At 44.5% G+C, this 144,179-nt stretch overlaps 2 protein-coding genes and 1 long non-coding RNA gene across 4 annotated transcripts; 2 read left to right on the top strand and 1 right to left on the bottom strand.

Annotated features, from left to right (window-relative positions):
* Positions 1-27,144: 27,144 nt before the first annotated feature.
* On the bottom strand, positions 27,145-98,430 carry DSCC1 (DNA replication and sister chromatid cohesion 1). 2 transcript variants are annotated; one of them, XM_077481445.1, is made up of 10 exons: positions 98,294-98,430; positions 85,707-85,935; positions 71,464-71,632; positions 64,757-64,891; positions 35,915-36,005; positions 35,444-35,582; positions 35,305-35,357; positions 28,849-29,003; positions 27,803-27,951; positions 27,145-27,322 (listed from the first exon to the last, which is right to left on the bottom strand). In XM_077481445.1, exons 2-10 carry the CDS (start codon positions 85,877-85,879, stop codon positions 27,214-27,216), a joined length of 1,173 nt encoding a protein of 390 aa, XP_077337571.1. In that variant the 5' UTR covers positions 85,880-85,935; positions 98,294-98,430; the 3' UTR covers positions 27,145-27,213. The 2 variants fall into 2 exon arrangements, with proteins under 2 accessions (XP_077337571.1, XP_077337572.1); XM_077481446.1 differs by lacking the exon at positions 98,294-98,430 and adding an exon at positions 94,865-94,966.
* Positions 98,431-98,435: 5 nt separating this feature from the next.
* Positions 98,436-107,910, top strand: RPL10A (ribosomal protein L10a). The gene is made up of 6 exons (XM_077481447.1): positions 98,436-98,572; positions 101,591-101,665; positions 103,431-103,511; positions 103,823-103,971; positions 106,183-106,355; positions 107,706-107,910. Exons 1-6 carry the CDS (start codon positions 98,568-98,570, stop codon positions 107,874-107,876), a joined length of 654 nt encoding a protein of 217 aa, XP_077337573.1. The 5' UTR covers positions 98,436-98,567; the 3' UTR covers positions 107,877-107,910.
* Positions 107,911-110,576: 2,666 nt separating this feature from the next.
* Positions 110,577-113,878, top strand: LOC143982585 (uncharacterized). The gene is made up of 2 exons (XR_013274483.1): positions 110,577-113,190; positions 113,454-113,878. It is a non-coding gene; the product is annotated as an uncharacterized LOC143982585 (long non-coding RNA).
* Positions 113,879-144,179: the final 30,301 nt, after the last annotated feature.

Below are 144,179 nucleotides of genomic sequence, written 5' to 3' on the forward strand. Positions count from 1 at the left end.
GGCCACCTTCTCCACCGGTCTTCCTCTGACTGAACGAAGTCTCAGCAACACATTGTCCAGCACCAGGAAATTGTAACCTTCCAGGGTCTGGAATTGTGTTGCGCAAACCTTTCTTCAAGGCCTCCTGAAAAGGTTTCATCCTCTGCTCCCTCTGTGAAGGCAGGGTGAGTTCTGCAATCTTAACCTTGTAACATGGATCAAGAAGGGTTGCCAGCCAGTAACGATCCCTCTCCTTGATACCACAAATCCTAGGGTCCTTTCGCAGGCTTTGCAGAATCAGGGAGGCCATGCAGCGTAAGTTTGCAGAGGCATTTGATTCTGAGTCCTCTTGGTCACTAAGGACAACATGATCTGTAACTACCTCCTCCCAGCCACGTACAACTCCTTGGGTTTCTGGGGACTGAAAACCATCCCTTGAAGACTGCTGCTGAGTGTAATCCTCTACATCCATGCTGACACAATGCTCCTCTTCATGTGTGTTTGGCGGGTCCACAGCAATGCTATCTGGAAATGGGGGCCTTGAGAGGTAAGGAAGTAATCCTCTTCCTCCCACTGTTCTGCCTCAAGTGCCCTTTCTATGATCCCACAAAGCGTGTGCTCAAACAGGAAGACTAGAGGGACAGTGTCACTGATGCATGCATTGTCGCTGCTTACCATCCTTGTGGCCTCCTCAAATGGTGACAAGACAGTCAATGCATCCTTGATTAGTAGCCACTAGCGTGGCAAAAAGAAGCTAAGCTCCCCTGACCCATGCCTTACTCGCACAGATACTCATTGATTGCCCTCTGCTGTGTGTGCAGCCGCTGCAGCATTGCCAAGGTTGAGTTCCACCTGGTGTGCATGTCACAAAGGAGGCGGTTGGTGGCCAGGTTGCATTCCCTTTGAATGTGAGCCAGCCGAGCACTAGCATTGTATGACCAGCGGAAATGACCACAGACTTCAGGAGATCCTGTAAACCTGGGTACCTGCTCAAGAACCACTGCATCACCAAATTCAGGATGTGTGCCAAACATGGGTCAAGTGTCCCAGTCAGAGGGTGGAGAGAAGGTTGGTGTCATTGTCCCATATAACCATTCCTGGCTGAAGCTGGTGTGGCATCAAGCACCTCTGAGCTTGCTCCTGCAAAGCTCAGAGAATCCCTGTCCCAGTGTGGCTCCTGTACCCTAGGCAGACCAACTCAAGCAATGCATGGCATGGCATCTTTTAGCCTGACTGTTTGTGTAGCTCCTTGAGCGCTTACGGAGCACCGCTGGTTCAGAGGACAAATCTGTAGAAAAGGCCATAAAGGAAGAAGAGGAGAGGGTGGAGAGAGCTGTAGCAGAATCACCACTAGCATTTTGGAGGCATGGTGATGGAACAAGCTCCAACAATACTGAACCCTGTCCTGCATCCTTCCCAGCTGCCAGCAGTTACCCAGTGAGTCGAGAAGGAAAAGTAACGTCACTGACCATGCCTGCTGGACCATGAGTAATATGCACCTTACTGACCGCCCTGTCCAACGAGGCCAAAACATTGCCTTTCACATGCCGGTAGAGAGCTGGAACGGCCTTCCGTGAAAAGAAATTGCATTTTGGAACCGGCCACCGAGGTACAGCACACATTCCACAAATTCAAGAAATGGGATAGAGTCTAGCAGCTGAAAAGGCAGCAGTTGCAGTGCTAGCAATTTGGCCAAGCTAGCATTTAGATGCTGAACATATGGATGTTTGGGACTGAATTTCTTTTTATGATTTAGCAACTGGGGTAGGAAAATTGGCCTGTGAAAATAAGATGGTGTACTGCTAGAAGATTAGCTGCAAGTACTTGGGACACCTATTGCTATACCTTCATTTCTCTCCGTGCAGGTTTTTGAGAGGACTGGAGGTATAGTAGGGTTGGAGATCCCAGAGGAAGAGCAAGGAGAAGTCTGACTTTTTTGCTGATGTGGATCTTTCAAGTGCTGTTGCTAACGGACTGCATAGCAGGTCGTCATATGTCTGGTCAAGCATGTGTTGCCCAAGGGGCTGCTGTTCTGGCCACGCTTGATCCGCTTCAGACATAGGTTGCAAACAGCAATGGTGTAATCTGCTGCACACGTGTCGAAAAAGGCCCACACCAAGGAACTTTTAAAAAAGTCAGCAGGGAGTAAGCAGTGCCCTGCACCTGTGGAGCTCTGCACTGTGATGCAATAGGGTGGCTGCCTATCATATAAATGTACTCACCGAGGCCAAGATGCCGAGAGCGGTCGCTGTTGCGACTCAGCGCAGGCCAACTCTGAAGGTGGCACAGAGGGTGGTTGCACCAAGAGGCACAAGCTACCAGTAGGACAGTCACTTGCTAGAAGATCAGCAGGTAGCTTGAGCAGAGCTGAAGGTGATGTCCCGTGGGAAGGTCCAGAAGCAAAGGTAGCAAGTCCGTAAAGCAAAGACAGAATCCAGGAGACAGGCCAGGGGTCAAACACAGTCCAGATCAGAAGACAACAAGTACCAGGAACGCTGAGACAGAAGGATAATCCAAGACAAGCTGGGGGTCGAACACAGGAGATAGCAAGTAAGTCCAGATGCAGGCTGAGGGTCAAACACGTTTAGAAAGCGGGAGTCCAAGGTCAAGCCAGGGGTCGGGTCAGGAGAAGATCAGCGAGGTCGATGAGGCAATCCGGGTCAAAAACGGGTAATAGAGATCACAGGAACAGACGTGGGAAACACAGGAAGCTGAAGACAAACCAGCAGTGTGTTTGGATGACCTCACTTCCTTTATAGGTCAGCGAGGGGTCACACCCTGTGTGTGTGTGCTTTCGTTTATTCCTATCACAGACAGCTGTGCGCCAGAGCGCTTTACCTGTGCGCATCCTATGACACTGCCCTTAAGCTGCCCCCTAGAAGACATTATGCCTCATTGGAGTTGTGCCTCCTTCTCCTCTCAGGCACCCAAGTACAGTCAGTGACCTCATCAGCCCCTCCGTCACTGGAGCAAACTTGGAAATATGCTGCAGCTGAGGGAATATGACTGCTAATTTCTTGTCCGTCTTGGGCACCCCTTCTTTCTAGGCTCACGCTACTCCGTTCCTCAACCTGGGAACCAACATCGGAGCCCTCAAATTGCTGCGCATCCTCCAGCAGTATGTACCCAACACTGTGGACGAATAATTCTGGGGACTCCGTGTATAATGGTGGGGCTACAGAAGGAGTGACTGTGGACAAGGAACATGTGGAATAGGCCGCTTTGGCAGCTGCGTTGGAAGACAAGCTACTCTGAGCCTGGATGACAGAGGATGACGGCTTTGTTATCCACTCCACCAACTCTTCTGCATGTTCTGGCACAATAACACGGCCAGCAGCAGGAAAAAAGGGGCAAGCGACCCCCATGGCCACCTGCAGAGGAAGCACAGTGTCCACGACCAGCACTGTTGACTGTAGACACACAGGCTGCTTGCCCTCTTTTAGTTGCTTGTGATCGTCTGCCTCTCCTATTTATTTTGTTTTGCAACATCACACTACACTGTATTAGTGGTGGCTGCACTGTATTGTGTACACCACCAGAAGTGTTTCAGATACGGTGTACACCGCCTGCACTGTATTAGAAACTACATTGGCTGCACTGTATTTTATACTGTGTACACCACTTGAAGTGTATTAGAAAGAGTACACCACGAAATGCACTGTAGATATAGGTTACACGGACTGCACTGACTGAATATAGAGTAAACACTGAATATATAGTCTATGCTAAATGCAGAACATATATATATATATATATATACACACACACACTATCTATATAGCCACTAACTGAATACCCTGCCTGCTTAATCTAAATCAAGTTCTCTGTCCACAACAACACTACACACGGCCGCCGTGTAAGCAGCCTTATATAGTGTGGACTTAGTCACCCTGAGCCATGATTGACCAAAGGCACCCTCTTAGCAGAGGGCGCTGTGATTGGCCAAAGCATGCAGGTGAGGTGCATGCTTTGGCCAATCATCATACAGCAATGCACTGCGATCTCGCAGTGCATTATGGGGCTTTACGCAGTGCTGAAATTTGCAGCAAACATCCCATAATGTTCACTCTTTGGTAAAACAGGCGAACACTCGATGTTCGAGTCAAACGTCTGTCCCACCTGAACATCAAGTTCATCCCCATTTAAGATGCACAATAAGGAGGCACTTGAAGAAATATGGGCTGCATGGTCACGTCGCCAGAAGAAAGCCATTACTACACAAATGCCACAAACTATCCCGCTTACAATATGCCAAACAGCACAGAGACAAGCCTGAAAACTTCTGGCACAAATCAATTGGAGTGACGAGACCAAAATTTAGCTTTTTGGGCACAACCAAAATGCTACATTTGGAGAGGAGTCAACAAGGCCTTTGATGAAAGGTACAGAGGTTGATCGCTAATGTTTTGGGGATCTGTGAGCTACAAAAGGCACAGGAAATTTGGTCAAAATTGATGGCAAGATGAATGCAGAATGTTATCAAAAAATACTGGAGGAACATTTGCATTCATCAGCCAGGATGCTGAGCATGGGACGTTCTTGGACATTCCAAAATGACAATGATCCAAAGTACAACGCCAAGTCGACCCGTCATTGCCTACAGCAGAATAAAGTGAAGGTTCTGGAGTGACCATTTCAGTCTTCTGACCTCAATATCATTGAGCCACTCTGTGGAGATCTCAAAACGTGCAGTTAATGCAAGACAGCCCAAGAATTTACAGGAACTGGAGGCTTTTTGCCAAGAGGAATGGGCAGCTTTACTATCTGAGAAGATAAAGAGCCTTATCCACAAATACCACAAAAGGCTTCAAGCTGTCATTGATGTTAAAGGGGGCAATACACGGTATTAAGAACTGGGGTGTGTAAACTTTTGATCAGGGTCATTTGGGAAGTTTGTTGCCATTATGATTTAAAGAGAGTAACCACAGTTGATTGATAATAAATGACTTCGGCCAAACACTAACCATGCTTGAAAGAAAAGTTTGTGTTATTCATATTCTGGAAAATAGCCAAGAAATCATAAATTCTGCCATTGGGTAATAAATTTAAAAGAGCGAACTAAAGTCCAGGATGGCTTAACTCCAATGTAAAAATGCATATAAAAGCACAGGAAAGGGCCTTCAAAAAATACAAGGTTTTGGGATCATCAGCATTCAGACTTTATAAAGAATGCAACAAGAAATGTAAGGGTGCAATATGGATGGCTAAGATAGAACATGAAAGACATATAGCGGAGGAGAGTAAAAAAAAAATCCTAAGAAATTCTTTAATTATGTAAACAGTAAAAAAGGGAGGACAGTCCATATTGGCCCTATAAAGAATGAGGAAGGACATCTGGTTACAAAAGATGGGGAGATGGCAAAGATATTGAATTTATTATTGGGGGGGCGGCTTCAGTAATCAAAACTGCAGTGTTTATCATGACACATCACTGGAAACACCTCCATGATTAACAGAGGACAGAATTAAAATTAGACTTGAGAAACTTAACATTAATAAATCTCCGGGACCAGATGGCTTGCACCCGAGGGTACTTAAAGAACTCAGTCAAGTAAATGCCAGACCATTGTTCCTAATTTTTACTTACAGTCTACTGACTGGAATGGTACCAGCTGATTGGAGAAAAGCCAATGTAGCACCAATATTTAAAAAGGGCCCAGAATACATCTCTGAGAATTATGGACCAGTTAGCCTAACATCAATAGTATGTAAACTCTTGGAGGGGATGATAAGGAACTATATAAAAGATTTTAGTAATTAGAACGATACCATTAGCAGTAATCAGCATTGATTCACGAAGAATCGTTCTTGCCAAACCAATCTATTAACCTTTTATGAGCAGGAGAGTTGACATCTAGATAAAAGAAGGCCTGTAGCAGTGGTGTATCTGAATTTTGCAAAAGCATTTGACACAGTTCCCCATAAACGGTTACTGTACAAAATAAGGTCTGCTGGCATGGACCATAGGGCAAGTACATGGATTGAAAACTGGCTACAAGGGTGAGGCACAGTGGTGTAGTGGTTAGCACTCTCACCTAGCAGTAAAAAGGGTTGCTGGTTCGAATCCCAACCACAACACTACCTGCTTGGAGTTTGCATGTTCTCCCTGTGCCTGCGTGGGTTTCCTCCGGGTACTCCGGTTTCCTCCCACACTCCAAAGACATGCAGGTAGGTTAATTGGCTTCTGTCCAAAATTGGCCCTAGTATATGAATGGGGACTTTGGATTGTGGGCTCCTTGAGGGTAGGGACCAATGTGAGTGTGCAATGTACAGGGATAGGGGTAGACACCTCACTCAGGTTGAACTGGATGGACTGGTGTCTTTATTCAACCTTACTAACTATGAAACTATGAGTTCAGGGGGTGGTGATAAATAGGGAGTACTCAAAATGGTCAGGGGTGGGTAGTGGGGTCCCCCAGGGTTCTGTGCTGTGACCAATCCCGTTTAATTTGTTTATAAACGACCTGGAGAATGGGGTAAACAGTCCAAAGTATTTGCAGATGATACTAAGCTAAGTAGGGCAATAACTTCTCCACAGATGTGGAAACCTTGCAAGAAGATCTGAACAAATTAGTGGGCAACTACATGGTAAATGAGGTTCAATGTAGAAAAATCTAAAATAAAAAAACTACTACAATCTATACACTGGGGGAATCTACGATAGAAAAGGACCTGGGGGTCCTAATAGATAATAGGGTAAGCAATGGGATGCAATGTCAAGCTGCTGCTAACAAAGCAAACAGAATATTGGCATGCATTAAAAAGGGGATTCATTCCAGAGATAAAACGATAATTCTCCCGCTCCACAAGACTCTGGTCTGGCTGCACCTACAGTCTGCTGTCCAGTTCTGGGCACCACCAGTCCTCAGGAAGTATGTATCGGAAATGGAGCAACTACAAAGAAGGGCAACAAAGCTAATAAAGGGTCTGGAGGATATTAGTTATGAGGAAAGGTGAGCACTGAACTTATTCTCTCTAGAGAAGAGACTCGAGAGGAGATAAGATTTCAGTTAACAAATACCATACTGGTGACCCCACAATAGGGATAAAACTTTTTTGCAGAAGGGAGTTTAACAAGACACAATTAAAAGAAAAGGTTTAACCTTAATCTAAGTAGAGGGTTCTTTACAGTAAGAAGAGCAGGAAGTGCAATTGCTTTCCACAGGCGGTGGTCTCAGAGCGGGGGGGGGGGGGGGGGCATTGATAGTTTCAAGAAACTATTAGATAAGCACCTGAACGACCACAACATACAGGGATATACAAGGTAATACTGATATATAATCACAAATATAGGTTGGACTTGATGGACTTGTGTCTTTTTTCGACCTCATCTACTATGTATGTAAACTTATGAGCACAACTGTATCATAGTATACAGCAAAAAAAAAAAAAAAAAAAAGGCCAGTTATTGCTGTCCCGAAAGACTATTGGAAAGTCTAATTTGAATTTTCCCAAAACATCTTCCAGGACAGCACCCGAGAGGATAATCGAGACTTACCCCATTTAGGGTGGGGCAACAGGCTGTAAGAAAAAAGATGGGGGAGTGGCGCACTTATTCAATATAGTGTGCCGTTAACATAAAACCCAAAAATAAAATGAACTAAAATAAGGTGCAAAAAAGTCCAAGTAAAACCAAATGGTAGGGATCAATTTATATGGAGATGGAGGTCTCATAGAATGGTATCTTGATAGAATGAAAACAAAACATCAATCCAAAATCGATTGTAAAATTTATAGGATTGGTCGCTCACCTCCAATAATGACCAAAAGGTCAAGCAAGGCTCATCAGACAGCGAATGGGGAATCCTACTGGTGGGTCTGCGAAGACATTCCGTTCTCAAGCGAAGACTAGATGCTGCATGGAATCTTGGCACCAAAACATCCTGCACTCACCACTGGGTAGTTCCATATATAGAGAAAACCTTGCTCCAAAACACTAATACTTCTTGTGTAGATGGCACTGCAAACAATGACCACATAAGCATCCAGCAAGCATGAGTAGAAAGCTCCACCATTTGTTGCCCAAAAATCATTTTAAGTGATTTTGAATAAGTGCACCACTTCCCCCTTTTTTTATTCTGTTCATGCAGTGATTTTGAGTACACTACTAAGCGGTTGCAACTGTTTACATCCATTATATTCTTTGTGGCTTTTTTTTTCGCTTTCTCTGATGTTCTATTTTACCATTTTCACTGGAGTCTGATGCTTTATTTTTACTTTAAACTATACATAGTAGCGCACAAGTTTCATTCCTATAACACACAACAGCCTGTAAGACTTTGCTTCTGAAAGCCTGGTCCCCAGCCATCAGGAGATCTAACCTATGACAGGCAAAGGTCGTCAGGCTCATCCACGTAGCTGCTTTACAGATCTGTTCGGGGGTGGCACCAACTTTTTCTGCCCAACTCACCGCCAAAAGGTCTTGTAGAATGAGCCCAAATACCAACTGGACTCTCTTGGCCTGAAAAAGAAAAGGCCTTTGTGATAGCCATTCTCAACTATCTGGCAATTACATAGTTGAATACAATGGTATCTACATAGATACATAGTAAAAACTAATTTATAAAAGAGTCAGACCAAGACACCACTTTCCTGAATGTATTAGAAAAAGAAAGGGGACTGGATATCACATGCCTCGGGACTTTAAAGGTGTCTGTTACCAATAAGATAGTAGTACCAAATTCGTATGTTAAAAATTACAAACATACTTTTATTATTACTAAGTTAATTAAAAAGACATATAGAAAAATTATTTACAAATTACATAAAAACAGACTTGTAATCTGCTAATTCGCTGCAGATATATTTGTACAGTTGCTACCACTCTCTCAACATGTTTTGCTCAACAGCTTCCTCAGGAGATAATGTACGTGGAGACTGTTAAATAATGAAAAAAGAAAATATGTAATAGAACAAAATAAGTAAATATACATAAATAAATATGAATCAACAGAAACAATATATTACAATAAGAAATAAATCAGAGGAGTCAATAGAAAAATATATTTTTTATTAAACAAATCAAAAAGAACACATCAAAATGACAATTAGATAGATAAAAGAAGAACAAAAACAAAAAAAAAATGACTCACCAAAACACAGCTGAGAAGTAATTATCAAAGATAGAAAAGACAAAACTAAATATTGATGCGTGCACAGAGGCCCATCCATGTACTGATGCCCATTTTTAAATGCACAGTAGGTAAACAATTGAATCAGAAAAAGTATTTTTTCTATAGAGAAAAGAACAAAAAAGCTAGTATCAATGAATGAATTTCAAATGATTTACCTCAATTAAACTCTTGAGGTAAATCATTTGAAATTCATTCATTGATACTAGCTTTTTTATATACAAAAATTCATGGCCGATTCTAGATCCACTTTATTTTATGTTCTTTTCCCTATAGAAAAAAAAACTTTGGATTCAATTGTTTACCTACTCTGCATTCAAAAAATGGGCATCAGTACACGGATGGGCCTCTGTGCATGCATCAATATGTAGTTTTGTATTTTCTATCTTAGATAATTACTTCGCAGCTGTGTTTTGGTAAGTTTTTTTTTTCTTTATCTTGTAATTGTAATTTTGATTCATGTGTTCTTTTTGATTTGCTTAATAAGAAAAAATATATTTTTCTATTGATCCTATTTGTTTCATTTCTTATTGTAATAATATATTGTTTCTCTTGATTCATATTGATTTATGTTTATATTTTGTTCTATTACATATTTTCTTTTTTCATTGTTTAACAGTCTCCAAGTACATTATCCCCTGAGGAAGCTCTGTTGAGCGAAACCTCTTGAGAGAGTGGTAGCAACTGTGTAAAAATATATCTGCAGCGAATTAGTAGATTGTTCTTACAAGTCTGTTTTTATGTAATTTGTAAATCGTTTTTCTCTCGTTCAAAAGTTTTTATTTTATGTTAAAATAAATTACATGTACAGAATATAACACAAATTATGTGATACCAGAAATAAAAAGTAGATATATTGAAGTACGGATGATACAAAGCAAAGAATAATTTCAAGATATTCTCATGGGAATGACAATAAATGGCCTTATATATTTTAGAATTTGAAAACATTCTTATAGCAGAGTTTTAAACATTTTAATCCCAAGAAAATATAAATATGTCTAAAAGAAAATATATGATTTTAAAGTTTTGACCATAACTTTTCAAGTATGTTTGTAGTAAGTATTATATAGTAAGGGAAGAACATAAAAGGTATATAGGAGGGGAAGGGGAGGGAATAATTCTCCGGAGGAGGTTTTATGTATCAGCTAATGTAATTCTATAAAGAAAAATCTTAATCACCATAACAATAAAACTCGGTTGTCAATATTATCTGACGTATAATATTTAATCCAAGGTTTCCATATTGTATCAAACTTTGTCATCTGGTTTTTATCTATAGTGTTTATTTTAGCATTGATGAAAGATTGATTCATTCTACGTTTGGTTTCTGCAATATTCACCACAACTGTTTTCCACGCATTGGCTATAGTCTGCTTTGCGGCTATCAGGAGTGTAAGAACTAATTTGAATTGTTTCTGATTCAGAAAGGCTGGTTTTAAATTAAGGAGAGCTATAATTGGGTCTGGAAAAATTGGACGATCAAAAATTTTTGTAATTATCAGAAAGATCTTTTTCCAAAGATTATTGTACAATTGAGCAATGCCACCAGGTATGTATATATGTACCTTTTTCTGGACAGCCACGAAAGCAGAGGCCAGTGTTGTCTGTTGAGAATTTGGCGATTCTCGCAGGAACCAAATACCAGCGTGTGAGAACTTTATATGATGATTCAGATGCCAATATATTTATAGAGGAGGATTTTGTGAAAGACCATAAGTTGGACCAAGACCTAGAATCGATCGTACAATCCAAATCTTTTTCCCACTTGGCCACATATTTAGGTATAACAGTATTACGATTAGATATCAATTGTGTATACAATGATGTAATACGACCTTTAGCATGTGGTTCTTTGAGACAAAATCTTTCAAATTGAGAAATATTATGTACCGTAAGTTTACATTTAAATTGAGAAGAGGAGTATAAAAAATTTTGATTTGGAGATATCTGAATATTTCTGATTGTGGAAGCTTATATAATTCACATAGATCTGTAAAAGATTTTAGTGATGTAGTTGAAGTTAAATTATATGGACAAGTGATACCAGCCTTAGACCAAGCTTTAAAGGTTTTGGGATATTTCCAGGCTGGGTAAAAAGTCGGATTCTTGTGGAAAGATAATAGCGGATTTTGTGGAGATTGCAGACCATGTGAATTTCTATACCTATCCCATATAGATAGAGAGTGCTTAGAAATGGGGTTATTTATAGACTTACAATCCGAAGGTTGTAACCATAATATATTGTTTATAGGAAGAGGATCACAGTCTACAGCTTCAATGAGGACCCATAAAGGAATCTCTGTAGAAGAGTGATATTTTGTTAATTGAGATTATTGAGCTGCCTTATAATATATGTTAAAGTCTGGAAATCCCAAACCACCGAAAGCTTTGGGGAGAACAAGTGTTTTTTGTGAAGTCTGGGTTTTATTTTCCCCCCAAGTAAATTTTGTTACTTCTTGTTAAATCAGCCTAAGAAAATATGCAGGAATATGAATCGGGAGAGTTCTTAATAAATATAAAATTTTCGGAAGAACAGACATTTTTATGATATTGATTTTCCCAAACCATGATATCGGCATTGATGACCAATTAGATAACGACCTTGTAATATTTCTTAATAGAGCTGGGTAATTAGCTGCAAATAAATCGGAGGAGTTAGGAGTAAACTGCACACCCAGATATGGGAAGCTATGATCTATCCACTTAAAGGGTAGTGAATTTTGTAAAGATTGTTTATCTTTCTCGACAAGTGTAATGTTTAATGCTGAAGATTTTTGAATATTGACCTTAAGGCCCGAAATAAATGAGAATTCTTGTAGTACAACTATAAGATTTGGGGCCGAAACATGTGGAGAAGATAGAAAAAGGAGAATATCGTCTGCGAATAAACAGAGCTTATGATGAAAGCCACGCATTTCAATACCTGTTATAATGGGTTCCATCCTAATTCTTTGTGCTAAAGGTTCAATGAGTAAAGCAAATAATAATGGCGAAAGTGGACATCCTTGACGAGTCCCCTTCAGTATATTAAACTCGTACGATTTGTACCCTGCATATCTGATATAAGCTTTGGGATCTTGATACAAATTAGAGATCCATCGTAAAAAATGAGGGCCGAATCCCCATTTGGAAAGGGTATAGTTCATATATGACCATGATACTGTGTCAAAAGCTTTCATAATATTTAAATAAAGAAAACAAGTGGCAATACGTCTTTTTGTAGCGGCATGTGACAGGAGTGTTGCACGTCTAAAATTATCTCCTGCTTGACGTAATGGAATGAAGCCCATTTGATCACGATGTATAAGATTGCCTATAATAGTATTTAATCTGTTAGCTAGAATTTTGTCTAAAATTTTTATGTCCAAATTTAGTAACGAAATAGGGCGATAATTAGACCATATTGAATCGTCTGTGTGAGGTTTAGGGAGCATACAGATAATTGTAGTTAGGGTTTCTCTTCTAAAAGAATGACCTTCCAAAAGGGAATTAAAAGTGTTTGTCAAGACTGGAGATAGGGTGTCTACAAACGTTTTGTAATACAGCGCACAAAAACCATCAGGACCTGGCCTTTTATTTAGTTTCAGATTTTTGATAACTTCAGATACCTCTATAATTGACACTGGTTCCTCCATCATTTCCATTTGTGTTTTAGATAGTGTCGGTAGAGATATATGAAAGAAAAAAATCATTCACTCTAGAAGGGTCCAACTCATTATTAGAAGAGTATACATTTTTTAATTGTGTTTTGAATTTTTGTAATATTTTTAAAGGATTATTTGTGTATAACCCCCTAGAGATTTTCCAGACGTATCGGTTTCGTTGGGTTCTGGCAGGATTTTAATGCCCTTGCTAATAGTGTGTGAGGTTTATTAACATTGATATAGAAACTGTGTTTTGATCTCTTAATGGTTTTATCCGCTGCTTCAGTAAGGAATAGATCAAATTCCAATTTAGCTTTGTCAAGATTTATTTTAGATAAAGAAGGGTTATTTTGGAATGCTTTGTGACATTTATTGAAATTTGTTTCTAAAGTCTGACAAAGGATTTTCCGCTCTCTGTTGAATATGTTTGCTTGCTGTAGACATATGCCACGGAGAACAGGTTTGTGTGCTTCCCATAATGTAGTCGGAGAGACATCAGGTGTGGAGTTATATTTTATATAATCTTTGAGCACAATTTCAATATTATTTTATGAGCTGGATTTTTGACTAGGAAATCTCTTAATATCCATGTTGGATCTTTTTTTTGGGGAATTATAGAGGCAACAGTAATGTAAAGCGCACTATGATCGGACCATGGGATGGGAATAATTTTTGTAGATATTATTTCTGGAATTAGCCCTATGGACATAAATATATGGTCTATCCTAGAGAATGAGCGATGAGGGAACGAGTAATGTGTGTATTGTCTCTTGGTTGGATTAAATTCTCTCCAAGTATCTACTAGGTTATGTTTTGTAATTAGTTTTGATAAGAGTTGTTTGTCTGCTGTATGTGACTGTGGGATTGGTGATTTATCCAAAAATGGAAATATGGTCTGATTAGAATCTCCACATAGAATTGTAGTACCTATTTTGTGGTGTTCTATAGTTTGAAATAAATGAGAAAGAAAATAGGAAATAGAATTTTTGTTAGGAGCGTAGTATGATGTAATGGTGATAGCGGTATCTAGTAGGTGTCCTTTAAGACTCAAGTCAACGACCTTCTGGATCCTAGATTTCCTTCATTAGTGAAAATGGTGTATTGCGATGGAAAGCTATAAGCATGCTTCGTTTTTTAGGAGGCCGAAGCTGTGTATACTTGGGGGTAGTCTTTACTGAAAAATTTGGGAGTGGAGACATTATTTGGTTAGAGAGCCTTTAATGAAAGAACATCTTTATGTAAAGCAGCATAAGGGGCTGTCTGTTTGTTCTCCTCACTGTGTCTCCCCTCACAGGGGGAGGGTTTCAGTGCCATACTGCTGTATGTGTGAGGCGGCACTTTCTTGTTAATTTTCTGCCTCATGAGTCTCCTCTGACCCCCCCCCCGAATGTCACCTATGTAAGGTAGGGATATTTATCTACCGTTTGGTATGATATATGTGTGGAGGGTCAAGTTACCTCTGCCGTTATATGGCTCCGTTGTCCTGCTGAGAATGGAGCTCTAAGCCAGCATTACCTCTCGGCTCGGCTCAGCCTTCTCCCTCCAGCACCGTAAATCGTTTTTCTATGTCTTTTTATTTAACTTTGTAATAATAAAAGTATATTTGTACTTTTTAACATAGGAATTTGGTACTACTATCTTATTGGTAACAGACACCTTTAACCACCTCCCGCCCGCCCTATAGCCGAATGACGGCTGTAGAGCAGGCGGGTTCTTTCGCCTGGTCGTCCCTGGACGTCCTTGTGTTTACTTCCGCAATGCGCGCCGCCGGGGCGCGCATCGCGGAAGTTTTGTATTCGCCGTGTCTCCCGGAGACAGGCAAACACAGATCGCCGTGAACGGCAAATCAAAGCGGCCGTTCACAGCGCGATCGCAGCTGCCAATGGGAGATGATCTCAAATGTAAACATATGAGATCATCTCCCATTGCCGTGTCTCTCCCTCCTCACACAGAGACAGCGTGTGAGGAGAGAGAGGATCTGTGAGTCAGCCCCAGTGCCAACTGTCAGCCCCAGTGCCATCTGTCAGCCCAGTGCCATCTGCCAGTAGTGCCAGTGCCAGCGCCAGCCCCAGTGCCGCCAGCGCCATCCGTCAGCCCCAGTGCCGCCAGTGCTGTCAGCCCCAGTGCCGCCAGTGCCACCTGCCAGCGCCATCCATCAGCCCCAGTGCCGTCAGTGCCACCTGCCAGCGCCATCCGTCAGCCCCCGTGCCACCTGCCAGCGCAATTAGCCAGAGCAAATAGCCAGCACCATCTGCCAGTGCCAGCCCCATCTGCCTCTAGTGCCATCTGTCAGTGCCACGTGGGGTCACTTTGTGGGCATTTCCATTGTCCTGGTGCTCCAGGGCCTTCAAAACTGTAATAGGTGGTTGAGAAATAAGATGTGTAATTTATGCTCCTAGAACGCCTGATGGTGCTATTTCAATATTGGGCCTCTGTATGTGGCCAGGCTGTGTAAAAGTCTCACACATTTGGTATCGTTATACTCAGGAGGAGTAGTAGAACGTATTTTGGGGTGTCATTTTTGCTATGTGTTGGAAATATCTTATAAATGGACAACTTTGCATAAAAAAAATGCGTTTTCATTTTTTTTCCACATTTTCCCCAAACTTCTGGAAAAAAAATGAACCATTCAAACGACTCATTATGCCTCATAGATTATACGTTGGGGTGTTAGCTTTCCAAAATGGGGTCACTTTGTGGGCATTTCCATTGTCCTGGTGCTCCAGGGCCTTCAAAAATTTAATAGGTGGTTGAGAAATGAAATGTGTAATTTATGCTCCTAGAACGCCTGATGGTGCTATTTCAATATTGGGCCTCTGTATGTGGCCAGGCTGTGTAAAAGTCTCACACATTTGGTATCGTAATACTCAGGAGTAGCAGAACGTATTTTGGGGTGTCATTTGTGGTATACACATGCCATGTGAGAGAAATAACCTATTACATTGAAAATTTTGTGAGAAAAAAAAAAAAAAATCTTCATTTTGCAAAGAATTGTGGGAAAAAGATGACAACATCAAAAACCTCACCATGCATCTTAGTAAATACCTTGGAATGTCTACTTTCAAAAAAGGGGTCATTTGGGGGGTATTTGTACTTTCCTGACTTGTTCGGGTCGCAAGAAATGAGATAGGCCACCAGTACATCAGGTGTGATCAATTTTGTGCGATTCGCACCACAGCTTGTAGACTCTCTAACTTTCACAAAGACCAAATAATATCCACTAATTTGGGTTATTTTTACCAAAGATATGTAGCAGTATAAATTGTGGCCAAAATTTATGAAAAAAAATTATAATTTGCAAAATTTTATCACAGAAACAAAGAAATATGCTTTTTTTTCAAAATTTTCGGTCTTTTTTCATTTATAGCGCAAAAAATAAAAACCCCAGAGGTGATCAAATACCACCAAAAGAAAGCTCTATTTGTGGGAAAAAAAGGACACAAAATTAATTTGGGTACAGTGTTGCATGACTGAGTAATTGTCATTCAAAGTGTGAGAGCACCAAAAGCTGAAAATTGGTCTGGTCAGGAAGGGTGTTTAAGTGCCCAGTAAGCAAGTGGTTAAAGTCCAGAGGCATGTGACCTCCAGTCCCTTTTCTTTTTCTAATAGTTATATAGTAGGTGAGGTTGAAAAAAAAGACACAAGTCCAACCTATGTGTGAGATTGTATGTTCATATTACATTGTATAATCCCTGTATGTTGCAGTCGTTCAGGTGCTTATCTAATAATCTTTTGAAACCATTAAAGCGGGAGTCCACCGGGACTCCGCGTTTTTTTTTTTTTTTTTAAAAGCCAGCAGCTACAAATACTGCAGCTGCTGACTTTTAAATAGTGACACTTACCTGTCCAGCGCGCCCGCGATGTCGGCACCCGAAGCCGATCGCTCGCTCGGCTGCCGGGTCCCGCCGCCATCTTGGGTATGGGAATCAGGAAATGGAGCCTTTCGGCTTCATTTCCCGGTTCCCTACTGCGCATGCGCGAGCCGCGCGGCGCAATCCGGACGGTCCCCGCTGCCTCTGGGAGCTGTGTGTTTCCCAGCAGGCAGCGGGGCACTTGCTGAAGGGGGCGGGCGCTTGCGGAACGGGGGCGTAACCTACGCCCGTTCCGCAGAGAGCTAGCCCGGAAGTGGGTGCAGTTACCTGGATTATCCAGGTAACTGCACCCCCCCTCCCCCCTGAAAGGTGCCGATTGTGGCGCCGGAGGGGGGGGGGGGATTCCGATGAGCGGAGGTCCATTTTAGGGTGGACCTCCGCTTTAATGCTCCCCGCTGAGACTAGACATGTGCAGAGTAAAATATTTTGTTTCGGAATTTCGTTTTCGTCCGAAAACTTAATTTATTTAGTTACTCCCGAAATTCGTTTTTATTTATTTTGTTTTTCGTTCAAAAATTGCATTCGTCCGGAAATCCACATGAATTACGGGCGAATCTGTCTTTGAAGGCTTATGGTGTCTGTCGAATGTATAAAGAAGATTCGACGGAGCTAGTATATAGCATACTTTAGAACCCTATTAAAGTCTATGGGACTCCAACGTTCAAAATCCAAAGTGCTAATTTTAAAGGATAATTTGCAAGTTACTGTCCTAAAAAGTGTTTGGGGACCCGGGTCCTGCCCCAGGGGACATGTATCAATGCAAAAAAAAGTTTTAAAAACGGCCGTTTTTTCGGGAGCAGTGATTTTAATAATGATTAAAGTGAAACAATAAAAGTGTAATATTCCTTTAAATTTCGTAGGGGGGGGGGGGGTTGTCTATAGTATGCCTCTGAAGGGGCGCATGTTTCCCAAGCTTAGAACTGTCCCTGCACAAAGTGTCATTTATGCAGGAAAAAAAGTCCTTTAAAATCACTCGCAGCTATTATGAATTGTCGGCTCCGTAATACAGAGAACACTCATTGAAAGTCATTGATAAAAAAATAAATTTAAAAAAAAAGCGTGGGGGTCCCCCAAATTCAATTACCAGGCCCTTCAGGTCTGGTATGGATATTAAGGGGAACCCTGCCTCAAATTTAAGAAAAAATTTGACGTGGGGTTCCCCCTAAATATCCATAACCAGACCCTTCAGGTCTGGTATGGATATTAAGGGGAACCCCGCGTCAAATTTAAAAAAAAATTGACGTGGGGTTCCCTCTAAAAATCCATACCAGACCCTTTATCCGAGCACGCAACCTGGCAGGCCGCAGGAAAAGAGGGGGGGACGAGATAGCGCCCCCCTCCCTCCTGAACCGTACCAGGCCACATGCCCTCAACATTGGGAGGATGCTTTGGGGGTCTGTGACCCCTCAAAGCACCTTGTCCCCATGTTGATGAGGACAAGGGCCTCATCCCCACAACCCTGGCCGGTGGTTGTGGAGGTGTGCGGGCGGGGGGCTTATCATTATTATTATTATATCATTATCTTTAACAAGGAGACCCCCAGATCCCGGCCCCCCCGTTTACAATGGTAAGGGGGTACAAAAGTACCCCTACCATTTCACAAAGAAAGTGTAAAAAATGGTTAAATAAAACAAACACACTTGAAAAATTCCTTTATTAAAAATAAAAAAATAAGAAACAGATTACAGCGGCGGTAATCCACTCTTGCTATCCAGCGACGGACGGTCATCTCTCCAGCGATGTCTCATCTCATCCAGCGCAGCGAATCCTCCATCCTTCTTCTGTCTCCGTGGAGGAGACACTGCAAGGATTCCGGCAGCCTGATGTTTCTTATATACGGAGGGCGGGGCCACCCGTCACCTGACCCCGCCCCCCTCTGACGCAAGGGGAAACCCGGGGTTCCCCGTGATGTATGGGTGACCCCGCCCCCCTCTGATGTAACGGAAACCTGCCTGTGTTACATCAGAGGGGTGCGGGGTCACCCATACGTCACAGGGAACCCCGGGTTTCCCCTTGCGTCAGAGGGGGCGGGGTCAGGTGACGGGTGGCCCCGCCCTCCGTATATAAGAAACGTCAGCCGCCGGAATGCCTGCAGTGTCTCCTCCACGGAGACAGAAGGATGGAGGATTCGCTGCGCTGGATGAGATGAGACATCGCTGGAGAGATGACCGTCCGTCGCTGGATAGCAAGAGTGGATTACCGCCGCTGGAATCTTTTTTATTTTTAATAAAGGAATTTTTCAAAAGTGTGTTTGTTTTATTTAACCATTTTTTTACACTTTCTTTGTGAAATGGTAGGGGTACTTTTGTACCCCCTTACCATTTCAAACAGGGGGGCCGGGATCTGGGGGTCCCCTTGTTAAAGGGGGCTTCCAGATTCTGATAAGCCCCCCGCCCGCAGACCTCCACAACCACCGGCCAGGGTTGTGGGGATGAGGCCCTTGTCCTCATCAACATGGGGACAAGGTGCTTTGAGGGGTCACAGACCCCCAAAGCATCCTCCCAATGTTGAGGGCATGTGGCCTGGTACGGTTCAGGAGGGAGGGGGGGCCGCTCTCTCGTCCCCCCCTCTTTTCCTGCGGCCTGCCAGGTTGCGTGCTCGGATAAAGGGTCTGGTATGGATTTTTAGGGGGAACCCCACGTCAATTTTTTTTTTACATTTGACGCGGGGTTCCCCTTAATATCCATACCAGACCTGAAGGGTCTGGTTATGGATATTTAGGGGGAACCCCACGTCAAATTTTTTCTTAAATTTGAGGCAGGGTTCCCCTTAATATCCATACCAGACCTGAAGGGCCTGGTAATTGAATTTGGGGGACCCCCACGCTTTTTTATTTATTTATTTTTTTATCAATGACTTTCAATGAGTGTTCTCTGTATTACGGAGCCGACAATTCATAATAGCTGCGAGTGATTTTAAAGGACTTTTTTTCCTGCATAAATGACACTTTGTGCAGGGACAGTTCTAAGCACGGGAAACATGCGCCCCTTCAGAGGCATACTATAGACAACCCCCCTACGAAATTTAAAGGAATATTACACTTTTATTGTTTCACTTTAATCATTATTAAAATCACTGCTCCCGAAAAAACTGCCGTTTTTAAAACTTTTTTTTGCATTGATACATGTCCCCTGGGGCAGGACCCGGGTCCCCAAACACTTTTTAGGACAGTAACTTGCAGAATCTTTTCTCTCTGTCAAATCTTTTTTCTCTGTCGAATATTTTCTCTATATAATCTTGGACTAATAGAGGTAAGGTTAGGCACATTCGACCACAGGTTCTATAGACACAGATTGTTGTCAGAGTCATGTCGAATCTCCTATTCTATATCGAACTGTTGTAACAATGAAAACAAAAATAAAGCATTTATTTATGTCGGATCTTTCGTTTTTCGGATTTTGTGCTTTCGTTATCGTTTGTCAAAACGAAAACAGCTGAAATTCGGACGAAAATGCATTCGGACGAAAATGAATGCACATGTCTAGCTGAGACCACCGCCAGTGGAAGAGAATTCCACATCCTTGTCGCTCTTACAGTAAAGAACCCTCTACGTAGTTTAAGGTTAAACCTCTTTTCTTCTAATTTTAATGAAAGGCCACGTGTCTGTTAAACTCCCTTCCGCAAAAAAGTTCTATCCCTATGGTAGGGTCACCAGTACAGTATTTATAAATTCAAAATCATATTCCCTCTCAAGCGTCTCTTCTCCAGCAAGACTAAGTTTAACCAGTATCCTTCAGATCCTTTATTAGTTTAGTTGCCCTTCTTTGTACTCGCTCCATTTCCAGTACATCCTTCCTGAGGACCGGTGCCCAGAACTGGACAGCATACTCTAGGTGCGTCCGAACAAGAGTCTTGTAGAGAAGGAGAATTATCGTTTTATCTCAAATGATAATTGTTCTGTCGTCAAAACAAATTCTATCTGAAAAAAATGGGTCCCTGTTTGACAAGGCTTGAAGCACACCAATTCTTCAAGTTGGCATTATAGCAACTAAAAAAAAAAAAAAAAAGTTTTCAATATAATCAGTCTCAGGGAGGATAAATTAATAGATTCAAATGTTTCAAATGTTTCCTTGGTCAAGGCTTGTAGAACAACTGATAAGTCACACTTTGGACAGCTTCTGATCACTACCGGTCTGGGCCGGGTGAGGGCCTTGAAGAATCTGATCACTAGGAGTTCTGAGGAGATAGCTTTCTCCAAAAATATCCCCAGCTCGGCAACCTGAACTTTGAGGATACTGACTGCTAAGCCCTTATCCGCTCCTTCATGCAGGAATTCCAAAATAGAAGAAATCTCTCAAGGATCTGCTGGACGCAGTGAACCAGGAGTTGAAAACTTTCCAGATTGGAATAAATTGCTCTGGTAACACGCTTTCTGCTAGATAGGAGGGTAGTAACCAACCTATCCGAAAACTCTTTGTTCCTCAAAAGCTGCTCTTCAGAATTCATGCTGCGAGTTTTAGCTTTGCTATTTCCTGTTGAAGTAAGGGACCCTGCACCAGCAGGTCTTTAGTCAATGGAAGGTGTCAACGCGGTTCAAGTTGCATCTGGAGAAGGGATGAAAACCAAGCTCTCTTGGGACAAAAGGGAGTAATGAGGATTACGGTCGTATCCTCCTGAATTTTTTTATAACCTGAGCCATAAGCTGAAAAGCGGGGTGGAGGCATAACAGGTGAAACTTCCAGAGCATCTAACTCCAGGGATGGATCGGTTCTGTTCACACCTGTGCATTTTCCTGAGTCGCAAAGAGATCCACATTTGGCTGCCTCCATTTATTGATCATATGGAAGATTTAGTGGCACCACTCTGTTTCGTACACCTGGTTTCTGCTGGGAAAGTTCGCTACCCTGTTTAGTCCCTTTTAGATGGGCCACAGACAAGGATAGAATACGGAGCTCTGCCTATCGTAGAATACTTCCTGCAAGGCATTGAAGAGCTCTGTTTCTTGTCCCCCCCATCTGTTTATGCAGGCCACCGCCGTGGCATTGTCCGTCAGGACCTGTATCTGAAGTCCCGCATGTCTCTGGCAAATGTCAGTAAAGCCATTTCTATTGCTTTTAGTTCCCTCCAATTCAAGGATCTTACTACTTCTCTTGTGGACCACGAGCCCATCAACCTTCATGTGAGCACCCAAACCCCAGGTGCTGGCATCCGTTGTTAACCTTACTTGGACAGGGAAGGACCACAACAGACTTGTTGAAAACCTTGTCTGGTTCTTCCACCACCAAAGACTCCTTTTCACCAAGGTGGGGACCTTTACTAGCGAGTTCAGCGAATCTTGCTGGTGATCCCAGACTTTTTTTCAAGAAACCTTGCAGGGGTCTGAAGTGAAGTCTTGCCCACTGAATTGCAGGTATGGAAAAGGTCAGGGTTCCCAATGCTGGCGTGAGCTTTATGATGGACAGGAGCTGACTGCACTGCAGCAACGACACTACTTCCACCAGCTTTTCCTCCTGGAAGAAAGATCTTTTGCACCACTAAGTGGATAAATAAAAACTCCTGCAAGGGACTCAGATTTGACTTCTGGAGGTTTAAGATCCATCCTGTGGACTCTAGGTGGGTACGAGCTCTGACCAAGTTCTGCTGAAGCTTTTCTCTGGTTTTAGTGAAAAACAGGTTGCCCAGATAAGTAATCACTGAGATTCCTTCTAGATGCAAAGGTGCCAATGCTTCAGCCTCTCCTTGGCCACCAGAACAATGGTGGCTGTTCAGCATTGCATCTTCGCCATCCTGCGATGAGGGTGGCCAGCGGGGAAGGGGGGTACTCCGCACAATGCCCATCTGAAGAAAAAATGGGCAGCACTCCCAGGCATTACAAGCAAGTGGGAGGAAACGAAAATGGACAGATGAAAACCCCACTGCCTTAACCCTCCTGGGCATGGAGTTCACTAGAGCTTCACAGCTTGCCACTGGAATCCTCTTCCACTCCTCCATGACAGAGCTTGTGGATGTGAGAGACCTTGCTCTCCTCCACCTTCCGTTTGAGGATGCCCCACAGGGTTTAGGTCTGGAGACATGCTTGGCCAGTCCATCCCCTTTACCCTCAGCTTCTTTAGCAAGGCAGTGGTCATTTTGGAATACTGCCCTGCTGACCAGTCTCCGAAGGGTGGGGGGGATCATGCTCTGCTTCAGTACGTCACAGTATATGTTGGCATTCATGGTTCCCTCAATGAACTGTAACTCACCAGTGCCAGCAGCACTCGTGCAGCCCCAGACCATGGCACTCCCATCACCATGCTTGACTAAGGGAAAGACGCACTTGTCTTTGTACTCCTCATCTGGTTGCCACCACACACGTTTGACAACATCTGAACCAAATAAGTTTATCTTGGTCACAGACCACAGGACATAGTTCCAGTAATCCATGTCCTTCGTCAGCTAGTCTTCAGGAAACTGCTTGCGGGCTTTCTTGTGCATCATCTTTAGAAGAGGCTTTCTTCTGGGATGACAGCCATGCAGACCAATTTGATGCAGCATGCGGCATATAGTCTGAGCACTAACAGGCTGACCTCCCACCCCCTTCAACCTCTGCAGAAATGCTGGCAGCTCATAGGTCTATTTCCCAAAGACAACCTCTGGCTATGACACTGAGCATGCACTCAACTTCTTTGGTTGACCATAGCAAGGCCTGTTCTGAGTGCAACCTGTCCTGTTAAACCACTGTATGGTATTGGCCATCATGCTGCAAGCTCAGTTTCAGGGTCTTGGCAATCTTATAGCCTAGGCCATCTTTATGTAGAGCAACAATTTTTTTTTTCAGATCCTCAGAGTTCTTTGCCATGTTGAACTTCCAGTGACCAGTAAGAGTGAGCGATAACACAAAATTTTAAATACCTGCCCCCCATTCACACCCAAGACCTAATGAGTCACACGACACCAGGGAGGGAAAATGGCAAATTGGGCCCAATTTGGAAATTTTCACTTAAGGATGTACTTCACTTTTGTTGCCAGAGGTTTAGAGATTAAGGGCTGTGTGTTGAGTTACTTTGAGGGGACAGCAAATTTACACTATTATACACTCACTACTTTACATTGTAGCAAAATGTTATATCATTTCATGTGACCACACTGAAGAAATAAAATATTTACAAAAATGTGAGGGGTGTACTCACTTTTGTGAGATACTGTATGTTCACAGTTTTCTAGTGTATATGGGCTCTCTGGATCCAACAGGTTATGATTATTGTTTGTTGGTTGCTTCAATAACCTTTCTTAAAAGAAAAAAGGTAAAACAATCCCATCTCCTGTGTGCTCCAGATCTTGCATGCAAGTGATTAGCAGGGAAGGAGTTGAGCTGCAGGCAACCGAATAGGTTAACCATGTTAACTGCAGAAGAACATTAGAGATACAAGGGGTACAGAATTTCATTGGCAGGAGCCAACAAGTGACGCAAACGAATTGACCCCACAACTGCCGACATCTACAGTGGTGTGAAAAAGTGTTTGCCCCCTTCCTCATTTCCTGTTCCTTTGCATGTTTGTCACACTTAAGTGTTTCGGAACATCAAACCAATTTAAACAATAGTCAAGGACAACACAAGTAAACACAAAATGCAATTTGTAAATGAAGGTGTTTATTATTAAAGGTGAAAAAAAATCCAAACCATCAGGGCCCTGTGTGAAAAAGTGATTGCCCCCTAAACCTAATAACTGGTTGGGCCACCCTTAGCAGCAACAACTGCAAACAAGCGTTTGCGATAACGTGCAATGAGGCTTTTACAGCGTCCTGGAGGAATTTTGGCCCACTCATCTTTGCAGAATTGTCCTAATTCAGTTACATTAGAGGGTTTTCGAGCATGATCGGCCTTTTTAAGGTCATACCACAACATCTCAATAGGATTCAGGTCAGGACTTTGGCTAGGCCACTCCAAAGTCTTCATTTTGTTTTTCTTCAGCCATTCGGTGGTGGACTTGCTGGTGTGTTTAGGATCATTGTCCTGCTGCAGAACCCAAGTTCGTTTCAGCTTGAGTACACGAACAGATGGTCGGACATTCTCCTTCAGGATCTCTTGGTAGACAGCAGAATTCATAGTTCCTTTTATCACGGCAAGTCTTCCAGGTCCTGAAGCAGCAAAACAGCCCCAGACCATCACACTACCACCACCATATTTTACTGTTGGTATAATGTTCTTTTTCTGAAATGCAGTGTTCCTTCTACGCCAGATATACTTGGACACACACCTTCCAAAGAGTTCCACTTTTGTCTCATCGGTCCACAGAATGTTGTCCCAAAAGTCTTGGGGATCATCAAGATGTGTTGTGGAGAAATTGAGACGAGCTTTGATGTTCTTTTTGCTCAGCAGTGGTTTTCTCCTTGGAACTCTGCCATGCAGGCCATTTTTGCCCAGTCTTTTCCTGATGGTGGAGGCATGAACGCTGACCTTAACTGAGGCAAGTGAGGCCTGCAGTTCCTTGGACGTTGTTGTGGGGTCTTTTGTGACCTCTTGGATGAGTCGTCACTGCGCTCTTGGGGTAATTTTGGGCAGCCGGCCACTCCTGGGAAGGTTCACCACTGTTCCATGTCTTCGCCATTTGTGGATAATGGCTCTCACTGTGGTTCGCTGGATTCCCAAAGCTTTGGAAATGGCTTTATAACCCTTTCCAGACTGATAGATCTCAATTACTTTCTTTCTCAATTGTTCCTGAATTTCTTTGGGTTTTGGCATGTTGTGTAGCTTTTAAGGATCTTCTGGTGGACCTTACTGTGTCAAGCAGCTCCTATTTAAGTGATGCCTTGATTGTGAACAGGTGTGGCAATAATCAGGCCTGGGTGTGGCTAGAGAAATTGAACTCAGGTGTGGACAACCACAGTTATAGTATGTTTTAACAAAGGGGGCAATCACTTTTTCACACAGGGCCATGATGGTTTGGATTTTTTTTCACCTTTAATCATAAACACCTTCATTTACAAATTGCATTTTGTGTTTACTTGTGTTGTCCTTGACTATTGTTTAAATTGGTTTGATGTTCCGAAACACTTAAGTGTGACAAACATGCAAAGGAACAGGAAATGAGGAAGGGGGCAAACACTTTTTCACACCACTGTATATTAGAAAGGAGAGCAGGAATACAGAATTTCAAAAGGCACCTTTTTAAGGCCTGATTCACACCTATGCATTTTTTGTGCTTTTTGCATTTTGCAGATTTGCACCACAGAACACGTTCCATAGGAATCCATGTTAAATGAACGGTAGTGCAAATCTGCAAAAAGCACTAAAAATGCATAGGTGTGAATCCAGCCTAAGAGGAAAGTAGGTGTCAAATGGCTGCACACAGAGTTAACCGCACAACTAATGGGGAGTGAGCCAAGAAGGCTGCTTGCCATTAACCCCTCAATCGCCAGGCAACTTTACTACGTAACAAGCACTACTTCAAAAACACCCATTGGTTATTGTACAGCTGTCATTTATACAGGGAACGGAATGGATGTTGCATCTGATCCTCTTCCGCCTCTACCAGCCTGTATGCTCCCAATTCCCTACTTCATGATCATATATCTGCTCATTTCAACTCATAAAGGAGTGGATGGGGGTTGCAATGGTTTGTGTCAGTAGTTGGGGTAGTCTGACCGTCTGGAGTGTCAATGGCAGGGGGTGGGAAGAGGCTGGGCCAGTCTGGGGTCTCAGTAATTGGGGAGTGGAGTGTTAGTCTGTATTGACATTAAGGGGGTGGGGGAAATGGGTCAGTCTGGATTGTCAGTAGTTAGGTTGTCAATCTGGGGTGGGTGAGGGTTTGGCCTGTCAGTGAGCTCAGGGTCAGTCTGGGGTGTAAGTAATTTGTGGTGGGGTAGTCTGTCAGTCTAATGTATCAGGTGGTGGTGGGGATAGCCAGTTTGGGGTTGATGGAGGTCTGTCAGCCTGGGGTGTCAGTGGCAGAAGAGTTTGGATTGGGATGTCAGTAGTTGGAGATGGTCAGTCGGAGGGGGCTGCCATGTCTTATGTTAGCATCACTTAGTCCAGGAAAAATGCATGGCCCCTGCAGCTACAGGATGAAAAAGCTGCAGTAATAGCACTGAACCAGTTAGAAGACTGCAGGAAAAAGATTTATATATACATTTTTAAAATAAAAAATTCCAACGTAACGTTCATCCTTAGTCACAGCACTGTTACCTCAGTCTCAAACTACACTGACAAACGCGGTAATTTTTGTATTGTTCCACTGGCTATTCTCACTCTCTCATTCTTGGCTTTGAGACAGTTCATGGGGAAGGTAGTTAAATCCCATTCTGCTTTAACTTAACACTTATTGTATGTTTATTTTGCTCCCCATCCTGCAACTCTAATTGGAAAAAAAAAAACAAATTCTAGTACTTAATCGTTTCCAGCAAATCAAATCATGTTTTTTTTTTTTGTATCACTTACGCACTACTGTGACCAAATATCTCAACTAACTTCTACAAAACCAAAATTATGCCACATCCCGATAGATTTTCCAGTATAGAGAATACATTGTAATGTAAATGAATACTTTTTTTTTTTTTTTTTTTAAAGACTACAAAAAAAAAAATATATAAAAAAAATTCGACCAATAACAGTTTTATAAAACACAAAGAAATATTTTACAATATTGTACAGCAGAAGTAAATATGCTAGGACAGAGGGCGCCTAGAGTTATACAATTTGACACCATTCTGCAGAGAACAACGGGCGTATTTCGTCAGCAGGGCTCCAATGGTTTGCTTTTCCCCACACAGATCCCTAAAAAATAAATAAAAGTGAGAAGATATCAAGAGATAAATCATAGGTCAATGCAGCATGTAGCACTTTCAAACTCAACAAGGGCCCTTTCACACAAGTGGACCGATTGGGTCAACCTGTCCGTGTTTCAGGCGGACTCGCTCTGACCCTCTAGTCTCCTCTATGGAGCAGCGGGTGTCTGTCGTCACTTGCCCGACATGTGATCCTTTCTGCTAAAAACTGGACTGGAGGACCGGATCAGCTTACAGTCAGGTGTAAACAGACACGCAGTCTGTTTACATCCGACTGCTCAGAGGAGAGGGGGGTTGTGTCTGTGCTCGCTTTGCATAAGCGGAGACACCAATTAGCCATCTGCCTGCTCAGCGGGGAACAGAAGACAGATTCCCCGCTGAGCAGCCAGGCTCCAAAAAAGGCATGTGTAAGGAGCCTAGGGCCAATTGGCAAAGAGGAGAGGATACATTAAATACACAGATTATTTACTGGATATATGGTGCAATATCAGCTTCTGTCCATTTTTCTCTCATGGTAAACAAGGCGTTGAACCGCTCCTGAGTGTCCTCAGGTAGGTCTTCAGTCTTCAACAGAAAGATAGTCTCTGGCCGAGATGAACGATCCACCAAGGCTAATCCCTAGGAGACATAAAAAAGATAGGATAAAAAGGAGCAGTAGCATTTAAAATAGATCTAAGCCTAATCACTAAAGTCTCATAATATGCTTTAAAATGTTAATGAAAATCCTAAAAGTTGTTTTCATTGTTCTTAAATTTGCAGCTTCATTATAGTGGTTCTGAAAGCAAACATTTTTACCTCAATGCATTGCCTGCATTAAGATGAAAGATGTTTTTTTAGGCCTGTTGCACACAGGAGTAAAAAAAATCCAGATTGTTTTTACTAATCTGAAATGAGATTCATTGTTGTCTATGGGACATTGCACACAGCTGAGTAAAGATCAGTAATACAGTGTAGCATATAGAGCAGTAAAACAAAAATAGAAGATTTTACATTTGAGTGCAGTAATTCACTTTAAAATGTTTATGTGGGTATGCCATAATACATATATACAAAATACCATGAGTTTCCAGATGTAATGAAGAGTATTATATCAATATAGCCATACAACGTATAGAGTTGACGTGCAAATTCATATAAATAAATTCAGAAAAAAAGATCGCACAATTTAAAATTCGAAAGACTCCCATTTTCCCCTTACAACACGCTCTGACATGAAACATGTTGGGAGGGGCCAGAATCTTTGACATCATCATGCCTGCCGAGGCCTGGATGGCAGGCATGATAGCTCAGGCAGCTTTAGATTAGTGTCTGAAGCCACCTCTACCATTTACCCGTCACCTACCGATTCTTCTTCTGTAGGGAAACCAAATTGGAGAGGCGAGCTTTGAAGCCAGAGCTGTTTAACCCCTTGCTGGGAGGCTTATTTTAAGAAAAGGTGTGTTTTTTTTCATAGTCACCCTGTGGAAACGAAAACTATAGGTCAATACCAAGTGGGTATATCAAAAACGTAAATACCTTCAGTTGGTCTAATCTAGTTGTCATTCCTTCAGGAACGCTTTGCTGCCACACATCTTGAAACTCTGAGAGATTAAACTTCACTGCATTCTGCAAAAGCATCTGGGCAGTTGCTCTGCAAATTTTGTCTTCATCTAATGCGTAGAACACTTCACCTTGCAAAATACAAAATAAAATGTATACTAAAAAGTTCACAAAAAAAATTATTTTTTTTTTTACCTGGATATTCTTAAAATGGAACTACGAACAGATGAAAAAAAAAAGAAAGAAAAAAAAAAAAAAAAAGACATGCAATATTCAAAACAGTAAAAACAGTGTTTATTGGTTTAACAATGTGCTCTCTGGTTTTAAGGTTTCCAGTGGATCTGTTAATTTCCTTTAGCAGGGCGTAAACACTGCTCTTTCTGCATTAAAAGCACTGCAGGGTTGTCACTTGCTTCTTCCTCGGCCGCTAGCTGGTTAATATGCACCTTACTAGCAGCCGAATAGCACCGCTAAAATGACGGTAAATCGCTGCTAAAACTGGCAGCGTTTTACCGTCAACGCCTGCTCGCTCCAGTGTGAAAGCAGTCTTAATAAGTGATACAGAAAATTTCTTACATTTAAACATTTATTAAACAAAACAAACCTCCAATCAGTTTACTTGTATGTATAATTTAGATGAAAAAAAACGATATATTAAATAAAAACAGGTAATCAAAACTTTTGGACGAAAATAAATATAAAAAATGGGCTAACCTTAACGGTTTTATTTTTTTTAAATCATTAGTTTATTTTTTTCCCCAAAAATTGTGTTTGAAAGGCCTCTGCGCAAATGCTGTGTGACATAAAATATTGCAACAACCGCTATTTTATTCCCTAGGATCTCTGCTAAAAATTATATATATATATATATATATATATATATATATATATATATATATATATATATATATATATATATATATATATATAAAAATTTTGGAGGTTCTTCCAAGTGATTTTCTGGCAGAAAATACAGGATTTTTACTTGTAAGCAACAAGTAAACAGAAAAGATTTAGTCTTTAAATTGTTAAACTGAGAACTCCACACTGAGTTGAGTTCATTCATAAGTGTAAACATTTGCTCTTTTCTTGGCAGACTGCCCAGAGAGGAGGAAAGTTGCTTCACTGAAGACTCAAGCAACTTACATTTACTTCTATTACAGAAGTCATTTGCAAGTCGTGCTGTAGTTATAATCAGCCTTTTTATCAGCACAATTGGACGATGCCGATTAATTAAAAAACGGCATGTGACCTATAAACTGTACAATTCAATTAAAAAGCAAACTGAATACTTAGGGGGTGGTGGTGGAGGGGTTCAGGGGTTTTATTGTGTGGTTATTGTGTGGTTGCATAAGTGTGCACACCCTCTAATAACTTAGGATATAGCTTTGTTCAGAACTAAGCAATCACATGCAAACTCACGTTAAATAAGAGTCCGTACACGCCTGCCATCATTTAAAGTGCCTCTGATCAACCCCAAATAAAGTTTAGCTGTTCTAGTAGGTCTTTCCTGACATTTTCTTAGTCGCATCCTACAGCGAAAGCCATGGTCCGCAGAGAGCTTCCAAAGCATAAGAGGGATCTCATTGTTACTGATCTTATTGTTAACAAGTATCAGTCAGGAGAAGGGTACAAAATAATTTCCAAGGCATTAGCTATACAATTCAACACAGTGAAGACAGTCATCATCAAGTGGAGAAAATATGGGACAACAGTGACATTACCAAGAACTGGAAGTCCCTCCAAAATTGATGAAAATATGGGAAGAAAACTAGTCAGGGAGGCTGCAAAGAGGCCTACAGCAACATTAAAGGAGCTGCAGGAATATCTGGCTAATACTGGCTGTGTGGTACATGTGACAGCAATCTAGCTTATTCTTCATATGTCTGGGCTATGGGATAGCGTGTCAAGTCAGAAGCTTTTTCTTACTATGAAATACATCCAAGCCCAGCTAAATTTAGCAAAAACATCTGAAGTCTCCCAAAAGCATGTGGGAAAATGTGTTATGGTCTGATGAAAACAAGAGTGAACTTTTTGGCCATAATTTCAACAATACGTTTGGTGCAAAAACAACACTGCACATCACCAAAAGAACACCATACCCACAGTGAAGCATGGTGGTGGCAGCATCAGGCTTTGGGGTCGCTTTTCTTCAGTTGGAACAGGGGCATAAAGCTGGATACACACTATTCAATTCTCTGTAGAGTTTTTCCTTCAGATGTGCCAAAACCATATAATATATGGTCAAACCTTAGGGGTTTCAATTTGTATGCAATCAGGCAGGCCCTTGCCCTACATGGTTTTGGTAAATCTAAAGGAAATCTGACAAAAGTTGTATAGTGTGTATGGGGTGGAGGTGGAAGATGGAGGGAATTATGAACAGTTCCAAATACCAGTCAATATTGGCACAAAACCTTCAGGCTTCTGCTAGAAAGCTGAACATGAAGAGGACAACGACCCGAAGCATACATTCAAAACAAAGGAATTCCTTCACCAAAAGATTAAAGTTTTGGAATGGCTCAGCCAGAGCTCAGACCTGAATGATTGAAAATCTCTGGGGTGATCTGAAGAAGGCTGTGCACAGGAGATGCCCTCGCAATCTGACAGATTTGAAGTGTTTTTGCAAAGAATGGGCAAATATTGGCAAGTCCTGCAAGATGTGCTATGCTGATGGATACCCAAAAAGACTGAGTGATGTAAATCAAAAGGTGCTTCAACAAAGTTGTACAGTTTATAGGTCACATTAAAAAGGTGGAAAAAGTTTTGAAATTATTTATGTGTCTTTTTTTATATCACAGAAACCTGACATTTTAACAGGGGTGTGTAGACTTTTTATATCCACTCTATACTGGAATTTTTCTTTATACTACTAATGGCAGTAATCAGCGACAATAATGCAGTGGAGAATCTGACACTGACGCGGGGGGGGGGGGGGACCAACTGCCACTGATATTACCAGTGACAATAAATACAGCCAATCTTAATGTCGGGGGTGGAGGTAGTTAGAGGTCGACCGATATATCGGCCGGCCGATATTTGCCGTTTTTTAAATAATCGGCATCGGCCGATTGTGCTGATAAAAAGCCGATTCTACAGCGGGACTTTGAAATGACTTCTGTAAGAAGTCAGTGTGAGTTGCCTGAGTCGTCATAGCAACACTTTCCTCCTCTCTGGGCAGACTGCCAAGAAAAGAACTAAATGATACAATGTTTACACTTCTGAATGAATGAAGTCATCTCTGTGTAGAAGTTCTCAGTTTAACCATTTAAAGACTAAATCTTTTCTGACACTTGTTGCTTACAAGTAAAAATCCTGTATTTTCTGCCAGAAAATCACTTAGACCCCCCAAAAATTATATATATTTTTTTAGCAGAGATCCTAGGGAATAAAATAGCGGTTGTTGCAATATTTTATGTCACACGGCATTTGCACAGAGGTCTTTCAAATGCATTTTTTTGGGAAAAAAATACACCATTTAAAAAATAAAAATAAAATAAAAACAGTAAAGTTAGCCCATTTTTTTTTTTTTTGTCCAAAAGTTTTGACTACCCGTTTTTATTTAATATATAGGTTTTTTTTAAAAAATCTAGATCATACATACAAGTAAACTGATTGGAGGTTTGTTTTGTTTAATAAATGTTTAAAGCGGGAGTCCGCCGGGACTCCGCGTTTTATTTTTTTTTAAAAGCCAGCAGCTACAAATACTGCAGCTGCTGACTTTTAAAATAGTGACACTTACCTGTCCAGCGCGCCCGCGATGTCGGCACCCGAAGCCGATCTCTAGATTGACACTCGAGTGCTGCCGCCGCCATCTTGGGTATGGGAATCAGGAAATGGAGCCTTTCGGCTTCATTTCCCGGTTCCCTACTGCGCATGCGTGAGCTGCGCTGCGCAATGAGGACGGTCCCCGCTGCCTCTGGGATCTGTGTGTTTCCCAGCAGGCAGCGGGGCACTTGCGGAAGGGGGCGGGCACTTGCGGAAAGGGGCGTAATGTACGCCCCTTTCCGCAGAGAGCTAGCCCGGAAGTGGGTGCAGTTACCTGGATTATCCAGGTAACTGCACCCCCCTCCCCCCTGAAAGGTGCCAATTGTGGCGCCGGAGGGGGGGAGGAATCCGATGAGCGGAAGGTCCATTTTAGGGTGGACCTCCGCTTTAAGTGTAAGAAATTTTCTGTATCACTTATGAAGACTGCTTTCACACTGGAGCGGGCAGACGTTGATGGTAAAACGCAAGTTTTAGCGGCTCTTTACCATCATTTTAGCAGTGCTATTTGGCTGCTAGTGGGGCACATATAACCCAGCTAGCGGCCAAGGAAGAGGTTAAATGCGCCCAGGAAGCACCGCTGCCAAATCGCATTGCATGCGCTTCGGCAGTGGTGCCCATTCATATCAATGGGCAGGAGTGGTGGAGCGGTATACACCACTCCAAACGTGCTGCTTGCAGGACTTTTTTTTTTTAAGATCCTGCCAGCGCATCGCCTCAGTGTGAAAGCACTCTGTCTTTCACACAGACTGCAGGAGAGCCATTTTGCAGGCACTTTACAGGCGCTATTTTTAGCCCAAAAGCGCCTTAAAAAACGCCCCAGTGGGAAAGGTGTGTTAGATCAAGGGGGATTAAAAATAAATAAATAAAATAAAATCGGCCTAACATATCGGCCCAAAAAAATCGGCATCATATATCGGCTATCGGCCGCCATGATTTCTAAATATCGGCATCGGCCAGAGAAAAACCCATATCGGTCGACCTCTAGAGGTGGTGAGACAGAGCAGCTTGTGTTTGAAATGCACTGTATATAGCACTGTGTGTGAACGCTTATGTGAGTGGAGGATCTGTGGAACAGTGGGAGCCACCTGTGTAGGAGTGAATTTGGAGCCGTCCTGTTTGTAGCCTGTGAAGGGGGCAAAAGCACACGTGACCCATGACTAGGCATCGGGGTCTAGTCTGGAGGTGTGCACACATTGTTCACGGGAGGTGTTTGCACGAGTAGCACTGGTGACCAGTTATGGAAGATATTGGTGCATTGAGATATTGGGACACATAGATAATTTGGAAAATGTTACTGTTTTGGACTTTATTTTACAGTAAAGGTTTGTGGGTTGCATTGCATCTTTTGCTGCAGTATATAAGATACTATACACGGCCACTGTACTAAGAATATTGGCTGGGAAGGGGGTTAACATCAGGGACGATCAAAGGGTTAAATGTGTGCCTAACAATGTGTAATGTGTGTAAAGTGTGCTGCTTTTAACTCCAGACCTCTGTTTCTGATAATCAGGCCCATCAGTGCAGCCCATCAACTAAAGCGAAAAATTACTTATTTACAAAAACAAACAAATAAAACATTTTTGGTCTTTTTTCGTTTGTTTAGAAAAAATTTAATAAAAAGCCCACTGGGGATTAAATACCACCAAAAGAAAGCTATATTTGTTTAAAAAAAAAAAATGATAAAAAGTGTGTTTGGGTACAGCACTATGCAATTATAACTGAAAATGTGACAGCGCTTATAGCTGAAAATTGGCCTGGGCAGGAAGGGGATGATAGTGTCCTTTATTGAAATGGTTAAGAGTAATAGGGAGGGCGGGGGAGTTTATACTAAATACCATTACTAGATTTTCTGATCGCACACAGAAAACGATTTAGAATGAGATTATACATCTATAGATCCTATATAATCACACAAGATTAATTAACCTATTCTGCTCCAATACATTTTTTCCCCCATTTTGGCAAGCATGTAAAAATCAGCATTTTTGACCATAGATTTACTTAAAATCTCCAAAACCTTATTGCTATCACAAGAGGGTTAACAAACCCCCATGTGATAGCATTGGGTAGGTATAGCTACTGGGTGACATTGGGGGTCTGAGACTGGATCTTCCGCACTGTAAAAGCAATCGGGTAGCTATACAACCTCCTGGATCACTTTTAGTTTACAGCCGGCTTAAGAAAAACAAGCACACGCCTATGGCTGTTACTGCAGCCATTAATTTGTTCTCCACTCTCTGGATGTATTAGATATGTGATTTACGTTACAGTAATCCTATCAGTTTGTGATTACATATGCAGGTTCCGATACCGGTTTAGAAGCACTGCACAATGTTGCACCACGCTGATCTTATTATCCTATTGCAAGCACTAGACAATTAACAGTCTCTAAACGAGAAATGTTTTTTAGTGCTGTATAATGTAATTTGCTTATTTTGACATAGCTTTATTACTTCAGGTGAAGTATAGATTCAGTAAAATTTAGATTTTGTACCCATGTGAAAACAGCCATATGATCGAATACCACTCTCTTCCTACTGACTGACATATGCAGAGCTGCGCTGTTAAAGAATTTGGTTAGCCAATAAACAAGGAAAGGTCACAATATTAGTAATGCCTTACAAATATTAAATTCAATTAAATGAATGAAGAGGAAAAAGAACATACCTTCTTCAACAAACCTTTTTCCATAACACTCCAGACAATGCTGTATCATTTCTCTAAAAATAAATTTAGAGACAATAAATACTTTGGAAGCAACTCTTGCTAAAAAGTACAGTATCCATATGCATTAATATGTGCTCACTCTGGCTCTAGAGGCCTTAGTTCCTGTAGGGACACTTTTAGTGGTATGCGGCTGAATGACCACGACTCTGAATCCATTAACTGAGTAATGTGACTGAGGAGCTTCATTTCATAGTCAAAGTCAAGAAGCCTCCAGAATCCTGAAATACGGCAAATACAAAAAAAACAGAAAGTATGCCTTCAAATTGTATAACTCACTAGGAACAAGAGAATAATTTAATTGTGTGCAGAAATGATTTACTATATATGCTTATATCTACAATACCTAAAGTGCCACAGTCAATCACCTTGGTGACCTCTTGGTGCAAAAAAATAAATAAAAAAATTATAGGATCTGACCGATACTACAGTAGTTTTGTTTAAAATAAAGATATAAATTAGAGAATCTTTCATAAATAATGTGTAACAGGAGTTTTTTTTTTAGGTAATATATAATAAATATAGACAATATAGTAAAGACACAAAACATTACCACTTATTTGGCAGGCATGTATAACTTTGAGATGGTTCATTAATTCTAGAGAGCTTGCTTGAATCTGGCTTAGTAGACCCTCTGTTGTGTACTGAAACCAAAGAGGACAAACATAGTTGGAAACCAAAAACAACCCAAACAGTTTTGTACGGACACTCAGATTTTATTTGGCAAGCATTTTCGGTTTTGAAAGAAAAAAAAAAAAAACAAAACAAAAAAAAAAACAGTGAGCAACTAGATCCACGTTTCACAAATTCCACAGATTATGTGGTTCACTCTCCAAACAATTAAATTCTGACTCTGACAGCAATATATTCAAGCTACAAAATGGTCAGCATCACCCACCCTCATGTTACCCACTGCAGCAGCTGCTGCACCCGTGATCTGCAGCTCCACAGACATGCATTGTAACAAAACACAGCTAAATCTTAAAGCTTAAAAAAGGTTAATTTACCTTTTCAGAAAAAGAATTAAAGTAAAAAGGTGAGCCAACATCCTCTCTTCCCCATTATACTTACCTTTGAGCGTGATGAGCTGTTAGTGTCCACACAGCTGGTGTAGCGATCCAGAGATTAGAAATCCCTGCTCTTCTTGCCCCATTTGCAGGGCTTCTGGGATAGATCAGAGCAATTCTCTGTGCCAGCGATGGCTAGTTAGAATCACTCCGATCTGTCCTGAAAGCCCTGCAGAAAAAACAAAAAAAAACAAACAGCAGGGGTTTCAAATCCCAAGTGCATGGGCACTGACAGTTCATCACTCACGGAGTTAAATACAATGGAAACCAGGGGAATGGAGGGTGTAGGATGTTCGTTCACCTTTTCATTTATTCTGAAAAGATGATTTTACACTTTAACTCTAGGCTGATGCAAGATAAAACGCAGGTGTGTATTTATTTTAATGTTGAAACTTTTTATTGAAGTAGTGTCACTCACAAGTACATAACAGAAAAGTACAAGTACACTTTTAGCATGAATAGGTAGGATGTAACAAAGAACAATAGATCAACAATTCAAAGTAATGCAAGAACCATCAAACCTAGTCCTAGTATTTTTTCCCCCATCCTACAAGGCTCTGTCGAGTAATAATTGGACTTATTTTGTATTGTTAACAACAACTTATCGTTAACTATGTAGAGATTAAACCTATATCTCCTTGGGCTGCTCTGCAAGAGCTCTGGAACTGGTGATTCTATCCCCAACCCTCCCACCCCCACAGGGATCTGACTGTGAGAGGGATCTCAAATTATCATTGGATGCAAATGGCCACCTCGTTCCTATATACGTTTATTATGCCAGCCCATCTGATGTCTTGGAGACACTGTGTGCTAAAGGTTAATACTGACCAGGCGGTGTCTGGGGGTCTAAACATGAATTGACCATCTGGCTTTTGGATTGTGACACCTAAACTGATGGGTGAGGGAACGAGTCAGAGTAGTGTATAGGGATTAGGATTGAGGAGTGGGATAGATATCAGCAAATGTAGATCACTGTAATTATTTAGTTGGGAGTCATCCCTCAGGTCAAGCTATAGACTGCATAAGAGTTTTTTTATATTCCTCAGTTTGTTGAAACTGTAGCCAGCAGGCCCAAGTTGTCTGAAATTTGTGTGAGGTTTCCTTGACCTGGTGTATGATAGCTTCCATCTCTGCAATCTTATTTACCCTCTGTAACCACTCAGCAATGCTGGGAGGGGTGGTGGATTTCCATCGTGTAGGTAATGCATAATTTTGCTGCATTTATCAAGTGGTGCATGAGGGATTTCCTGTATTGCCGTTGGGGCAATGCTGTGTGGTGAAGTAGGAATAGGGCTGGGGTAAACTCAGGAGTACCGTATATACTCGAGTATAAGCCGAGATTTTCAGCCTCTTTTTTGAGGCTGAAAGTGCCCCCTCGGCTTATACTCGAGTCATCGCCGTCTGCCTGCCCGATCATCGTGTCGAGCAGACAGACGGCGGACATTCTACTATTCAAAAGCCGCGCCTCCGTCTGTGATAGGCGGAACACTCAATTTCCCAGCAGTCAGTGGTCCGCCTATCACGGACATCCGCTCATCCTCATACTACGGACGAGGATGAGAGGATGTCCGTGATAGGCGGAACACAGACTGCTGGGAAATTGAGTGTTCCGCCTATCACAGACGGAGGCGCGGCTTTTGAACAGAGGAATGGCCGCCGAGGCGCCGACGAAGAGCGGCGATCCTGGCATGGCTGAAGGACGGAGGCTCGGGACGGGACGGAGGCACTGGACGATGGAGGCACGGGACGACGGAGGCACGGGACGACGGAGGCACGGGACGACGGAGGCTCGGGACACAGGTAGGCTGGATGGACACACACACAGGGATGGATGGATGGACACACACACAGGGATGTATGGATGGACACACACACACACACACACACACAGGGATGGATGGATGGATGGACACACACACACAGGGATGGATGGATGGACACACACACAGGGATGGATGGATGGACACACACACACAGGGATGGATGGATGGACACACACACACAGGGATGGATGGACACACACACACAGGGATGGATGGATGGACACACACACAGGGATGGATGGATGGATGGACACACACACACAGGGATGGATGGATGGACACACACACACACAGGGATGGATGGATGGACACACACACACACACACAGGGATGGATGGATGGACACACACACACACACACAGGGATGGATGGATGGACACACACACACACACACACACACACACACAGGGATGGATGGATGGACACACACACACACAGGGATGGATGGATGAATGGACACACACACACACACACACACAGGGATGGATGGATGAATGGACACACACACACACACAGGGATGGATGGATGGACACACACACACACACACACACACACAGGGATGGATGGATGGACACACACACACACAGGGATGGATGGATGAATGGACACACACACACACACACACACACAGGGATGGATGGATGAATGGACACACACACACACACAGGGATGGATGGATGGACACACACACAGGGATGGATGGATGGACACACACACAGGGATGGATGGATGGATGGACACACACACAGGGATGGATGGATGGACACACACACAGGGATGGATGGACGGACACACACACAGGGATGGATGGACGGACACACACAGGGATGGATGGACGGACACACACAGGGATGGACGGACACACACACAGGGATGGACGGACACACACACACAGGGATGGACGGACACACAGGGATGGACAGGCATGTCTCACCCTCGGCTTATACACGAGTCAATAAGTTTCCCAGTTTTTTGGGGGTAAATTGGGGGCCTCGGCTTCTATTCGGGTCGGCCTATACTCGAGTATATACGGTATATGTAGTGATTTTCGAAATGAAGCGACCGACCTCTGCCCAGAAAGGTTGGATTCTATCACATTCCCACCATATGTGCATGATATTTCCTGTGGCTCTTTCACACCTCCAACAGGTGGGAGGGATTTGTGGGTAACACTTGTGAAGACGTTCGGGTGTTTTGTACCAGTGCGAGAACGGTTTGTAAACGTTTTCCTGTACTGACACGTTCAGGGAGCCCTTATGTATGTTTAGCCAAATATTGTCCCAGTCCTCCTGCGTCAGGGAGATATTCAGATCATTTTCCCCATCTTTGTATGCATGGGTTGTCTGACTTTGAAGGCTTGGGAGATAAGATGGTGTATAGCTCCGATATATGTCTGATGGGTTCGCCACTAGTACACAGCATCTCAAAAGGTGTGAGATGCCTGCTCCATTGTTGTGGCGTGGCTGTCTTGAGTAGGAAATGTCGGATTTGGAGGAATTGAAAGAAAGGTACTACCCTGTCTGGAAAGTGAATTGGAAGGTCATGGAAAGGGATCAACTCTTTCAAACCCCTTTTTGAAGAACGCACCTGCTTTTCTAGCGTTTGTCGGATTGCTGGAAAGTGCTGGATGATTTGGCATGCCCGGAGAGAAGTCCGGGTTCCCATCCAGAGGGGTTAATGGACCCGGGACCGAAGCCATCGGAGTCTTTCGACAGAAGTTTCGGAAAATAGTTATGGTTGGGCCTATTAAAGGGTGTTGCAAGAGTGCTTATTGCGTGGATCTTGTGCTGAGCCATGGTAGGTGTTGTAATGGTAATGAGGAGAAAGCTCCCTCCAGCCGTACCCACGCTTTGAATTCCCATTGTATGTGCCTGTCTATGATCCTGGACATAAGGCATGCCCAGTATTATTTTTGTACATCCGGGAGTCCTATACCTCCCTGCCTGATGGACTTGGTCAGGATGGTCCACTTGATGCGAGAAGGTTTGTCTGCCCATAGGAATTTCAAACAAACTTCTGCAAGTAGAAAAGAATGTTTGGGGAAGCTTTATTGGAATTGTCTGTAAAAGGTACAGAAGTCTGGGAAGAGTATTCATTTTGAGGATCGCTGCTCTGCCAAACCAAGAGAAAGACTGCTTATGCCAGTTCTCAAGATCCTGCCTAATGGTGTTGAGAAGCGGGAGAAAATTTCTGGGGTATAGATCTCCTAATTTGGCTGGGAGTTGGATTCCCAAATATGTAATGGAATGCCTTTCCCAGCCAAATGGAAAATTCGCTTTGCATTGTTGGACAATGGCTTCCGGCAATGTGATGTTAAGGGCTTTAGATTTACCAAAGTTGATTTGTAGGTTTGAGAGTTCCTTGAATAGGGAAAAATCCTTTAGCAGGTTGGGTATCATGGTGACTGGGTCAGACAAGAAAGAAAGCACATCGGCGTATGCCGCCACCTTGTATTGGACGCCCTGATTCTTTGAAGCATTGGTTCCATAGTGAGGACGAAAATTAGTGGTGAAAGGGGACATCCCTGCCTAGTTCCGTTGGATAGGGAGAAGGCGTCCGACAGGTGACCATTGGTTTTGATTCTAGCTGTCGGGGACGAGTATAATGCCATAATATATTTGAGGAATTGCTCTCCAAGGCCCCCTTTGCGTAGTGCTGCTAGCATATAGTCCCAGGCCACTCTGTCTAACGACTTCTCCGCAGCCAAGGAAAGAAAAAACCCAGGGGTATTGTGTGTGGTCATCCATTTGTGTATGTTAATTGCTTTTAGGGTATTGTCTCGGGCCTCTCGATTCGGGATAAAACCAACTTGGTCTAGGGATATCAGGGAAGGTAATAGAGGGAGTATGCGGTTTGCCAAGATTTTAGCGTATAGGTTCATATCTACATTAAAGAGATGGGTCTGTAATTGGGGATAAGGGCTGCCTCCCTGCCAGGTTTGGGAAGAACTGTGATATGAGCTTCAAGGATGTTGGCGTGTTTGGAAGGTTCAGCAGGCATGGTATTGAGAAACTTTAGGATGTAGGGGCTTAAGGTTTCTGAAAATGTTTTATCATAACTGGCGGATAGGCCGTCCGGTCCTGGGCTGTTGCCCGTTTTCAATTGCTTAAGGGCCATAACGATCTCCTCCCCCATGATAGGAGAGTCTAGGTTCGCCGCCATTTCAGGGGTGATGGGTTTTGGGCTGTATTGCTATAGGAAGTCCCGTATCTTCTGTCGTCTGTCTGTGGCCGTATCGGTTGTGGGGGGTGAGGGCAAGTTGTAGAGGTCCATGTAAAACTGTCTAAATTGTTGTGCAATAGCTGTGGGGGTTACATGTTTATTACCCTTAGGGTCTGTGATATGGTGAATAACCGAAGACATTCTTTTCTTTTGTAGTGCCCTCGCTAAATATTTGCTTGTCTTGTTGCCAAATTCATAAAAAAGGCGTTGTGTAAGCGCAAATTTGCGTTTAGTGGTTTTCCCCAATTCCGCCTTCAGTTCCCCCCGTGCCTTCTGGATTTCAGCCAGCGTGGCTTCTGCGAGTGACTTATTGTGTAAGGCCTCAAGGGTATGTATTCGCTCCGATAAGCCGTTAATACGAGCCTGGCAGATTTTCAGTCGTTTAGCCGCTAATGCCATAAATTCACCACGGATCACACATTTATGCGCCGCCCATAATGTGATCGGGTGAGTCGTAGAAGGAGAATTCTCCCGAAAGTAGTGCTTGAGGCATTTGTCAATATTTTGGGTGTTGTCGATATCAGTTAACAAGGAGTTGTCTAAGCGCCATGTGAATGGTCTGGTTGGAGCAAGAGGGAAGGAAATAGTGATCGCGATCGGGTGATGGTCAGATAATACCATGGGGTCAATAGATGCCGTTGTGAGGGATTCTAGGTCTGTCTGGGACATGAAAAAATAATCAATTCTTGTATATTTATGATGTGGGGGGGGGGGGGGGGGGGGGAGTAGAACGTGTAGTCCTTGACTGTTGGGTGGAGTGTGCGCCAAGTATCATGTAGAGCTAGTGTCGCCAACTGTGTTTTGATAGCACGCAGTGCGCGGTAGGTAATGGATGATGTTCCCGAAGATGAGTCTATTGCCGGTGAAAGAGCCAAATTAAAGTCTCCTCCAAGTATCGGCATACCCTGACTGAAAGAGGGGAGCTGTTGGATTGTGTCACGAAAGAATGGGACCTGCATTTTATTTGGGGTGTATATATTTGCTAGAGTGACTGTCTTGTTGTAGAACTTCCCTTTCAGAAATATATAGCGAGCGTTCGGGTCGCGGAGAGTATCCTGAACTTGTAGGGGGCAATGCTTGGAAGTAGGAGGAATGTAACTTGGGTATGTGGCGTGTCTTGAAGTGAGTTTCCTGAAGGAATACCACGTCAGCTTTAGCTTTTTTAAGGAGGAGTAATAGTTGTGACCTCTTCTCAGGGGTGTTTAGGCCTCTTACATTTAGAGAATAGAGCTTGACCTGAGGGGGTCGGGTGGCAATGTCCCTACGGGACATGTTAGGCTGTTACCTTGGAACTGAGTTGGGCCTGTGAGGACGTCAAAAAAACAAAACAAAAAAGGGGGGGGGGGGGGGGAATGGGAGTGGGGTATGGGATAGAGTGAATCTTTTTCACTCTAAGGTTCAGTACCGGAAAGGAAAGTGACCACTCTCCCCCCCCCCCTTTGCAGAACTATCAATCCGGTCAGGTACAGTGCCCGGGGGAGGTGTATTCCCTATTAATAGGGGCACTCCCCCCTAGACCTCTGTGTGGGGGTTGGAGAAGACCGAACGAAGGGAACGGGTCTGTGACCAAATTAGGTGACTATGGCACACCGCCGCTGTCCATTCCAGGTGTGAACCTGCTCGACAGATGACATGGAGGCATGAAAGCTTTGAACAAGGTAGAACCATGTAGAAGATACGATAGAGACATAGGACATAAGACACCTATAAGTTGGTCTCCAGCCACATAGTTAATGCTGCGTTGTGGATGAATACATGCCTATCATGACAACGGTCCATTAATATATATATATTTTGATCCTAGATCATTTAAGTACTAGTTACAGATATAAAGCCGCAACCCGCAACTGTGCGCTATATAAATGTAAATTTTCCATTTCAATTTAAATCCAAATTTATCCCCTGTGGACATAGGGATGGAGTCCACGGGCATCCTGAAATTTATAACCTCTTATTAATAGGTATAACCGAACAGTAAGTAAGTGAGAAACTGAAAAACGAAAACATGCAAAAACATTTTGGTGTCAAACCAATGTAGCTTGTATGCCAAGATCACCTTTGGGGCTTGTCATCTTTCTCTCTACTGCAACTAGGTGCAGTTTCAGTTTATTGTACCCCCCCAGAGCGTTATGGTAACTAGTGCCACCCACCAATCCAATGGTTGGTTGTCTGTCCCCTTTGTGTGACACTGGGGGCAACTAGCTAGGAGTAGAGGCTTACACGATGTTTGGGTTTAAAGATCCCAGATATAGGACCATTTACCCAAGTACCCTACCCATGGCCTTAGTTAGTGACGGGTAAGCCTGCGGATCACGGAGTTGTCTAATCAGGTTAGATATTGTACACCATTCTCCATGCTATCGTGAGCCCATCTCCTCCCCCATTAGCCATCAGAAGCATTGCCTACCTGAGGGGGCCCTGTGGTGTTGCGTTTTGTCATCAGCTATATACATACGTGACCAAGCAATGCAAGCGTCCGAGGAGGGGGTGCTGGAGGGAACACTGGGGTGAAAGGGGTTCAAAGTTGTTTATGAGTGAGGCTGCACTCTATGTGAGCGCGCTAGGTCATTCGGCATGATGCTCAACGCTCTGGGGGAATCTTATACCCATGAGGGTGCCCGATGGAGTGAGGTTCGGTATGTGCAGGCGTACTAAAGTCTAGAAGAGTCATCCCTCCAGCATTCCCTCACCTTAGCCAACCTGCCCTACACACTTAAGCTCCCCCCCCCCCCCCCCAAAAAAAAAAAAAAAAAAAAAAAAAAAAAAAAGGAAGATTATACATTTTAGAAAGCAAAGTTCCGCATGTCACCTCTGCACAATTACTATAGGTCCACTTGGAGGTCTACCATGAGGTGTTCCATAAATGTGGCCTCTCTCTTAAGGGCCATCTACCAGGCCTTACGCATATACCTGGAATACGTCCAGTGGTGTGGTGGGTGGACCGTGCAGTACATCGAGGGAGACTCAGCTTGTTAGTTTAGCCATGGAGATGTCCATTTTAAGGCGGATCCTGGGTAAGCAGTTACTAGGCCTCAAGGCTCTAATTACCAGTACTACGAAGCCATGGTTATATCGCAGGTAGAAGTGATGGAAAAAAAAAAAAAAAAAAAAAGGGGGGGGGGGGGAACCCCCCCACAGTAGCAAGAATTTAAAGGTTATAAAGTAATGAAAAGAACAGAAAGGGGGATACGTTGGGACTTAGCTGCATTGGATGATCAGTATCTTGGAGAGTGACCCCGGTGGAGTCCAATGTCCCGTCTTGCTCTCCTGGATCTTGGTGAGTCAGAGGGGCTGATGTCGGTGTGAGATCCCCCTCGAGGGGCATGGTGTCTGGTTCCTGAAGGAGACCTGTGTCTGCGATGTCTAGAGTTTTGGGCATCCATCGGTTCCTCCTGTGATCGTCTTCTGTTGGGTGGAGGACGGCTCCGAAATCCTGCGTACCAAGCTGGTATATCCATTACTGGTATGTCCATAGCTCCGCAAAAGTGCGGGAGCTCCTCAGGGACTCTCAACAATGCAGTGCGGCCGCGGTAGGTCACGGATAGACCGAAGGGAAATTTCCATTTGTACGGAATACCCTTAGTGCGTAATGTATCTAGTAGTGGACGCAAATCCCTTCTGTGCTAGGGCGTTATGCCTGACAGGTCCTGGTATATGTGTATCGTGGCGCCCTCATGTTTTAACTGTATCCTGTTCCGCGCTTTGCGGAGTATTTCTTCCTTCGGTTTTTAGTCCACGGGACAGCACACAACGTCACACGGGGGGGGTCAGTATCTCTTCCTTTAGGCCTCAGGGCTCTATGGATTCTCTCCATAGCCACTGGAGATTGCGCTGGTTTATCCAAGAGATTATTAAACAGCCCTGTCACTTCAAGCTGTTCTGTGTCTACAGATTCTGGCAGACCTTGCACCCATAAGTTATGACGTCTCCCTCTGTTGTCTAAATCTTCCAGGTGACGCTGAAGGTCTCATTTGTAATGTGTGCGTGTCTACCTTGGAAGCTATACTGTGGATGGCTGTGCTCTGCTGGGCCGTTGTCCTTTCTACCTCATGGACCCTGTCTGCAATGGCCCTGATGTCTATCCCGAGATCTGCTATGGCTGCTGACAGTTTCCTTAATGTCAGCAGCGATTGTCCTCAGGTCCATTAGGCTGGGATGTTGCTGCTGCGGGTTCCCCTGCTCTCTTATGTCAGTCAGTGTGAGGTGGGGAGAGGCGCTCGGCAGTGTAGTGTGAGCGGCCTGTGGCGGAGTCTGGCGGGAAGCCGCCATGTTACCTCGCTGCGTGCGGAAGATGTCCGGGATCGTTTGGCTCAGACGGCCCGGTTGACGCCTCGGTGATCACCAGCGGGATGCCGACGAGTGCCTGGAGGCTGTGCCCACATTTTGCCGGTCTTATGCTCCGTGAAAAGCCTCCTATACAGCTGTGTAGATGGACCACGGTGGGGAGCTCTGCTCTTAAGCGTCCATTTCCCTCCGAGGTCAGGCCACGCCCCAAAAAAACAAAAACCGGTGCGATCAAGCAGGCTTTAATAAAAAAATGTTTTTATTATATTAATATTATAATATATATATATATATATATATATATATATATATATATATATATATATATACACACAGTGCCTTGCGAAAGTATTCGGCCCCCTTGAACTTTTCAACCTTTTGCCACATTTCAGGCTTCAAACATAAAGATATACAATTTAAATTTTTTGTGAAGAATCACCAACAAGTGGGACACAATTGTGAAGTGGAACGAAATCTATTGGATTTTTGAAACTTTTTTAACTAATAAAAAAATGAAAAGTGGGGCGTGCAAAATTATTCGGCCCCCCTTGCGTTAATACTTTGTAGAGCCACCTTTTGCTGCGATTACAGCTGCAAGTCGCTTGGGGTACGTCTCTATCAGTTTTGCACATCGAGAGACTGAAATTCTTGCCCATTCTTCCTTGCAAAACAGCTCGAGCTCAGTGAGGTTGGATGGAGAGCGTTTGTGAACAGCAGTTTTCAGCTCTTTCCACAGATTCTCGATTGGATTCAGGTCTGGAATTTGACTTGGCCATTCTAACACCTGGATACGTTTATTTGTGAAACATTCCTTTGTAGATTTTGCTGTATGTTTGGGATCATTGTCTTGTTGGAAGATAAATCTCCGTCCCAGTTTCAGGTATTTTGCAGACTCCAACAGGTTTTCATCCAGAATGGTCCTGTATTTCGCTGCATCCATCTTCCCCTCAATTTTAACCATCTTCCCTGTCCCTGCTGAAGAAAAGCAGGCCCAAACCATGATGCTGCCACCACCATGTTTGACAGTGGGGATGGTGCGTTGAGGGTGATGAGCTGTGTTGCTTTTACGCCAAACATATCGTTTTGCATTGTGGGCAAAAAGTTTGATTTTGGTTTCATCTGACCAGAGCACCTTCTTCCACATGTTTGGTGTGTCTCCCAGGTGGCTTGTGGCAAACTTTAGACAAGACTTTTTATGGATATCTTTGAGAAATGGCTTCCTTCTTGCCACTCTTCCATAAAGGCCAAATTTGTGCAGTGTACGACTGATTGTTGTCCTATGGACAGACTCTCCCACCTCAGCTGTAGTTCTCTGCAGTTCGTCCAGAGTGATTATGGGCCTCTTGGCTGCATCTCTGATCAGTCTTCTCCTTGTCTGAGCTGAAAGTTTAGAGGGACGGCCAGGTCTTGGTAGATTTGCAGTGGTCTGATACTCCTTCCATTTCAAAATGATCGCTTGCACAGTGCTCCTTGGGATGTTTAAAGCTTGGGAAATCTTTTTGTATCCAAATCCGGCTTTAAACTTCTCCACAACAGTATTACGGACCTGCCTGGTGTGTTCCTTGGTCTTCATGATGCTCTCTGCGCTTTCAACAGAACCCTGAGACTATCACAGAGCAGGCGTATTTATACAGAGACTTGATTACACACAGGTGGATTCTATTTATCACCATCAGTCATTTAGGACAACATTGGATCATTCAGAGATCCTCGCTGAACTTCTGGAGTGAGTTTGCTGCACTGAAAGTAAAGGGGCCAAATAATTTTGCACACACCACTTTTCAGTTTTTTATTTGCTAAAAAAGTTTAAAAAATCCAATAGATTTCGTTCCACTTCACAATTGTGTCCCACTTGTTGGTGATTCGTCACAAAAAATAAAAATTTTATATCTTTATGTTTGAAGCCTGAAATGTGGCAAAAGGTTGAAAAGTTCAAGGGGGCCGAATACTTTCGCAAGGCACTGTGTATATATATATATATATATATATATATATATATATATATATATATATTACATAATACAATATATAACCACCTGCTTACTGGGCACTTAAACCCCCCCTCCTATCCAGACCAATTTTCAGCTTTCAGCGCTGATGCACTTTGAATGACAATTGTGCAGTCATAACACCACTGTACCCAAATGATTTTTATAATTTTTCCCCCCAAATAGAGCTTTCTTTTGGTGGTATTTGATCACCTGTGCGATTTTTTTTTTTATACAAGGTAAAAAAAAAGACAGAATTAAAAAAAATAAAAATCTTTTTTTAAATTTTGTTATAAAATGTTAAAAACAAGTAATTTTTGTCCGTCATTGATGTACGCTGATGAGGCAGCAATGATGGGAACCGATAGGTGGCAGTGATGGGCACTGATGGGTTACACTGATTGGCACCTTCATATGGCATAATTGCCTCTTCTGTTTCAGGACCGATGTCCCTTAAAGATGAGGTGATCGGCTTTTTTTAACTCCTCCGCTGTCAATAATAAATGATAAATATCATTGTATGCATACGACAAAAAAGTATTATGATGTATCTTATCTTAGCATAAGAGGCACATGTTTAATCTGCAATAATTGGATTTTTGTTTTGCCTGTAAAATCTATTTATTGGAGTACATCACAGAGCAGCCTTGGTAATCGTTACATCAGGGTAATGTGCCACGTACAGGTGATTGTACACTGGCAAAAAAAAAAAAAAAAAAAAAAAAAAAGCCAGGAAGTCCCTTCCCTGGCATAGCTCTCTCATGTGGGAAAGGCCAGCTTTGTAGAAAGCCATGATCCAATAAACACAGAGGTGAGAGTCTGTGTCCTGTGACGTATTCTAAGAAATGGATTTTACAGGCAAGACAAAAATTCTATTTTCTTTATAGTACATCACGGCAACACAGAGCAGCCTTAGTAATCCTTACATCAGGGATTTCCCAAAGGGTAGGGCAACCTGGCAACAAGCTGATAGGCCCCAAGCCAAAAAACAACTAGAACAAACTGGATAAATAGAAATACCCAAGCTTTGGAAATATATACAGAAACAGATGAAATTGAAAATAACTTTAATGGGCTGCTGCTGTAGTGTAAGGAAGGTAAAAAACCTCACATGAATAAAGTGTGAAATTATATACTCAGCGCTGCTCCAACAATAAAGTGCCTATGTTAATGTTTAGTGTAATCAATACAATAAAGGCTGACCAACAATATAAAGTGCTTAGTGCAAATATAGTGTAAACATATAAAAGCGCAATCATATAAAGTCAGTCATATATATGGTATGCTGAAATTGTGCAACTTGTAGTGTTCAGATCCTGATGACACTCAGTGCTCCCCTCCTAGGTCCCCACTCACCAACAATAATTTTTCAAGTTGCCGGGTATATGGGTATCGCCTTCCACCAATAATTTGAATTATTGGATGCGATCTGTGTATAAGCAAGGACGTCACCTTTCTTCCACTGATGTGTGAGACATCAGGTATATCCTATATACGGGTGAAGGTATCACACCTATCCAACTCTCCCAGTAATCAGATATCAGCGTTTTGGACATATGGCAAAGAAGAAAGAACGGTGTATAGTGTAATACTGCTAGATTTATTTGTTAAAACACAACTATCATTACACTTAGAAAGATTTAAAAACATGCCAAAATTGCTGCCTTGGCGTACAATCAACCTTCACTAGGTCTCCTCCGCTTGAGGCGTTTCGCCCCTCCCACTGGGTGCCTTCAGAAGCTGGGGGTGGCTGTGACTGGTTACCTTTTATGTGTTACGTCTCGCCTACTACTCTCACTATGTGCATAGTATAAATTCAATCACTTCCTGTTCCCACCGGAAGTGCTATAGCCACCATCTTAGTACTCCTAGAGGTTTTAATAGAGTATATGAGGTGTACAGAATGGCTTCCCGTTTCCTCTCACTACACCCAACGATGTGTGTGTGTGTGCAGTACGTGAAGTCATTTCCTGCGGAAGGAAGTGTCAATGTCGCCATCTTGGTACTCCTTGCAGCCCTCAATCAGTATATGTGGTGTACTTTGTCATCTGTTACCGCAGGAAGTGACCTTGTTTCCCCACACAACACTCCTACGGTACACATATTGGGTATCTATGTTATTCAATGGACAACCTCCATCTTAGTACTCCTACATGGTGTCCCACATTAACCCAGTATGTTGTGATTGTCATAATAGTCAAGCAGAGCAGTTAACAATTACATGTATAATCATTACAGTAATGTTTTTCTTTACGTGGTTACTAATATTATATATGCACTATAAACAAAAATAGAGCGACAATTTTGAAAAAAAAAAAAAAAAAACGCATTCTTTTTTACTTTTTGTTATAATAAATATCCCCCAAAAATATATATAAAAAATATTTTTTTCCCTCAGTTTAGGCTGATACGTATTCTTCTACATTTTTTTTTTTTACCAAAAATAATCGCAATAAGCGATTGATTGGTTTGCGCAAAAGTTATAGCGTTTACAAAATAGGGGATAGTTTTATGGCATTTTTATTAATTTTTTTTTACTAGTAATGGCGACGATCAGCAATTTTTATTGCGACTGCGACATTATGGCGGACACAGACATTTTTGACACATTTTTGGGACCATTGTCATTTATACAGCAATCACTGCTATACAAATGCAGTGATTCATGTGTAAATGACACTGGCAGTGAAGGGGTTAACCAGTGGGTGGCAGTGTAGGGGTTAAGTGTTCCTAGGGGTGTGTTACTAACTGTTGGGGGCTGGGCTTTCATTCAGTGAACACTGATCTCTGCTCCAATCACATGGAGCAGAGATCAGTGTCACTTGTTGCTAGGCAGAACAGGGAGATGCTGTTCACAATGGCATCTCTCTCTGTTCAGCCGCCCCGTGAGACGATCGCGGGTATACCCACGGCGATCGAGTCTGCGGGACTCGCGACCGGACTCACGGGGGTCCTGACGGGCACGCAAGCGTGCCGCCGGCGCGCTCGCAATGGCAGGGCGGCAGTGAAGATTGGATGTACCTGTACACCAATATGCCTGCCCATGCCATTCTGCCGACGTACATCGGCGTGCGCTGGTCGGGAACTGGTTAAAAATCAACTGCAATACCAACAAAAGATGAAAAATTATGTTAAAATACATACTAAAAATTACATTTTAGTAAATACTTACAGGGATATACAATGCAACACTGAAATATAATTACACACATAGTGCGGTTGAAAAAAAAAAAAAAAAAAAAAAAAAGTCCAACCTATGTAATACATGTAATTTGTTTTATATGTAGGTCTACTTTTAACCCTGTCAGTGTCAATGACACCCGAAACACACGTTGGACAAACAGGTGAGAACCTGGTGGGATATTACCCCATTGGAACAATACGTTAAAGCTGGTATTACCCCTAAAAGGCTCCGTTGGGATATAGCACCCAATGATGGACTAGATAATCAAGAAACTGCAGATGGTATAATTTTGTTAAGAAACGCAAAAGAATATAAGAAAGAACTATATCATTTGTTAGAGGATAAAGATACGTACAATAGATTTAAAAGGGGACCCCGGGTAACAAATAAAAAGCTATTCTTATCAAAGAAGTTAAGAAAGCTCCAGAACAAGGAATATTGGATAAGAAGGAAGCCAAATATCTTGTCCCGAAAGCACCCAAAACCCCCATTATATATCCGGTTCCAAAAATACACAAGGACATCAAAAGACACCCACCCCCCCCCCGGTAGACCCATCATTAATGAGGTGGATCCTTTGTTTGAGGGTTGGTGAATATTCAAACCATTATTTACAACCCATCGTGCAACAATTTCCATCTCCTGTGGGAGATAGTAAGGCCCTAATCAATCATATGAAGGACACCCCTCTGAATGTTTTTTTTAAATGTGGGAAATGCCTGACGTGCAGAAAATATATAAAAAACAAAAACAAACCACACTTCCAATCTAGAGCCACTGGAGCAAGCTTATGAAATATACAAGTTTATCACATGTGGTACACACACATTGGTTACCTTTTGGAATGTGAGTGTGGTCTCCAATATGTGGGTAGAACCAGAATAAGACTGCGAGAACACATCAATAATATCAATAAGGGCTTTCGTAAGCATAGCTTATCATACCACTTTAGAAGATTCCATAATAGGGAATCTTCTTAATTCATGTTAGTGCCCCCCTCCAGTGTGTCTATTCTATCAATACCACAGAAAATTAAACAGGCTTGTTTTTAATATGCTATTGGTTTATAATTTTGTACTGTAATGTACTTATTGTAATTATGGGATAATGTATTCACTGTAAGACACTATAAATATGGTATTTATATGGTTGCTGAGATATATATATATATATATATATATATATATATATATATATATATATATATATATATATATATATATGGTGTATATGTGGTAGTAACCACGTAAAGAAAAACATTACTGTAATGATTGTACATTACTTGTTAAGCATAGCAGTTAACTATTATAGGACAGTGGCAACATATTGGGTTAATGTGGGACACCATGTAGGAGTACTAAGATGGTGGTTGTCCATTACTTAATAGCATAGGATACCCAATATGTATACCGCAGGAGTGCTGTGATGGAAACTAGGTCACTTCCTGCGGAAACAGATGTTCAAGTACACCACATATACTGATTGAGGGCTCCAAGGAATACCAAGATGGCGACACTGACACTTCCTGCAGAAGCAGGAAGTGACTTCACATAACACACACACACACACACACACACAGTTGTGTGTAGTGGGAGGAAGCCATTGAGTACACCACATATACTCTATTAAAACCTCAAGAAGTACTAAGATGGTGGCTATAGCACTTCCGGCGGAAACAGAAAGTGAATGAATTTATACTGCGCATATATTGAGGTGGGGGGAGTCGGGTGTAGTAGGACTTAACACATAAAAGGTAACCAGTCAGGGGCGCCCCCTAGCTTCTGAAGATGCCCAGTGGGAGGGGTGAAACGCATCAAGCAGAGTAGACCTAGCGATGGTTGTTTGCACGCCAAGATAGCAATTTTGGCATGTTTTTAAATCTTTGATTTAAGTGTAATGATAGTTGACTTAACAAATAAATCTAGCAGTATAACATCATACACCTTTCTCTCCATTGCCATACAGCCAAAACATGGATATCCGATTACTGGGAGACGTCTCACAGCCTATCAGTGGAAGAAATGGTGACATCCTCACCTATACATGGAACACATCCGATAATCTAGCCTACACCTATATACCAGGCGATATGGAAAAAGATTGTTGGCGAGTGGGGACCCAGGAGGGGAGCACGAAGTGTCATCAGGATCGGCATACTACAAAAGTTGCACAAGTTTAGCATACCATATATATGGATGGACTTTATATGATTGCACTTCATATGTTTACACTATATTTGCACCTAGTACTTTATATTGTTGATCAACCTTTATTGTATTGATTACACTATACATTAACATGCACTTTGTTGGATAAAACCTCACATCCTTAGCAGCTCCAACATCTACTCTAAAATTTTGTAAAAGTGTGAATCAAAGACCAGGTAGCAGCCGCCTTACAAAACCCAAGATACAGAGGCTTGCTCAGAAAGCCCCAGCACTCCTGGTAAAAGGTACCGTAAGCTGAAATATCTCTTCCCTTTAAACCGCAACCCTGAGAAATTGTAGACTTGGAAGCCACATGACCCTTCTTTGGGCACTCAAGGATTACAAAGAGGGAACCCAAGTTGTAATCTGCTGCAGTCAACCTCGAGTAACACTGGACTGCTTGAACTCTATCCTATATGTGGAGTGACTCATGGAAAAAAAAAAAAAAAAAAAAAAAAAAAAAAAACTGCCAAGGCCCCTTGAAAGTGCTCAGTCATCTTCAGATTCTCCAAAATGAAGTAACGCCAAAATCCGATTCATAACATACAAGGATATAAATGTTCTTCTCACCAAACAATATAGGATTTACAGGTCCTGTGGTAAACCTTACTAAAGGTGACCATCCTGGCTTTCAGAAGAATAGGGATAACAGCATCAGAAACTCTTATCTCTTAAGACTCTGGCTTCAATAGCCATGCCATTAAAGCCAGTGACCTTAAAGAAGGATGGACGTTAAGACCTTGCGACAGGAACAAACCTGTCCAGTTTTGCATTGAAACTGGGTGGCAGAAGATCCACATCTGGAGTGCCCAGTGATGACAAAGCTCCTGAAACACTTACAAGCCTATTCCCCTAGAGAAAATTGCTGCCTGCTGAGAAAATCTGCTTGTCAATTTCCCACTCCTGAGATGTGAACTGCAGACAGAGTGGGGACGTGAAGTTCCACTTGCTCCTCTTTGATGATTGAGATTTGCCATAGCATTGTCAGACTGAATTCGGACAGGAAAACTGTAGATTCATCGCCTGCAGTTTCAGAACATTAAGGGCAACAGTCTCCCCTGTAAAGACAAAGTTCCCTGCACCAAAAGATGCCCGAGAACCCCATGGCCCCGCTTGCGTTTTGTCAACACTATCCAAGAATGTGCCTCTAGCACACGGGGAGACATAAACCAGTTTAGACTTAGTCTTTGGAAATTAGGACAATGGGGAGTCCTGAGGTCTCCTGTCCCTCGCTAGAAGAATGTTCCCATTGCAGATGTCTGGAATGGAACTGAGCAAAGGGGACTGCCTTGAACAAGACTACCATCTCTCCCAAAACCTTTGTGAAAAGTGAATTGAAGGGGTCCTCATAATCCTGAGAGGTTACACCTCCATCCTTAGTGCAAGGAATTGTTTTGGAGGCAAAATAACTCTTGCCTGCATAGCATCCAGAATCAGACCTAGATATTCCAAAATTAGTGAAATCAACACATATCTTGGAAGATTGAGAATCCGGCCAGTGTAAATCACGAGACAAATCTTTTGAGAAACAGATCTTTAAAAAGGTAAAATAACCCAAAAATTGCTCAGTGCCACTTTTTGTGTAAACGAATTGGGTGAATTATATACATAAAATGAAATCTATTCAAAATATATAAATCCAAAAAGGTACGCAAATGTTCTCACAGCAATTCTCAGGCCAAATCATAAAACCATATAGAAGTGCAGTCCAAAAATCCAAGAATGTGCCCAAGGGAATCTGTGTCACTACAAATCAAAAATGTGCACTACATACCCAAACCAAAAATGTGCCAGATCCTCCACCACATGCCAGCCAACCTCCCCTACAGACCCCTTAATATTATAGAAGGTCTAAACCGCACATATGGTCCCAGGCAGTATTCCATCTTCATATGCAGTTATCACCACCAGGGGTTAACTGGTGAGATTCTCACACAGTTTAGCACAATGAACAGCATCCTTCTTGTGCTAAACAGCTGTGTGAGGATCTGTGCCCTTTTAATGACATCTTCAGGCAGCACCACCCTTTCACCCATGTGCAGTCTGGCAGTCTTGAGGGTGTGCAGGGCCCTGCAGCTTGAGGCCAACTCCCTGGTCCACTCTTTGAGCGCTGTACACCAAATGGCTCTCAGCTCGACCGGGACCAGAGTATAGGAAGCCAGCAAAGGATTCTGCTGCTGTATTGTCTCTACTAATAAAGTATCTGGCAGGTGAAAGCACGAGAACTAGAGCAGGGGCTACACACAACTCCCAGGAGAACAAATGCACCAACAGCACCCTGCATGGTATATGTCGGAAGACATAGCTCCAACTGCCCAGGTGAAGGGAGTGAGCAGGCACCAGGTCACAGGGTCAACTAGCAACTTCCCATGATTGCTTACCAATTCCAGCCGTGGTGTGGGGGGGTCCAATCTTCACCCATCACAGCAAGCTGTGCTGTAGAGCCTTCAGGGTCTCAATCCTCCATGCTGGAGTCCATTGCACTGGACCTGCATAGCACCCTTCTGTAAACACCAGGTCACATAACGATAGCGCACAGAGTTCCATAAATGCAGAGTCCAGTGCCAATCGGTAACATTACAGGCTGTCCCCACATTGCATCCATTCTGTCTGGTGCGGGATCCTGGTACCATTCTTCTAAGCAGGATGGCTGTAGGAATGGATCCAGATAACTAGTCGCTCAATCCCTATTACAACCACACAGAAGCAGGCAAAAATTGAGCAAAGACCTGCGCAGTAGTGACCATCACCTTAAATCACTGAATGGGAGGGGTTATGTCTGGAATAGGACTTCCCGTCTTTGTTGCCAGTGTCCAATAACCTGCAGGTGACATATAGCCTTGATGTAAGGATCACAAAGGCTGCTGTGTCCCATGATGTACAACAAAGAAATAGAACTTCTACCTGCTTGTACAATTTCAGCAATTTCTGGGAGCGATGTCTTCCCAGACATGGCTAATGAAGATGGAGGAAGAGCCCAAACACAAAATATTATTATTATTATACAGTGCCAACAGTTTGCACAGCTCTTTACAACATGGGGGCAGACAGTACAGTTACAATACAATACAGGAGGAATCAGTGGGCCCTGCTTGTTAGAGCTTACAATCTAGCATATTGGGTAAAGATGTAGGTGTTAGGAGCTCGGAGACGTGGCATCGCTGAGGGGAGGAGAGTATCTTTCTGCCAAGTGCCTAAATTTGACTTATCAGCCATTTGCAGCACGGGACCCAATCAGGTGCTCTGCATGCACGTCCTAACAAGAAATGTGCTGAAAAGAGGAGAAGGCAGTTAAACTCATCAGTCTGCTGCTGCTCCTTCACTGTCCAATCAGCAGGCTGGGGGTGAAAGGATTACAACTGTTTCACCGATACTAGTATCCGTACTGATACCGAGTATTTGCACAAGTATCAGTAATGATACTTTCAGGCTTGGTTCTTTGAGCTGTCAGGGGGTCTCCCCTGTTGACAGCTGAAGTGTTAAAGTAGTCCAGTAATTGGAGTTGTCAAAAAACAAACAATAGAAAAACAAACAGGCGGAAATGTTTATTAACAACATTGCTCAGCCCCTGAAACGCTAAAATAAAAATATTATTATTGATTTATATAGCGCCAACAGTTTACGCAGTGCTTTACAATGTATAGGGGGGACAACACAATTACAGTACAATACAAAAGGTACAGGAGGGCCCTGCTCGTAGAGCTTACATTCTAAAGGGAAGGGGTGGTGGTGCAAAATAAATAAAAGGAGGGGGTGGTGGTTAAAAATAAACATTACTTTTTTAATCCATTTCTTCATCTGCAGATCAAAAGGGATGAACAAAGGTTGCTCTGTTTAACTCCTTATAAACCCTTCCTTTACTTTATCTTAACTTAATCAGTCTTAATCAACTCCCTATTCTCCTCCATTTAATTATTTTCCTGCTTTTTTTATGTTCACGTCTATTTTATAAACAATAAACAATTAAAACTTTGTTTGCTTTGTTAGTGAATATTTTTACACATATATTAACACATTTCACATTGAAAAAGTGCAAACTTTAAAATAACCCATTTCATTTGTAAAATAACTTTGCAATGCTTTGTACCATTGCTGACAGCTGAAGTGAAAACAAAACAGTTGTGGTAGGTGTCGGTAATGGGTATCGGCGAGTACTTTAAAAAAAAAAAAAAAAAAAAGGATTGGTACTCGAAAAAAATAAAAAAAAAAATAAGGTATCGGTGCATCCCCAATTACAATCTATCCCTTCTATGTACAACAGAAAAAGTGTTGGTATCCACACAGCTATAGCTTGTAAATATTGGGACTGGATGGAAAGAAATTCAAATCCTTTTACTGGTAAAACCGCCATTTTTTTTAAAGGATTAGTATGGTCAAAGCTCTTTTGGCTATACTGTACTACTCTTTAGTTCTGTAATCCTCTGACCCAGATTTAGCCAACAGTGGGCTTTATCCCTTGACGCAACAGAGCTGGTTTAGGCTCTGCAGTGATCCTGAAGTCCGGCCAGATGCCTGACAGCTGGCTCAGCTTCTCAGCAGGCCACTGAGAGCCTGAGCCAGTCTGCTGCACAACATGGCGCTCCAGTGAGCGCAAAGGGGCAGCGCACAGAATGGTGACAGACAATCACTGCTCTGTTCAGCCGAGAACTAAGATCAGCAGTCTTTGATCATTCAGCTCTTGGCATTAAGCTGGCAGGGAACAGACGGATGCTGCAGACATCTGGGCAAGTATAAATTTTTGTTATTTTCGATTCCCACACCTCTTAAAATAAATGAGCTATACATAATGATTTTACCATCTTCGATCATTACTAGCATCTGTTTAAGATACTCTGGGAATTCAAGACTTCTCCGAAACATCTTACAAAAAGAAGTGCCATGAAAGAGGTTCCCCGAGGATGTCCATGCAAGAGAACAATGTGGCACAGACATCATCATTCAACTCCAACTGTTCTCAGCAGCATGAAGAATACTCTGCTATGCAGTAGACAGCTGCCCATCTATCCCACACAAACTGCTGCATTACAGAATGCTAATATCAAGGCAGGTTTATTTATGCTAGTTCTTTATAAAGACACGTGTAATTATTTTTTAATTAATCCATATTTAAAAAAAAAAAAAAAAAATTCTGCCTGGAGTAGAGTGTTCTTTCAAGAGATTCTTTTTACGGCTGAACTAGAAAACTTATCCTTGTAATGGGTCTCCCTTTCACTGCGAGGATTAAAATGTTGCTTTTTGCCTAGAGTACCATAATAAAAGCAGATTTACTTAACTTATTCCTAGTTCCATGGCAGCAGACACCCTGCTCTTCCCTTACATCACTCCAGGTTGTGGGCTGGACCTTGGTGTCTTCACTTACAAAACGAGACTACTGGTCCTGCATTGCACATAATGATGTCAAAGCTGTAACCCCTATGTGGAGTGCTGAAAGGAAGGATTTGGGCACTCACCTATGAGAGCTGATAAGTATAAAGTGCTTGATAAACGATACAGTTGATTAAATGGTCATTTTTGTCCTACGTAAAAAGAAATGGTACCACATCCATATATAGATTGTTTAAGAAAATTAGGACATATAGAGCGGACTTTACCAGTACCAGAAAAGGAATACTACACAAGAAATCCTTTTATTACAAAAAAAAAATCCGTACAAGATAAAAACAAGAAAACTGAAGCTCTTTGATACAACCACATAAGAATTTTACGGCAAGTACAAAAATATTTTCTCTGAAGTTCATTGACGGACACAGGACAGCACGTTTAATCTTGACCTTAGGGTTATATTGCCACCTTCTGGAGAGGACTAGACAGAACATGTACAAACAGCAAAACTGCACAGTACTGCCCAGGGGGTGGTCCTACTGGCTATAACCCCTCACTCAGCTCAGTTCGTCAAAAAGCAGTACAAACACAAATAGGAGGGGTGGGTGCTGTGTCCATCAATGAACTTCAGAGAAAAGGATTTTACGGCGAGTACAATTGGCTTGGTTGAATGTGCCGTGACCGGAAAGGGAGGTGTCTGCTCTCTTATAGCATAAGCCTGGACAACAATCTGTCTGATCCACCAAGAAATGGTGGCCAGCGAGACCTCCAGGCCCTTCTTCGGACCAGCCGCCGATACAAACAGGGAGTCCAACCTCCGGAAAGGAGCTGTAGCAGACAGATACACCTGCAGAGCCCGTCCACGACCAAAGAATGCAAAACAACCTCTTTGGGATGTGATGGCAGAGGACATAACGGAAGCACAATGTCCTCATTTAGATGAAAGGCGAAAAACAACCTTCGGAAGAAATGAAGGCTGTGGGTGTAGCACCACCTTATCTTTGAGGAGGATCAAGTAGGGAGACTTGCATGACAAGGCTGCCAACTCAGAAACCCTCCTGGCACATGTAATAGCCACTAGAAAGACTACTTTCTGAGAGAGTGTCAATAAGGGGATCTTTTTCAGTTACACACAGTCTATTCCATGACAAATTGTTACAATGTTTATACTCAAGTTCAACTGATAAAGAATGTTTTTGATTCTTGGCAGCCAGTTTTTCTCTTCCTTTCTTTTGAAAGCTGTGGCTTCAGAAGAGCAGAGAGAATTCTTTTGCATAGAAAGAATTGTGAAACACTTTAGTCAAGATCGCCATAACCATTCTTGGCGATTAACTGTGCAGCTCTAATATATATATATATCATATTACATCTGTTATTAGATCAAAGAGGTTTTAAGCTTCCTCAGCACCTTATTTCCTTGACTGTAAGTAGGGATCCTATATAGGAGAAGAAAGGTGGGAAACATCGTATTCTAATCAGATGAAAGATGCAGCATAACATTTAAATAAAAAAAATGTATATATGTATATAATCCGTATTTATCGGCATATAACATGCACTTTTTTACCCTGACCGCAAGCCTCTCCTAGCCCTGGAACAAAGCTGGCAGGACAACTCCAGAAAACATTACTGCCAGCCCCCTCCCACACGCCGCTCCCCCATGCCACTATATGTAAATTCAAACCCCTCCACCAACGCCGCTTTCATCCTCCCGATCCGCCCCCTCCTCGAGTATAGCTTTTGATTGGAGGAAGAGTGGTCATGCGACTGTCGATGAAAGCGGAGAGCAGTCACATGACCGGGACCACAGCACCAACGGAGGTGTTCAATAGATCCACAATTGACACAGGAAGAGTGGCGCACGAGAAGGGGCCGGTAGCTGCTGATTTCTTACTTCTTGACTTCTACTTTAAGCACTTTCCGCCCGCGCTGTAGCCGTTTTTCGTTACCTGCCGGAAGGACGTCCCTGGATGCCCTCCTATTTACTTCCGCAGTGTGCGCTCCTGAGAGCACACATCAGGGAAGTTCTGTGCTGGCCGTGTCCCTCGGACACAGCCAATCACAGATCGCTGTAAACGGCCAATCACAGCGGCTGTTTACAGCACGATCGGGGTGTCCAATGAGAGATGATCTCATATGTAAACATCTCTCAGCGCCGATCTCCCTCCTCACACAGACAGCGTGTGAGGAGGGAGAGATGAATGGATGCAGTGGCCGTAAGAAAAAACTTATAAGTGCCATCTGTCATCAGTGCCACCTGTCAGTGTCCTGGTGCTCCAGGACCTTCAAAAGTGTAATAGGTAGTCAACAAGTTAGATGTGTAATTTATGCTCCTAGAACACGTGACTGTGCTCCCTGCATGTTGGGCCTCTCTAAGTGGCCAGGCTGTGAAAAAGTCCCACACACGTGGTATCGTAAAATACTCAGGAGGAGTAGCAGAATTTATTTTGGGGTTTCATTAGTGGTATACACATGCCATGTGAGAGAAATATCCTATTATGATGACAATTTTGTGGAGAAAAAAAAAAAAATCTTTCTTTTGCAAAGAATTGTGTGAATAAAAAATACATCAAAAACCTCACCATGCCTCTTACTAAATACCTTGGAATGTCTACTTTCCAAAAAGGGGTAATTTGGGGGGGTATTTGTACTTTCCTGGCTTGTTCGGGTCACAAGAAATCAGATAGGCCACCAGTACATCAGATATGATCAATTTGTATGATTCGCACCATAGCTTGTAGACTCTCTAACTTTCACAAAGACCAAATATCCACTAATTTGGGTTATTTTTACCAAAGATATGTAGCAGTATAAATTGTGGCAAATTTTTATGAAGAAAAATTAATAATTTGCATAATATCACAGAAAGAAAAATGTGCTTTTTTCCAAAATTTTTGGTCTTTTTTCTTTTATAGCGCAAAAAAAGAAAAACCCAGAGGTGATCAAATACCACCAAAAGAATGCTCTATTTGTGGGAGGGGAAAAAAAGGACAAAACTCATTTGGGTACAGTGTTGCATGACTGAGTAATTGTCATTTAAAGTGTGAGAGCACCGAAAGCTGAAAAAATGGTCTGGGCAGGAGGGGTGTTTAAGTGCCCAGTAGGCAAGTGGTTAATGTTTGCTGAGGGATGTTTCTTGTGTACACACCTTTGGATATTACTCTGCCTGCAGTTCATTTTGTTAACTTTTTCCATGTTCTGTTTAAAACTGCCCATCACCCTTATCCAACCCTATCATACATTCAACAGCTCCGATCCAGAGCATGCTGGCAATGCTCTCCCAGGAGACTGGGGGGGATCTCCTGGGAGTGCAGGGGGGGGGGGGGCTTTATAATGAAAGGTGTTATGCAGGAGGCTCAGTGTACTATGCAGGGGGTCTGTGTGATGCAGGGGGCTCAGGAAAGTTTTTTTTCCCTGAAACTTCCCTCTTAAAGTTAAGTTGCGTGTTATACGCCGATAAATATGTTTCATAATTAGTAAGGTTGAATAAAGACACCAGTCCATCCAGTTCAACCTGAGTGAGTGTCTACAATTGTCCCTATCCCTGTACATTGCACACTCACATCAGTCCCTACCCTCAAGCAGCCCACTATCCTAGGTCCCAATTCATATACTAGGGCCAATTTTGGACAGAAGCCAATTAACCTACCCGCATGTCTTTGGATTGTGGGAGGAAAACGGAGCACCCGGAGGAAACCCACGCAGGCACAGGGAGAACATGCAAACTCCAGGCAGGGAGTGTCGTGGTTGGGATTTGAACCAGCAACCCTTCTTACTGCTAGGTGAGAGTGCTAACCACTACACCACTGTGCTGCCCAATGTTATATCAGGGGTCTCCAAACTGCGGTCTAGGGGCCAGATGTGGCCCTTTGCTAGCTTTTATCCGGCCCTTGGGGCACTATTCCTTCCACTGACACCAAAAAGGGGCACTATTTCTTCCACTGATATCAATGATGGGATACTACCTACTACTATTAGGGGCACTACTCCTCCTACTGACCACCAACCCCGGGGCCATATTTATTCTCACTGATGCTGGGCCTGGTACGTTTTCTGCCCCTGCTGGCCACAATCCGGCCCTCCTAAAGTCTGAAGGGCAATAAACTTGGCCTTATGTTTAAAAGTTTGGAGACCCCTGCATTATATAATCTCTAAGAGTGCCACTCACAAATCAAAAAGCCCTCATGTACATGGCGTATCAGGTGTTATTCGGATATTGTTGTCATAAAGAGCACCAAAATTTAATTTCTTAATGTCAGAAGTGACCTGGGGACAGGAAGGTCCCAGATATGGGGATTAGTTTTTAGAGGGGGAAACTGCATGGATATTTTACAAAACCTAGGATTGTTCAGTGGGGACTGTGCCTGAGGGGAGACCTCCAGAAGGGATTCCAAGGGACCCCCCTCTGCAGAGCCCCCCCTGGCAGTCTCGTCCAAGAGAGCCATGATATCTCTTACCGTGAAGCCTTTCCACTGTTCACATTCCATTAGTTCTTGTTTTTCCCTTTCTCCTTTCCTTGTCATACATGTATTTACAAGTCAATCTTCCAGCAAAAAGATTAACATCTTTCACTACTTCAAAATTATCTGCCCATGAGGGTGGACAAAAAAATAAATAAAAAATAGTCCAAGGGTCAAGACTTCAGCTTCAGAAGGAGAGAGTATCTTTGAGGATAAGTTAATGATCTGTAACTGATCATTACCTACTTACTTTTGTATGCATACTGGTCTAGGTTGCGAGGAGCAATCTGTTTGTTGGGCTAATCCTGTACAGGAGAAAATAATTAAAAATCCTTGTCTTTAGTGCTCTTAGCAATGGTCCCCAGATTATGGGGTGTATTAGTGTTGGTCTGTGTAGCTATTTCAGGGGACATGGGAATCTAATTGGGGCCCATCAAAATATCTGAACCAGTGACTTTCACCTTAATACCACCAAGGTATCAAGGGTCTTGTTTTACTCTAATGTGGATTTTGGGAGAAGGTTTCTGCCATCTGCAATAATGACCGCGCCATGCATCTCAGACTCTTTAAGAGCTATCTTGATAAACTAGCCAGACTAGAAGATATTCTGAACTGGTGGATGACTTGTTTTCCAGTGTATTCAATCAGTTTTTTTTTGCCCCGTAAGTATGACTCCATTATGTCTATGGCTGGAAATTAGCATTTTGTGTATTATTTTGGAGGTTTAATTTCCTTTTTAGAATGGGGCCATTTGGTCTTCTCCATCTGTCTATTGGCTGATGGACTTAGGGAGGATACTGCTGATCTAACTGCTTCCGGATAACACCCGGCACGCCATATTCATGAGGGCTCTCTTTGATTTGTGAGATTGTGTGATTTGATTTATATCTAAATAAAAAGGTTATGCTGCCTCTTTCATCTGATTACATTATGAGGTTTCCCTCCTTTCTTCTCTATACAGGATCCATATTCACAGTCAAGGAAATAAGGTCCTGAGGAAGCATAAAGCAAAACGTCGACCTCTTTGACCTAGTAGTAACAGTGATCTAATAGGATATATAATGTGGTTGTATAAAAGAGCTCCAATTTTCTTGTTTTTATAACTTTTTTGTAATGAAAGGATTTTGTGTTCCTTTTCAGGTAATACGTCCTAATTCTCTTAAACGAACATTTAATCCTTGCAATAATGGGGGGGCACCACCGTAAGGGAACTTTTTTCTAGTCCTCGGAGCTCAGCTAAAACCAAACTTATGTGTTTCTCAACTAAAGTGGTTGTAAACCCTTACAGACCATTTTTGACTACAGGTAAGCCTATACTAAGGCTTACCTGAAGCTACTGTGGATATCTTCTAAACAAGTATGGTTTAGGAGACATCCCCTGTATCATGGAGAGCTTGCTGTTTCTTCAGCTGATATGCTGTTAACGGTCGGCTCCTGCACACATGCACCAGACTGACTTCATCGCAGTTCCAGCCAATCACAGCGCTGGGGCCCACGATACCTGGAAATAACTCCGGGGGACATGTCGCCAGCTAGAGCAGTGTGGCGGGACCGCTGCAGGGGCTCTGTCTAAGGTAAGCATATCATAATGAGCTAGAATGCTATGACTTTGTCTAGCTGTTTTTTTTCTTGGGGGGGTGTTCTGTGGGTTTACAACCACTTTAAGGACAGGGTTGGGAATGGGAAAAACCCCTGTCAGAAAGGTGCACAAAGACATACATATGCACCAAAATTATCAAATACTTTGTAAAACCTCGGCTGCGATTATTTTACAGCAATAATAAAAAAAATAAATGAATATGAAAGGGAAGCTTGATCCAGCCATATTTATCCTTACCAACACCATGTTCTGGCTTTTGTCCTGTTCGTTCTCTGGTCCCTCATAGGGGTTTTCTAACAAAAGTTTCTTCAGCTTCTTTAGTTTGGGCCGACATCTCCTCAGCTCCCAGTAGTAATTAGAGAATCCAGCGATCTGCAGCACACAGACCATAAAATTATGTCACAATTTTCAAAAAAGGTATGCACAAACAGTAAAAGCAAATGCAACACGATTTAACCCCTTTTTGCGTTGACCGCCTTCCGACCCTTTAAAAGTTCTAAAAGCCAGGAGGAGAAGGTGGGTATTCCAGTCATGTGACTACCGATTGGCTGTCACATGATTGGAAAGCTCCCGACCACAAGTATGCATCGGGAGCTTACTGATCCCTGCCGGTTACTGTGCTCATGTCCAAGATATCATCTTACGTCTTTGAGTAATTCAAAGTGGACCGAACATCAGAAATATATTTCAAATTGCATGCAGTCATCGTTTTTCAGGCATCAAAATTCTGGTCTGAGATGGTGGTAGAGAGGACACAATCATGTAAATCTTGATGCACTCAATAACTGTGGGTCCACTTAGATTTTTGTGGTGCATTACCATGTGCTTCAAGAAAGCCAATTAAAATGAATGGGCTGCCATTGCAGACCAATGTGCTTAAAATCAGACATACCATTTTTGCAATGCAATACACTATTGTGGGTTGCATCAGTGCACTGGAGTGCCTTTCAAAATGGATGACCCAGCAACACATCCAACATGTGTTGCCGTGTATTACCACAAAGCAGACATAAAAGAAAGCAGCAAATGCTCAAGCCTCTTAACTTGTGACTTGCTACAAAGTTACGGGCCCATTTACACTACTGTGGTATGGCAAGGCATGGTGCATGTGTTGTGGTAAAGTGGACATTACACCCCCTTGCAGGGTTTTGCAAAGATATGCATGACAGCCTCAGCCTGGGCTCCAACGTTGCCATGCCCCCAACGTGTTTCACTCCACCCACAGAACTTAAGTCATGGGTCCCCCCCATGACTAGGCTCTGAGGGCGGAGTGGGGTGTGGCCAGGGTGGAGCCTGGGCAGTCATACACCTTGCAGGGTTTTGCATAACAGAGAACATGCAACAATTGCATTAGGGGATGCCGCTTTGGACTTTTTATGTGGCAGAATAAAAGATGTATATAGGTCAAGTAATTAAAAGGCATAACAGTGCCAACTTTATTAACCACTAGAGACCCGTGCTATAGCCGAATGACGGCTACAGCGCGGACCTCCTTTGCCGGGACTACGTCTATTGACATCGTCCCGTGCATGAGCGGCCTGCGCGCCCCCTGAGGGGCGCGCGCGGCGCGCTCTGTGATCGGCGAGTCTGAGACTCGTCTGATCACTGATCCAAGCAAGGGGTCGATCCCGACTCCTTACCACGTAATCAGCTGTCAGCCAATGACAGCTGATCATGTGATACAACGGAGACGGTAATCGGCTATTATTCCTCCTCGCGCTGACAGCACGAGGAGAAAAAAAAAAAAAAAAAAGAGCCGATCACCGACGGCCGTGTTCGGGACATCAGTCCCGATCACGGCCAGCCCTGCCAGTGCCCACCTGCCCCCTGCCAGTGCCCACCTGCCCCCTGCCACCTCATTAAAAAATAAGTGCCCCCCGTCAGTGCCCACAGTGCCACCCAGCAGTGCCCACAATCTGCCTCAACAACGGTGCTGCACCCCAGTGCCACATATCCGTGCCCATCGGTGCCACCCATCAGTCCCATCTATCAGTGGTACCTATCAGTGCCCCCTTAGTGCCACCCATCCGTGCCCATCAGTGCCACCTTATCTGTGCCTATTAGTGCCGCCTTAACTATGCCTATCAGTGCAGTCTATCAGTGCAGCCTATCAGTGCCGCCTCATCAGCGCACTTCAATGAAGGAGAAAAATGACCGGTTTGCAAAATTTTATAACAAACTATTAAACATGATTTTTTATTTATTTTTTATTTTGCATCTTTTTTTGTTTGCTTAGCAAAAAATAAAACTCCCAGCTGCAATTAAATACCACCAAAAGAAAGCTCTATTTGTGGGGAAAAAAAATGATAAAAATGTCATTTGGGTACAGTGTTGTATGCCCACGCAATTGTCATTCAAAGTGCATCAGCGCTGAAAGCTGAAAATTGGTCTGGGCAGGAGGGGGGTTTAAGTGCCCAGTAAGCAAGTGGTTAATGTACAAAAAAAAATTAAAAAGGTGCATACAACATACAAATATCCAGCAATCATGAATTGCAATAATACATCAATGAATAAGCATATATAAAATATCAAAGATTAACCCAAAACGTGCAATTCCAAAGTGCCATCCAAAGTGATAAGATCAGCAGATTGGATATTCAACCATAAACCCAACATGTTTCGGAAATTATTGCATTGTTCATTTTCCTTCTTCAGGGGTGGTTTATTATAGAAAAGAGGTTGGGACATTATTTTCTTATGCATCAGACTCATTGCAAATGGTAAAAACAATAATACACACGAAAAAGTACACGCTGGTCGCACGATTCCTCACAACCATACAGTGTAGGTGGTACCACACGGATCCCCTGCTCAAATGCCAAATCGCATCCACAAAAGACGCCTTTGAACTCACAATGGTGTGGATGTCAGGACATCAGCCGGTAAACTGACATTACAGGGTTTTGCATAGACGTGCAGGATATTTCCCTTTTCCATTAGATTTCTAGAGCTTGGGTAAGCTCTGTCCTTGTCTGCACCCCAAACAGTTGCTGCTTACGAGGACCCAATGGAGCCTTGAGTGGCTGTCAATTTAGTTTGGTTCGCATACGTTGTGGTGCCATTCATCTGGAATGTTACACCAATGCGAAAGAAAACTCCTGCATTAGCAGTGCCCTGCAACAAAATAGTGTGTATTATGGTGTCCCCAAAAATGATGCATGTTCAATTTATGGCAATTGGGGGAGAGCTGGCAGCCCGTTTATTTAAATGAGTGCCTTAACATACTCTAAGTTAACACACAGCAAAAATTTAAACTGTTCTATTCTGCTAAGAGGAGATTCAGTAAATGCTTCCTACTGCACTACAATGGGACGTCATCTTAGCCCAAGCAGTCAGTGGACTGAAGTTGAGGAACAACTGTTTTTAAGTTCAGATTTTTGAGAAACTTGCAGCTTTCCATAAGTTTAAATGCAGTAATTTAAGGGTACTATAATATCCACATTACAGGCTTATTCAGTACAGTGGTGAAAACAGAATTAATGTACAAATTGCAATAACCCATATTGCCCAATTAGAAATGTACAGTGTGTATAAAAAAATAAAAAAAAAACACACATTGTGTTGCTTTGCAGCCTGAAATAGACTGACAGTTTTTTTTTTATCCAGCTGTATTTACTCAGTGCAACTTATAACATCCAAGTGAAAACATAACACCAAAATGTCAGAAAAAGAAAATCAAAAACAGAATCACTGAGTTGGAAAAAGGATCACCCCCTCTTATGTCAGCATTTTGTTGAACCACCTGTTGCTTTAATTACAGCCTTTCATCTGTTGGGATAGGTCTCTACTAGCTTTGCACATCTAGACCACTCTTTGCAGAGCTGCTCAAGTTCAGGTACATTTGATGGTGACCGTTTGTGGAATGCAGTCTTCAAGTCATTTCACAGATTTTAAATGGGGTTTAAGTCTGGGCTCTGACTAAACCATGCAAGGACAGTCACCTTTTTCTTCTTCAACCACTGTGTGGCCATTTTTGCTGTGTGCTTTGGGTCATTGTTATGTTGGAATGTAAACCTTCTTCCCACTGGCACCTTTCTGGCAGAGAGTAGCAGATTTTCCTTTTGATGGTATTTTGCCACATCTATTTTTCCTTCTATAGTGACAAGTGCTTCAGTACCTGCTGCAGAGAAACCCCCAATAGGAATGGTGTTATTTGGATGGTGAGCTGTATTGGATTGAAGGCGTGGCCTGACGGCGCATGGAGTAGGACGCATTCCACAGAGCTCTGCTCGTTAATCCTACTATCCACCGCATCCTGCTTCCTGTGGCTTGTATTTAACTCTACCAACTACCTGCTGGGCAGCCCTTCACACCAGGCAATATGTCGCCATCCAAATCTCACAAATCCGCAGCGGTAAAGCTGGCTCAATTCCGACAGATTCGGCAGCTCATGGTGAAGATGGCGGCAGGGAGCAGGAGGAGGTGAGACCGGCCGGAGACACAGCCCTACTGCTGGAGGCCATCACACTCTGCCGCACCTCGTTAACCTTGCAAATAGAGGCTAAGGTGGATATCTCCCACCTCCGTCAGGACTTCCACAAGCTGCAAGATCAGGTGAAAACAGCAGAAAACCGCCTGAGTGCTGTGGAGGACGCGCTCCCGCCATAGCACACTGAAACTGAAGGCCTACAACAGCAGATACACCAACTGTTCTCAAAGCACGAAGAGATGGAGAACAGGCTCAGACGCTGTAACCTGCGGCTGATCGGGCTACCGGAGGGAGCGGAGGGGAAGAATCCAGCTACATTTCTGGAGCAACTGCTGATCACCACCTACGGCAGAGAGGTATTATCCCCGATGCTGGCGGTAGAAAGAGCCCACCGCATGCCGGCCAGATCGCCACCGCAAGGAGCCCCCCCGCGGACATTTATTGCCAAAATGCTTCATTCTAAAGACAGATATGGCCCTACGTCTGGCTAGATTAAAAGGCAACATTGAATTTGGCAATGCCAAGCTCGCTCTATTCCCAGACTTTTTCGGAGGTCCAGCTACGCCACCGCACTTTCCTTGAAGCCAAACACAGACTGCGGATCCACAACTACAAGAATGTCATGATATTCCCAGCTAGACTTCGCGTGGAACATGATGGTAAGGTGTCTTTTTGATGAAGCTGAAGATGTGATTACCTTGCTGGAACGCCGTCATGCTGCAGCTAATAGAGCTGTATTGGATTACCGTTGAGGCCAAAAAAATTAAAAAAATTTTAGTCTCATCTGACCCCAGCACCTTTTTCCTTGTGGTCTCAGAATCTTCAAGGTGCGTTTTGGCAAAGCTCTCATGACTGTATGTGGCCTTTCTTGAGGAGTGGCTTTTTTTTCTTACAACCCTCCTATACAGGCCACATTTGTGGAGAATTTGTGATATTGTCACATGTACACAACCATTCTTTGTCAAATTCTTGCAACTGCTTCAGAGTTGCTGTAGGTCTCTTGGTAACCTTTGATCAGTTTCCTCCAGGCTCTTTCATCCAGTTTGGAGAGACGTCTTGATCCAGGGAGGAGATCTGTTGTACCAAATGCCTTCTACTTCTTAAAGTGATTGTAAAAGTTTATTTTTTTTATTTTTTTAAATAACATACATGTTGTACTTGCCTGCTCTGTGCAAGGGTTTTGCACAGAGTACCCCCTGATCCTCTTCTGGGGTGCCTCAGCAGCGCTCCTGAGAGCCACTTTCCTTGGGGGCACCTGTGGAGGCATGCTCACGAGAACCGATGCTGTGTCCATTGACACAAACAGGACTCAGCCGAGCCCAGCCCCCCCCCCCCCCCACAAGTCACTAGATTTGATTGACAGCAGCGGGAGCCAATGGCTCCTGCTGCCATCAATCTATCCAAGGAGGATGGAGACAGTGTCTGGAGTCACTGGGCTCGTGCACATTGCTGGAACGGACAAGTTCAGATAAGAAAGGGGAGGGCCCTGGGCGCAGCTGCAACACGTGTGTTTTTTCACCTTAATGCACCTAATGCATGGAATGCATTAAGGTGAAAAAACACGCAAAAAGGTGAAAAAACACGCAACTTTACAACTCCTTTAATGGACTTCACTGTGCTTCTGGCATTGATAAAGCCTTCAAATATTTTTGTATCCATCTCCTTACTTGTGCCTTTCCACAACTTTATCCTGGAGATCTTTTGACAAAGCTTTGCCAAACCTAGTTGATAGTTTGCTTAAGCTGCACTACTAGGGACTGAAATGCTCCAGGGAAGCATGCTGAGCTAATCAAAAAAGACCATAGCTCATCACAGTTGAAAGTCAAATGGTTTTAGTGTGCCGCTGAGAATGTGATTAGCTACACATGATTGAGTTTACAAGTCATTTTTAGGAGGTGGAGAACTTTCCAATTCCGTGATTCATTTTCTGATTTTTTTTCCCCCGACATGTTGGTGTTATCTTTCACTTCATAGTTTCATAGTTAGTAAGGTTGAATAAAGACACCAGTCCATCCAGTTCAACCTGAGTGAGTGTCTACAATTGTCCCTATCCCTGTACATATATACTAGGGCCAATTTTGGACAGAAGCCAATTAACCTACCTGCATGTCTTTGGTTTGTGGGAGCAAACCAGAGTACCCAGAGGAAACCCACACAGGCACAGGGAGAACATGCAAACTCCAGGCAGGTAGTTTCGTGGTTGGGATTTGAACCAGCGACCCTTCTTACTGCTAGGTGAGAGTGCTAACCACTACACCACTGCCCATATTCCACTTGGAGGTTATAAGTTGCATTGAGTAAATGCAGCTGGCTAAAACAAACGGCGTGTCTTCATTTCAGGCTGCAAAGCAATAAAATTAGATTTTAAAGGGGTGGTTATCCTTTTTTATAGCCACTGTATCTTTCAAAAGGTGTTACATAAGTTTTCCTGCACTTTGTGTACACTTTTCATACATTTTTGACCAATGGAAAAAGCTTAACCTGCCTCTGACGCACAGAAGCAACCAGGCATTACCTCACAAACACTGACACTGAGGGACGGCTGGTCACAGGGAAGCTGGTCAGGGGTTTTGCAGTCTGGGATGAAGAGCAGCAAATTGGAGGTGTCAGCAATTTTCAGGTCATAAGTTTTGTCTTGGCTACAAAGGACAGCCTGATCAGCCTTGTCTCCTCGAATAACCAAGCTTAGAGGAAAAACAAAAAACACAGGTAAAGACAGCGTATGGAACTCAATCCATCCTAAAATAAGCAATAGTACAATGAAGACATTTAAGGGGTCAATTCACCCATAAAAAAAAAATATATCAACTTGGTTATGATTGAATATTGTGTATGAATTGCACAATGGTAAGGCAAGAGGTTCAGGAGATCATCATTACTTTTGTACCTGGTGACATCACCACTGCGCTCTCAATGATAGGTGATGCACAGGGATGAAACAAATCCTCCTACATAAGTTGTACATGTTTATCTGCAGCCCTTTCTTCTATATGCCCATTCAAAGTACTAATGTTTAAATCTGGTCTAAGGGGGGAAAAAAAAAGGGCAGAGAACTGAAGTTTGACTCTTCAGAGGGCTCTGATAGCTCATTGGAGGGAAGGGACAACCCCCCCCCCCTTCACGCAGCACATGGGAACAGAGCCAAGGTTGTCAATCAGCTAGGCGTTCCTTCCCTGTTACCATTTTTCTCTTGGTGTTAGGAATGGAGCAGCAGACAGAAATTACACTTCGTGCTCTTAATTGAGAAAACACCACACTATAGAGCGGGGGTCAGTAACCCGTAGAACGTGGACAGGTGGCTGGTAGATTGCAGTCTGGGCTTGCTGACTCACCATCCCAGAGCATCAAACAGCGGGCAATGCAGAGGGACTACTTAGTGCTGTAGTAGGGAGCAAACGCAGCATAAGCTGATGTCTCTTCTCCCATGCACCGTGGCCCCCATCTGCTGTTTCTAGTGATTTGGAACAGCGATCTCTGTGTTCTTCCTGTCAGCACTTTCCCCACACAGTAAGAAAGCGCCAGTGTCATTTATACAGTGATCAGTGCATTTTTTTTTAGCACCGATCCCCAAAATGTGTCACTGAGGCTGCTTTCACACTGGGGCGGTATTCAGGCGCTACAGCGCTAAAAATAGCGCCTGAAAAAAAACCGGCCCCTTTCACTCCAGTGTGAAAGCCGGAGGGCTTTCACACTGGAGCGATGCGCTGGCAGGACGGTGAAAAAAGTCCTGCTAGCCACATCTTTGGAGCGGTGAAGGAGCGGTGTATTCACTGCTCCTAAACCGCTCCTACCCATTGAAATCAATGGGACACCGCAGCGAATACCGCCGGCAAAGCGCCGCTGCAGCGGCGCTTTGCGGGCGGGTTTAACCCTTTTTCGGCCGCTAGCGGGGGTTAAAAACCACCCCGCTAGCGCCCGCAGACCGCCGCTAAAACGACAGTAAAGCGCCGCTAAAAATAGCGGCACTTTACCGCCGACGCCGCTCCCGCCCCAGTGTGAAAGCAGCCTTAGAGTCAGATTTGTCCGCCACAATGTCACAGTCCTGGAGGAAGAAAAAAAACAAAAAAAAAAAAAAAAAAAACACGATATAATATAAAAAATAAAAAAATAAAGTCCATAAATCTACACCGTAGTTTGTAGACACTAACTTTTGTGCAAACCTCAATATATGCTTATTGGGATTTTTTTTTTACCAAAAACATGTAGCAGAATACACATTGGCCTAAATTGATGAAGAAATTTGATTTTTTAAATTTTATTGGATGCGTTTTATGGCAAAATATTTAAGTTTTTTTCAAAATCGTCTGTCTTTTTTAGCACAAAAAATAAAAAAACGGCAGAGGTGATCAAATACAACCAAAATAAAGCTCTATTTGTTGGAGAAAAAGAATACAAAAAAAAAAAAAAAACACATCAATTTTATTTGGGTACAGCATCAAACACCTGCGCAATTGTCAGTTAAACTAATGCAGTGCCATATCGCAAAAAATAGCCTGGTCATTAAGGGGGTAAATACTTCAGTGGCTGAAGTGGTTAAGAGCATGGCTAGTATTAAAGTGCTTCTGTTTGAGTGAAATACAATCCAAAAAAAAAAAAAAAAAAAAAATTACCTAGTAGTCAGAGACCTAAAAATAGTAAGAAAATAAAGTGCAAGCACACCACACAATCAAAATGCTTTAGCAATACATTTGCATTAGGCATACTGAATTAGGCATTCCTCTGAAAGGCCCACTATCATTTTGCCTGCAAATATCAAAGATTTTACCAGCAAGAATGATTCCTTACATTTAAAGAGCACCTGTAATTTCACATCCTTTATGTCAGCGCCTGTTAACGGGCATCCACTCACCTGCTGCTGCCACATCCATCACCTTGTTGTGTCACTGCTGCATCACCAGCCGTTCCAGTAAAGTAAATTGGACTGTCGGTGAGTCAACAGCGGGTCAGAGGAGGAGCTGCTGAGGGACAGATGACAGTTACTCTTTAAGGCTGGGTTCACACCGCTGTGGCAGCGAGAACCGGATGTGATTCGCACCGCACTGCAAATCACATCCGATCTCTGTGCGATGCGAGTTCAGCCATACAGATAGTATGGCTGAATTCGCATCGCACCCGCCGCAAACTCGCACGGGACCCTTTTTTTGGTCCGCAGCAGAATCGGATCGCATGGGTGTTCACACCATGCGATTCGATTCCTGTCAGAGTTTGCAGATCGCACTGCGATATGCGAACTGATCTGGGGGTGTCATTAAGGTTTCACTGACACTCCCAGCAGTCCGCATAGGGCAGTGTGAACTGCCGGCGGGAGGCATGCGATACGGGAAAACGCAGCGGATTCGCTGCGTTCCCGCATCGCTTCAGTGTGAACCCAGCCTAAAAAGTGATTTCAATCAAGCCTCTTTACTAGGGATTTAAATCAAATCCATCCTGCACCTCCCAGGTGCTTCCATCCTCACCCGGTCTTCCTTCTGGGCTCACAGATTCCAGCTCTATGAATGGCCAAGGCTGTGATGAGGTCACTCCCACGCATTCATGTGGAAGCTCTGGTTCAAAGCTCTGAAGGCACGGCACTGGTATGCTGTCCCTTGAGAGCGCATGCACCTGTGAGGTCACTGGCTACATGCTGTGTGAAGATCTCCTAAACCATGTTAGTTTAGGAGATCCCTGTATTTACAGGCAAGTCTTATTATTGGCTTACCTGTAGGTACAAGTTAAAAAGTGGACTTTACTTCCACTTTAACATCTCTAATAAGGTTAACAACCTGGCTACAGCTTAACGTCTCAACTTAACCTCATATTTTGACCTAACAATGGCCACACACCTTCACTGATAGGAATACCCTTGACCTTGTATTCTCTCATCGCTGGTCACCACCTCATTAGTTTTACAGTATCAGTCTTCAACCACCTACAGTACCTTGAAAAACATTATTACCCCTTGAAATTTTGTCATGTTATAAACAAAAACGTAAAATGTATGTGATAGACCAACACAAAGTGGCACATAACTGAAATGGAAGGAAAAGAGATAAAATGGTTTACCATATTTTACAAATAAATATCTGAAAAGTGTGACGTGCATTTGTATTTAGCCCCCTTTATTCTGATATACCCAACTAAATTCTAGTGGAACTTATTGCCTTCAGAAGTCACGTAATTAGTAAATTGAGCCCATCTGTGTGCAGTTTAATCTCAGTATAAATATAGCTGTTCTGTGAACCCTCAGGAGGTTTTTAGAGAACCTTAGTGCAGGGCTTGACAAATTTGCTTGGAATCTAGGAGCCAGCTAAAAAAGTTAGGAGCCAGGTCCGTGACGGCAATCCAGACCTGTCCCTGGCCTGACATGGAGACGAGTGAGGGGAAGATAGAGTGCCCCCAGCCCCCCACCTGTCTCCAAGTCATTGCCCATAGCTCTTAGAGGGACATTTTATTTATTTTTATTTATTTTTTTCAAATGACAATTGTTTGTTTTTGTTTTTTAAAATTGCATTTTAGTGTAAATATGAGATCTGAGGTCTCTCTGACCCCAGATCTCATATTTAAAAGGACCTGTCATGCTTTTTCCTATTACAAGGGATTTTTACATTCCTTGTAATAGGAATAAAAGTGACATTTTTTTTTTTTTAAAAGAACAGTGAAAAAAATAAAAAGTTAAAATAAGAAATAAAATAAAATTTAAATGCGCCCTGTCCCGCCAAGCTTGCGTGCAGAAGCGAACGCATATGCGAGTAGCGCCTGCATAGGAAAGCAGTGTTCAAACCACACGTGAGGTATCGCCGCGATCGGTAGAGCGAGAGCAATAATTCTAGCCCTAGACCTCCTCTGTAACTCAAAACATGCAACCTGTAGAATTTTTTAACCACTTTCAGACCGGACCATTTTGCTGGTCAATGACCAGAGGTCTTTTTACAATTTGGCACTGCGCTGTTTAACTGGTAATTGCGCGGTCATGCAATGTTGTACCCAAACAAAATTTGCGTCCTTTTTTTCCCACAAATAGAGCTTTCTTTTAAAAGGTATTTGACTGACTCTGCGATTTTTTTTTTTGCGATATAAACGTAAAAAGACCGCAAATTTTGAAAAAAAATGATATTTTCTACTTTTTGTTATTAGAAAAATCCAATAAACTCAATTTATTCATACATTTAGGCCAAAATGTATTCAGCCACGTCTTTGGTAAAAAAAAAGTCAATAACTGTATATTTATTGGTTTGCGCAAAAGTTGTCACATCTACAAACTAAGGTACGTTTTCTGGAATTTACGCAGCTTTTAGTTTATGACTGCCTATCTCATTTCTTGAGGTGCTAAAATGGCAGGGCAGTACAAAACCCCCCCAAATGACCCCATTTTGGAAAGTAGATACCCTAAGGAAATTGATAAGTGGCATGTTGAGCCCATTGAATATTTTATTTTTTTGCCTCAAGCGATTGAATCGCAAAATAATTTTTTTTTTTTTACACAAAGTTGTCACTAAATGATATATTGCTCACACATGCCATGGTTATATGTGGAATTGTACCCCAAAATACATTCTGCTGCTTCTCCCGAGTACGGGGATACCACATGTGGTCGACTTTTTGGAAGCCTAGCCGCGTACGGGGCCCCGAAAGCCAAGCACCGCCTTCAGGATTTCTAAGGGCATACATTTGTAATTTCACTCCTCACTACCTATCACAGTTTTGAAGGCCATAAAATGCCAAGATGGCACAAAACCCCCACAAATGGCCCCATTTTAGAAAGTAGAACCCCAAGCTATTTGCTGAGAGGCATGTTGAGTCCATGGAATATTTTATATTTGGCACAAGTTGCGGGAAAATTACAAACTTATTTTTTTTTATTTTTTTTTCACAAAGTTGTCACTAAATGATATATTGCTCACACATGCTATGGGCATATGTGAAATGACACCCCAAAATAAGTTCTGCTGCTTCTCCTGAGTACGGGGATACCACATATGTGGACTTTTTGGGAGCCTAGCCGCGTACGGGGCCCCGAAAACCAAGCACCGCCTTCAGGCTTTCTAAGGGCGTTACAGTTTTGAAGGCCATAAAATACCAAGATGGCAAAAACCCCCCCCCAAATGACCCCATTTTGGAAAGTAGACACCCCTAAATTTAGGGGTACACTAGTGAGACTAGGTAATAAATGGCGGGTGCCCTGAAACTATAAAAAAATAACTAACCAACCAGCGTCACCTGTAACAGTTATATGGTGATCACTGGTGAAAGGGTTAACTAGGGGGCAACCAGGGGGCTTTATGCGGTAGTATATGGGGGTCCCTGGCGCTATAAAAAGCTGCGGCGAACCTAAATTCCTACCTTCCTAACTAGCGTCACCTGTGACACTAATACAGCGATCAGAAAAACGATCGCTTATTAGGCTGGGTTCACACTGGAGCGATGCAGGAACGCCACGAATCCGCGGCTGGTTCCCGTATCGCATGCCTCCCGGCGGCAGTTCACACTGCCCTATGCGAACTGCTGGGAGTGTCAGTGAAATGTTAATGACACCCCCAGATCAGTTCACATATCGCAGTGCGATCTGCAAACTCGGATCGCATGGTGTGAACACCCATGCGATCCGATTCTGCTGCGGACCAAAAAAAGGGTCCCGTGCGAGTTTGCGGCGGGTGCGACGCGAATTCAGCCATACTATCTGTATGGCTGAACTCGAATCGCACAGAGATCGGATGTGATTTGCACTGCAGTGCGGTGTGAATCACATCCGTTCTCATAAACCGCTGCAATGTGAACCCAGCCTTAGTGACACTGGCGACGGGGGGTGATCACGGGGTTAAACCTTTATTGGGGGGGTTAGGGGGGTACATTAGAACTAAAGGGGGCTAACCCTAACTGCCCTAACAGTTATTACAGTCACAAATGACACCAATGCAAAAAAATAAAAAAAAATAATGCAATTGGTGTCACTGTGACTGGGGGGGCAGGGGTAATTGGGGGGGTGATCGGGGGGTGAAGGGGGGGTGTGAGTGTGCCTGGCATGTTCTACTGTGTAGTATCGTGTTGGTGCAACTTACCGATCCTCTCTCCTCGGTGCCGGAACGAAAAATACCGACACGGAGGAGAGATTACATCACTTCCTCTGCCTGTGTTTACATTACAGGAGAGGAAGTGATGTCACGGAGCATTTCCATTAGTCGGGAGCGATCGCGAGGGGGTGGCCATGAATGAATGGCCGCCCCCTCATCCCGGATCGCTCCCAAACGAATACCGTCCGCCGCAGGCACCGGGGGGGGGCCCCCACCTGCGGGAAGGCAGGGACGTACAGGTACGCCCATATGCCTGCCCGTGCCATTCTGTCGACGTATATCGTCGTGCGGCGGTCGGCAAGTGGTTAAACATCACCTATGGAGATTTTAATGGGTAAAAGTTTGTCGCCATTCCATTAATGGACGCAATTTTGAAGCGTGACCTGTTGGGTATCAATTTACTCGGCGTAACATTATTTTTCACAATATAAAAAAAATTGGGCTAACTTTACTTTACTTTACTAAATCTGGCCTTTATGGAAGAGTGGCAAGAAGAACAGTTTGTGAGAAGCAATGCTGGGACACAGCAAATATGTGGAAGAAGGTGCTCTGGTCAGATGAGCCCAAAATTGAACTTTTTGGCCTAAAAGCAAAAGGCTAGGTGTGGCGAAAAACTAACACTACTCAACACCTTGAACACACCATCCCCAATGTGAAACATGCTGGTGGCAGTATGTTGAGGGGATGCTTTTTTCTTCAGCACGGACAGGAAAGTTGGTCAGAGTTGATGGGAAAATGCAGGGCAATCGTAGAAGAAAACCTGTTCGAGTCTGCAGAAGACCTGACTGGGGCAGAGGTTCACCTTCCAGCAAGGCCCTAAACATACAGCCAGAGCTACAATGGAATGGTTTAGAAAAGAGCAAAGCATATTCAGGTGTTAGAATGGCCCAGTCAAAGTCCAGACCTAAATCCAATTGAGAATCTGTTGCAAGACTTGAAAATTGCTGTTCACAGATGCTTTCCGTACAATCTGATGGAGGTTGTAATTGCAGTGAAAGGTGGTTCTACAAAGTATTGACTCAGGGGGCTGAATACAAATGCACGCCACACCTTTCACATATTTGTAAAAAAATGTAGCAAACCATTTATCATTTTCCTTCCACTTCACAATTATGTGCCACTTTGTGTTGGTCTATCACAGAAAATACATTTATGTTTTTGGTTGTAACATGACAAAATTTCAAGGGGTATGAAAACTTTTTCAAGGCACGGTCTCTCCAAGCACCAAACAATTGCCCATCGAAATCCTTGCCACTTTAACTCTTCTCTGAATGAATGAAATACTTGTATAGCGCACAATGCGAACTGAATCGCCTCTAGGCTCTATTCTGCTACTGACTACTTCTATGACGAAAGTTCCCCCCTTTACTGTTCTAACCTGGCCACCTGTCTACAAAAGTTCACTCTCAGCCTTACTGGACGTATTTGTGCCACTAACTACATGAAGAATCAGGCTCCGACTGTTACAACTAGGGATGCACTGAAATTTTGGCCGAAAATGGCCCTTTCGGCAAAAAGCCGAAAGAGAATTTCTGCCGATACTGGTGCCGAAAATGGGGCATGGCTTGCGGGGCTTGGACCCGCCCCCGGTGCCGCCCATCACGGGGGTGTCATTCTGTCTTTAGCTCTCCTCCTCCCCTCACCCATGCTGCAGTCAGCCCGTGGGGTCTCGCTCTAAAGTCCCCCTCTCCACAGCGGTGGCTGCATATGTCTCCTCAGCCGATGTGTAAATCGGCTGTGCAGGAGTTGGGCACGATGTTTGCTGTGAAAGTGAAAGCAAAGGAGAGGCGTCTAGCAGTGTGTGCTGTGCTCTCTGCCTCCCCCTATAGTGCAGTACCCAGCATGGAGATTAACCACTTCAGGACCGCCGTATTGCCAATGTACGTCAGCACAATGGCACAGGCAGGCACAATCACGTAGATGTACGTGATTGCCTTCCAGCAGGTGGGGGGTCCAATCGGACCCCCTCCCGTTGGATACGACGGTCCGGTTCCCTCCAGGAGCGCTCCGTGATGAGGGGATGGCCGTTCGTTTTCGGCCACCCCCTCTGGATCGCTCCTGGCCAATGAGAAGCTTCCTCCCACTGTGTATTGTTTACACAGGAAGGAGGAAGTGATGTAATTCGCCTCGGGGCGGTCTTTTTGACCGGACTACGAGGAGAAGAGTAAAAGTAAGTGTGCACCAACACTACACTGACATGTAGGTACACACAGGCACACAAACCCCCCCCGATCCCCCCCCCCGCCCCCCCTCCCCCCCCAGTCACAGTGTCACTGATTGCATTGATCATTTCTTTACTGATCAATGCATTCAGTGTCAGTTGTGACAGTAAAAACTGTCAGGACAGTTAGTGTTAGGTCCAGGGTAGCCCCCTATCACCCCCCAATAAAGATTTAACCCCCTGATTGCCCCTAGAGTTAACCCTTTCACCCCCTTTTGCCAGTGTCACTAAGCGATAATTTTTCTGATCGCTGCATGTGTCGCTAGGTAGCTAGTTATTTTTTTAGGTTCACCGCCGGGTTTTTATATCGCTAGGTACCCCGATATACTACCCAATAATGTTTTTAACCCCCTGATTGCCGCTAGTTAACCCTTTCACCCCCTTTTGCCAGTGTCACTAAGCGATCATTTTTCTGATCGCTGCATGTGTCGCTAGGTAGCTAGTTATTTTTTTAGGTTCACCGCCAGGTTTTTATAGCGCTAGGTACCCCGATATACTACCCAATAATGGTTTTAACCCCCTGATTGCCGCTAGTTAACCCTTTCACCCCCTTTTGCCATTGTCACTAAGCGATCATTTTTCTGATCGCTGCATGTGTCGCTAGGTAGCTAGTTATTTTTTTAGGTTCACCGCCAGGTTTTTATAGCGCTAGGTACCCAGATATACTACCCAATAATGGTTTTAACCCCCTGATTGCCGCTAGTTAACCCTTTCACCCCCTTTTGCCAGTGTCACTAAGCGATCATTTTTCTGATCACTGCATCAGTGTCGCTAGGTAGCTAGTTATTTTTTTAGGTTCACCGCCAGGTTTTTATAGCGCTAGGTACCCCGATATACTACCCAATAATGGTTTTAACCCCCTGATTGCCGCTAGTTAACCCTTTCACCCCCTTTTGCCAGTGTCACTAAGCGATCATTTTTCTGATCACTGCATCAGTGTCGCTAGTGTCGCTAGGTAGCTAGTTATTTTTTTAGGTTCACCGCCAGGTTTTTATAGCGCTAGGTACCCCGATATACTACCCAATAATGGTTTTAACCCCTTGATTGCTGCTAGTTAACCCTTTCACCAGCGATCACAGTATAAGTGTCACTGGTGACGCTGGTTAGCCAGTTAGTTATTTAGGTTCCCCCGTCAGGTTTTTATATAGCGCCAGGGACCCCCATATACTACCTAATAAAAATTTGAACCCCCTGATTGCCCCTAGTTAACCCTTTCACCACTGATCACCGTATAAGTGTTACGGGTGACTCTGGTTAGTTTGTTTTTTATAGCATGAGGGCACCCACCATTTATTACCCAATAAAGGTTTAACCCCCTGATCACCCGGCGGGTGATATCAATTAGGTTTTAGGGTCAGGGTCTGCGTCGCCCCAGGCAGCGCTAGGTTAGTGCCAGTACCGCTAGCACCCACACGCAAAGCATACACCTCCCGTAGTGCTATAGAATCTGAACAGATCAATATCTGATCTGATCAGATCTATACTAGCGTCCCCAGCAGTTTAGGGTTCCAAAAAAACGCATTGTTAGCGGGATCAGCCCAGATACCTGCTAGCACCTGCGTTTTGCCCCTCTGCCCAGCCCACCCAAGTGCAGTATCGATCGATCACTGTCACTTACAAAACACTAAACACATAACTGCAGCGATCGCAGAGTCAGGCCTGATCCCTGCCATCGCTAACAGGTTTTTTGGTAGCATTTTATATTTAAATCCGGAAGGCAGTGCTTGGTTTTCGGGGTCCCGTACGTGGCTAGGCTCCCAAAAAGTCCCCCACATGTGGTATCCCCGTACTCGGGAGAAGCAGCAGAATTTATTTTGGGGTGTAATTTGACTTCTGCCCATAGCATGTGTGAGCAATATATCATTTAGTGACAACTTTGTGCAAAAAAAAAAAGTTTGTAATCTTCCCGCAACTTTTGGCAAAATATAAAATATTCCATGGACTCAACATGCCTCTCAGTAAATAGCTTGGGGTGTCTACTTTCCAAAATGGGGTCATTTGGGGGGGTTTTGTGCTATTTTGGCATTTTATGGCCTTCGAAACTGTGATAGGTAGTGAGGAGTTAAATCAAAAATTTGCACCCTTAGAAATCCTGAAGGTGGTGATTGGTTTTCGGGGTGCCGTGCGCGACTAGACTCCCAAAAAGTCCCACACGTGGTATCCCCGTACTCAGGAGAAGCAGCAGAATGTATTTTGGGGTGTCATTTCACATATGCCCATAGCATGTGTGAGCAATATATCATTTAGTGACAACTTTGTGCAAAAAAAAAAAAAAAAGTTTGTAATATTCCTGCAACTTGTGGCAAAATATAAAATATTTCATGGACTCAACATGCCTCAGTAAATAGCTTGGGGTGTCTACTTTCCAAAATGGGGTCATTTTGGGGGGTTTTGTGCTATTTTGGCATTTTATGGCCTTCGAAACTGTGATAGGTAGTGAGGAGTTAAATCAAAAATTTGCACCCTTAGAAATCCTGAAGGTGGTGATTGGTTTTCGGGGTGCCGTGCGCGACTAGACTCCCAAAAAGTCCCACACATGTGGTATCCCCATACTCGGGAGAAGTAGCGGAATATATTTTGGGGTGCAATTCCACATATAACTATGGCATGTGTGAGCAATATATCATTTAGTGACAACTTTTTGTAAAAAATTTTTTTTTTTTTTTTTTTTGTCATTATTCAATCCCTTAGGACAAAAAAAATAAATATTCAATGGGCTCAACATACCCATCAGCAATTTCCTTGGGGTGTCTACTTTCCAAAATGGGGTCATTTGGGGGGGATTTGTACTGCCCTGCCATTTTAGCACCTCAAGAAATGAGATCGGCAGTCATAAATTAAAAGCTGTGTAAATTCCAGAAAATGTACTCTAGTTTGTAGACGCTATAACTTTTGCGCAAACCAAAAAATATACGCTTATTGACATTTTTTTTACTAAAGACATGTGGCTGAATAAATTTTGCCCTCAATGTATGACTAAAATTTAGTTTATTCGATTTTTCTTATAACAAAAAGAAGAAAATATCTTTTTTTTTCAAAATTTTCGCTCTTTCCATTTATATCGCAAAAAAAAAAATCGCAGAGGCAATCAAATACCATCAAAAGAAAGCTCTATTTGTGGGAAGAAAAGGACGCAAATTTCGTTTGGGTGCAATATTGCATGACCGCGCAATTACCAGTTAAAGCAGCGCAGTGCGAAATTGGAAAAAGACCTCTGGTCCTTAAGGTGTTTATTGGTCCGGGGCTGAAGTGGTTAATGTACAGACTGTCAATATATATGTTTGTATGCCTGTGAGTGGTGTGTATGTGTGTGGTGTGTATGTGTGTGGTGTGTATGTGTGTGGTGTGTATGTGTGTGGTGTGTATGTGTGTGGTGTGTATGTGTGTGGTGTGTATGTTTCTATGTGTGTATGTTTCTATGTGTGTATGTTTCTATGTGTGTATGTTTCTATGTGTGTATGTTTCTATGTGTGTATGTTTCTATGTGTGTGTGCGCGCGCACATGTATGTGTTATATGTGTGTATGTTTATATATGTGTGCGCGTTTTTATATGTGTATGTTTATATGCACTGGTGAGGCACAGGCAGGCTACATGGCAGGCACTGGTAGGCTGCTGGGCACAGTAAGGCTGCATTGATCTCCTGTAGCATGCCCCCAGTCTCTGACCATCTCCTGTAGCATGCCCCCAGTCTCTGACCATCTCCTGTAGCATGCCCCCAGTCTCTGACCATCTCCTGTAGCATGCCCCCAGTCTCTGACCATCTCCTGTAGCATGCCCCCAGTCTCTGACCATCTCCTGTAGCATGCCCCCAGTCTCTGACCATCTTCTGTATAAAAATATTTTTTTTAAATAGTCAATTTCGGTATCGGTGCTGTTTCGGTATCGGTTACGGTTTTCGGGATCAAGGAAGATTTATTTTCGGTATCGGTTTCGGCACTAAAAAACCCCATTCGGTGCATCCCTAGTTACAACCCTGGCAAACTGACAACACAAGAAATCTCAACCTCAACATCTTACGCTTGGGCAACTGTGGCTTAAAACCAAATCCCTGCCGGACTGCAACCTATGTAAATCTGTCCTCCAAAAATACAATTGCCTCCATGCTGTCAAACAAGCTCATCAACTCTTCTATACATTTAACTCTGGTTTGTCCCCTACCCCCTCTACCCCCTAACTCACTGCCCAGGAGATTGCCCATCACTTTAAAATCAAGATTGATGAAATAAGTGAAGGCACCTCCACTATACAGATATCTTCCCCACTTAACATACCTTGTCCAACAGCACAGTAATCTATTTCCTCTTTTGAACTGGCTAGCAAAATTTTCTCAGATGCCCACCTAACCCATTGTCCCTTGGATCCTGCTCCCTCACAACTACTATGGTCACCCTCTTCTATCTTATGCTCTCGTGCACATCTTCAATCTCTTCCTATCTACTTGCACCTTCTCCCCTCTAAAGCATGCACAGTTCACAAGCCTACTTAAAAAGTCCTTGCTGGATGCCACCATCCTGAAAGGCTTAGAGAAGTTCACCTTTTGCAACATGTTACAACCCATATTCAGGGGTGTAACATGTTACATATGCACCGGCCCCGCTACCCCATTCTGACAGCTAGTGGGGGATCTTCTAGCCCACCATTAGCTGTCACAATCTAAAAAGATGCCCTCCCAGCCTGCGTCATCCATTCAGCGTTCAGAGGTGTTTACTATTGGCAAGGGGAGGAGCCACTCTCTCAAGGTGCTGTCCGTTAAGGGAAAAAAAGTTTCAGGGATGCAAGAACCCCCTTTCTCAAGAGGTAGGTATTTAAAATGATTGTGTTAACAGATTGATATACTATGGAGAGGTTTAAGCATAATAAATAATAATGATTGGTTGCTGAATTGTGTAGTTAATAGTGGTGTGCATGAAAATAAGACAATATTAATCCAGAGCTCTGGATCTAAATGTTTGCTCCAAGGCAGTGACTCAATATTAAATCTATAATCATTTAAATACAAAAAAGATAAGCCATTAGCATTTGTGGATGAACAGGTCAGCAAATGTAGCCCTTGTAATTTTCCCATGATCGATTTAAAAAATGGAGCTGAATTCCAGGAGAAAAAAAAAAAACACAACACACACACACACAATGTAGGCAGAAGGTAAAGGAGTAGTCACCAGTATAGTCTGTGGTGATCTTCCCAATTAGTTACCATGCCTCGTTATGCATAGTGTCTCTGTGGGCAGGTGGCCATCTTTGTAGGGGGGGAGATTTGCTTCCTTATTTCAGAACTTCCGGTTGAACAGCACACCAGTGATATTACCAAATCCGAGACGAGCAGTCAGAGGAAGCATTACCTCAGATTTCATGCTGCAGAGATAAAACGGTGAGCCTACAGGTACAGGAGTGCCTAGGTACAGTCAGGAAATGCCCTGCTTAGCTGAAATCCCTGGTGGTTGGCATAAAAAGTGTATGTGTACATGAAGAAACTAACTCTGTATCCTACCTGCCACCAGACTCAATCTCCTTACACAGCGTATCATCCAGTTCCATCAGACAATAATCCCCGGAAGTGAAAGTATTACTGAACGCCAGGCACTGGGCAGTGCTCCTCAAATCCTCCACATTCAGCTTCGCTGTCTGCAGGGTAGCCTCCACTTCATCCAGAGACCGGCTCATTGTAGAAACGGTCCTTCTAGATCACACCCAAACCAGAAGGCCGAGGAGAACGATGGCTGCAACGATATAACAAACGTTAGTCTACTAGGGTGACAATATAAATAAATAAATCTTGGGATATGTACTATGCAGGATGCAAAGCTGCAGCAGTTTGTGGTAGAGGGACGACCTTATCAGTGACCCACACCAATATGGAACATTATGGCTGTGACAGACTCAACCAGGACAGGGGCTTTTGGAGGGGACTGCATGGTAGTCTCTTGCCTACTGACTACGGGCCCCCTTTTGAGGGGGCTCTATTCTTTGGGGGGGGGGGGGGGTGTCTGGGGGACCTTTGGAATGGTTTTACTTTGAATTCAGGTGCATGTCTCCCTGAAACACACAGACATTAAAATTGATACAGATTTGGGGTCCCCGTGTTTTGTTGGGGTATGGAATCAGCAGCCCCACTAGACTTAGACTCTAAGCAGAAGATTATAATCAGCTCAAAACAACCTGAATGCTGTGGTCTACTGCTGCTTTGTGTAAATCTGTTTATTAAAGGAGTCTTTTTCTCTGTATAATTCCCCATTGTGTGCCTACTAAGTGTGAATTCCCATTGTTAATTGAGTCACCTATTGTTTCTGTCTGTTAGTATTGTGTCCACTTCACCGCGTTTCCACACTATTGTGGGGTGTTTATGTGGGATGTACTGTATACTGATATTACTGTTTAACCGCTTCCAGCCCAATCACGTCATTCAAAGTCTGACTTTCAGTGGCGATATCTGAATGATGCCTGCAGCTACAGGCATCATTCAGATATCATCTTTGTCAGACTGTGATTCTGTGCGCCATAAGAACAATCATAGCGGCAGTTCAGCTTGATCATCCTTACAGTGCTTCTCTGGGCTCGCCTGTGTCATCAGCGACCCAGAGAAAGAATCCATCTCCTCCTGGCGATCATAGAGATTTCTGGGGACTAGATGGTCCCCAATCATCTCTATGCCCGGCGGAGGACTGGGCGCAATGTTATGATGTCACGTCTGGGCCGCAAAAGTAAACAAAGCCCACATCCCAGCTGGAAAGAAAGAGCTGTCTTTTTTTTATCTCAATGTTTACATCCCTTGTAATAGGAATAAAAGCGATCTTTTATTTTTTTTATTTTTTTTTTTTTTAAAGAGAAAGTGTAAAAATAAAAAAATGAAAGTAAAATAAATGTAAAGCATCCCTGTGTGCACAGAAGTGAACGCACACGAAAGTCATGCCCGCATATGTAAACGCTGTTCAAATCACACATGCGAGGTATTGCTGCGTGCGTTAGAGCGAGAGCAACAATTCTAGCATTAGACCTCTGTAAAACTAAACTGGTAATCTTTAAAAAAAAAAAAAAAAAAAAAAAAAATGTAAAGCATCGCCTATGGCGATTTGGTGCCATTCCACAAGTGTGCGCAATTTTAAAGCAACATGTAGGGTATATATTTACTCGGCGTAACATCTTACACATTATACAAAATTGGACTAACATTACTGTTTTGTTATTTTTTAGTTCATGAAACTGATAAAAAAAAAATATATATATATACGCATTTGAAAAATTGTTGCGCAAATACTGTGCTACAAAGTTGCAACAACCGCCATTTTATTCCCTAGGGTGTCTGCTAAACCCCCCCCCCCAAAAAAAACAATGTTTAGGGGTTCTGAATAATTTTCTAGCATAACAAAAAGACTAAGTTAGACTTACCGGTGACAGTATTTCTAAGAGCCTTTCAGGACAACCCCGGAGAGAGTGTAGCTCCACCTTGTCATTAGGAAACACATGCCCACTTTAAAAACACCTCCTCTTCCTCCATGGCTTCAGTTATTGTGGCCTTCCGACACTGGAAAACAAAGCACAGAAAGCACAACACCATGGTAGAACTTAATACATTTACTAAGCATAACCTAGAGAGGGAAGTAACGGTTGTCCTGAAAGGCTCTTAGAAATACCGTCACCGGTAAGTCTAACAGTCTTTCTCAAATCGCCTTTCAGGACAACCCCGGAGAGGATAACCGAGAAACTTACCCTAGGGCGGGACTACTGCCTGCAGTACCTTCCTGCCGAAGGCCAGATCTGCCGTAGACAGTAGATCTAACCGGTAGTGCCGGAGAAATGTCGAATAACTGGACCAAGTGGCAGCCTTGCAGATTTGTTCAGGCGTTGCACCGCCCCTTTCAGCCCAGGAAACTGCCGTGGATCTAGTAGAGTGAGCAGCAATACCTGAGGGAGGTATTTCTCCTTTTGCTTTATAGGCTTCTGTTATAGCCAACTTAAGCCACCTACCCAGCGTACTTTTAGAAGCTTTCTCCCCCTTGCGTGATCCAGAAAATATCACAAAAAGGGCGTTTGATTTTCTAAAATCTTTAGTCATTTTCAGAAACTGTAATAGACACCTTCTCACATCCAATGTGTGAAAAACTTCCTCTCCTGCATTCGCTGGGGTTGCAGAGAATGTAGGTAACACTATTTCCTGCGATCGATGGAAAGCTGAGGATACTTTCGGTAGGAATGCTGGATCCGTCCTCAGTACCACCCTGTCCTGATAAACTCTAAGGAAGGGTTCTGTAATAGCTAGAGCTTGGAGCTCGCTGACTCTCCTGGCCGAGGTGATGGCCACCAAAAAGATTGTTTTTAAAACCACCTTCTGTAAAGAAGCTTCTTGTAAGGGTTCAAACGGTGCTCCCGAGAGACCCTGTAAAACTGTAGACAAATCCCAACTGGGAAAGTCTTTAAGGGCTACTGGTCTACTTCGAGCAAGAGCCCTAAAAAATCTAGAAATTAAAGTTTCTTTAGATAAAGTCTTTTCAAAGAAAACTGATAAGGCAGCCACCTGAGTCTTCAGGGTACTGGCTGCGAGACCCTTCTCCATTCCCTCATGGAGAAACTCCAATACGGACACCGTGCTCTTGACCTTGAGCTCTCTAGAACTACACCAGGAGTTGAACTTTTTCCAGACTTTCATGTAAATTGCCTGTATAACTGCCTTCCTGCTAGACAGCAGGGTCTTTACTACTTTATCTGAGAGACCTTTAGCTTTTAATAGGTCCTCCTCAGAAACCAGGCGGTTAGCTGTAGAAGTTCCACCTCTGGATGATTTACTGTCCCCTGGGATAACAAATCTTTTCTGAGTGGTAACCTCCATGGGGGCTTCGAGGCTAGGTTTCGAAGACCCGCGAACCAAGGCCTTTTTGGCCAAAAAGGAGTGACTAGTATTAAGTCTGTCCCTTCTTCCCTGAATTTCCTCAGTACTAGTGGAATTAGAGGAAAGGGGGGAAAGGCGTAGCACAGCTGGTAATGCCAGGGGTGAGCAAATGCATCCAACCCTATTGCTGCATCTCCTCGGTGAAGAGAAAATAATCTGTCCACCTTTGAGTTCTGCTGGCTGGCAAAAAGGTCTACCTGGCCTCGGAGATCATCAGGAACACTTCCTGATTCAGACTCCATTCTGCCTCTAGCAATTTGCGCCTACTTAGGAGGTCCGCAAACAAATTCTGAGAGCCCTTCGGATGCACTGCCGATAGTGAGGCTGTGTTCTGCTCTGCCCAGGCTAACAACAGATTGGCCAACTCCATCAAGCTCCTGCTCCTGGTTCCCCCTTGCTTCATAATGTAGGTAACCGCTGTTGTATTGTCTGACAACACCTGGACATGGTGGCCTCTCAAATTCTGCTGAAAGGCCACTAATCCCAGAAAGATCGCCTTCAACTCCCTCCAGTTGGATGATCTTTGAGCTTCCTGTTTGGACCAGACCCCCTGAGATGTCTGACCATCCAGGTGGGCTCCCCAGCCCCAGGCACTTGCGTCTGTAGTAAGGAGCTTGTCCACAGGAAAGGTCCACACCAGGCCCCTTGAGAGGTTTGCCTGGTCTCTCCACCACCAAAGAGCCCTTTTCGTCCTTGACGAAATTTTTTGCTGTTTTTCCAAAGGATCCTGATGGGACCAGCTTGACAGAACCTCCCCCTGAAGGGGTCTGGAATGGAACCTGGCCCACTGAACAGCCGGGATTGCTGCCGTAAGCAGGACCAGAACTGCCATAGTCGCCCTGACTGAGACTGTTTGGTTGCTCTGTATCCGCTGTACAGCTAGCTGCAACTTTTCCTGTTTTTCCAGCGGCAGGAAAATTTTCTGGAGAATCGAATTTAATGTATACCCCAGAAATTTAATTTCCTGTGAGGGGGTCAGGATTGACTTCTCTAGATTTAGAAGCCATCCCAGGCCCTCGAGGTGAGACTGGGCCCTCTGGAGATTGACTAGGACCTGCTCCCTGGAGTCTGCAAAAAGCAAAAGGTCGTCCAGATAAGGGACGACTGGAATCCCCTTCAACTTCAGGGGCTCCAAAGCCTCTGCCATAATCTTCGTAAAGACCCTGGGAGAGGACGAGAGTCCGAATGGCAGAGCCCTGAATTGGAGGTGCCATACCGAACTCCCCACCTTCAATGCCAGGCGCAGGAACTGCTGCGATGCCTGATGAATGGGTATATGAAGGTAGGCATCCCTTAGATCCAGGGATGCCATGAAGCATTCTGGGGTCAACAACTTTGTGATGGAGAAAATTGTATCCATCCTGAAATATTTGTACCGAATTAACCTGTTCAGAACTTTCAGATTCAGGATTAAACGGTACTTCCCTGAGGGTTTTTTCACCAGAAAAATATGTGAGTAAAAACCCCTGCCCTGCTGGTTTACTGGGACTTGAATCAGAACCTCTTGCTGTATCAGCTCCTGTAACAAAAGCTTCATTGCAGAGGCCTTCTCCTGATCCCTTGGCAATGTTGTCACATAAAACCTGCTCGGGGGTGGTTCTGAAAATTCCAACCTGTACCCCTGATCGACAATACTCTTCACAAACAGATTTGGAGACAGCCTGTCCCATTGTTCCCGAAAAGCTGACAGTCTCCCCCCCACTGGGGAGATATTGTCACTTGCTCTTAGGGGACTGCTCTGGGGGAGATCTAAAGAGGACTCCACCCTTGCCTTTGCCCTTCTGTGAACCCCATCTGCTCTTGCGATCCTGGTCTTTTTGATGGGACTGCAGAAAAGCACGAAAATTCTTTTTGGCAACCAGCTTTTTCTTAGCTGGAAAAGCCTTCTTTTTATCGGCTGTCCTATCCAGCACAGACTCTAAATCGGGTCCAAAGAGCAAGTCACCCGAGAAGGGTAGACCACACAGTTTGACCTTAGAAGCAGTGTCCCCAGACCATGTTTTCAGCCAAACTGCTCTCCTGGCTGAATTTACAAGAGCCGAAGACCTAGCGGCCAGTTTAACCGATTCTGCTGATGCATCCGCCATGTATTTGACTGCATTCAGGATCAGTGAAAAGGACTCTAAGAGATCCTTGCGGGGAGTCCCCGCTTCAATATGGCTCTTCAGCTTCTCTACCCAACATTCCAGATTCCTGGCCACTACCGTAGCTGCCATAGCTGGCTTTAGACTAACTGACGCAGCATCCCAAGCCTTTTTAAGGATGGAGTCAGCTTTTTTGTCCATTGGGTCTTTAAGGATCCTCATATCCTCAAAGGCTAGATCTGTTCGTCTGGATACCTGCGAGAAAGCTGCATCGACTCTGGGCTTTTTTGTTCCAAACCTCTGAGTCTTTATCTTCGAAGGGAAACCTTCTCTTGAGAGCTTTAGAGAAGAAAGGGGCTTTTTCTGGGTCCTTCCACTCCTTTCTCACCGAATCTGAGAGGACCCTGTGGACTGGAAAAACTCTCCGTTTTGTTTCGTCCAACCCCTGGTACATTTTGTCATGAATTGACAGTTGTACTTTTTCTTCTTGAATTGCTAGAGTAGTGTAGATTGCTTTAAGAATGTCATCTACTTCCTCTAGTGATAGCTTGTATTTAGAGCCCCTGCTATCTTCTTCCTCTTCCTCCTCCTCCTCAGAATCCCTGACGGAGATGAGTGTACTATCCCCTTCGTCTCCAGAATCCTCGGTATCCACCTGTCTGGACAACGACGCCCTGGGGCTGGGCGGCAAGTTCTGAGGCTCGGTCAGTGCGGGAGGGTTTTGTATCAGGATGGACCTGACTGAACTCAAGGAGTTTGTCAGCTCTTTAACCGAAGAAAACAAATCCTTATATTGCTGGGATGTTTCCTCTTTCACCAATTCTTTGATACAATTTCTGCACATTGCCTTCTGCCATGAATCTCTGAGGGGGGTCTTGCAAGAAGGACATTTTCTCTGACTTGGTCTAGCTTTTCCTAGTGATTTTTCCTGAAACGACATGCAGGCTTAACTCACTAAAAGCTCTCAACAACCAGTCGCTTAACACCAAGCCAGTGCAGAGACCCACCACCAAACAGACCACTAGTGAGACCCCAGAACTAGGCTGCAAAGGGTCAGAGCGAAGTCACCTCTGACCTGCAGCGACAGGCCCCCAAGAGGGGGGAACAGACAAAGACATAGCCCAACAGTGAAGCAGAGGGTGCCAGTGCACCTTACATACCTGGGCTGGACCGGTGCTAGGGGCGCCTGTCTCCACCATAGCTGGCTTACACTCCTCCATCGCTGAGTAAGGCAGCTATCACAAACAGCTCCGTCATTTTTAAAAATTTTCCCGGCCGCCGCGTCATCAGGGCCGGCCGGAAGCGGAAGCACATGGTCACCTGACCCGCCCCATGATCCCTGCGTTCCAGGCGCTTGAACCACGGCGCCACACCCCCTCAGAGCGCCTGCGCGTCACCGTAAACGACGCTGTCGCCGCCCGGGACCCGGCGTCAAAAACGGAGCCACGCCGCTGACCTGCAGCGACCTCCGCCAGCGACAGAGCCCTCCCTGTGCTAAATCAGCGGACACCGGGCACCCGACGCCGGCACTCCGAGGGTCCTTACTCCCGTGAGACGGCGGGACCAGGAGCTCCAGGAGTCCTCCCCCACTGGAGATGCTGCTGGGGGTCAAAGAAAAAAACAACCTGTAGCTAAGGTAAGCCTTACTCCCCTGCAGAGAGTGTAGCTCTCCCTGGTTCAGGCACATGCTTCCTCCAAGGAGGAAACACAATAACTGAAGCCATAGAGGAAGAGGAGGTGTTTTTAAAGTGGGCATGTGTTTCCTAATGACAAGGTGGAGCTACACTCTCTCCGGGGTTGTCCTGAAAGGCGATTTGAGAAAAAAAAAAAAAAAAAAGATGGATTTTTACATGTAGGAGAGGAGTGCCAGAATAGGCTCGGTATGGAATTGGTTAAAGGATTGTTTAGGATAATGTGATCAAACTTATCTGATTTTGTGTGGTATATATTCTGTGTGAATTTACAATTAAGGGTCGAGTTCCAGTTTGCACCTAAGCTAGTGTCGTCCAGTTTTTGTCTGCAATTCTCAGCTATAACACCTGGTTCCAGACTGGAGGAAGCTGCATCTTGGCGGAGGCACCCAGGCTGGGTGCCAGCTAGTCTGCTACAATGAGCACTATGAGGGATTTGAGGCAGCCTACATCCACAGAAGATCTGTGGTTAGTTCTCCAGGATGTTTGGAACAACCTACCTGTCAAGTTCCTTCAAAAACTGTGTGTAAGTTTACCTAGAAGAAATTATGCTGTTTTGCAAGCAAAGGGTGATCACACCAAATATTCATTTGATTCGGATTTCTCTTCATAACCTTCTATTATATAATAAAGGCCATTAGTATATTATAAGTACTATCACTATACAATGCACACGATTAGCCATAACTTTATGGCCAAACTAATATTCAATAAGCTTCCCTGACCTGTTGTGGCATGGTCACCACTAGGCCTCTGAAGGCATGCTGCGAGATTGGGCATCATGCAGTCAATAGCATATCCTGTAAGCTGTGATCATGGATTTTTCCAACACATCCCACAGATGCTCAATGGACTGAGATCTGGGGATTGATTTACTAAAACTGGAGAGAGTAAAATCGGGTGCAGCCATACATGGTAGCCAGGGTGGATTTGATTTAAATCAAGTCAATTTAAATCAGGATTTAAAATCACTCATAAAAATCAACTGGATTTAAATCATAATTTTTAACCACTTGCCAACCGCTGTCAGCACATACGTCAGCAGAACGGCACGGCTGGGCAAAGTAACGTACCCGTAGGTTACTTTGAATTTCCCCGACGTGCGCGCCTGCCGCGAGCTCCGTGACCGTGCCCGCAGGACCCGATCGTCACTGGGATACCCACGATCGTGGAGATGCTGTTTACATTGGCATCTCCCCGTTCTGCCTAGTGACAGGACACTGATAGTCTGCTCCCAGTCATCATCGGGAACAGCAATCAGTGTTGTTTCACTGCTAGCCCATCCCCCAGCCCAGGACACACTTAACCCCGCCCCCTGGTGGTTAACCTCTTCACTGCCAGTGACATTTTTACAGTAATCAAAGCAATTTTATAGCATTGATCGCTGTATTAATGCCAATGGTCAAAAAAAATGTGTCAAAATTGACCGATGTGTCTGCCAAAAAAAAAAAAAAAAAGAAAAGAAAAAAAAAAATCGCTGTCATTACTAGTGAAAAAAAAAAAAAAAATTTAATAAAAATGCCATACAACTATCCCCTATTTTGTAGACGCTATAACTTTTGCACAAACCAACGCTTATTGAGATTTTTTTTTACCAAAAATATGTAGAAGAAAAAGTATCTGTCTAAACTGAGGGGAAAAAAAATGTTTTTTAATATATTTTTGGGGGATATTTATTATAGCAAAGAGTAAAAAATGTTTTTTTTTTCAAAATTGTCGCTCTATTTTTGTTTATAGCACAAAAAATAAAAACCGCAGGGGTGATCAAATAACACCAAAATAAAGCTCTATTTGTGGGGAAAAAGGACGCCAATTTTTTCTGGGAGCCACGACGCACGTCCGCGCAACTGTCAGTTAAAGCAATGCAGTGCTGAATCGCAAAAAGTGCTCTGGTCAGGAAGGGGATAAATCCTTCCGGGCTGAAGTGGTTAAAGAGTAACTGTCATCTCTGTCCCAGAGTGGCTCCTCCCCTGACCCGCTGTTGACTCACCGACAGTCTCGTTCACATTAATGGGAAGGCTGGTAATGCGGCAGTGACACAATAAGGTGAGGGACATGGCAGCAGCAGGTGAGTGGATGCCCGCTAACAGGTGCTGCCATGATGATCTGAAATGACAGGGGCTCTTTAAATGTAAGGACTTATTCTTGCTGGTAGTTAGAATCTTTAATATTTGCAAACATGAACGTTACCCATTTAGAATAATAAGCTGTCAGGTTAGTAAAACAACGATATTAGAACTGATTCAATCATACAGTTTGTAGTGTACATAGATTTACAAAACAATGGGATAAAGGAATATTTGTTTTATCTTATGGTTACCGTGACATTGTGTGAATGCATCAATGCAGTGCATGTTATCTCAGCTTGCAGAGCTTGGATTCACTGAATGAGTTTACCAAAAATGTAGACATTGCAGAATATACAGCCTCATACTACATAACCAAGAACCCTTTCACACTGGGGCCAGGGCCGCTTAGCAATAAAGAGCCGTTTCTTTTATCGGCACAATTTAAGCGCCGCTTTTTGGTCACTAGCAGGTGCTTTTAACCCCAAAGAAAGGGTTAAAGCTCTCATGTTGCAGTGCTTCGGAAGTGCTGCCCATCCATTCCAATGGGCAGGGCATTTTCGGAATGCTGTATACAGCGTTCCTAAACTGGCACAAAGATGCTGCTTGCACGACTTTTTCTAATGTCCCATAAGTGCACTGCCCAGGTGTGAAAGCACCCATTGCAGAGAATGGAAGGCAGTTTTAAGGCGCTTTACAGGTGCCATTTCTAGCACTAAAACGCTGGAGAACTGCCTCAGCGTGAAAGGGGTCTTAGCTCCATTTCATGCTGAATAAACTAAATTATTAATGTATCGCAAATAGATTTTTTTTTTTAAATCATTGATTTATAGCCAGCCTGATGGTAGCCAAACAACCTCTAACTTCAGCTTGTTCAGTTAAGCTTTGACATAAAAACCTGGAAGCTGATTGGTTTTCATGCAGAGCTGCACCAGATTTTGAAATCTCCAGTTTTAGTAAATCAAACCCCTGGAGAATTTGGAGGCCAAGTCAACACCTCAAACTAATTTTTGTGTTCCTCACACCATTCTTGAACTGTTTTTTGGAGTGTGTGTGGGTGAATTATCCTACAATTAGGGAATACAGTTTCCATAAAGGGGTGTACTTGGTTAGAAACAAGGTCTAGGTAGGTGGTATGTGTCAAAAAACATCTGCCTGAAAGGCAGGAACCAAGGATTCCAAGCAGAACATCATACAATCATGCCACCATACTGCTTCTTCTGGCTTACCTTTATCACATACGGCAAAAAGTGGTGTTTCACACACAAAAAAAGAGATTAAAATTTCTAAAAAAAAAAAAAAAACATTTGGGGAAAAATATGTTTTTTTAAAGCGGAGGTCCACCCTAAAGTGGACCTTCCGCTCATTGGAATCCTCCCCCCCTCCGGCGCCACAATTGGCACCTTTCAGGGGGGAGGGGGGTGCAGGTACCTGTACAGTACAGGTATCTGCACCCACTTCCGGGATAGCTCTCTGCGGAAAGGGGCGTAGATCTACGCCCCTTTCCGAAAGTCCCCCGCTGCCTGCTGGGAAACACAGATCCCAGAGGCAGCGGGCCCATCCTTATTGCGCAGCGGGACTCGCGCATGCGCAGTAGGGAACCAGGAAATGAAGCCGAAAGGCTCCACTTCCTGATTCCCATACCCAAGATGGCGGCAGCAGCACCCGAGAGACGATCGAGAGATCGGCTTCGGGTGCTGACATCGCGGGCGCGCTGGGCGGGTAAGTGTCCTTATTTTAAAAGTCAGCAGCTGCTGTATTTGTAGCTGCTGGCTTTTAAAAAAAAAAAAAAAAAAAAGTCGGAACTCCCGGCGGACTCCCGCTTTAAAGCGGAGGTCCACCCTAAAATGGACCTCCGCTCATCGGAATCCCCCCCCCCCTCCGGCGCCACAATCGGCACCTTTCAGGGGGGAGGGGGGTGCAGTTACCTGGATAATCCAGGTAACTGCACCCACTTCCGGGCTAGCGCTCTGCGGAACGAGCGTAGGTTACGCCTCCGTTCCGCAAGCGCCCGCCCCCTTCAGCAAGTGCCCCGCTGCCTGCTGGGAAACACACAGCTCCCAGAGGCAGCGGGGACCGTCCGGATTGCGCCGCGCGGCTCGCGCATGCGCAGTAGGGAACCGGGAAATGAAGCCGAAAGGCTCCATTTCCTGATTCCCATACCCAAGATGGCGGCGGGACCCGGCAGCCGAGCGAGCGATCGGCTTCGGGTGCCGACATCGCGGGCGCGCTGGACAGGTAAGTGTCACTATTTAAAAGTCAGCAGCTGCAGTATTTGTAGCTGCTGGCTTTTAAAAAAAAAAAAAAAAAACGCGGAGTCCCGGTGGACTCCCGCTTTAACTCACCTCTAAATGCCTGTTGCTAGGGGGTCCCTCGTAGTCTGCCTCCTTCAGTGCCTGGGCTGGTGACATCACTTCCCCTCGGCACAGGAATGGCTCAGCTCCGCTACCTCCTGTCAGTCATCTGGGACACGTGACCGGTCCCAGGTGACTGCGCAGCCAATCACGTGCGTGGTGCAGCTCGCACATGCGCAGTGGGTGCCCACAGTTGCATTACCGGCGCCGCTGAGAGGGGGGGGGACAAGCGGTGCTTCGTTCCCCCATATCGCTGGACCCTGGGACGGGTAAGAGTCCGATTAAAAGTCAGCAGCTGCAGTAGGTTTTTTTTTTTTTTTTTTAAGGGAAACTCCCCTTTTAGTACCGCACACCCACCTGGCCATCCATGATGTAAAAGAAAACATGACTCATCAGACCAGGCCACCTTCTTCCATTGCTCTGTGGTCCAGTTCTGATGCTCACATGCCCATTCTAGCAACTTTTGGCTGTGGAGATGTTTCAGCTAAGAATGAGCTCAGGCGTGTTTGCAGCTCCACATGCCCGTGCCCGCCAGGAAGCTGATACTTCACAGCGCTAATCACAGGCAGTGAGACATTTCCTCATCCACGGCTGCACAGATCAGGAAATGTCTCACTACCTGTGATTAGCACTGCACAGTGTCAGCTTCCTTGCGGGCATGGGAACAAGGAGCTGCGAACGCGCCTAAGCGCATCCTTAGTGTCGGCATAGGGACCGTGACCAGTCTGCAGTCATGCAGCCCCATACATGACAAACTGCAATGTTCATTTTTTCTGCTTTCAACACAATTTCAGGAACAACACATTTACTTGCTGGCTAATGTATCCAATTGACTGCCAGATGAGACAGTCAACGTTATTCACTTTACCTGTCAGTGATCACAAAGTTATGGCTGATCAGCGTAGCCTACTAATATAATCTACATCTTATTATTATATATACTAGGGCTATACAGACCCCGATGTTCGCCTATGGTATGACGTAGCGGTACATACACACCTGAGGGGAGGGGACTGAAGCCTGTACTCGGTGCAGCCGGTCCAGTAGACAATCGTAAGCGCGCGCTGTATTCTGGGAGGGGAATTTTGTCAGCGCGCTAAACTTTCAAGTCTAGGTTGGTCATGTGACCCGGAGAGTCCCACGTGAGCCCGGCTGACGGAGCAATTTGCCACCACCAATATGGCGCACCCCAAATCCCGCGAGATTACGTGCTTCTTAAGCGTGCTCACGCAAATCTCCGCCCTTTCTAGTCGCTGAGGCCTGATAGTGCACGATGAGGTAGGTTAAGTGGCTGAGATCAATCTACCGGCATCGGTGTGCGAAGGATAATAAATGTCCCCCTGTGCTGTGTGTGGTGGTCGGGCTATGTGTGTTCTCCTCAGTGTGGTCGCTCTTTCCTCGGTAGAGGCTCCCTAAGAGGGGAATAGACATGAGGCCTTGTAGAGGAGATGGTGGGGTGAAGTGTAAATGGTTATGTGGTCGTGCAGTGTTCTGTGGGATTGGAACACGGGGTATGGCTAGTGTTCGGTGTGTTCTGGCTGATTGGAGCTCCTTCACTTCTGAATGACTGCAAGCCAGTCCGTGTTCACTTCCTGTACTGGTCTCATCTACAGACACCGAGGGTGGATGTCCTCCCTAGTATATATTGCTGAGCTGATGGAAGTGTGCTGATCAGGACTTCATTCTGTGTGCTTGTCCTGGCTCAGCCAGGCAACTAGTATCTTCTGAAGGGGTTTGATAATGGTCACTTACAGGTTACAGCCTTTCATTAGAAAAAGTAAATATAAAGCCAGAACTTAAGCAGAGCTCTATTCCCCAAATTTTTTTTTGTGTATGTATTTTATAATTTTTTTTTTTCTCTCCCGTGTCTGTCATTACATGCACATTAATATTCATACTGTGCTGCCTTCATGCTTATTACTTTTAAAATGGTAATCTCTTATCTCAGGAGCAGGCCCCATCTCAGATGTGGGTATCTGAAGCTTGTCTGTATTGCAGGATTAGGTTCAACTGGCTACCCAGCATGGATCTCATACTTGCGCAGTAAAGATGCTCCGTGAGACAATTTGATTACAGGTTGCCATAGCAATGGCGGTGTGTGATCCTGTCATGTCAACCTGTCAATTAAACGAGAACCCAGATAGGCAAGTGTTGTCAGGGAAAGCAGCAAGACCCGTTTCCCATGGACTCCTGGGATACATGCTGCTGATATCCCAAGAGTCTGTTGGCATTGTACTTTATCTGCAGTCGTCTCTGTCTTAAAGTGCTGAATTTAGATCTTTTCTTAGAGTTCAGAAAAGAGTGGAGAGCTAAAGTTACACTCTGTAGAGTTCAGTGAGGAGAGTTCGGAGAGCTGATTGGAAGAAAAGGATACACCCCTTCCACACAGCTCACAGGACTAGAGCTGAGGCTGTCAATTAGCTGGAGATTCCTTGCTTGGGTTTTTTTTATTTATTTTTTTCCCCTTGCGCTACTGGAGCTGTAATGAGTGGGACAGAGTGCACCGCTGATCGGCGTGTTTTGCGAGATTGGGAGGACGTGATGACATCCTCCCAGAATGGCAGTCTTTATTGAGACAGATACAGCATAATAAAGCGCATTAAAGAGGAAGTAAACCCTGATGGGTTTTACTTCCTCTTTTGCTCACTGCAAATGAAAAGCATAATGGGCTAGTATGCATCGCATACTATCCCATTATGTGCCACTCACCTGCAAAAAAATCCAGCAATGTCCCCTGTGTAGGCGTGTCCATCTTCTGGTCCCTCTTCCTTCCGGCCTCATGTTCTGCGATTCGCTGAGCTGTGTGACGTCACTCCTGCGCATACGCACAGGAGCTGCGACTAACGGCGCAGGCTGGGGAAGAAACAGTACTTGGCTTTGTTTCTTCCCTGCGCATCCACCATTGGAGTTTTTGGTGGACTATAAGTGGCATATCTCCTAAACATGAGCCACTTAGGAGATTTCCACTACCTATAGGTAAGCCTTATTCTAGGCTTACCTATAGGTAGAAGTCCAAAAAGTGGGTTTACAACCATATGACTTGCTTCTGGTTGGAAAATACATCAGGATATGTAAGTAGTGACTGACAGTGAACAAAATATCAAAGGGATGGAACACAAGCACGCATATCAAGCTCTGTGCACATTCTCTGGATAAGTAAGGCATCACCTTCACTGCCATGTGACCTGCGTTTCCCTCAGGCTAGGAGGGACATCTTGCTAGCAGTAGAGCAACCTGTGAAAATGGGCAAGTCACAGTGCAATCATGACTGATTATTGGACTGCTGGCACCTCCTGAAAATGTTACCACAAAAATTCAGCACAGGTACAGCTTTGTAGTGTAGTTTGAAAGCTGACTGCTTAGTGAGCTTAAAGGGGCAGTAAAGGTTCATGTTTTTCACCTTAATGCATTAAGGTGAAAAAACATCTTACGATCACATTCTACACCCCCCCCCCCCCCCTCCTGGTCTACTCTGCTTTTCATTGGATAGATTGATAGCAGCACAGTCATTGGCTCACACTGCTGTCGATCAATTCCAATGACCCAAGGGGCAGGACTGAGTCCTGTAGTCGGCGGCTATGGACGCCGAATACAGGATTTGGGAGCGTGCCCACAAGGTAACCCCCTTGGGAGAGAGCTTCCCTGATGGGTTGATCAGAAGCAGGGAGAAGCCGAGACAGCTGCCGAGGGACCCCAGAAGACTAGGATCAGGGCCACTCTGCAAAACAAGCTGCACAGTGGAGGTAAGTATGACATGTTTTTTAAATAAATATTCAAACCTTTAGTGTCAATTTAACAGATTGGTGACCCTTTGAAAAGGTTTGTTGCCTGGCCTTCCTAGAACTATATTTCATGGTTTCAGCAGCGTACAAGTTTTAGTAAAGGGCTATGAAACCTTTTCCCTGAATCTGCAAAGAAAAGATATTTAAAGTGATATTAAAGTCAAATTTAAAAAATAAAAGCAAACCTGTCATACTTACCTGTGCCGTGTAGTGGTTTTGCACAGAGCAGCCCTGATCCTCCTTTGGTCCCCTGCCAGAACTTCTGGCTCCTCCCTCCTGGCATGTGCCCCCAGAGCAAGCAGCTTGCAATGGATGTTCTGGAGCACCGACTGCATGTCCATAATTGCGCACAGCCACTCAAGTGTTACAAGCCTTGAAAAAAAGGTCTAAATGTCCCGGAACCTCAGCCCTTTAGGGCACCAAATTACATTGGGTTTGAAAATATCAGATACTTTTTGGCTAGTGTGGATTCATTTCCATTCAAACTAACATTCATAATTTTTCTACCCTGCAGCAGCAAAGTTTCTCGCGATACCCTCCATGAAGCTGTGAGGGAGGTTCTACTGGGGTCAAGAAGGAAGAGGAGAAAGTAAGTAACGTGCATACCTTGTGTTTGAGGCATTTGTTCAACATTTTAAAGCCTTATAACTGCCGTATAACAGCCATGACCGCTACATTGGCACCACACAGTGCTGTTAACACAGGAGCGTTGTTAAATATAAAGCAACATTGCTTTCATGAGGCATTGACTCTTGTCAAGTGCTTTCATTGATTTCAGTGTAATGCTCTATAACCGCACCTTTAACAGTGCCTAGAGCATTTGTGTTAAAGCATTTATAAAGTGTTAATAGTGGGAGGGGCTCCTGTATCCCAGAATGCACTGGGAAATAAGATCTAGGACAGAGCAGCTCCAGCCACTTCCTGGCTGTGCAGAGCACCTGTAGTTAACCCCCTTCGTGTGTATGCAGGCAAAAGAATAAAGTTGGCCAACAGTGCCTCCAGGTAGGAGCAGAGGTGCTGTGGCAAAGCTTTTTGTGTCGGCATAATTTAGCTTTGGACCAAGCCAAGTGTCATATCAAAGTATACAAATCCATCTTGCAGAGAATTCACAAAATGGTCTATCACACTACAATCTAAACAAGCAAATCATTGCCTCTAAATCACTTCCCACTAGAAAAGACTCTTTAATTGGCTTCATAAATGCTGTAGGAGCTTTAATTCGCATTGGGGGTTATTTACTAAAGGCAAATCCAACTGAACTTGCAGTGCTAAATGGAAGTGCAGTCGCTGTGGATCTGAGGGGGACATGCAAGAAAGTGTTTTTGTTTGTACATGATTGGATGATGGCAGAGCTTCCCCCTAGTTTCAGGTCTTCCCCCCTCAGATCTGCAGTGACTGCACTTCTAGTGCAAAGTGGATTTGCCTCTAGTAAATCAACCCCATTGACTCGTTTATGATCAACACGTGTGAATGAGCTTGGTGTTTTTTGCATTGCTTTCCCCATTGATTTGAATGTGTAGCGTTCACTACATGTGGGGTCAACTTGACCACAGTTGTAAAGCATTGCTGCAGTGTGTAAACATCCCTCTACGCTGCCTGTTTGCAGCTTTAAGTAAGGGCCATGAATTTTTGCCAACTGCCAATCTAAACACCTACGTGACTGTCGGCAATAGGAAAAAAAGTCAAAATGGTTATTTGAGGAATGTGAATTCTGTGTGCACTACTAGAAATCTATCTGTTGCCGAGGAATCCTCACTCAGTCCTGAAAACTAGACACTTTATAGATTGACTATTCATCAAAGCACGTTTAAAGCGGCGCCCCACCCCCCGCCACATTTGACCCTTTGTTAAGGGGGGGGGGGGCGGCGCAGGCACCTGATTTTGACAGGTACCCGCTCTCTTCCTGGTAAGACTGACATGACAATCTACGTCTGCCGTGCCCATGATGAACGAAATGGTGTAGGGTGCTGACATTGGGCTCCCTGGACAAGTATGTGTCTTTTATATTAAGTTAGCAGCTACAGTATTTGTAGCTGCTGACTTTTTATATATTTTTTTACAGGCTGGAACTCTTCTTTAGCTAGACATGTATCCTTTTTTAAATTTACAGATCAATATTCTTCTTGTTTTCAGCTGCTTTCTGCATACAAAAACTGATTATCGCAGCCAGTGAACTAGATGTAGACGTTCACTGTGTTGCCAATAGATACTGTTTTTTGTTAGGGGTTTAATAAGTTCTTTAACCACATCGATTGTTATTGTTTTTGGATAACAATATGTTCACTGCTCAAATCTGCAGGAGTGTTAGTATTGTGACATTAATGAAGTTCCTTATCTCTCCCTTTTTTATATAGGTTTCTGCAATCCGTGGAACTTCAGATCAGCCTAAAAAACTATGACCCCCAAAAGGACAAGCGTTTCTCTGGCACTGTCAGGTTGGAATACTCCTCTTATTCTAACCCATCTTTTGCCTTGCTTCTCCCTCCTAATTTTATTTGCCTTGAGTGAGGGAAGTCAATGTGGCAAAGGACCTGGGTAGTTCAGTTCCCTGTGGTTTTGTGGTGAGCTGGACGGACCTCCACCCTAGGTCTTAAAATAATAGGGAAGGTGTGGTTTTTTCAATTTTTTTTTTAAAAAACCCACCGCCTAATGCTTCGGCGTTAGATAAGGTTTGTGCCTGGTTCTCCCACATTTCCTCACTCTTCTATTTCTAGTTTTGCTAACCCTTTATGTTCTGCTATCACAGGCTAAAGTCTACACCAAGACCCAAATTCTCAGTATGCATTTTGGGAGATCAGCAGCACTGTGATGAAGCTAAGGCTGTGGATTTGCCCCACATGGATATTGAAGCTCTTAAGAAACTGAACAAGAACAAGAAGCTTGTGAAGAAGTTGGGTACGTAAATTAGTTTTATATGTATTAACCAGTTTGTGCCCAAAGAAAAGGAGTTTGGCTAAGGAAAGAAACATTTGCTATAGGCAAAGTTCCACCCCTGGTTTTAAAGATTTGCTAAACCAAAAACATTGCAGATTACCAGGGTTGTTTTTTTGTTGTGGTGGCCAAGTTTATTAGCTTTTTCCATGTGTTAAACGTCCTTTTTAACAGACCGAAAGTGGCAGAGGGTTGATCCCTGGTTCAGACCAGTGCAGATAAGAAATCACACTACTTCAGCACGATTTCAAAGCCGCACATCAGGGTGATTTTGCACTGCCAATTTTATTGCGGCTTGCAACATCATTTAACAGATGCAAGTCTCAAAGAATTTGGTAATAAGTAGTGCAGGAACCTCTTTTTCAGAATTGCTGCATTGTGAACAGTTTAATTGCCAGGTATGGGGTGTGACTTGCCATGCAATTTGGGAATGTCAAATCGCATGACCAAGTCGCACCAGTCTGAACGAAGGCTTGGACAAACCATTTAACAATGAATGACAAGTGGTGCTTACAATGGTTGGCTTTAACCACTTCAGCCCTGGACCATTTTGCTGGTCAAAGACCAGACCACTTTTTGCGATTCGGCACTGTCGTTTTAACTGACAATTGCATGGTCGTGCGACGTGGCTCCCAAACAAAATTGACATTTGATCACCCCTGCGTTTTTTATTTTTTGCGCTATTAACTAAATCAGAGCGACCATTTTGAAAACCGCATTTTTTTACTTTTTGTTATAATAAATATCCTCCAAAAATATATATAAAAAAAGTTTTCCCTCAGTTTAAGCCGATACGTATTCCTCTACATATTTTTGGTAAAACGCAATAAGCGATTGGTTTGCGCAAAAGTTAAAGCGTTTACAAAATAGGGGATCGTTTTTTTTATGGCATTTTTATTTAAAAAAAAAATAAGTTTTGCTAATAAGGCGGAGATCAGCGATTTTTTTTTATTGTGACTGAAACATGGCTGACACATCGGACATTTTTGGGACCATTGTCATTTATACAGCAATCGCTGCTCTATAAATGCACTGATTCCTGTGGAAATGGCACTGAAGGGGTTAACCAGTGGGTGGCAGTGTAGGGGTGTGTTACCAACTGTTGGGGGTTGGGCTTTAATTTAGTGAACACTGATCTCTGCTCCAATCACCAGCAGAGATCAGCTTTGTTAGGCAGTACGGGGAAATGCCGTTTCAACATTTCCTCGTTCAGCCACCCCGTGAGACAATCGTGGGTATGCCTGCGGCGATCGTGTCCACGGGACCCGTGACTGGCCTCACGGGGGTCCCGACCAGGCGTGCTCACAATGGCAGGGTGGCATTAAAGATTGGATTGGACTATGCCTGCCCGGAACCGGTTAAAGTATGCAAAACCTTTACCTCAAAAGGAAGAACTGTTGTGCTGTAACTGCTTAAAGTGTTAGCTGGCACTTAGCTTGTGTTAGTCAAGTCCATCTAAATCTGCTAGTGCATCTGCCACTATCCTCTGCCCAAATTGGCAATGCTGCTGTCCAAAGGTGCCTCTGTTGCTCCTCCATCCAGAATTAAGACACTCTAGGACTGAAAACACAGCCTAAAAATTGAAATCTTATGTGGCTACCAAATCCAGATTGGAAAATCTGGATTACTAAATTTGTTTTTTAGGTTTGATACAGCTTTAATTTTCACAAATGATTATGAAATCTGATATATTTTTGAAGTTGTGATTTGAGCGAATTAAAAGGAACCTGTCTGGATAAATGTTGGAGCTTGCTTTCTAGAAACGTTTGTGAGTAATCTTCTGGAGCACAAAGAGTATTGCTATGTGCTGCAGTTGCCTGTTAAATTTATTTTATACACTTCCAAATGATATCTGTGGTAAACCAAAATCTATTGCCTTTGTAGCCATGATGGAAAAAAAAAATCCCTGTTTTCCAGAAAAAAAAATTGAAGTTTGATATGTGGCGTAGTTTCACAAATTGTAATTTTTTTCTTTTCTTTTTAAAAAAAAACCTGCTCCTAATTTTTCAGGCATTTCCAGCTCTAGGTATATTCTGCTGAGTTTTTTTTTTTTTTTTTTTTTTTTCCCCCCACTCCTTAACGTTGGAGAGTATCAAAGTCAATAGGGTTATATTGAGTTAAATTATACTTTGTTTTACCTGTGTTTCAATATCACTTTTTGTATTCTCTCTCCAGCTAAGAAGTATGATGCCTTTTTGGCCTCCGAATCACTCATCAAGCAGATTCCTCGTATTTTGGGACCTGGTTTGAATAAAGCTGGAAAATTTCCTTCTTTGTTGACTCACAATGAGAACATGGTGGCCAAAACTGATGAAGTCAAGTCCACCATTAAGTTTCAGATGAAAAAGGTGAGGAAATGAAGGATGGCAGTTTTCTAAATAACAAGCTATTTGAGCCGAATTAAAACATTGCAGAGTTCAGTGTTTGCTAGTAGTCTTGTCCTTTAAAGAACTATACAACTCATCTGGATTCTGATGCCTATAAATTGTGTCATTTAAACCTAAATGTAAATCTGGTAAACCAAACTCTTTATCTCTAGTTAAAGGAGAACTAGAGTACTTTGTAGCAGGACTGCAATATTGCAGAGGTCAATCTGACACTGGGAACCAGTGACTGCAATACAGCGAGGGCTAAAAAATTTGCTGTCACTGTACTGACCCTGCCTGGGGAGGGCTTAAGCATCTAGCTCAAAGCATTAAATGTGTGCCTAACCAGTGTTTGCATACACATTGTTGCTTTTACGAAGGGATGTACTGGATTTTATTTTCTGCTTTGCCAGGAATCAATCCAGCACATCTCCGTGTGTCGTCAGTGATCAGCAGGTGCCGGCGGACATCCATTGGCTGGCATCTGCCCATAGGTTCCTGCTGTGATTAATCACAACAGAAGCAGTGTGCGTGCCCCCTACCCAGAAGTGCAGAATCATATGTATGTTCATAGCAGCTTCCCTGTAGCGGTAAATCTGCTGTGTAGAGAGTCTGCAAGTGTTTCTTCCTCACCTAAAATGGTTGGTTCAACCACCATTTCCAAAATGTGAATTTTTTTTGGAGTGGACAACTGTGTGGTCTGCAGCAGTCTTAAGCATATCTAGCCAATCTTTAGTCATTCCTAGGCAGGACTGTCCAGGGACAGTCTTCCAAGCAGCTTATGTATTGAGTTTTTTTTTCTTCTTTTTTGTGAACTTGTCCTTTAAATTTTTCCAAGGTTCTGATCAGTGTTATAGCTATAACCAGGGCTTTATTTCAGCAGGAACTAGGGGGGAACTCCGTTCCGCCACATCTGGCTCAGGTCTTCTGCTCACCATTATCACTTAACACTGAAGTCCAGATTATGAGTTTACAAGTGATGGCTTATCTCCCAGTAGCCCCCACAGGTCAGATCTCCTGTGCAGATAGCACTGAATGCTGGACAGGGACAAGGGAGATACAGAACAGGTGCCCATGGTTCAGTGCAGTCATAGGCAGGAGAGGGGTAGGCTGCACCCTCTGTGGTCTCGCTTTTTTTTGGCTATAACATTAAAACTAGCTGTGGCCATGTCAAATGCAGTCTTTTTTTATATTTTGTCAAAACTGATAGCAAGTTATCCCATTTTATTTGTGTAAATGCTAACGCTTCAGTGTCTCTTGTATACACATTAAGGAATTGTCTGACAGATGTAAAAATTCAGCAGTCTCACTAAATGCATGTAATCTTCCTAGGTCCTGTGTTTGGCTGTGGCAGTTGGTCATGTCAAGATGACAGAGGAGGAGCTTGTCTACAACATCCATCTTTCCATCAACTTCTTGGTATCACTACTGAAAAAGAACTGGCAGAATGTGAGGGCCTTGTACATCAAGAGCACAATGGGCAAACCACAACGTCTGTACTAATTTGATACCAATAAAGTTTTTCAACTTTAGCCTGTCTGAGATTTATTTTTTCTTTTCTGCCAGGCATGCTTTTTTATAACACGAGACCCTAGAGATCTCTTCTGTCATACATGTCCCCCCTGCCTGTCAGCAGATATCTGAGCCACGCAGGTCAGACCACATTTACGGCCCACTCTGTGTTGCCATGCAGCATTGTGACTCATGTGTGGAAGGGACATCACATTGGCCTGGCCAATCAAGCCTACTTGTGCATTATGGTTTAACTCTGCAGGGAGGCATGTTTGTAAAAATGACCAGTTACACTTACCGGTAACGAGTTTTCTAGGAAATCTTCCAGGACGACACACCTGAGATGACTGGTCCACCTGACAGGAAACACAATCAACAAGTTTAAAAGTTCCCACCCCTCCCTCAGACCCTCAGTTATGGCAAAGGATAGCCCCACACCAGTGTCAGAGGGAAAATTCTGTGAGGAGTGAATACACCACACCAACAAGACAAGGGTAGGGAAGTAGGCCTGCCGTCCTGGAAGATTTCCTAGAAAACCCGTTACCGGTAAGTGTAACTGGTCATTTTCTTCAGTCATCTTCCAGGATGGCACACCTGAGACGATGACCAAGAAGTTCAGGCCTACCTTAGGGCGGGACAACCGCTTGTAGGACCTTCCTGCCAAATGCCAAGTCCTGAGGGGACAACAGCTCCACTCTGTAGTGCCTCAGAAATGTCCTATGGGTCGTCCATGTTGCTGCCCTGCAGATCTGGTCGATTGAGGCGCCTGCCCTTTCTGCCCAGGAGGTTGCCAGGGATCTGGTTGAATGTGCCTTAAGGTGGGCTGGCACTGGTTTACCTGCCTGCCTATAAGCAATAGTTATGGTCTGTCTGACCCATCTAGCTATCGTTGGTTTAGAGGCTTGTAGACCTGCTTTCCTGAGAAGGTGATTAGTAAGTGACGATCTCCTAAAGTCTCTCACTCCAAGTATGCTAGGAGACGGCGCCTGACCTCTAAGCCCACGTACACACGGTCGAAGATTTTGGCAACCAAATCTGTCGGATTTAGTCCGACGGATTGTGTCCGAAACTGTTGCATACACACGGTCGGGCCAAGTTGTCTGATTTCGCGGTTGCCAAGAACGCGGTGACGTAAGCCGTGTACGGCCGGACTAGAAAGAAGTTCAGCACCACGTCTGGCACCCTTTGGGCTCCTTCTGCTGATCTCGTGTTTTAGTAGAAGTTTGTTGAAAGACGATTCGTGCTTTTCAGATTAGTGATTCAGATCGCTACTGCTCTTCACTTTCTGCTTGTCTTTGCGTATCTGATAATCAGTGCGTGCAGTCATTAAGTATTTGCTTCTCATTGTGGACTCCATCTTGTTATAGTACGCTTTGAAAGGCATTTTTTATTGTCTGCTTGCTTCTGCTATTCAGGTCGTCCTTTCAGGCCTTGCTGTTTAGCATTGCTTTCTGGTGTCCGTTCTGACCACCCGACTGTTTTCCAAACATGTTTAGTCTACGTACTCATCGTACAGTTTTTGCTGTGCAGGGGTTCCTACTTTGACTTTGACACAAGCCAAAGGGCTTGTGTCAAAGTCAAAATAAGAACCCCTGCACAGCACAAACTGTACGATGAGTACGTAGACGAAACTTCAGGACCTCAAGTTCTCTACAGGCATCTCACCCCAGGCTCTGGGGATCATTATTCCAGAGACCTCTTCTGCCATCATTCAGCTCCTGCTGAAGGACTATATTATGCAAATTTTTAACCTTAAACATCACATTCTATGTATTTCATGATTGCTAATGTCTTGCATTTCTTAACTCATTCCCTAATTACCATCATTGCAATATGCTCTAATTCATATGCTCTGCCCCTTTGTCCTCATGCGTATTTGCCTCACTAACTTCCCCACCATGCTCTTCTTGGCCCCTAAAACTATAGTCTAGTCACTTGACAATGTCTTTTGGCAGCACCATAGTATTGCTTTCCCCTAAACACCCCCTAAAATCTCTACAAATGTGATGTGTGTGTGCTTCAATTCATGCAAAGTGACCTTTTTATTTTCTGGAGTTGTGCCAAACTCATTAGGAACCCCCTCTCCCCAATTGTTACCTCAGCTGATAGCAATCTTCTATCTGATGACTTGACCCAACCCAATACACACTCTAAATACCTTTTTCATGATCACATCTATGGAACAATTCACCAAAGCATGTAGTGTAAGGGCCTCAATACTGTCAAATGCTAGTTTTTATTTTTTTAACACATTAATTTTCTTGCTATGTAATAGCAAAATGTCCTTCCATTTTGTTATTATGACACTTCTTACCTGTCCGGTGGGCTGCCAATAGTGTAACTAAGGAGGGGCTATACAAAGTATCACACATTATTTAGGCATTCAGCTCTCCAAGTGGAGAGGGTTACCGGTCCTAAACATCCCCCCTCATTTTTTATCAAGGGCCCATCAGATGGGGGGTTAGGACTCTCATGAGGGGACCTTATACTTTAGGCTTTAAATACTCATTTTAAAAAATGTTATACTAATTTTGTCCAAAAATGTGGGTGTCTAATCTGCATGCAATGTTGATTTGTAAAATTACTAGTTTTTTTTTTTTTTTCTTGTGTCACTACACAGTGTCCTTCAACGCCACAGGAATGGCAGACTGTGGCCTCCCACTTTGACATTTTTGGTCAAGTTGTGCCTTTTTCAGCAACAGTCCAAACCCAAGTTCAGAGTGAGATGAGGGGACAGTCTCTTCTTCAGATAATCTTATGTTGTGGGTCTGCTACACGCACACCTTTTTGTTAACTAATGTGTAGTGCATTACTGATCTAAATCATGCTAATTTTCAGCACCATGACAGGAAAATGGCATGATTGTCCAAATTTACACCTCACTCTGGGTGCTTTTTACTAAAGGCACATCCACTAAGTGCACTGCAAAAGTACACCTGAAACTGCATTTGGAGTGCAAAGTGGAGTTGCCTTTAGTAAATCACACTCCTCAGCACAAACTAAAATTTCACTACAAATACATTTTAAGACCAATGAAAAAGGAAGCCACACATTGTTGAGAATTCAACTTTTTAATACAAGCACATTCATATGTGCGTTTAGTAAAGGTTTTTACAACAAACCAAGATATTTTGGGTATCCAAAACCCAGTTTAATCATATTTATTTTTTACTTGTTTTTTGTGTAAACAGGCATGTATCAAACCGTAAAATACAGAACACAGGAACTTGCAAAGTTCAACTTTGAAAAGTGAAGACAATATCAGACATGAGTATGTACAAACTGGGCTGATATTGCCTTCATCGCATGGGGTGTCACCCCTGAAAAATACTAATTTGGAAGATGCACAGTGTGTCAACATGTGCTATCTCCCATCATGGGGGATCAATGTAAATGCTTTGGGGCTGCAACCCCTTCAGCTCGGACACTTTCCACAAAACATGTACATTGATCACCCATGATGTGAGAGAGCGCATGTTTACACACTGCATCTTCCAAATTTGGAATTATGCAAAATACACTTGTTTTTTTCGTTTTCACACTCTCCCCAAAACATCAATGATGTTCTTCATTTTATTTTTAACATCGATGTTTTGTTGTGCAATTTCCAAATCCCGATTGCACCCCATTATCTCCCCGATCAAGATCTGGGCACTTTCACTGGTAAAACGGGAATCTTCCTCCACATCACCTAGAAAAACAAACACACCATGTAATCCAAATATGGTGATATACATTGATGAGCTTACCGGAAGCTGTGTTCTCTGACACTCACCTGTTGTGACAATTTGGCCAACCTCCACGATCTCTCCTTCCTCCTCCCGCTCCTCTGTTTCTTCTTTTGGAAGTTGCCCTTCTTTGGGAGGGGTGTGGTCCCTGGTGTCCTCATACTTGCTGAGTCGTCTCTTCCCCTATGAGAATGTAAACAAAGATTAATTGGCACACAGAGGGCATAAATAGGAATATGAAACATTGCTTGGAAGTGTTGTACAGTTGTTTGTTTGGGCCGAGTTACAAGGTGAGAACGTTATTGGGGCCACTTTGTTAAGCTGGAATACTTCCCTGCAGAACGATGTTTCATACGAACGAACGAACGAAACCATGACCTTGAAAGTGGCCATTTTAAAATGCACAACATGAAATCAAAGCACATGGAGCATGTATGCAAGCAAGAATAATCATATGAACACACGACAACTACTTTCTTTTTTTTAAGAACACGCTTGATCCTTAGGTACTGCTCGTGCTCCCTCAGTTTCAGGTCTGACCAGTGTTTTTTCAGTTGATCCTTGGATCGGCGTACCCCAAAATTCTTCAGAAGACTTTTCACAACTTTATTCATGATCTTGGCCTTTCTGATATTTGGGTTTGGGTAAGGTCCATACTTTCCATCATAGTCGGTCCTGTTCAATATGTCGACCATCTCCAACATCTCTCCAAAAGACATATTTGAGGCCTTAAATCTTGTCTTCCTGGATCGGGACGTTTCAGGCTCCGGGCTTTCCTCACCCTCCTCCTCGTTAGTGGAACTATTATTGCGCACCTGCGTTCTCTCCGCCATGTGCTCTCCCCACTGCACGGGAAGCGAAAGGGTGGGGAATAGTCTGGAAAGAACGTCAGGGGCGGGCGGAGTTTCACGCATGTGCACTGTATACAAAACGCCACACATGTGTATCGTCCGTATGATCTGGGAGGAGAGTGTGAGTCACGGACACGGCGAAACGAACGTAACATTTTTAAATTTGTGCTTCACTAGACTAGACTGCTTGTATCTAGGCCACTGTTGGGACAAGATTAGGAGGGATTTTAATTGCATTATTAGTATTTGAGGGTTTGTCTTGTGTTGTGTCTTGCAGACAAAATGGACCCATTCAACAATCCCAACTTTATGGGGCTCTTCCTCGAGCTCTACATGGAGATGCCCTGCCTTTGGCAGTTCCACAACAAATTTTATTATGACAGATCAAAGAGGAACGCAGCACTGGAGAAACTGCTTGCTTTGGTGCAGATCAGGGTCCCCACGGCAGACATGACATATCTGAATCGCAAAATTGTGGCCATGAAGCTTACATATTTCAGGGAGAGAAAGAAGCACCTGGAGTCCTTGAGAGCAGGAGATCCAGATGCTGTTTACTACCCCAGGATGGTGCACTTTGACAGGCTGCATTTTCTGTTAGACCAGGGGGTACCCAGGCCACCACTCTCCATGCTTCCTCCAAGGCATCCTTCACCCCCAGCTAAGGCTTCTGATGTACAACCTGGGCCTTCCAGGCAGCACCATGTGGTGGGGCCCAGCTTGGGACAGGTATGGCATTGTTAAACATATTTCTTGTGTTACATTTAATGATTTTAACTAGATGTTCTTATTGATCAGTAAGTTGTGGTTTCTCCAAGTGGTTTACATCTCAATAGACAGTAGTGACCAAAAATGATTTTGACGGGAAAGAAAAATGCTGGTGTCAGAATGATAGTCTGTTCTATTTGGTAACAGTCAAATAGCAAAAGCCAGGAGCACAAAATGTGATTGATGATCAAAAAACTAAAACTTTGTCCCCTTTTCATACACAGAAAGACCTCTGTCGGGGGGAGGCTGTGGCAAGTGGCAGCCAGGAGGTCCAACAACGCCCTCCTCCTCCTGCCCCAGCTACAGGAGCCCAGCCACAGCCTGGAAGGATGCCTGGTGGGAAGTCACAAAGGAAGACCAGAGAGTGATGGCCTGGGATGAGTCTGGTGTGCCAGAAGATGCAGCCTGTTCAAGATCACCATCCTGGGGACAGAAATGGCATCTGAATTTCCTGCTCTCTAGGACTTCAGGAGCAGACTTCTCTCCCTGAGATATCTACTCCTCAGGCCACCAATTTTTTTATATCTCATTTAGTCATGTCTGCCCTGGAGGCCAAAGGCTGCACCAAAGTTAAGAAGTTTCTCCAGTGCTGCGTTCCTAGTTTTATTTTCGAGCAAAAAAAAAATAATTTTATTTTTGTTTGATGAAATACTTGTGTAATGTGGTTTCCTTCAAAAAGTAGAGTTTATTTGTGAGCAGGCAGGTACATTTCCAAAATACAAAGTGAAATAAATAACAAGGGGTACCAACACTAAACAACCTCCTGTAGATTAAAAAAGCAAAAGAAAATCTAAAAAAATACAATAATGTTGTTGTTGTAAGTTTACACCCAAAAATAAAAAGTAAAAAAAAGGAGAAATGAGCAGTGTCTTTAAAGGAGATTTTTAGGGAATCCCCCCCCCCCCCAAAAAAAACATCCAAAAAATAAAAAAAACATTGTGTAAATGTGACTTAAACTAAAATTGTATTGCTGAAATGGTTAAAAAAGAGTAATGAAATCCGTTCGGGAGAAGTGTGTGTGACTATGAGCATCAAAAGAAGTTGGTTCTTGCAGCATTGTAAAGAACAAGAGAATGTGCTTGATGAATGATTTTTTAACATTGCAGCGTGACGAATGTGCTATATCGCTTACGAGCAGTAGTTTTACCTGAACGAGCGATTCCGTGTCGGAATTTGAATGTGAGCATGCGTGGCACTTGGTCCGATGAAAATGCTCTACACATGATCGGATTAGGTCCGTCCGGCCCAGTTGGTCGGGAAATCTTTCGAACATGTTGGAAAATTGGGTCGGACGCAGATTCGGACGGAATCAGTCCGATGCATACCACACACTGTCAGATAATCTGACGACACGGTCCGATAAGACTCATTCCGACAGATTCTCTGACCATGTGTACAAGGGCTAAGAGATGGAACCTTTCCTCTTCCTTGTTCTTAGGGTTCTGGCAGAAGGACGGGAGCATAATCTCTTGTGTTCTGTGGAACAAAGAAGCTACTTTTGGCAAAGGGGATCCTGAGTGAGGATTACCCTATCCATTAGGATACGCAAAAATGGCTCTTTAATCGAAAGAGCCTGTATATCACCCACCCTTCTGGCTGTGGTAATAGCCAGAAGGAAGGCTAACTTAAATTATAAAAGTCTAACAGAAATTTGAGCCACCGGCTCAAAGGTCCTCTTTGTTAGGGCATCTAACACCAGGGATAGGTCCCATGGAGAGCAACTGACTGACTTGACTGGAACTACCCTTTCCCTGGCCAACAGAAATCTCTTTATCAGGGGTTCTTGTCCTAGCCACCTGTCAAAAAAACACGGACATGGCTGCCACCTGGACCTTGAGTGCTGACTGCCAATCCCTGGTCCACCCCCTCTTGAAGAAAGTCTAGGATGGTAGGTATCATCTGGAGAGCCCCCTCCTTAGACTGCAGCCAATGGGAGAAAACTTTCCAGACCTTTGCATAAATTCTCCTGGTGACTCCTTTTCTACTGAGAGTGTCTATCACTCTCTCCGAGCAACCCCTGTCACGGAGTATTTTCCTCTCAAGAGCCATGCTGTCAAACGGTCCGGGTCGGGGTGAAAGACTGGACCTTGAATGAGTAGGTCTCTTTGTACTGGCAGGTGCAGGGGGGGAGCTACTGAGCGACTCTGAATGGTGGGGAACCAAACCCTCTTTGTCCACCAGGGTGCTATCAGCTCCGGGTCTGTCCTTGACTGGGTCAACTTCTGTAGAACCCTGGGAATGAGTGCCAGTGGGGGAAAGGCATAAGCCAGCCTGAAATTCCACACCTGTACAAAGGCGTCTATCCCTTCTGCCCCCTGTTCCTTGTAAAGGGAGAAAAATCTGCAGACCTTCGCATTCCCCTGGGAAGCGAATAAATCAATTTCTGGCCTGCCGAAATGCCTGCACACCAGGGCAAAAATCTTTGTTCAACCCCCATTCTCCCTGAATGATGGGCTGTCTGCTTAGAAAATCTGCCTGAAGATTGAACGACCCTTTTATATGAATTGCTGAAAGTGAAAGGATCCTCCTTTCCGCTTCCACGAGGATCTGCTGTGCTAATTCCCTCAGTCTGCCTGACCTTGTCCTCCCTTGGTGGTTCAGGTAGGCAACCGTGACCTGGTTGTCCGAGAGGACCTGTACCTCTCTGCCCTGCAGTTGATCTTGGAAGTAGCTTAGCGCCTTGCCTACCGCCAGAAGCTCCCTGAAATTGGAGGACTCCCTGGCTTGGCTGCAGTTCCAGGATCCCTGGGTATGCCGGTCTCCCAGAGGAACCCCCCCCCCAAGAGCTGGCGTCCGTGGTTAGAACCAACGGGTCTATCTGGGACCATGGGCCACCCTTCGACAGATTGTCTGAGTCCAGCCACCACTGCAGAGAGAGTGACCTCTTCTGTGAGCGACACTCTTCTCTCCAGTGTTTCTTTTCTCCCCCCCCCCCCCCCACGAGGCAAGCAGGAAGGCCTGGAGCTGCTGAGAATGGAGCTGTGCCCAAGTCACTGCCGGTATACAAGAGGTCATGAGACCCAGTAGTCTCATGATATACCTCAGGGAGGCTTCTCCTTCGAGAAGGGTGATGACTGCATTCTGGACTTTCGCTACCTTCTCTGTTGGAAGGAATACCCTCTGTGCCTGTGAGTCTATCAGGTAGCCTAGATAAAGCTTGGACTGAGATGGAGTCAGCGAAGACTTTTCCCGGCTGACCATCTAACCCAAGGTCTCCAGGGTCCGTAGCACTGTGTCTCAAAGTTTGCGCCTGATCCACACTGTAGACTAGTAAATCGTCCAGGTAGGGTATCAAACCTATTCCCTGGAGATGCAAGTATGCTACCACCTCGGCCATTACTTTCGTGAAAAGCCGCCAGTCCAAATGGGAGTGTTCTGAATTGCCAGTGTTCTACCTTCTGCCTGCAAATTGCGAAGCGTAGGTATTTCTGGTGTTCTGGAGCAATGGGTATGTGTAAATATGCGTCTTTCAGGTCCAGAGTGACCATAAAAACTCCTGCTTGAAGATGTTTCCTTACAGAATAAATACTTTCCATTCTGAACCTCTTGTGCAATAAGTAACGGTTGAGTCCTCTCAAATTTATTATCAACCGAAACTTGCCCGAGGGCTTCGGAACCACAAACACGTGGGAGTAAAAGCCCTGGACCAACTGACTGGCTGGAACCGGAGCAATAACGTCTTGGTCTGCCAGCTCTTGTATACTTCCCAGTAGACCCTCTGCTTTGGCCGGGTCCCTGGGGAGAAAGGTAACAAGAAAATTCTGTGGGGGTAACAGCTGAAATTCTAGTCTGTACCCCTCTCAAGAGGCTTAAAATAAATGAACTCTGCGTAAACTTCTCCCACTCGGAAAGGAACCTGCAGAGCCTGGCGCCTACCTTTACGGTGGCGTCATTTGGCTTCCCGGAAAAAAGGATTGCACTCTTTTCCTTTCCCTTTCCCTTTCTGAGACTCCACTTCTTCCTCTGGTCACTTCTCCCCTTATGTTGAGCTTTTGACTGGGGGCCACAAAAAATCTTTTGTCCCCTCTCTCTTTTGGGCTTCACTGGGAACTTCTTTCCCCTCTCAGTGGACCGGGGTAGGACCTGATCCAGACCCGAACCAAAGAGCAGGGAGCCCTCAAAGGGAATCCCGCATAGACGAGATTTAGAAGTGAAGTCCCTGTCCCAGGTTTTTACCCATAGGGACCTTCTAGTGGAGTTTAGAAGTGCTGCTGACTTGGCTGTGGTTCTGACAGTTTCCACTGCTGCATCTGCCACATACGCTACTGCTCTGATTACATCCAGCGAGTCTACAATTTCTTTAGTCTCTTTGCTACGTGAGACGTGTTCCATTAATCTGCCAAGCCACGCGTCTGCATTTCTGGCTACACAGGCGGAGGCTAGGGCGGGAGCCATTGCCGCTGCATTCGCCTCCCAAGCCCTCCTGAGTAAAATCTCAGACTTTTTGTCCATCTGGTCCTAAATGCTTCCGGAATCCTCAAAGGACAGATCAGACCTTTTGGACACCTGTGCTAGGGCTGCGTCCAAACGAGGAGTCTTAAAAAAACTTCTCTTCCTCCTCGTCCTTGAAGGGACACCTTCTCTTCCAGGCCTTTAGCCTAAGAAGCTTACGTTCAGGTTCTTTCCATTCCCTGAGGATTATATCCTTCAGGGACTGGTGAACAGGAAAGGTCCTGGCCTGTAACCTTCCTAGGCCTCTATACACCCTATCCTGTGCTGAAATCTGAGCAGAGGGTACTTGTCCCCTCCTGTTTGCCTGCTGGAGTGCTGTGGTTGTGGGCTTGGATTGCGCACTATTGCCTCTCCAACCCTTTTAGTGCTGCCTGGGTGCTTTCCACTGCACCCTCTGCCGCCTTTGCCGGTAATTGGTGCCATTTTGTGGAAGTCCGTCGCCCGGAAATGACGTCGGGCACTCGCAACGGACTTCCGGTTATGCGCAGTGATGCTGGAACGCAAGCCATTGGCGTCCAGACATTACTCCCACAAAGGAAGAGGAAACTGCACCGGACTGGCGTCTGGAAGTCCGACCCCCGGAAGTGACGTTGGGCGCTCACGGCGGACTTCCGATCATGCGCAGTGGCGCTGGAACGCACACCATTTGCGTCCAGCCACCGCTGCCATAGGGGAGAAAGATGAAGCTCACCGCACTCCACCAACGAAACCGGAACCAGCAACCCCCTTTTAGGTAAGGCGAAACAGTACCAGTGGGGAGCAGTGCTACCAAGGACAACTCCCCTGTCCTGCTATTGGTTTCCCTAATACCGGGAAAACTACCCCCAAGGTGGCCCTCAGCATCGGAGGTCATTTGAGACTACTGCAGACCCCCTGTCTGCTCGAGTCTCCAAGCCTGGGGAAAAAATTCTTGAGGAAAAGGGTCCCAAACCCCACCGGTTAAAAAATGTAGAAACTTGGTTTCGCTGCCGCTTGTGGGAAACACAATCAAGAACTGAGGGAGGGGTGGGAACTTTTAAACTTGTTGTTGATTGTGGTTACTGTCAGGTGGACCAGTCATCTCTCAGGTGTGCCGTCCTGGAAGATGACTGGAGAAAGAGAGATTTACTACAGCTTCAATGTATAGCTGGGGCAAAATGTTTAAAAAAGTACACCTGACTTTTCCCCAGGTTTTGCCTTTTTAATATGAAAGCACAGGAAAATCCCTGATGGCATCTTTGGCCTCTGCATTTTCCTAAGCACCGGTTGTCGTCCACTGAAGTACTGGGTGTCCCATGTCTACCATATATTAGAGGCCACAAACAGATTGTGCCCTTTTCAGCCAGCAGCAGTTATGTCATTGGTGTTCAGCCACTAATTTACTAGCCATAAGAACATTCCTGTTAATATTGCAAGCAATCCATTTATTACAAAAAGAAATAAGAACTCATTTTGATACTCTTAAGTTGCACTAATAGACAGACTGTTTTACTTTCATGTCTTTATTGAACACACCCATTAAACATTCAGTGCTGTAGGAAAAGGCGCGTTTAACCCTTGGTCTGGTGTTAGGTTGAACCTTTGACTTCATGCAAGCACTTTTGGTAGCTGTGCATAATGTTGAGGAATTTTTGCCCATTCCTCTTTACAAAGCTGCTTCAGGTCAGACGGATTTGTAGGGTGTCTGGTGTGAACTGCTCTCTGAAGGTCATTCCACAGCATCTCTATGGGGTTAAGGTCTGGGTTCTGACTGGGCCACTCTAAAAGGCATTTTGTTTTCTGAAGCCAGCCTAGTATATTTATCTTGACTCTTATGGTTGTCCTGCATCACTCCACATCTACTAAACGTCAGCAGGCACCTGACATCCTGTACTTATCCTGTTGGTAATCTTGGGGATTTTTAAGATGGAGAGGTTGGAGCTGTAGGATTAATCTTTAATCAAGACCATGATTTCCCCTTTGCAATCTTAACACAGCATTTTCCTTATTCAGTGCAGAGTTTTCTGCTTAAGCCTACAGCTGTCAAAAATAAACTTGGCAGGCTGCTTTTTTTTTTTTTTATCACAACATTCCTCAGGAGAGAGAAACATTTGTTACACTTTGTTCTTTTAAAGGGGTAGTCCAGCCTGAGCTTGTTTGGTTGGGCTTCTCCTATGGATCACAAGTGCAATTTTGCACTCCTGTGTCCCGTTTCCAGCATGGAGCGGTCTGAAGTCCACACACTGTTGACGTCACACATCAGTCCAGGCACCAAGTCGTCATGACTCGAATCTGCGTGTGCGGTGCCTGGACTGATGGCCGTCAGCCTCTCATTGAGCTGCTGAAATGGCTGCCCCTCCACAGCTCGGCACTCCATTGAGCATGGAGGAGCAGAGCAGGGAGCTGCTGATTGACAAGCAGTAGCTCTCTGCTCAGAGCCGAGAGAACCGAACCATCTGCAGCATCCACCCCGGAGCTTTTTAAAGATCAAAGGAATGAACTGTCTGTAAATGAGGTCAGTTTTCACCACTTAAAGACTAAACCTTTTTCAGACACTTGTTGCTTACAAGTTAAAAATTTTGTATTTTTTTCTTTTTTTTTTTGCTATAAAATTGCCTAGAACCCTCCCCCAACTTTTTTTTTTTTTCCTTTTAGCAGAGACCCTAGAAAATAAAATGTCAGTTGCTGCAATATTTTCACTGTATTTGTGCAGCTGTCTTTCAAATGCAATATTTTTGCAAAAAATACTTTAATGAATTAAAAAAATAGAAACCGTAAAGTTAGGCAATTTTTTTTTGTATGTGATGTTGCGCCGTGAGAATCGTAATCTAAGCAACAATTGTGATTCTCATTTTAGCCAGAATCGTCCAGCTCTAGGAGAGGTAGAGTTCTTTAGTGTTTGGCTCAAGGTAAATTTTTAATAATGGGGGGGGGGGGGGTTTTCACATCCCCATCCCCCTCAGCAAGCATCTGACTCTTCTTATAGCTGAATGCTTGCTACAGGTGGGAAGCCAAGAAGCAATAACAGACTTTGGTATGTTAAGTCGGGAACAAACTTCAGGCTGAGCTCACCGCACAGCACGGAGTGCCTCACAGCAGGGGTCTGGTGTCAGTTCAGTTTCAGGCCTGTTTTATTTTTTTATTTTTTTCCCCAGACCAAATTTTGGGCTGAATTCAGACTAGAAGACACACAGGACTCCTGTGCTATTTGCACCGGAGCTGCTCTGGAGATGTGTGAACAGGCTTCATAGAGTCGGGCAGTCTCCTGATATGCAACTTGGATGTGGGCGAACTTTCATCCAATTTGCACTAGTGTGGTTCCAGCCTCGGTGTTTTGACAGTACTAGGATTGCCTGTCCCCAGATTGATTTCTACAAATATTCCTACATTGTATGTGCAGTCAATGTATTTTATGCATGCCATTTACCTGTAAGTCTTCCTTGTGAAGACTTTAAAAGCTCAGACTATTGATGGGTGCTGACTTTTGATGGCAGCCCCAGGAGAACTGGCTGATACTTGCATAACATAGTATTTCTCTTGGCTCCTTCCCTGGCAGCTACATGGTTAGGTAGGGTAGGATAGGGGGCCTTGGCCAGCAGTTAGAAACTCCCGGAAGAGGACTAGTAAATTTAGGGAATGGGTAAGACACTGCAAGTGAGCACTTAATTTTCTGTGCTTTACCTGCAATTTTTTTACATTTGGGTCAGCCTCAAACTACTTTGACCCATACTGTAGTTACAACAAAGGCCTAAATCTGACATGGTAGGTGGTCTGTGTGCCATAATGTTCAGGTATGTAGTGTACCATAAAACAGACTAGTTCTGTTTTTTTAGGCTGGGTTCACATCTCTAATTAGATGTGGGTTTCCCAGCATTCCATTTGCATAGCAGGAGATTGTGACTGGCTCTGGAGCCAGTTCACACATCTCCGCAGCACCTCAAAGGTGAATCTCACAGGAGTCCCGTGTCTTAGTCTGTTTCATATCTGAATTCAGCCCAAAATGTGGGCTGAATTGGTGAATGGAGATGCATCCAGACCCCTGCGTTCTCCAGTGAGAACCCAGCCTTAAAAATAGAAAATTTTCCATTTTCTATCAGAAATGCAGAAACTTGCTGCTCCATGGACTAAACCAGTGATGAACCTTGGCATCCCAGATGTTTTGGAACTACATTTCCCATGATGCTCAACTACACTGCAACATGAGCATCATGGGAAATGTAGTTCCAAAACATCTGGGGTGCTAAGGTTCGCTATCAATGGTCTAAACCTACACATTTTGCTCCATAGCATTTGGGAAGCTCATAAATGTAGAAGAGGAGAGCTCATTTCGCTTCTTACAAAAATTAAAGAAAAACAAGCTCGCTCAAAACTCTCTGCGAGATAAAATTGCATTCCTGGAGCTCCAACACAAATGCTCACAGCTTACTAATCTTAGGCAGGAGAGCCTAAAGCCTAAAACTCCCTTCATACAAAAACCATAGTAGAGCATATCTCTCAAATGCGAGAGAGGGTGGCTAAGGTGATGCCGCTGGTGAGGGAGCACATGCAGAGGGCTCAGGAAGCCCAAAGAAGGGTGTATAACCGGTCTGCGAAAGTCAGACAGTTTCAAGTAGGAGACCGGGTGGCTGTCCTAAAACCCACAGTGGAGAGCAAGTTCTTGGCCAAGTGGCAAGGTCCATTTGAGATAGTGGAAAAAGTGGGGGAGGTAAACTACAAGGTACACCAGACAGGGAAAAGGAAACCATACCAGATCTACCACATGAATTTGTTGAAACCCTGGAGAGACAGAGACCAGGTATCCGCGGTGGTAGCGGTACAGTCAGGAGACCATGCAGAAATTCGACCTGGTGCAGGTGGCTGCTACCTTAATTAGACCCCAAACCCAGCAAGCAAAGGAATTTCTTCAAAGAAATAGGGACATGTTTTCAGGGTTGCCAGGACTCACCAATGTCATCGAGCACGACATTGTAACTGACCCCAAGGTAAAAGTGCGGTTAAAGCCTTACCGTATCCCAGAAGCTCATAGAGTGGCAGTGTCTGAATAGGTGAAAAGAATGCTCGAGCTTGATGTCATTGAGGAATCGCAGAGCGAGTGGTCGAGTCCAATCGTGTTGGTACCCAAACCCAACGGCACTCTTCGCTTCTGCAACGATTTTAGAAAACTGAATGAAATCTCCAAGTTTGATGCTTATCCCATGCCACGGGTAGATGAGCTCATTGAGAGGTTGGGGCCTGCCGGGTATATTACCACGCTGGACCTCACGAAAGGGTACTGGCAGATTCCCCTGACCAAGGAAGCTAGGGAGAAAACGGCCTTCTCTACCCCGGAAGGCCACTTCCAATACAAACGAATGCCATTTGGTTTACACTCTGCCCCCGCTACGTTCCAAAGGGCCATGGACAAAACTTTGCGTCCACATCATCGGTACGCTTCGGTTTATTTGGATGACATCGTCATCTTCAGCCCTGATTGGGAGTCACATCTTCCCCCGAGTTCAGGCAGTCGTAGACTCCCTGAGAAGAGCAGGATTCACCATAAACCCAGAAAAATGTGCAGTTGGGGTGGAGGAAGCCAAGTACCTAGGGTACATTGTGGGTAGAGGGTTGGTAAAGCCCCAAATGAGCAAGGTGAAAGCCATACAAGACTGGCCCCGTCCCCTAACCAAGAAGCAGGTCAGAGCGTTTTTGGGCATAGTTGGCTACTACCGGAGGTTTATACCCAACTTTGCCACCATTGCTGCTCCCTTGACTGACCTGACCAAAGGCAGAAAGTCAGTGATGATAAAATGGAATAACGATGCCGAAAAAGCTTTTCAGAAGCTTAAGACGGCGTTGTGCCAGGATCCGGTGCTTGTTGCTCCAGACTTTAATAAGGATTTTGTAGTACAGACAGATGCTTCAAATGAGGGGTTAGGAGCTGTCCTGTCGCAGGTAATCAACGGGGAAGAGCACCCTGTAGTTTTCATAAGTAGAAAGCTGACGGCAGCGGAGGAAAAACTACGCGGTGGTAAAGCGGGAGTGTCTTGCCATTAAGTGGGCCTTGGACTCCTTGCGGTATTTCCTCCTAGGCAGAAGGTTTCGCCTAGTATCCGACCACGCCTCGCTGACCTGGATGAGGCAAAATAAACACACGAATGCCAGAGTAACGAGGTGGTTCCTGTCTCTCCAGGAGTTCAATTTTGTGGTGGAGCACAGACCTGGGAGACTACATCAGAATGCTGATGCCCTCTCCCGGGTCCACTGTATGTTGTCAAATGGTGCCTCCAACACCTCCGCGTTGAGGCAGAGGGGGGGGGATATGTACAGGACGCCAAGGTTGGGTCCTGGACGGTTACTATGTGGCGCCTATATTCGGGGATGTGGTCCCTTTAAGGGAATCATGGTAGGCCTCAGGGGGTCACCCAAAAATGGGTGATAGATTCCGGGTATAGTTTTCGGGAGAAGACTGATTCGCGGTCCTCTCTATATTTTTAAGAGAGATAGTTGGGACCCGGAATTTGGGAGGCTCTAAAGTGCCATTTGGGTGGGGAAGAGCCTCCCTCCCTGACCACAGGGATTTGGCCCACAGGGGGTTAATGGCCTCCAGGAAGACAGACAGCCCATAAGACAGGAAGTGGACAGAGAGGTGGTGGTGAGGAGGAGAAGGAGATGAACACCTGTCTGAGGAGCTGTCTGGCTGTGTTGTTATATTTGCTATTTGCTATTTGCTGTTTGCTGTTTTGGAGGCTGCAAAAAGATCTCTGCAAGGACTCTTTTTGGTGAAGACCTATCTACAGAACTGTAGGTGCTTTTCTTTTTGTATTATTTTGTGCTGAAGATAAGCGGACTTTAATTTACAGTTTTTATATGCTGAAGAAAAGCTTTATTTTTGATTTAATTATAAATAAATATATTTTGGTTTCACCTGACAACGGTTTATGCACTTAATCCCGCGGAACTTATATCCCCAAACGTCACAATATAAATATATATATAATATAGTGCCTTCCGTGCATGTACCCAATAGCAAAATACATCCAGTGTATAAACAAAACAAACCAAAAACTATTCACATGCAACTGCTGCATCTACACTCCTTGTTCCTTACTCTGTAATGTTCATTCCATCATAAATTGATATGAAGAGAGAGAGAGAACCAGGGATAGTGTGTTACTGTGACACAGGGTGATAATACAATGCATACACCAATCCTACTCACAAAACCAGTTAGAATATGAGTATCAAGCAGAGCGTCAGATTGTACTCCTCCTCCTCTCCGAAAACTGAGGGATTTACGTCACTGGCTCCTCCTTCCGACACGTTGCGTCACAGGTCATGTGACATTCTTAAGGGAAATGACAGACAAGGTCAAAATATGTGTTCAGCAGAGTTTGCACCGGCGTCTCTTGTGCATGGGTCCTACTCACTTTAATAGCACATGGTAGGCATGGAAAGAAACTTCAGAAACCTATAAAGCCATCAAAGAACTGAGATAAACTTAGACTAATAAATGATCCTTTATCAGTGACCTGCCTTTTCCCTCTCTTGGCAGTTCTTTTCCCTCCTTCCCATTCACTCTGGGTTGCCCTCCTTCCACCTGATAAGACATCTATAGTAGAGGGTGTTCCTGCTTTCTATGGACAATATTATGGGACACAAAGTTAGGCGTTTGAGAGGTGATGAACTGGGTTTTTTTGTTAGTTTTTTTCCCACTTTCATTATATCCTCCATCTCCCTCCCCTCCCTTTTTTCTTTTCCTCCTTGTACACTTATACTCAGACAGTCTTTGAACAATTATGTTTCTGTACCACTACAAGGTTTTCAGAATCAAACACATTGGAGCTCTCATCCCTGCATTTAATACCCTTTTGCGTTTCTTGTCAAATGTTTAAATATCTCTAACATGCTTAATCAACCTTCATGCAAGTCATTGTATTGTTACCCTAGCTTTAACTACTCATGTGTATAAGATCTGTTTCAATTGAACTTTCTGTGATGTTTCTTTCATGTATATAAGCAGTATTATTTTTGTTATGGTTCACTGTAAACACAATTTCTCGTTCATTCATTGACGAACACAGCATCTTCATCTTGACCTTAGGGTTATATCGCCCCTTTAGGAGAGGACTAGGCAGAAAGTGTTAAAACAACAACACTTGCACAGTACCGCCCTGGGGACAGTCCTACTGGCTATAACCCCTCACACTGCATCCAGCAGCTCAGTTTTTTCTGCCTAGTGTAGGAGAAGGACCTGGCTCCTGGTGGGACCATTGGCCCTGGGAATTTTTTCTTTTTCTGCATTTTTGATTCCTGTGATCTACAATCAACAGCCAGGCTGGGTGACAGGCTAGATAATATAGATCCTGGTAGTCTCCCCAGTCTGCCCATCAAACGTGAGCAGGTCCTAGCTATGTGCTGAGTCAGCCACGACATGCCCAGTCTGATCCAGGGATGGCCGGTGAGCTATATGCTCCGGGGCACACTTATGACCAGGCTACTGCTGTCTGTGTCACAGTGTGCCATGGCCGACAGCCACCCCGTACTGCTCGGGTGATGGGTCTGTCCGTGGAATGCGTCCAGCAGTCCCTGCGGGAGGGGTAAGTATGGTTCCACCTGTCTCGGCAGGATGGAGCAGCTGGGCATTCCCTAGAAGGTCGACTAGGGGGTCTCTCACTCTCCCTTCCTTCTCTCCCTGTCCCTTCCCTCCTCCACGTGCTATGGACTGCTGTGTGACTGGGCACATGGGGGTGCAGTGCATTTTCCTGGCCGAGGGTCCTCGGGGGGGGGGGGGGCTCTGGGTCCTGGCAGGGGGCTGCACTGGGTGATGGGGGTCAACTCGTCTTCTTCCCTGTTTCAGGGCCACGTTGGGGTGTTTGTGGTATGTTTGCCATGCGGGGAGGCCGCCGTGCTCTGCGGCCATTTTCCTGGGGCAGCTGCCTTTTTCTGTAGCCCCAGCCAGTTTTTTCCTTCAGCCATTTTCTCAGCACCCTCAGATGTTTTTTGCTGAGGCGGCCGGTGGCCATTTTCTAGTAGCCTCAGATAGTTTTGCCTCTAGCGCTGGGTGCTTGTTTCCTTTTAGAACAGCGCACTTTGCACACAGACACCTCGTGGATGAGACAGGGGAGAGCAGACAGCAGCAGCACAGCTCAGTCCCTGGGTTAGGGTGATGAGTCCTGCGGAGGGGCCCATCAGTCTGTGGCAGCTAGGAGGGTGGACATTTTGTGTGACTTGCCTTAGGTCTCTAAGTGGTGACAGCTCAGAGTGGTATAACAATCTGGTATAACAATCTGCAGAAAACACCATAATAATCAAATAGAGAGGTTGGGGGGGGGGGGGGGGGAGAAAATGCAACAAACGAGAGGATCATACAAAGGAAGGAAACAAGGAATTCCCTTCCCTTCCTCCCTCCACTTCCGCCCGCCCCCCCCCCCCATTCTTTTCTTTTTCCTCCCCTCTATTTCCCTTTCCCCTGTCTTTTTCCCTCTTACCCTCTCCTTCCCTCTCCCCCTTTCCCTACCCCCTCTTCTTTTCCTTCAAACCCTAAACCTTTTTCCCTTCCTTAACCCCTCCCTCCCCCCCTTCCTTAACCCCCCTTTTCCTCCCCCCCCTCTTCCTTTGCCCCTCCCATTCACTGTTTTTTTTTTTTTTTTAGAGTAATCTTTATTAAATTTTCATAAACTCACAATATGGCATTACATAAATGCATGAAGAGAAAGAATATAAATCGCGGATGCAACCGCTGTATGAAATATAAAGAACAGAAACAGTAAACATATAGCGGTTATTTTCCTAAATAATACCACATGAATCATCTGTTTAAACAGCTTACAAAGGAAAAAGGATCCTCAGTTTTCACCAAATATCAAAAACAAAAAAAAAAAAAGCCACAGATATTAATATAAGTGATGAGCATCGGTGCTGGGATAGGAAGGGAAGAAAAAAAAAAAATTAAAAAAATTTAAAAAAAAAGGGAGGGAATGACATGTCAAGGGGGAGAAGAGAAATCACACGTTATCAATTTAAGGGATCACTGATCTGTATTCAGCAGTATGGCGAAAGTGTAACCAACAGGACCAAGTGTTGGTGTATTTCGAAGGGGTATCTTTCGATTGGTGGATCAGTTCCTCTAATTCTGCTGTTTTATTTATTCTACGGAACCAGTCTCGCTATTCTCGACGGAACCAGTCTCGACGGTGGATCTGAGGATTTCCATTTGGCAGGAATACATAAATTTGCAGCCATGAGAAGATGCATAGTTAACGAACCCATGTAGGACCGCTTGGATCGTTTTGAAACATGTAACAATAGTTGTGTAGGGGAAAGTCAAGTGAATAAGTGTTGAGTAAGGCGATGCACCTCTTTCCAAAATAGTTGAAGAGAAGGACAAGACCACCAGATATGTTCGAGAGTGCCTAAATCAGTTTTACATCTCCAACATAAGGGAGAGGTAGCAGGGAATGATCGATGTAATATGGACGGTGTTTGGTACCATCTGGATATTAACTTGTACATATTTTCTTGGGCACTAACGTTCCAAGAGCCCTTGTGGGTTATGGTATAAACTTTTTCCCATTCTTCTTCAGTTAAGTTAGTTTTTAGGTCTGTGTGCCATTTCTTATTGGTCCAATGGTTGGACTTAGAACTATGAGGGAAAAGCAAGTTGTATGAAAATGAAATTAAGTGTCTTTGTGGTTCGTTACTAGTGCATATTTCTTCATATGGGGTCAGTTTTCTGGAACCTTCTACCTTCAGAGCTGTAGATGAGAGGAAGTGTCTGATTTGAGTGTACGACCATAGGGAGAGTTGGTCAGTATTGAGTTCATGTGTGAGAGCCTGATAGGATAGGAGTTGATCGTTTTCAAAAAAGTGTTTGGACAGGACTGAGGGGTGAGGCCAGAATCCGGTTAAAAATTAGGAATTCATGCCCGGGGGGAAATCAGGATTGAATTTAACAGGTGTCAAAGGACCACAAGGCGTGGAAATATGGTGGTGAGTGCATGCATGGTGAAAAGCTGCAATTGTTGGAGCAATTATCGGATGGTCTAAATAGACTGTGGGAACAGATTTAGGGTGAATGTACGGGGTTTGGGTTAGAGGGATTCGGTCTAGAGACGTTTTGAGTTGGACCCAATCTTTTGTAGAGTGGTGAACATTCCAATCAATGATCCTAGTGAGATGGCTGGCTAAGTAATATTTGTGTATGTCGGGTAAACCTACACCACCTTGTAATTTCGGGGCTGTGAGGCGTTCAAGGCTTAACCTGGGACGTAATGAGTTCCAAATAAACTTCGTAAATAGTCTACGAATAGAAGTGAAAAAAGTCTTGGGGAGTTTAATCGGGATTGTCTGTAGTAAGTATAAAATTCTGGGCAATACGTTCATTTTTATGATGGCTGCTCTCCCAAACCAGGAGAAGATTCCCTTAGACCATTTTGTAGTATCATTTGTCAAATTTTGTATGAGAGGTAAAAAGTTAAGAGAGTATAGGTCAGTCAGTGATTTTGGTAGCTGTATTCCTAGGTACGTCAGGCTCTTAGAGCTCCATCGAAAAGGGAAATTATCTATACATTGGGAGCGGAGTGATTCAGGCAAGGATATGTTTAGTGCATTCGACTTAGAAAAATTAATTTGGAGGTTAGAGATAGATTTAAAATAGTCTAGAATTTTTAACAGGTTAGGGATAGAAGTCAGAGGGTCTGATAAGAACAAAAGGATATAATCCGCAAAGGCGGCAATCTTGAAGTCACGTCCTCTGACATCTATCCCTTTTACGTCTGGGTTGGCTCTTATTTGCCTCAGAAGTGGTTCAAGCGAGAGTACAAAAATTAACGGGGAGAGTGGGCATCCCTGGCGAGTACCATTCGTGATGGAGAAGGCATCCGATAGGTGGCCATTAACTCGTACCCTAGCTGTGGGACCAGAATAGAGCGCTTGAATGAAGTTTAGCATTCTTTCAGGTAATCCGATAGCCTTTAACATGGCATTCATGTAGTCCCATGCCACCCTATCGAATGCCTTCTCCGCGTCCAGAGATAGAAAGAATCCTTTTCGTTGATGGGACGTTAAGTAGTGATGTATATTGAGAGCCTTAAGGGTGTTGTCTCTCGCCTCCCTCCCAGGTATGAAACCCACCTGGTCGGGATGGACGAGATTCGGAATCAAGGGGAGGAGTCTATTAGCTAAGATTTTTGCGTACCATTTAACGTCTACATTCAAGACCATTCACTGGTTTTACCCCCCCTCCCCCCCTTTTCTCCTGCTCCCACGGTGGTGTTGACTGGGTTCTTTTAACCCTATTTTAATACTTGTACTATACTTGTTTATGCAGTAAATTTACCAATTTCTATTATTCCCAGTAACCTGTCATTAATGATGGTCATTTGCAATCCCCCTTGTCCGCCGCGGGGGGAATTTTGTTGAGTCCTCTCCCCATTGATTGTGTCCAGACGGATGAGCATCTCTCCATCTTCACTTTGAACTGTAATCTGTTAATTAAATAAATGTATGCTTTGTTTAAATGTATTTCTTATTCTGTAGACGATTTCCTCCTGAAGAAGCGGATATACCGCAAAACCGGTAGAGGATCCCTGTATACTCCACCTCAACTCTAGCCTTATGGGTGTACCCCTTGGGAGTTAGTGTATGTGTGGGGTATCTTTTAATATGTTTGCATCATCTTTGGTTGCATTTTATTAAAATTGAAATTTTTTACCTTAAACCTTGGGTCTGTGTATCAGTGTCAGGATCAGTCCCTTACCCCCGTCTGGGTGTCCTTGTGTACTGGTCGGCATCAGTTATGAGGAAAGTTTATAAACACTAAACTTATTCTCTCTGGAGAAGAGACGCTTGAGAGGGGATATGATGGATCCTCTGGATCAACTGTGGGTATAGAATTGGGTATATGGGATATAATGATATATATTTTTTTTTTTCTGATTGAACTGGATGGACTTGTCTTTTTTCAACCTGACTAACTATGTAACTATGACCTCACAATAGAGGTAAAACTTTTCTGCGTAAGGGAATTTAATAAGACGTGGTCATTCACTAAAATCAGAAAAAAATGGTTTAACCTTAAACTGCGTGGAGGGCTCTTTACTGTAAGAGCGGTTAGGACGTGGAATTCCCTTCCACAGGCAGTGGTTTCAGCGGGAGGCTTTGATAATTAAAAAAAAAAAGATTAGGTAAGCACCTGAACAACCACAACATACAGGGTTATACAATGTAATACTGACTTAAAATCACACACATGGGTTGGACTTGTGTCTTTTTTTCAACCTCGCCTACTATGTAACTATGTAACTATCCAAATGCACCTCCAGCAGTAACGCAGGAGCCAGAGCCAAAATTTAGCTAGCCTGATTGTTTTTCTGGTGACCCCCATATGTTTTCTAACTATAAAAATAGTTGTATGCTATACTTTAAGCTTAAACCACACTCCTCTGGTTCTGAAGCACAGCGGGTTGACCTGATTATTACATGGTTGTAGGGGGATCCCTAGTCTTGGGCTTTTAGTCTCCCCACAGATGACCCTGCCAGAGGGTCAGTTGAAGCTTTTTTTTCAAGGCCTTAGGTTTACTCTATGATGATCCTGACCATGCCCACTCAGCTGAAACTAACCTTAGGTCATTACGCCCGGATAAACGCACCGCTGAACAATACTGTTCTGATTTCCGCTGCTGGGCACCTGACTCAGGGTGGAATGACCCAGCTCTAAGAAGGCAGTTCAGGTTCGGCTTATCAGACGCCATCAAAGACTCCTTATTACACTACCCTAAACCAAAGTCATTGAATGAAGCCATGCAAGTAGCCAGAGAAAGGCATACAGAGAGGTTTGTTTCTTTGCCCCCCAATACGCTGTCTTCTTCTTCTTCTTCCTCAAACCTTCCTGAGCCCTCTCAACCTCTCCTGGAGGATGAGGCCTTGCAAATTGGCACTACCCATTTATCTGCTGGGGAAAAGGCTAGAAGAACTCAGGGGCTCTGCTTATACTATGGCAACCACAGCCACTTTATCGCCAGCTGCCCTAATAAGCCAGGAAATGCCACAAGTCTAGTGCAGATGGGGGTCTGCTTCTTTAGACTATACTGTGTCAGTTTACCTCGGAGATAAACTATTTGTTCCTGCACAACTTAGTTCTGCCAAGTTTTCTCATCGCCTCTCAGCTTTCATAAATTCTGGTGCTACTAGCAATTTCATTGATAGGGACCTAGGACATCGTCTACAGATTCCCATGACTAAAGTGCAGAGACCCTTTTTAGTCTTAGCTGTTGATAACTCTCCCTTGTCTAGTTGTGCACTGTACCTATTACTCTGATCATTGGGGAATTTCATAGGGAGACAATCAACTTTTACGTGATAACATGCAAAATGTAAGCACATTGTTTTCCTGGAAGCCCAGGTTCTGAATCTGAGGAAGCAACTGTCAGCACTGAGAAGACCCTACATACTAAAGGAGAGCCAAGAATTTACATGGCATATGCCAGCAGGGGCCAGCACAGTGGCGGGTGGAGACAAATAGGTGCAGGCACTAGGAAAGTGTAGATGGGTGACAGTCAGGAAGGGTAAAGGGGGAAGTGCCAGGGAGGGCGATCCAGTGCTAGAGCATCCCAATAAGCATGCTCCTTTCACGTACATTGGAGGAGACTGAATTGACGAGGTCGGCCTCTCTTGTATCTCCTGCTCAGGTCCCACTGGAAGTGGAACAGCAGGAACCAAGGGCCAGGAGGAGCATGAGTGCCCGCAGCTGTGGCCACAGAGCCTTGCAGCAGAGGAAGCGATCTTGCACAGGCAGGAGCGCCATCAGGACAGGATGGGTGATCTTGCACCAAAGATCAGATGGGCTTAAAGGGGAACTCCGCTGGAACAGTGGCACTGGAACGTGAGGTGTAGTTAAGTCCTTGATAGGCTTGCAGCAGGAGATCACAGTGGGTCGCAGGATCAAGGTAGCAGACACTTGCAGAATGGTCAGAAGCGAGAGCAGGGTCTTGAGGGAAGCCAGGTTCGGTAACAGGCGGGCAGTGAGGTACAAGGCAGCAGGCAGAAGCGAGGTCACAAGGATAGCCAGGGTAACTGGAGGGCGGTGCAGCACCGAGCAGCAAGCAGAAACGGAGTCCAGTGAATAGCCAGGATCAGAAATCAGAGCAAGAACAAGATACAGGAGCAGGGTCAGGGCAAGCCAGGTTCGTCAGGAGGCATCAGGCAGGAGAATAGCGGATGGAAGGTATCAGGATAAGCTGAAGATCAGTCTGCAACCGTCTGGGATCAGAGCACTTCTTTAAATAGGTTGTCTGGCACCAATTGGCGCCATGAGTGCACACCTGTGCGTGCACGCAACCCGCTGTGCATGCTCGTGTGCATCTATGCGCACAGGCATCTGTGGGCGCCCGCGTGTGCATGAGTGTGCAATGGACGGGAACTACTAGTTCTCTTATAGCTCCATTCAGTGACATTGGTGAAACCATTTAGGGACCAGCACTGCTGGAGCTGAGGGACTCTCCTAGCTTCCGGGGGAAGAAATCCTCCATTGAGAGTGGGGGGGAAGCAAAGGGAAATGAAAGATTCTGGTGGTAGGGGACTCAATTCTTAGAAGGACAGAGAGGGCAATCTGTAACAAAGACCTCAAGCGCCAAACTGTATGTTGTCTACCGGGCGCTCAGGGTTGGCGCATCACGGATATTGTGGACAGATTACTTGGGAGGGGCCGGGGAAAACCCGGCTGTAATGGTGCACATTGTCACCAATGACAAATTCAGAGGCAGATGGAGTGTCCTAAAGAAATATTTTAGGGACTTGGGAGCTAAATTGAGGAAGAGGACCTCCAAGGTAGTATTCTCAGGAATACTACTGGTACAACGAGCCACACCAGAATGGCAGAGGGTGATTAGGGAAGTAAACAAGTGGCTGAGGAGCTGATGTAGTAAGGAGGGGTTTGGGTTCCTGGAAGACCGGGCCCTCTTCTCAGTCAATCACCAGTACTATAGAAGGGACAGACTGCACCTAAATGAGGAGGGTGCAGATCAGCTGGGAGTAAAGATGGCCAAAAAGTTAGAAGGGTTTTTAAACTGGGTGATGGGGGAGGGCCCAGAAGTAGAGATAGTCAGCGTGGAACATATGCCAGAGGGTAGTATTGGGAGCATTAGTGGTAGGTTGACTAAAGCACATAAACCCAAGGTAAGTATAGTAACAAGTCCTAGTTTCAATCATGGAACACTCAATAAGAGGATAGTATGTGACTGGTCTAAACTACTGGAAAGAGTCATCATTTTAACGGTACCTATTCTACCCATCCAAGAAAGACCATGGTTCTGCCAATTCTTTAAATCTTCTGTCATGCAAGAGAGAAGAGGGGTGTAATTGGACTTATGTAACGACTGGACTTTTCGACAGCAAAGTTCCAACGTAACAAATCCGTTGGACAATTTGATCGTATGTGGGCTTCATCGGACCTTTTCTATCGAAAAATCAGACGGACTTTAGAAATAGAACATGTTTCAAATCTTTACGCCGGAACCAGTTCCTATAGAGAAAACTGCTCGTCTGTATGCAGGTCCGACGGACCAACAACGACACAAGGGCAGCTATTGGCTACTGGCTATTGAACTTCCTTTTTCTAGTCCCGTACGTCATTGCGTTAAATGATTGGACTTGTGATTGTGTGTAGACAAGTCGATTTCAGTGGAACTCCGTCAAAAAGTCCGTCAGAGTTCATTCCGACAGAAAGTCCGGTTATGTGTATGCGGCATAAGGAAAGAGAAGCCTGCCGCCGGGAGGGTTAACAAAAGACAGACAGAGGGCTGGCATGACTGTGGCAACATTACAATCATTGGAGAAGGGATTGTTTTTGTTAGAAGGTCAGGGATAGGTTTGAAGTTAAGGCAGGGAGGGGTTTTAAGTTAAGGAAGGGAAACTCGTCCCTCCACGAGGCAGCAGAGCACCAGGAAAGTTCACAGAGGAGGTAGGCTGTCCCTGCTCTGTTGTTAGGCTGTAAAATGGTGGCGGTAGAGACCCTAATAGCACGCCTGTGGGGGGAGCGGCCAAGCGGGGGCACTGTGGCTTGAGCACACGCTAGCAGACTTGTTAGAACGGCCTGGGGCTACATCCGCGGACGGCAGGAGGGGGGGTGCACGTGGCAGTCCCGGCCACCATCACGTTTTTCACCGGAGCCACCTGGCAGGGAGAGGGTACGGATGGATGGTCCGGGGAGGGCTCCATCGGGCCCCCTGGCGAAGCGAACAGCCAGAGTAAGCAGGAGGAGGCAGGACAGCCCATCACCCATGCAGCAGGGTCTGAGAAGCAGTCCAGAAGGGGGCTCAAGCAGGGTACAGAGGCACAGCGGCAGGACAGCGGGATCACCAGCGGACCCCTCCCCTGGTGGTTTTCCCACTCTGAAGGAGCCCTTCTAAGGATGCGGCCTGGGCATCCGTGCCAGTGGAGGAGGGACAGGACGGAAGGTCGGCAGGAGCTGAAGTTTCGGTCCGGGCCGGGGGGGGGGGGGGGGGCACACCGGCCCGTCTAAGGCGACCGCTAAGTCCGCAGGCGGGTATGCAGTGTGGCGTGCGGCAAGGATGGCTGTTTTACCCTCGGCAGCCATGGCCGTGTCCCCTGGTGGGCTGTCTGGAGAGGAGGACCCGAGGTCTGGGCAGAGATCGGAGGGTGAGCTGTCCGGCTCTGAAGAAGAAGCTCCAGTGAGGAGGATCCACGTGAGGGAGCCTGCAAGGTCATCTGGTGGAATCGATCCCATGCAGCCCAGTAAGTACCCTTTAATTGCTAATGACAGGGGGGGAGCGTCCGCTGGGGCGGATGCAGGCTCGGTGGTGGGGGTGGTGTTGAATGCTGGGTTTGAGAGCTGGCAGAGGGTGAGTGCTGCAGTGCCCACTGAGGGGGGGCAGTCTGGGTGGAGGGCGGTCTGCTGGGATTCCTTGCAGGCATCAAGGAACTGGTGGGCAGGTTCGATAAGCAGGAAAGGGTCGCCACCAGTCCAGCAGCTGCTTGGGTCCCCATGGCTGTAGGGTCAGATATAGTCCCGGGAGATGCAGGGGAGTGGAGTGGCATGGCTAGGTCCGCTGCTTTGGTTGTGCAAGGTCTGGCAGGGCAGAAGGCGCAGGCCCCACCCAAGCCAGCAGGTACGGCAGAGTCGGCAGGCAGGCAGGACCTGGCTCGCTTGGCAGACGCATCGAAATGCGAGGTGTACGTATGTTTTGAAGTGCCGTTGGGGGCGCATCTGAAGCCCGAAGTCTGGGAAAAAATATGGAAGGGTGAGTATGTGGAGCTATTTTCGCTTCTCCCCTTGGAAAAATTTTACTTGGATAGGGTCAAGCCTGATAACACCAAAAAGGACGACGAGGAGAAGAGCAGGTATAGATTAATACCCAGGACGTTTGCAAATTGGTTGCAAGCATTTGCCATCATGGCGAGTGTGATTGGGGAAAAGAACGCTGAACATTGTTCTGCCCTCTCTTGCTACATGGATTCTATAGGTGAAGCTTATCGAGTCTACGGGGGCATTGCGTGGCTGAGGTATGACGAGAAGTTCCGCCAGAGAAGAGCTGTTCGTCCGTCGTTGAGGTGGGAACACAAGTATATCAGCCTGTGGATGCGTCTCATGACGTCGGCGAGGGCCCCGGTTCAGTTTTTTTGAGAAGAGGCCGGTGGATCTTCTGCCCCCGGACAATCAGCCACCAAGAAGAAGGGGACGTGTGGGCAGTTCAACGAGGGAACCTGGAAATTCGGGGGAGCTTGTCGGTTTAAACACAAGTGTTCCGGTTGTGGGGGAACACACCCTCTCTCCCGTTGCTTCAAGCAGGGTAAGGGCAAGCCAGGAGATGCTGCGCACAAGAGGGAGGATGCCGGTGATGGTGGCAAGGATGCGGCCATTTCTCGGTAGGTATCCGGATTGATGCGCGGCTCGCCTACTGGAAAGGGGGTTTTTGGATTTCGGGGTCATTGCATGTGATTCCTCCCATACCCCGGAATCTTAAGTTGGCCTTGCTACATTTGGACATAGTTTCTGCAAAACTAAGTAAAGAAGTTGAGCTGGGGCGGATGGGGGGTCCATTTTCGGTTGCTCCATTGCCTGATTTGGTGGTCTCCCCTTTGGGCGTGGTACCAAAGAAGGAGCTGAATAAGTACAGGTTGATTCATCACCTGTCATTCCCAAAAGGGGGGTCGGTTAATGATGCCATCAATCCAGAAGAGTGTACGGTCAGCTACACGTCCTTTGATGCAGTGGTAAGATGAGTGCGCCGGTATGGGCAGGGGGTGTTAATGGCGAAGACTGACATTGAGTTGGCATTTTGGCTTCTCCCGGTCCATCCAGAAAGTTTTACGTGGATCAGTGCATTCCCATGGGATGCTCCATATCGTGTGCCCTATTTGAGAAGTTTAGCTCCTTCGTGGAATGGGTGGTTAGGGATGTAGCAGGGGTGAACTCGGTCATCCATTACTTGGACGACTTCCTCTGCGTGGGACTGCCTGATTCCAGGTCTTTGGAGTGCTGCTTGTGACGCTGGAACACATCGTAGAGCGTTTTGACATATCTCTGGCCCCGGACAAGACTGAGGGGCCCAGGAAGGTGATCACGTTCCTAGGGATAGTGTTGGACTCAGAGAACATGGAATGCAGGCTGCCAGAGGACAAATTAGAAGACCTCAAAAAAGGGATACAGGACATTCTGGGAAAACGCAAGGTTCAGCTGAGGGTTCTCCAATCTCTATTGGGGAAGCTCAACTTTGCCTGTAGGATATTGCCCATGGGTAGGGTTTTTTTCCGATGGCTGTCGGAAAGCACAGCAGGGGTGGTGTCGCCCAAACATTTTGTGCGGCTGCTCAGAGTCCACCGGGAGGATTTAAGGATTTGGCATCACTTCTTGGATTCCTTTAATGGACGAGCACTGTGGATGGGGGGTCCAGTGAGCAATTTCGATATGGAATTGTTTACGGATGCAGCTGGGGCTTCGGGGTTTGGAGCTTTCTTCCAAGGACAATGGAGCGTGGGCCCTTGGCCACAGTCCTGGATAGCTGCAGGGTTCAGGAAGAAGTTGGTGCTGCTGGAACTGTTTCCAGTGGTGCTGGCAGTTGAGCTGGCAGTGGAGCTATGAGGGGCATCTTTTAAAGACCGGAAGGTGCGTTTTCATGGCGATAACTTGGCAGTGGGGCAGGCAATCAATAGGGTGTCTGCTTCTTCCCCGCCGGTGATAAGGCTGCTGCAACATTTGGTGTTGAGCTGCCTGCAATTGAACGTGTTTATTCATGCAGTTCATTTGCCGGGTGTCAAGAATATGATTGCTGATGCATTATCTCCCTTTCAGTGGGACAGGTTCCGAGAGTTGGTGCCGGCAGCGGAGCAACACGGAGTTCCTTGTCCCGACTGGTTGTGGAGGATTGCATTGGACGAATCTCCGAGTGGATCAAGAAGTCGGTGAGCGAGTCTACATGGACATCATGTGGTAAAGTATGGCAGGAATGGTGGTCTTTCGCCCAAGTCTTGGGGGAGGACCCACAAGGTCCGGATGTTAAATGGTTGGTGCTTTATTTTCTAGCAAGGAACATGGAGGATGGGGTGTCTGGCCTTTCCCTCAGTAAAAAGATGGCAGGCCTGGCATTTTTGTTTAAATGGCAGGGGCTGCCGGACTTTACAAAAGATTTCTGGGTCCATTAGGCTTTGAAGGGTTACAGGAAGACGGGGAAGAAAAAAATATGCCAAAAAATATGGATCATGGGCCACTCGTATGTGTGCTAGGGGGCGAGAAGGGCAGATGTTAGACCGAATGGGCGTCAGTTGGGCTTCCGCAGACGGGAGGCTTGTGTCCGTTGGTTGAGGTTCCCTGGGATGTTGTGGAGCAGGATGGTGTCCGAGGTATATCGCTTTGCTAGAAGGGATAAACAGCCTAACGTACTCATATTACATGTGTGGCAACGATTTAGGGGCCAGGTCAATGTTAGACATCACATGGGATATGAAGGCTGATTTTCTGCGCTTACGCACAGCCTTTCCAGGGATGATAATAGTTTGGTCTGACATGGTGGCTGGTACATTGTGGAGGATGGCCAGATCGGTGGAAGGGGTTAACTGGGCTAGAAGAAAGATAAACAGGGCCATCAGCAAGTTTGTGGTGGACAACGAGGGGATAAGAGTGAGGCACATGGAATTGGAGGTGGAGACGTGGTGCTATCTAAAAGGGGATGGTGTTCATCTTAATGATGTGGGAATGGATCTCTGGACCCTGGGGATCCAGGATGGTGCACAGAGAGCGTTCAGGGTGTGGAGGGGCTTCCAAGGGTAAAGGGATGTTTACCTTGGTCGCTGTGGCTGGTGTTTGGTCTTTGTGGGTAAAATAAAAGAGTTCGGAATGCAGAGTCAGGACCTGGCGGTGGTACGGGTCCTGAGGGTGGTAACCCAGTTAACTAAGGTTAGCTGGAAATTGGGATGGGGCACTGCGGTAAGTGGGCGTCTTTGAGTCAGCATGTTGGCTTGAGGCCTAGTAACCCACGTCAGAGGGACCGCAGTGTCCATTTTTTGGTTACAGATGGTTTATGATTGGTGGACCTGCAAAGACCAACACTAGGAGGAGTTGAGAGTCGTTAGGAAGGAATGTTGGGTGTTATTTGTTTACGTTATTTAACCACTTCAATACCGGGCACTTAAACACCTTCCTGCCCAGACCAATTTTGAGCTTTCAGCGCTGTCGCACTTTGAATAACAATTGCGCGGTCATGCTACACTGTACCCAAATGAAATTTTTATAATTTTTTCCCCCTCAAATAGAGCTTTCTTTTGGTGGTATTTGATCACCTTTACGTTTTTTATTTTTTGCACTACAAATCAAAAAATACAGAAAATTTTGAAAAAAAAATGTTTTTTTTGTTTGTTTCAAAACTTTGTAATTAAGTACGTTTTTTCCTTCACTGATGGGCACTGATGGGGCTACACTGATGGGCACTGATAAGGCGGCACTGATGGCCACCAATGATGTGGCACCAATGAAGTGGCACTGATGAGGTGGCATTGATGGACACTGATATGTGGCACTGATAGGCGGCACTGATGGGCACTGATAGGCAGCACTGATGGGTGGCACTGGGCACTGATAGGTGGCACAAATTGGCACTGATAGCTGGCACGGATTGGCATGGATGGGCGGCACAGATGGGCATGGATAGGCGGCACAGATGGGCATGGATAGGCGGCACAGATGGGCACGGATGGGCACTGATAGGCGGCACAGGTGGGCACTGATAGGCGGCACAGGTGGGCACTCATAGGCAGCATTGTATTATGTTATACTGTACTAATGGATGCCAATCATTGCCAAACAATAATGCATGCCAATCAGTGATGCCCATTTTGGGCACTCATTGGCATCCATTATGGGCAATGATTGGCATCCATTGTGGCACTGACTGGCATCCCTGGTGGTCTAGGGAGGATTACCTTTTGCTGGGCATCCCTGGTGATCTGGTGGCGTCCCTGGTGGTCCAGTGTGGGCATCCTGGGGGGGGGGCTGTGCTGATAATCGATCAGCACAGACCCCCCCTGTCAGAGGAGCAGCCGATCGGCTCTCCTCTACTCGCGTCTGACAGACGCGAGTGAGGAAAAGCCGATCACCGGCTCTTCCTATTTACATTGTGATCAGCCGTGATTGGACACGGCTGATCACGTGGTAAAGAGTCACCGTCGGAGACTCTTTACCGAGATCGTAGTTGCCGAGTGTCAGACTGACACCCCGCAACAACGGTCACCGCGATGCGCGCCCCCGGGGGTGCGCAGCGGCTCATAATCCTGATCACGTCATATGACGTCCGATCAGGATTATGCAACCACTTTGCCACCGTCAATTGCCTATAGGGCGGGCGGCAAGTGGTTAAAAGAGATATCTATTTTGATATTTATACAGTTTTTGTTAATAAAGTTAATGGCTGCTACGGCCTATTTTACTCCAAAATGTGGTATGGCTTTCATTTAATAGGTAATATTAAGGGGAGTAGGATAGTTTGCAGCATGATGCATATAAGTTATACACTAGTCAAGAGAAGCTCTGCGCCGAGAGGGTTAACAAAACACATAGGCAGAGGGCTGGCATGACTGTGGCAACATTACAGTCATTGGAGAAGGGATTGTTTTTGTTAGAAGGTCAGGGATAGGTTGGAAGTTAAGGCAGGGAGGGGTTTTAAGTTAAGGAAGGGAAACCCCTCCCTCCATGAGACAGCAGAGCGCCAGGAAAGTTCCCGCCCTCCCTCCCTAATATTGGGTATTAGTAGTGCAGGTTGTTTCTTTGTTTGTGTGTTGTGTGTCTGTTTTTGTTTATTCCAGGTCAAGGAGTGGCAAAGTCGTGGCAGTGGCTAGTGTTTGGTCTTTGCGGGTAAAAGAAAAGAGTTTGGAATGCAGAGTCAGGACCTGGCGGTGGTACGGGTCCTGAGGGTGGTAACCCAGTTAACTAAGGTTAGCTGGAAATTGGGATGGGGGCACTGTGGTAAGTGGGCGTCTTTGAGTCAGCATGTCGGCTTGAGGCCTAGTAGCCCACGTCAGAGGGACCGCAGTGTCCATTTTTTGGTTACAGATGGTTTATGATTGGTGGACCTGCAAAGACCAACACTAGGAGGAGTTGAGAGTCGTTGGGAAGGAATGTTGGGTGTTATTTGTTTACGTTATTTAAAAGAGATATCTATTTTGATATTTATACAGTTTTTGTTAATAAGGTTAATGGCTACTACGGCCTATTTTACTCCAAAACGTGGTATGGTTTTATTTAATAGGTAATGTTAAGGGGAGTAGGATAGTTTGCAGCATGATGCATATATGTTATACACTAGTCAAGGTATCACCTGCTGGTGGCACTGTCTGATCTTTAAGCCGCAATACTGGTGTCCACCAGCGGGTGTCTCCTGGCAGTGTGAAGCAGACATTATCTCCTGTGCTCAGGCGTCACATGAGGCTAATTACAGGAGATGTGTACTTATACCCAGCAAGCACTCACACACTTGCCTTGGTATTGTCCTTGAGCCTTGACCTGTACCTGTGGTCCTCTGTACCTGAACCTGTTCCTGTCCCTGTCCCTCTTGTTATCTTTTACCCTTGCCCTGCAGCCTGATCCTGTCCACCTTCTCCCTGTCCTGTTTGCTCCTTGCTGCCATCTGCTGATTTCCCGTGCATGACCCTGGCCTGGCTACGTCTACGTTTCTGGTATTTCCCATCTATTATATATACTTAGTTCGTCTGTTATTTGTGAGTCTCTGTCTGGTTGTTGGATAGTTGTGCACTATGCTGATATGAGGAGGTGAGTTGCCATCTAGATAAAGGAAGGCCCATAGACACGGGGTATCTGGATTTTGCAAAAGCATTTGACACAGTTCCCCATAAACGTTTACTGTACAAAATAAGGTCTGTTGGCATGGACCATAGGGTGAGTACATGGATTAAAAACTGGCTACAAGGGTGAGTTCAGAGGGTGGTGTTAAATGGGGAGCATTCGGAACAGTCAGGGGTGGGTAGTGGGGTCTAAATACTATTTATTTTGGGGGAATCTAGGATGGAAAAGGCCCTTGGGGTCCTAGTAGATGATAGGCTCAGCAATGGCATGCAAGCTGCTGCTAAAAAAGCAAACAGAATGTTGCCATGCATTATAAAAAGGAATCAACTCCAGAGATAAAACGATAATTCTCCCGCTCTACAAGACTCTGGTCCAGCCGCACCTAGAGCATGCTGTCCAGTTCTGGGCACCAGTACTCAGGAAGAATGTACTGGAAATGGAGTACAAAGAAGGGCAACAAAGATAATAAAGGGTCTAGAGGATATTGGTTATGAGGAAAGGTTTGCGGGCACTGAACTTATTCTCTCTGGAGAAGAGACGCTTGAGAGGGGATATGATTTAAATTTATAAATACCATACTGGTGACCCCACAATAGGGATAAAACTTTTTCGCAAAAGGGAGTTTACCAGGACAAGTGGCCACTCATTAAAATTAGAAATTAAATTAAAATTAGAATTGCAGCTACAGGCATCATTCAGGTATCAGCTTTTTCAGCCTGGCGATTCCCTACACCATAAGAATGATCATAGAGGCTGTTCAGCCGCTTGATTGTTCTTACGGGAGGTGAGAGGGGACTCCCCCCCCCCCCTCCCGCCGCCCTCTGGTGCTTCTACTGACTCACCGCTACGATCAAAGCCAGGATCAATTTTTTTATTTCAGGCTTCCCAGCCTAGAGGTGAGATGTGGGGTCTTATTGACCCCATATGTCACTGTAAAGAGGACCTGTCATGCCATATTCCTATTACAAGGGATGTTTACATTGCTTGTAATAGGAATAAAAGTGCTCAAAACTTTTTTTGGGGGGGAAAAAAATCTAATAAATAAAGTAAAATGAACAATAAAAAAAATGTTTTTTTTTAAAGCACCCCTGTCCCAGGGGCGGATCCAGAGTCTAATCTCGGGAGGGGCACTGCTATAAAATATGTTTTTTGGGGGGCAATTTATATGGGAAATGGCTGGTATTGGCGCTTCAATCATTACGGCACCATGGTTGTTATGGTGTCAGGATGATTGAAGCGCATTATTTCTATTAATACATTGTAATATAAAATTAAATGGTTCAACTCACCATATTGCAGAATCAGTGGGAGCCCTGAGGATGTCACTTGCCATGTCGCCTGCCACCAAATGTGGATTGTCACTTGCCACGTCACTTGTCACCAAATGCGGATTGTTACTTGCCACGTCACCTGCCACACATTGCGGATTGTCACTTGCCACATAGCCTGCCACACATTGCAGATTGCCACTTGCCACGTCACCTGCCACACATTGCGGATTGTGACTTGCCACGTCACCTGCCACACATTGCGGATTGTCACTTGCCACGTCGCCTGCCACCAGATGTGGATTGCCACGTAGCCTGCCACACATTGCGGATTGCCACTTGCCACGTCACCTGCCACACATTGCGGATTGTCACTTGCCACGTTGCCTGACCCACATTGCGGATTGCCACTTGCCACGTCACCTGCCACACATTGGGGATTGTCACTTGCCACGTCACCTGCCACACATTGCGGATTGTCACTTGCCACGTTGCCTGCCACACATTGTGGATTGCCACTTGCCACGTCACCTGCCACACATTGCGGATTGTCACTTGCCACGTTGCCTGCCACACATTGCGGATTGCCACTTGCCACGTAGCCTGCCACACATTGCGGATTGTCACTTGCCACGTCACCTGCCACACATTGCGGATTGCCACTTGCCACGTAGTCTGCCACACATTGCGGATTGTCACTTGCCACGTCACCTGCCACACATTGCGGATTGTCACTTGCCACGTTGCCTGCCACACATTGCGGATTGCCACTTGCCACGTAGCCTGCCACACATTGCGGATTGTCACTTGCCACGTCACCTGCCACACATTGTGGATTGCCACTTGCCACGTAGTCTGCCACACATTGCGGATTGTCACTTGCCACGTCACCTGCCACACATTGCGGATTGTCACTTGCCACGTCACCTGCCACACATTGTGGATTGCCACTTGCCACGTAGTCTGCCACACATTGCGGATTGCCA

The sequence above is a fragment of the Lithobates pipiens genome, unplaced genomic scaffold (genome assembly GCF_037356315.1).
Source record: "Lithobates pipiens isolate NorthernLeopardFrog02 unplaced genomic scaffold, aLitPip1_a1.2 Scaffold_16, whole genome shotgun sequence".
NCBI classification, from domain to species: Eukaryota; Metazoa; Chordata; class Amphibia; order Anura; family Ranidae; genus Lithobates; species Lithobates pipiens.

Coding starts and splice junctions, on each gene's coding strand:
- DSCC1 (XM_077481445.1), bottom strand. CDS start 85,879: ATGAGCCGGTCTCTGGATGAAGTGGAGGCTACCCTGCAGACAGCGAAG. Junction 35,358..35,443: donor CTAAGGCCTCTAGAGCCAGA/GTGAGCACATAT, acceptor ATTTATTTTTAG/AGAAATGATACAGCATTGTC. Junction 29,004..35,304: donor AAAAAGGTTTGTTGAAGAAG/GTATGTTCTTTT, acceptor GTATTTTGCAAG/GTGAAGTGTTCTACGCATTA.
- RPL10A (XM_077481447.1), top strand. Junction 101,666..103,430: donor TCAAGAAGGAAGAGGAGAAA/GTAAGTAACGTG, acceptor TTTTTTATATAG/GTTTCTGCAATCCGTGGAAC. Junction 106,356..107,705: donor TTAAGTTTCAGATGAAAAAG/GTGAGGAAATGA, acceptor TAATCTTCCTAG/GTCCTGTGTTTGGCTGTGGC.